This window comes from Vicia villosa, linkage group LG1 (genome assembly GCF_029867415.1).
Source record: "Vicia villosa cultivar HV-30 ecotype Madison, WI linkage group LG1, Vvil1.0, whole genome shotgun sequence".
NCBI lineage: Eukaryota > Viridiplantae > Streptophyta > Magnoliopsida > Fabales > Fabaceae > Vicia > Vicia villosa.
Genome location: NC_081180.1, coordinates 57787136 through 57931314, shown reverse-complemented (window position 1 = coordinate 57931314; position 144179 = coordinate 57787136). Strand labels below are relative to the sequence as shown.

At 35.4% G+C, this 144179-nt stretch overlaps 3 protein-coding genes and 1 non-coding gene across 4 annotated transcripts; all 4 read left to right on the top strand.

Annotated features, from left to right (window-relative positions):
- The first annotated feature begins 2588 nt into the window (after window positions 1–2588).
- On the top strand, window positions 2589–3470 carry LOC131607018 (basic leucine zipper 4-like). Its single transcript, XM_058879085.1, has one exon. The coding sequence runs from the start codon at window positions 2666–2668 to the stop codon at window positions 3191–3193; it is 528 nt and encodes a 175-aa protein (XP_058735068.1). The 5' UTR covers window positions 2589–2665; the 3' UTR covers window positions 3194–3470.
- A 90671-nt stretch (window positions 3471–94141) lies between these two features.
- On the top strand, window positions 94142–99421 carry LOC131638733 (thioredoxin-like protein AAED1, chloroplastic). The gene is made up of 7 exons (XM_058909290.1): window positions 94142–94568; window positions 94718–94764; window positions 94865–94979; window positions 98482–98526; window positions 98615–98674; window positions 98873–98968; window positions 99069–99421. The coding sequence occupies exons 1-7, from the start codon at window positions 94296–94298 to the stop codon at window positions 99186–99188; spliced, it is 756 nt and encodes a 251-aa protein (XP_058765273.1). The 5' UTR covers window positions 94142–94295; the 3' UTR covers window positions 99189–99421.
- A 5619-nt stretch (window positions 99422–105040) lies between these two features.
- Window positions 105041–105883, top strand: LOC131607007 (short-chain dehydrogenase PC-15-like). Its single transcript, XM_058879075.1, has one exon. The coding sequence runs from the start codon at window positions 105041–105043 to the stop codon at window positions 105881–105883; it is 843 nt and encodes a 280-aa protein (XP_058735058.1).
- Window positions 105884–132434: 26551 nt separating this feature from the next.
- On the top strand, window positions 132435–132541 carry LOC131645329 (small nucleolar RNA R71). Its single transcript, XR_009296958.1, has one exon. It is a non-coding gene; the product is annotated as a small nucleolar RNA R71 (small nucleolar RNA).
- The last annotated feature ends 11638 nt before the right edge of the window (window positions 132542–144179 follow it).

The window sequence follows — 144179 nt, the reverse complement described above, 5'->3', positions numbered from 1 at the left end:
CTCTTTAACTGTTGAAATCTCTTCAAACTTTCAATTTTTTATTCAACACTTCCTTTTCTGCTAATTCATTTTTTAAAGCATAAAATTTGATGCTTTGAAAAATGAACAAATATGGAAGAAAGTTGAATGAAAACTAAAAGTATTGGAGAAATTCTTTAACAATAAAAAAGCATGAGATACATGATGAGTTGTAGAATACTAGAAAAACATTAATAACTTAATAAGTGTAAGATATGTTTCAAATACAACATAATTTTTTATATGATTATTTTCAAAATCAATTTAATAAGTTATATGTTTAAAGAGGAGTTAGTGAAACAAACAATCGACATTAGATATATTTAGATCTTCTCATGTTGTTTTTTTCCGCTCAATCAAGAGTTCATTTATTTTTATATTGTTTTTTTATTTTGGTATTGTTAGTTTTATTTTAATCAATTAACCATTAAATTATATAAAGAATAGACGCTACAAGACATGTGATAGTTTAAATTTGTTAAAGAGGGAGATGCAAATACTATACATGCAAGCTTCAATACATACATGAGGCCTGGAGGATAGAAACTAGATTGTGGATGTTAATGTCCAAGGTTCTAAAATGGAGGATGTGGAGGAGATAAGTGTGTAATTAAAAATCACTTTACAAAGATATTTGAAGAACTTGCTATTAAGATACCTTTGTTTGATGGGTGGTTAATTTAAATGTTGGATTAATGCTTTATTTGTTCACTGTAACATTAAAAAAGTCTAGTTTTAGTTTTAGTCCATGTTATTAGCTTAAGTGTATTCAAGATAGTATGTATTTGTGTATTTATCTTGTGTATATTTATTTAGGTTAGTTTCTTAATTTTATGTTAGTTAGTTAGATCTAACAACTTTATCTAACAAACTATGTACATGTATATATAGCATTGGAGATGTTATATGATGAATTCAACGAAACAGTAAAATGTTCTATACTTTCTCTTCTTTTTCTTTTGCATAATTTTGGTTTCAAGCTACCATGACAAGTAGTGTTGCCATTGTTAACATGGTATCTGAGTTTTATAAATTCTGGTAGCCATTGTCACCTTTTTTCTGCAATTCACTTCTTCTTTGCAATATTATCGATTCAATTTTTTTTTGAATTTTCTTATCTATTGCATCGTTTCCTCTTTGGTAAATCGCATGCTAGCTTTTAGTAGATGAAACATTTCTTTGATGATGTTCTTTATCAATTGATTCTTTTAAGCTTATCATCAGAAACTTTTTGCTTTGTTTATTTGATTCAAACTTTCTTCTTCGTTTGACGATGTTTTTGATATTTTATTTTGATTCTTTTGTCATCATCAAAACCTATTTATTCTTGATCAGCACATTAAACCACAATTGTATTCTTTATATGCATCACATGATTAGTCCATACTATGATAAACTGTCCTTGCAAAGAAACAACCAAGTATCTCTAACGTATACTGCAAAGTTGATGTTATCAATACATGATTTATCAAAATGTAGCAAGATCTGCTCATATTGTGTCTTGTTAGGAAAATAAATAATTTTCCTCCACAAGTCAACATCCTACGAAATTAAATTTTGTTTGTATATGTTTCTAATATTTGTCAATGTGAAATAGATAAAGAAAATTAATTAGAGAGGAATTCAATTTCAACTTAATTCATCTAAACAAAGTTTTTGTCTATTACAATTTCGTTAAATTAACTTAATTGGTAGCTGTGCAAATATATTAGATATAGAGACGCGAATTTGAACTTGTGACATCTCATTTGTTCACCTTTAAAAGATGAATTCTAACAACTAGACTATTTGAAAAAAAGTTTTTATTTGTCACAAACACATATGAAATTAAATTGTCTCATTTAACTTATGTACTAATTCTCGACTAATGTTTTTTTTTATGCTCCAATTCTAAGGTAAAAAAATATCACAAAAATATGTTAATTCTATTGAGGTGATACCTACAACTTCAAACAACATGAGTCTGTTTTTGATAATTTTGTATGCATTGCCATGTATATACACAATAAAAATCATGTTCAACAAACTGAAGGAATCTCAATGTTTCACAAATAAGTGACTCATATGATTTGAGTGTTAAAATAGTCTATTCAAACAGACATATTTCTCAACTTCTATTAACTCTATTAGTGTTGCATTTCAATTCTAAGGTCTCTCAAAATTACACATTGTATCTTATAAATCTTAGCAATAATAGTTTGATTGTCCTTGCAACAACTTCTAAAGAAAAAAACAAATATTTTAAAATATGAAGGACCAGTTTGAATATTCAATACATCATATACATGGTGTCTCTTGATAGCATATTACATGATTTTAAATTTCTACAACGTTTATTTTCTTGCTAAAAAAAATTGTAACATGTTTAAAACCTATCTTTAGGAGGGTCCATTAAACAGCCCCAATTTTAAAGAGAGATGTGACGCAATGCCCCACAAGGCTTCACAACCATAGTGCAAAATGACTCAAAAGCCATGCACTGTAAACACATTTTATGACAAAAACACCCTTACTATCTCACATTAATTACACAACTTTACCCAAAATTTTCACCATAAATAACGGTACCCTCCTCTACCTTTCTTCCCTTTCCCCCTCCTCCCTTTCACCCCTCTCTAATTCCCAAACCTCTGCCACTGCCGCCACCATGCTCTCCACCCTCCCTCCCTCCGACCCTTTTCTCGACCACCCATTCTCCGCCGGTTTCCCACCTTGGGATTTCCATGACCTATTTTCCGACGACCTCGAATCCACCACTCCCATAACCATAACTTCAACCTCCGGTTCAGACGAACCGAACCAACCCCACGAGAAACGTAAACCGGACTCAGACGAACCGAACCACCGGTCCGTAGTCATAGACGAGAGAAAGCGGAGACGCATGTTATCGAACCGGGAATCTGCCCGAAGATCACGGATGCGGAAACAACGACACGTGGAGAATCTAAGGAACCAGTTGAACAAGTGTAGAATCGAAAACCGGGAACTCAAAAACCGGTTGCAATTCATTGTGTTTCACTATAACCGCATAAGAACCGAAAACGAATGGCTCCGGTCCGAGCGAACCGTGCTGAACCAAAGAATCAACAACTATACTCAAATTTTGGTTTACCAACAGTTCCAATTTCAACCTTTCTCCACTGCATGGACATGTAACACTACTACGGTGGAATAAATAATCTTGATTAATCATTAATCAAGTTAATTAATTATGATTAATCAAGTTAATTAATTATAATTAATCTCGGTTAAAATTCTAAGACAAAGTTATAATTTGTCTGTAAAATATTAAAATTAGGTAAATGAGTCTTGGGATTTTCCGTGCTATTTTTGGGGAAAAGCTAGGACTTGGTTTTGGAAAATATTGTTGATTTTTTTCAAAACCATATGGTTGATTTATTATCGATTAATATTAAATATTTATGTATAATATTTGTCCTTTTTTTGGTTAATTATATATATATGGGTTGTTTTGTTTATCAAAATTGTTTTCTTAAGCTACAATTTTATTTGTTATACTATTTTTTATTTTGAAATTTTGTGTATTTTATACGATATTATATGTTATCAAAATTTTGTGTACGAATATGAGTGCTGGTAAGTTAAACTGACTAATGATTTGATGAATGAAGAATCAATGATAACACCGGTGACAAAATAAAATATATGCAACTGTCAATAGAAAAGAATGCTTACATCTAAAGAAAGATAAAAAGGTACATGAGATGAGAGAATTTAAAATAGAAAATATGGGAATAATGTAATGAAAAGTGATACGTAAGATAGAAAAATATTAAAATAAAACCACATTATAGCCATCTAAGTGGTGTAATCCAAATGATAAGCAATATTAGAGTTTTCTTTTTGTTCTTTAGATAAGAATCAATTCAAAGTCTTAGCATGTTTTTTTAGATAAATATTACTTCCTCAATCTAATAACCCTTTTGGGTTTTGCACAATTGTTAAAATGGATAATATTAACATTCACTTATTTTATTTTAATGGAAGTCCTATTTAAGTGGGATTATTTTTAAAGTGAGATTGATTACAAAAATAAAATTTTTAAAGTGAGACACGCATGTATTTCATCTAATAAATAAATAAATAAATAAATGTTAGAGACTATTAAAATAAAGTATTTATAACACTCCTTAAGATGAGATCAGGATAAACAATGTTTACACTACGCCAAATTTAAGCTGTAGCAGCGCAGCTACTAAAGCGCTTTTAGCAAAAGCGCTCTCGCAGGGCTCGCTAAAAACAAAATTAATAAACAAGGGAAAATGATGCAAAAAAAGCGCTCTGGTAGGGGGGGTTATGAGAGCGCTTTCAAAAAGCGCTCTGGGTATGAGAGCGCTTTTAAAAAGCGCTCTGGTAGGGGGTTATGAAAGCGCTTTTAAAAGCGCTCTTATAGGGTGGGTGCTACAAAAGCGCTTTTGGGATAAAAGCGCTCTGGTAGGGGGTGTTATTAAAGCGCTTTTGAAAAGCGCTCTGGTAGCCCATTTAAAAAATTATATATTTTACAAACACACGCGTTTTGTTTCAGATCCAAAACACGCGAACCTTCTTCTTCCTTTCGTTGCTCCGCCGTCCTCACTCCCTCTCCAGCCTTCAACCGACTCCGCCGCCGCCTTCCTCACTCCATCGCCACCCTTCAACCGTCTCTTCTCTGTTCAGGTTAGGGTTTTGTGCCGGAAATTTTCCTTTTTTTCATTGTTTGCTTTCAAAAATACAAAATTTTATTTAGGGTTATAGTTAATATTATTGGGGCTTTTTTAATTTATCAGTGATTTAGGTTTTATCAGTGTGATTTAGAGTATTGAAGACAAAGTTTGTTAGGTTTTTATCAGTGATTTAGAGTATTGAAGACATGTATCAAGTAAGTAGAAGATGTTATTGATAATGAGACCTACAAGGGATATCTGTTTCACCAACTTTTACATGATTCAAGATTTTCTATATGTAGTTAGTAATAATCACGTTTTTCTATTGTAAGTTGAGCTTCAAACAGTGGATGGACTGGTAAAGGATAGAACACAATGTGCCCCTGCCGATTATGTTCCACAGAATATGAATCAAGTAATTGTACCCCGAAGTCTTCTGTGGCAGGATCCTTCGGGGTACAGTTACTTGATTCATATTCTGTGACACAATACAACTTGGATAGAAATGAGGCGATGCAGGTTAAGTCCAACAAAACCTTCAAATTTCTAGTCCAACAACCCCTTCTCATTATTGCAACATTTATTGATTGAGTAAACATACACCCCTAGCTTACACCAACACCGTAATTTTCTACATACAAGGTATACAATTCATTTTTTATTAATTTATTCTATCTTAATTTCTGTGCACAAGTATCTATCTGTGTTAAAATATACGGTGTAATATACAAGTGTAGGAAAATAAGTGTAGATATAGCATAGCTCAAAGATGAAGGAAAACGCTGAAGGGTAAGTAGTAGTAACTAGTTGTCATGTATTATTTGTCATAGAAATTAATATTCAACTTTTATTTGTGTCTAATTTTTCCTGTCAATTGGTTGTGAACTTTACATTAATTGTTGTTGCAGAGAAACTTCTTATATTGCTAAGAGATAGTAGAAAGCTCACAAGGATACTGGGCTCTTTTGATCAATTTGGTAACAACTTCTCAAATTCTGTAATTGTTTGACATGTTGTTGGTTGAGTTTCTAATAGTGTTCCTATCAATAACATGTAGCTAATGTTGTTCTTGAGGGTGTCTGTGACAGGATTATTGTTAGTGATCTATATTGCTTTATCCCTCTGGGCTATATGACGTGGCTGTGTTAAATTTAAGGTAAACTTTATGTACAAAATTTGTTGAACTAATTTACAATAAATGATATTCCATTCCATGTATTCAAGTTAGATATATAAAGTCCTAAATATTAATAAATTAATTTGTATTTATTGATATATTTAATTTGATTATTCTTTTTACACGACATATATATATATATATATATATATATATATATATATATATATATATATATATATATATATATATATATATATATATATATATATATATATATATATATATATATATACTCGTTCTACTCTTTACCTTCTTATTTTAGAGCCTTTATATAATAATAATCTTATTTTGATTATAATATTTTTATTTTGCAGATTGTGAAGATTTTCAGTCATTTGAAGATGTTCAGACTTTGCAGGATTAGGACCGATTTAGTTGATTTAGTTGTTTAGGGATGATTTTCTTATTGTTATAATGTCATGTGAATTGGTTTAGTTGTTTTCATGTTAGAAATATGTGAATCGGTGTATATATATTTTGGATTAATTACAATGGTATAATTATAATGCATGTTTAGTATATAATCGAAATCGCTTCTTTGTTGAAATAATGAGATTACTGAAATAATGGGATTACGATTGTAAATTATAGGTTTATGGGATAACAATGGTAAATTACAGGTTCATGAAAGAATGCTGCCATAAATGCAGGTTTAGAAATTATAAAAATAATAGGTTTATAAAAAAAAAAGCATAAAAAATAAAATAAAAAACGCAACCTACGAAAGCGCTTTTGGAAAAGCGCTCTTATAGGGGGGCTATCAGAGCGCTTTTTCCAGAAAAAGCGCTCTAATAGGGGGGGATACCAGAGCGCTTTTTCCAGAAAAGCGCTCTTATAGGGGGGGTCTACCAGAGTGCTTTTAGAAGCGCTTTTGTTACCTACGCCAGCGCTGGCTTTCACAGCGCTTTTAAAGCCCAAAATAAGCGCTTTCGTAGACCTTCCGTGTTGTAGTGTTATTATAATGAATAAAACTCGGTCCTGTGCGGGAGCAAGAAGTTATACAGCATAGGGTCCCAAATTTTAAAGCTCAAAATTTTGAAAATTCCAAAAAAGTTATATTTATATTAATAAATGTATAACTTGATTTAAAAAATTCAATAAATTAAAAAATATTATAATAACAATTCAATACAATAAAAAAATGAGATTGATTAAAATCCAAATAATTATAATTAAATTTTTTTATTAACATAATTATATTTTATATGTGTCATTTTTATTTATTATAATATTTTTTTTGAAAAAATTGGGCTCATTTTTTAAATTAGAACGGGGGCTTCTGTCTAATTGAGCCGGCTGTGTAAAAGATACATGTATGGCATGACAAAAAATGATGAACAATTTTTTCAAAAATCATATATAAAAGATACGTTAAAAGTCTATATGAACGATGTATTTTAAAATTATAATAAAAATACAAACATACCATAAGGCGGTCTTATTCTAGGAGGTCCAGAGGTGTTGTATGTGTTTGAACTCATATAAGTGCACATTCGAGATAAGGATGAGAAAATTTATGGGGTACTGCATCATAGAGAAAGGAATAGAAGTCAACTCTTGATGATAGAGATAAGAATAGAAGTCAACCCTCTGCAACAAGTATCAGGTTTTATCAAAATGATGCCCCAAAAAACTAAGAAGAGTATTCAACGACCTAACAACATGTTAATAACTTTATCGCAATTTATCTCCAGGTTCATTCGTATGGACACCTAAGTGTTAAATCACCTTTACAAAACTAAAAGAGGTGTTATCACGCCCACTTATTCTAGTTTGCCAGATGACAACGAGGGACTTTTCAACTATCTATCAATATCATTAGAAGTCGTAGGAGTCGTCCTGGTGCGAGAGAGAGAGGTGTCTCACAATATCATGTTTATTTCATAGAAAACATATTACAAGGGCCATAGGTACACTATTAAAAAGCAGAGAAAATCACCAAGTTCTTGTGATTGTGGCAGGAAAATTAAGACACAATTTCCTAAAACACCTCGTTATGGTAAGAACTGACTACCACATCAGACATATACTCTTCAAATCGGACCTAGCGGGGAGGATAACTAAGTAGATCGTGGAACTTTCTAAGTTTTAAATCTCTTCTGAACCAAAGAAAACACTTAAAAGACACACTCTGGCCAAAATGCTACCACTAAGGAGCTACAAATACTCTATAGATGGGAAATATTTATAGACGAGTCCTTCAACGCAAAAGGGAGTTAAGCCAAAATTCTTTTAGAAAGTGATCATGGTCTTGTGCTAGAGGTTGCAAAAAGATGTGAGTTCCTTACTTCTAACGACTAATCAGAGAATGAAGCTTGCTTAGATAGATTGCAGATAGAATTTGAGATGAGACTTGAAGAAATAGTGATCAAGTCTGACTCATCGTTGGTTATATCATAGGTACAAGGGGAATACCAAGGCAAATATGCGGTTAAGATACAATATTTGACGATGGTGGTGGCCACTAAGGCCAAATTTTGTAAGAAGGAAATCCTTCACATATCGAGGGAACAAAATTTGAAAGAATAACTCATATCCAAACTAGTCATCTTTAAGGTGTGACACTACAATTAAACGATAATCCATTATGTGATATTAAACTCTAGTGTAAAGTACATTGTGAAAGCCATCGAAGAAGAAGTCAAAGGAGAGTTACCGAGAAGTTGGATGATATTTGTTCCGTCCGGGAACCTGAAATGGATGACCTAACTCCACGAAGAAACAAGAAGTGAAGATATTTTAATGATAATGGCTTTAGACGGTGGTTCCAATCTCCTTTACGGTGACGCAGGTGGATCTGCATGGTTAGCACTCCAACTCCCAAGTTAGTTCAATATTCAAGAGGAATAAAGTGAAATTGGAGATCAGAGATTATGTACCTTTCATAGTGTGTGATCTTTTTTATATTTGGGTCAAGTAGGGTGGGCTTTTGATGGATTAGGCCTTGGTCGATGGCGCATTTGGCCGGACCGGTACATAACAGTTTCCCCCAAGGCTTGATCGAACGTTGAAGGAGTCTAGGTAAGCTTTAAGTATTATTGACCGACCTTCGTGTAGTAGTCTGGTGTATAGTAGAATTGAATCACTTGGGATCAATTTTGGAAAGTAATGGAAACATGCGCATTTAATGCGATTTTATCACTGTTACGTTTCATCACCTATTCTTGACATGTGCGATGACGTGACCAGCAAAGGTCTGGCATAGTTTGTAGAGTGCTTGAGTGCACTTAAATTTGGCGTTTTTCCATGTGTGGAATTTTATTTATTGATCTTGAGATCTATATTCATAGTTGGTCTTGATCTTTCAGCTGCCATTTTTTATAAATAGGATGAGTTAAATATTTGGAACGATCAAAGTAATGGCGCCTTATGATCCTACCCACAACCAACGATTGAGATCTTTTTGTAACTTTTGAAATGACATTATAACGCCTTATGATAATCATGTGAACGATCAAAGTAGGGGGCGTGTGTCAAAGGATAAGGCTTAATGACAACTGTTTTGGGCCTATCGCAAAGGCCCTATAGGGAGCAGACCCAATATCCAAGGGATTCCAAACATGGAAAACATAAACTAAATGGCTATTCAACTATCAGAGCCATCAGATCCATCCTACGACCATCCGCATTTCTCAAACTTCCTTCACATTTCAATACGAACAAACTCCTCTATAAAAAGAAGCAACGTGCGTCATCTTGAGGTAACTCTACTCCAATTAAAAATTTTCTATTCATTTGATACACTAACTTAAGCGTTGGAGTGCTAACTTTAAAAGTTAGTTTCGTCCACCACATCCGAACCAAAGCTCCGGCGCAAAAGAATATCTCAACCATCTAATCCAATCATCATCTTGTTCTCAAGGTAGAATATAAAATAAAAATATTAAATTAATATAATTAAAAAATTAAAAATGACATTATTTAAAACAATTTCTTACATAAATGAATAATTAATAGTAAGACTCAAATGATACTTCTAAAATCACACATTATTAATTGTAACTTATTGAGAGAATGAGAGCGTGTATCAAAATAAAATTACATGTATGTGTGTAATTTGTCTATGACTTTTCACGAGAAACGAATATGTCACTATCCAATCAAACAAAGTATGAACTTAATTCCTCTTCTTCTTTATGAGAATCTGGCTGATTGGTTTTGGATTAAGTGCAATTAGGATGGGCACTTTAACGATGGGCATTTTAACGTATATCATAATATAAAGTGAGTGATGATTTTATATATGTTAGAGATTTAGGTTAGACGAGGGGCCACAAGTTATAATCAAAAGACGTTGCCTAATCAAAGGACTATAAAGTGTGCATTCGTCACTCCAAATTTCGATTAGTTTATACTGTGGTACCTAATACAAAATAATACATATATTTTTTTTTATCAAAAAAAGAAAAGAAAATAATAATACATGTAACTAAAGTCCGATGAAAGATACTAAACTCTTATTAATTGGCAAATTAAGATATACACTTATAAGGCATGTCTCAATCCAATTCATGACACAATGGTGCACAATGCCAATAATAAAACAACAAGCACGGACCAGAAAGATAGAATACGGTCAAAACTTTGTAAAGCATTCAACACCCGAACAAAAAACACCAGCAAAATGAGGCCTAAAAACACTATAGAAACACTCTAAATTGCATTCGCAAACACTCTAAATTAGACTCCTCTCTCACCTTCGCGCTTTGCATTTCTAAATTCTCTTGTTAAACGTACATTCAAATAATATCTACAATTAAATTAAAAATGAATCGAGTTGAATCAAATTTGGTTCTATTTGCCTTTTTACCTGGTAATAATTGGTTTAATTTAAAATTCAAATCGAGTTCATTGTAATTTTTTTCCAACTCGAATTGACTTGATCGAAATTTACAAACAAATTGGTTCAATTCAATAACTCGAATTCGACTTAACCCGATAACTTTGAGACACCATCACACATACCTAACCCCATTTGTCACTCACAGTCTAGGACACCATTGGTTTACTCGGATACTCCTTTCTCAAACTTTGGGGACTAATATATTGGATCATCATGAGGAGAAAACATCCACATTGAGTCAAAGATCCACCTAAAGGTCAAATACTCACTCAAACAAGTGAGAGAGACATTGCATACTCACAAAAAATCTTAAGACAATGGTTGTATGAGTCATCTCATTTATAAAGTATTCAACCTCCATTTTTCCAAGCAATGTGAGACTTATAAAACTCATATTTCTTTATCAACAATCTCCTCTTCAAGTGTGAGTTCATCCATTATGCTTCCTCGTAGTGGAAGCTCTTTCATCCATATGCTTGTACCGCCATTGGCAAACACCCTTACCACTTCACGAGCACTTCAACGGGACACATCGCTTGACCACCACCATATTAATAAGACTTTCAATACACGGAGTTAGCCTTTTACTCAAACTAGTCTCTAATACCACTGTTAGGTCATGATGAGGGGAAAACATCCAAATTGGATCAAAGACTCACCTAAAGGTAAAAAACACACTCAAACAAGTGAGACAGACACCACATATTCACTAAAAAATTTATAAAATGGTTGTATGAGTCATCTCACTTATAAAGTGATTAACCTCCACTTTTCCTAATAATGTAGGACTTACACAACTCACACTTGTTTCTCAACATAATAGTGAATCATTAGAAGTTTTAAGAAATTTTTCCATTGGTCGAGTGCTTTCTTCTTGTCTAAGCAGTAAAAAGATAAGTTTTTCTTTATTTACCCCAACTCATTTCAAGGTACTCTGGTCTTGCTCAAATGTTTTACGATTCGATCGTTATAACGACCAAAGACAATCATATTCTTGAAAAATTATCATGGTCTTTGAACGAACTTTTGAAAAAGAAGAGAAATAAATAAAGTTAAAATTTTACCTTTACCTCTCAAAACGTGTTCCTATTCCACCGTTAATTTCTTTGTGTGGTGGATGCAATATTACAACAAAATTTCAAATACTTTTTATGATTGTGTCAAGATTCAACATGTTGATACCTTTTTTTCTTTTGATAGAAGATCCTCAAGCCAAAATTTGATATACACATCATGTTGAGATTGTTAAATTTGAGAATTTATTTAAGACCGCATACAAGTTTAATGAACTTCGCCAAACTATGATGTTTATTGCTTATGTCTTACAAACAAAATTCAATTTGAAATCTAAGTTTTAAATGAATATAAATTTATGAAACAATTCATAGTGAATTTGAATTCTTCTTCCATAAGTTTCCACCTTTATCCAATGCTCCTTTTTGGGATGGACAAGTCTTTACCTCTCTATAGATGGTTTATGATGGAATTGACTGTAAAAATTCTTAAAATGAAACAAGTTATTTCCAAACTTTATAATCTTTCAAACACTCTCCTGAATTAGTCTTTACTTCTATTCGAGTAGACTACACTCAATATCAAGATCTTATTCATTTATGACGTTGATTGATTGATCTTTGTTTTCAATTTGATATTTTGAGAAATGTTATTCCATTTCTAATTTGAAAAAAGCTAAAAAGAATTTTTCAAAAAAGAATATTCTAAGGCTTTGTTTGGGATTTTGAAGGGAAATGAACGAGAGAACTTGAAAAAAAATGTTTTTAAAATATAGAGAAATCTTAAATATTTTTTTTAGAATTTATGATAAAATAGTACTTATCATTAACATGTGGGTCATTTAAGTTATTTAATTGTAACAAGTTAGTTCTCACTATGCCAAATTTGTCTTTTAGCAGCACCCCTACGAAAGCGCTTTTAAGAAAAAGCGCTGGTATAGGTTTCGCTAAAAACAAAATTAAAAAGCACGCAAAAAAAGCGCTCTTATAGGGGGGGGTTACGAAAGCACTTTCAAAAAGCGCTGGTAAAGGCATGGGTATGAAAGCGCTTTTCAAAAGCGCTCTTATAGAGGGGTTATGAAAGCGCTTTCAAAAGCGCTGCTATAGGGGGTGGGGTACAAGAGCGCTTTTACCCTAAAAAGCGCTGGTATAGCCATGGGTACTAAGGCGCTTTTCAAAAGCGCTTTCATAGTCTTTTTAAAATTAAAATTTTTAAAAACAAAATTATACTAACGCGTTTCATAATCCCTAATTCCTCTTTCTCTGCCATCGACGCTGCCCAGAAAACTCAGAAAATCTATCGCCGCCCTCACGCATTCACGAATTTAACTTGCAAACTTCACGCATTCACACATTCAACCGTCGTCGCCCTCACTTCGAATCTGCAGAAACCAATCTCCCACAACTCACGCACAGAAGAAGTCGAGAGAAGACGAAGGAGATATTGATTCTGAAGAAACGTACAGGTTCTTCCATTTTCATGTCAATTCTTCATTTACGATTGTATGCTGATTCTGATGTAATGGGGTTATTTAGGGATTGACTGGGATTAGTTCTTGAATGGGATTAGGGATTGCGGTATTTCTGTAGTTCTTCAATTTTTTGATAGATAAGTTTGGCTTCAATTTTTAATTACTTAAAAATAAAAATAAAAGATTTTTCAGTTTAGCATTGGGCTAAGATTTTTCAGTTGTTTGGATACTCTGAGGAAGAATTTATTGTTTAGAAAATTTAGGACTTAGTCACGTCCATATTTTTTTCTGCATTACTGTATTTAATTGTCTGATAAATGTGTTCTCTGTTAGTAATATGTTAGTAATTTGTTTTTTTTCATATTCTTTTGATTTTGGTTTTCTTCCATTAGCTTAATTGATTTCATTTTGTTCTTTGAAGCTTGCTTTACTCAAGCTCGGTTAAAGATTTGTAGAATTTTTTCCAGCAGCTTAGTTTGGTGTTTCATTCCACTAACGCTTTTGAGGACTTGTAGAATTTCTTCAGGTATTCAATCTGTCTATATACTGTGTTGTTACCTTAGATATAATGTTGTTAATATCTGAGCAGTTAATCATGTTATGGCCTTGCGGTTCAATCTGTCTATATACTGTGGTTCAATGGTGCTCTTGTGTCTATCTTTGTGTTTCTTGAAAGCTTATTATTCATGTTTATTAATGTTGAAGAATGAGATAGTTAAGTTAGGTTGGTTATAAGTAGAAGTAAGTAAGTACTAGAACATATGAACTACTTACTGTGTAAGGGAATGAAGTTTTGGCAAAGAATATTGATCTGTGCAAAAGGTTTAGATTCGGGTGTTTGTAGTTACTAGCTAATTGATAATTGATTTCATATCATTTTAAATAATTGAGTTCTAGATTGGGTTTTTTTTATATTGTGTTAGTAGTGGTGTATTTAACTGCATCGTGTGTGTTTAATTTTACAGTTACTTTGAAGCCGCTAGTTTCTACTTGTACAACGCTGATTCAAACCTACTCGTCTCCCACATCAAGTCTAACTCAGGTTACTAGCCCTTTCTTCTTGCTTATAGTTTGTTGTTTTCTGCTTATAGTTTATTGTTTATGGTTCTATTTAATTTCAATTTAGTGTCTCTCAATCAGTTTTTTGGTTTGTGGACTTATATTACCTTGAAATAAGGTAATGTCTTCTTTAAGAAATCTGGTGTAGGCTGAAATAAGGTACTGTCTTCTTTTAGAGACTCAAACAATCGAGACAATCTGGTGTAACTTCCTATCTTTATATTTTAATTTTAGACTGCTCATACAAAACCCGCAATTAACGGTAAAGGGATTTTACAGGAGGAGGAATATGTTGCATCACTAAAAGAGGTACATTTAAAGTGTTAATATATAATCTGAATCTAAAACTACATGATTTTATATTTTACCTAACTTATATGATTTTTAGGCATCTTCTCGGGGGTCACAACAAGTGACGCAGCAAGTTCGTAGCGTACCACCCAAGGGTCCTCCGAAGTCAGCGGCAAAAAAAGGCGGTGCTTTTGTGCCTCGATACCGGACGACGCTCGGAACACTTGTTGATATGTCCGATTTGAAGGATGGTGCTTTACGTGAAATCAATATGGATGAAGGTATATTTGGTATTGAATTCATGTCAAATATTGCACTAGATGACTTGGAAGAGATTTTTACGCATGAACAGCTAGGCGTCGGTAATATGCACTCATACATCCGGTAATATTCACTCATCCGATATATTATTTAATTAGTCGAACAATTTATTTACACATTTCAATGAAAATAATCTAATGTTTATTATGTTTTTATTTAAGGTTGTTGTATGACAAAGTGTTGCATGGGACTGCATTGTCAAACAGATTCCATTTCGTGTCTTCTGCCCATTGCAGCGGAATGACAATTGCTATGGAACCGGAATCAGTTAGACAGCGCTTAGTCGATAGATTCATGTCCACCGACAATACAGAAAGTCTGATTCTTTGGGCGTATAATACCCGACCAGTAGGGTTAGTTTCTCATTCTTGGTTCATCTAATCTTTGTTTCTTTTGCGTAGCAAAATTTTCATATAAACTATTGTTTTAATTTATAGAGCACACTGGTTGTTGCTTGCTATCAACCCTATAAGAGAAGTGGTGTATTTTCTGAATTCGGTAGATGGTGAGTGGACCAATTATCCGGCTATGAAGTCAATGATTGATATGTAAGTGAGATCGTTCTAAATATTCGTGTATATTTATATATTTAATTATTTGTGAGATTGATCTAAACATATGCTTTTATATTTTTGTTAGATCAATACAAGTGTTCCGAAGTCAAAGAGACGCACAGGTATCCCGGACTAAATCAAACAACATTACTTGGATCAAAGTGGAAGTACATTAATTTTCACAATTTTGCTTATAATATTTATGCTACTTGATAAAACAAGACAACTATAAAATCTTATTTGTTTTTCTATGTAGTGTCCGATACAGGGAAACAGTTCAAATTGCGGATACTATGTTTTGAGGTTTATGAAAGAAATCATTCAAACGAATCAATTAGAGATTCCAATCACGGTATGGATTTATAACTTAAGATAATTTCTTATAATTTATTACATTTAACTAAATCATTCATATTATGTTTTTGTTATGTAGTACTTTGATGACTTCTATGCTGCTTCTTACACGAAACTTAAGTTGGAAGAAATCAAAGAGGAATTGTGTCAATTTTATATTCAGCAACTATTCATATAGGTATGAATACATTATTGGTGGATTGATGACACATTACAATATTGGTGGATTGATTTGAAACTGATAGTTTGTTTCATGTTTGTTTTTGTTGTTGTTAAGCCTTTAATTGACCGTGTTGTTCTGTTCATACTTTGCAGGACCAGGCCGGGAAACGATCAAACTTTTGAAGTATAATATTATAGTACTCTAGCTAGGGTGGTTACTAACTTTGTTCATACTGTTGCCAATATTTGAAGTATAATATTGTTGATGTTACTGATTTAGTTTGTTTGACATGAGTTAGTTACATGTGAAACTTTCTGTATATATATCATACTTTACATGATTTAGTTTGTTTGACAGGAACTATAATGATGTATATATATATAATTTTGGATATTATAATGGTATTATATTAGTATATATATTGTCCTACCTATGGTTGAAAATATATCGTCGAAAATATATTACAGGTCGAAAATATTACAGGTTGAAAATATATTACAGGTCGAAAATATTACAGGTCGAACTGGGAGGCTTAAATTACAGGTTGCACTTTAAAATACCTCATTTAGCAACGACAGTGCTTTAAAAAACGCTCTTAAAGGGCCACCTACTGAAGCGCTTTATTACTAAAAGCGCTGCCTAAGATTAAAAAAAAGCATAAAAAATAAAAAAAAAACGCAACCTACGAAAGTGCTTTTGGAAAAGCGCTCTTATAGGGGGCTACCAGAGCGCTTTCAAAAGCGCTGTCGTTACCTACGACAGCGCTGGCTTTGGCAGCGCTTTAAAGCGCTTTAGTAGCCCAAAAAAAGCGCTTTGGTAGCCCTTTTCCGTAGTAGTGTCTTAATGTTTTTTTCTCTACATGTAAATCTTCTATGTTAACTGATGCATGCACCGTTGACTTTTTTTTGTTTTATTTTGTTGTATTAATTTTATTTTAACTTCTAAAATTCATATTAAATCCGTTTTTGGTCTAAAAATTATGAAAAAGTTCCTAAAAATATTTATTCTCATTTTACACTTCGTGTATTTTTATGAGAATCTATTTTCTGTTTTACTATTTTTCTTTTATTTCTTCTTTTGCGTGCATTTTAATTAGTTTAAAAATACTTTTTTGTACTAAAAAGTTTTGAAAATTTTATTATATGATCCAATGGTAGTCTCTGACCTATGTTAAGTTACATATCAGTACCATTAGTGTCACTTAAGCTTTTTGGAAAGGAATTTGGGAAAAGGTCAATGGTGCAGACGTGTTAGTTAACATAAAGGACCCACATGTAGTGAAAAAAACATAAAGGACTAACTTGTTACAATTAAATAACTTAAAAGACCTTGGAAGTAATTTAGCCTATTATGTTTTACCATTATAATTAATAGTACTCAGCGAATTACACATCTCACACACATTTAGAGGAAAATAATATAAAGGGGGCATAACCTAAGGAAACTAGTCAATCATTTAATAAGAATTCGTTGCAAAAGAGATAAATAGAGAGCAAAATAACATTAAAATCGAAAGGAATGACTCCATTTATGGTTGAAGTTCAACTCTCAACTTCTAGCTCTTCAAAGTGACCTCCTTGCTCTAGAAATTCAGAACACTTATTTGAAACCAAATTTGAAGAGGAAAATCAGAACTTTTGAAGTCTTTCCTTTATTTTAATTAAATAGGTGTGGATAGTGAAAATTTAAGATTGAGATGATATTACGAAATAACTCAATTTTACAATTAAGAAAGTAACAACTTCATAATTTTACTTGTTATTTTGCCTCATCTTTCAATTTTAATTAGACTTTCGACTTCTTCATAAAAGTTATAGCCTTAGATATTAAAGCTTTCATTTTTTTCTAGTTCACTTCAATCAAACATACTAAACTCTAGCTATGGTAAAAGTATTCCATAGTGGTAAAAATATAAATCACACAAATGTGTCTCACTATATATAAGATTTGTCACATTCACTTAATTTTGCTTACGTGGACTTGCTAAAATTCCAATGTCTTCCCATGTCGATTTCTTCATATAATCACACCGCACCTTAAATCCGCAAACTGCATTTGATTTCCTTTTTGCATATTTCCTCCAATTTTGCATGTCACCTCACTCACTTCTTGTCACTTAATCTTCTACTATGAAAACATTGTAAAATTTGTTTGGTTATAGTGATTTTGATTTAAATCAATATTTTTTATAATTAATAATTTGAATTCCGTTTGTTTTTTTCTTTGTTTGATGCAATGTAAGCTAAAAAATAATTAAAATGCCAGTAAAAATGCTAGAAAAATATTGTATAACATAGTGTTATCACAATCAAAACTTGAATTTTTCCTTCTCCTCAGAATTAATTTACAAAACGAGAATTGGTAGTAAAATTACAACTTACATTACTAGAGATAACCATCAAATGGAAATGCTTCTTACCTCTATCCTCGATCAGGCTCAGAAGTCACATTTATTCTCAAACTTCAAGTTAGATAAGTTAAAGGAAATCTTCCTAAATTTAATTTTTTTTCTCACCTTTCCTCTGTTGCTCACTAATTCTCTCAAGTGAAAATCAGATGATCACTAAATCAACTTACAATTGTCATTTTACCTGCCATCATTTTACCATATGCTTACAAAAATTCAAAATACTCAATCAAATCAAAACTAAAACACACATTTTTTTAGGACTTAAGGGTTGTAACATGCCTTGGGTTAAGGTGATATTTTTTTTTCAATAGTAGACTAATAATTTTAATTTAGGCACTGGATTCTTACTATTGTTCCATCACTTTCTCAATTTATTTTATTTCGACCACATGATAATACTTCAGAAGTGGTACTAGATTTTTTTAAACTTGGCGTTTCTTTCACAATGATACCCATTCTTTTATTTATTCATCATTTGTTCATATTGATACCTTTTTCTTTTATTTATTTTAGTTTCTTTTGTCTTTTGGTTAAGTTTCACTATTTTCAATTGAAATTACTACCTAACTCAAAACATTGGTATTCTATAAACAACCCCAAATTTAGATATTTAACACAAATTAAATATTGAAATAACTATCTAACTCTAAAGAAAGGTGGATGATAACACTACATTTAGGCTTAGTGGCTAATTATATATTGGTTAAAATAAAAAAGGAGACGGTGAGGGGAGTTTCTAGTTTGAAGAACCTGGAGGAGACTTGTTCAGATTGCTTGGTGGGAAAGCAACATAGAGAAGCCATACCAAAACAAGCCACATGGAGAACCAACGAAAAGCTTGAGTTAATCCACTCACATGGGTGTGGACCCATCAGACATGTATCAAATGATGGGAGAAGTTATTTCATTACATTCACATATGACTTTAGTATAAAGATATGGATTTACTTTTTTCATGTAAAAATTGGCGCTTTTCATGTTTTCAAACAATTCAAAGCCTTGGTAAAAAAGAATTCAGGCCTTTACATCAAATGTCTTAGGACAGATAGAGGATGGGAGTTTACATCAATTTTTTTTTGTAACTTCTATAGCCTTCGTGGCATAAAAAGGAAATTGACAACTACCTATACTCCACATCAAAATGGAGTATCAGAGAGAAAGAATAGGACTTTGATGAATGTGATCATAAGTTTGATGACAAGTAGAAATGTTCCTAAGAATTTTGACCTGAAGCAGCCAAGTGGGCATCATATGTAATCAATAGAAGTCCAACATTATCTGTGAAGAACATGACTCCAGAAGAGGCGTGGAATGGTGTAAAGCCCTAAGTGCATCACTTTAAGGCGTTTGCATGCATAGCTTATGCGCACATTGCTATTGTGCATAGAAAAAAATCTAGATATCAAGAGTACAAAGTGTGTCCTTTTGGGAGTTAATGAAGAACCAAAGGCTTACAAGCTCTATGATCCTGTGAGTAACAAGATCCTGATCAACAAGGATGTGGTTTTTAAAAAATTAAAAGTTTGGGAATGGAACAAGCATTACAAAGAAGATAATACTCAATTAACCAACAATGTTGATAAAGAAGAATTAGAACTGGAGAGTGATGAAGTTGAAGTGATTCACGATGGAGTGCATGTTGAAAATGATGGCTAGCTCATCATGAGGGAAGCAATGTTGAAAATGCAAGTAAGGACAGTGAAACTGAAGAAGAAAGAAATGCTCAGAGGCAAGATAATATAGAACCACCAGTGAGACAAATAAAAAGGCCAGGGTACTTGAATGGCTATGTTACAAACACAAAATAGGAAGAAGAGGAGCAACTACACAACTTAGCGGTATTTTGCAGCAGCAATGATCTTCTCAATTATGATGAAGAGGTCAAGCATGTGAAATGGAGGAAATCTGTGGACTTGGAAATTGAAAGTATTGAGAAAAATGATATGTGGAGCCTAGTCAATCTATCATCAGGAGCCACGAATGTTGCTGTTAAATAGATCTACAAAACAAAATACAATGAAAAAGGGGAAGTCAAAAAATACAAAGTGAGGATTGTGACTAAAGGGTACTCACAATAACATGGCATATATTACAATGAATATTTTTCGCATGTGGCAAGATGGAATACTATCAGGATTGTCTAAGCACTTGTAGAATGCAAGAAATGGCAGGTATATCGGCTTGATGTCAAGAGTGCACTACTATATGGTGAGTTGATGGAGGATGTTTGTGTAGATCAACCACTTGCCTGTGAAAAAAGAAGGAAAATACAAGGTCTACAAGATGAGAAAGACACTATATTTCCTTAAGCAGGCTCCAAAGGTCTGGTATAGCAAGATTGAAGCATATTTCAATCAAGAGAATTTTGAAAAGTTTCCTCATGAACATACATTGTTTGGAGAAGCATAGTAAGGACAAGATGTTAATTGTCATTTTATATGTAGATAAGCTACACATGTAAGAAAGTGCAAGAATATTCATATGCCAACAGAGATATGCCAATGAAATACTCATGAGATTTGGAATTAATCAACGCAATAAGCTTTGTAATCCTATTGTACCTGATTGCAGGTTAACTAAAGATGAAAATGGCAAGCCAGTTGATGCCACTAGCTACAAGCAGATGGTGGGAAGCTTGATGTATTTTCTTGCTACCAGGCCTGACCTTGCCTATTCAGTATGCTTGGTAGCTAGATACATGGAGACTGACTAAAATTCACCTGGCAGCTACAAAAAGAATCTTAAGGTACTTAAAGGAAACTATGAACCTGAGAGTTCTGTACAAGATTAATTACGAGCTAGTCTTGTAAGGGTGGTCGGACTTTGATTATGCAGGAGATAATGATGACATAAAAAGTACTACGGGGTACGTTCTCAAGCTTGGACCATGTCCCATGTCATGGTTTTCAAAGAAGCATCCATTGTGTGTAAGAACAAGATTTGGTTCTGCAATATATCTCTGAGTTCTGACGACAATGATGAAGTTTTTGTGAAAGAACTATTTTATATTCTGATGTTTGTTTCTGTGCAATATTATATTATCAAAATTATCAGATCAAACAAACACTATCAAAATGAGTGCTGAAAATCATATGCGAGTTACTATGTGTAACAAAAGTTGCAAACATTTTGCATAAGCAAGTATTTTACTGTATCTGATCACAATCAGAAATATCTAAGGACACCTGATATTGCTGTTGCAATGATCCTATGAATTATATCTGAGATATGGTTCTAATTCAGAAACCAGCGGAGATTGTGAACGAATAATGAAGGATAGAAAAACACTTAGAAAGGGGGGGTTTGAATAAGTGTAGCTTTAAAAACTTGACCGATAAAAATAAATTGCACAGTTATTTTTATCCTGGTTCGTTGTTAACTAAACTACTCCAGTCCACCCCCGCAGAGATGATTTACCTCAACTGAGGATTTAATCCACTAATCGCACGGATTACAATGGTTCTCCACTTAGTCAGCAACTAAGTCTTCCAGAGTCTTCTGATCACACACTGATCACTCCAGGAACAACTGCTTAGATACCCTCTAAGACTTTCTAGAGTATTCTGATCCACACGATCACTCTAGTTACAACCTGCTTAGATAACCTCTAAGACTTCCTAGAGTATTCTGATCCACACGATCACTCTAGTTCCTTACAACTTAATGTAATCAATTCTAAGAGTATTACAATTTGCTTCTTAAAAGCTATAATCACACACTGTGATATTTCTCTTAACGTTTAAGCTTAATCTCACTAATATATTACAACAGCAATGTAGTGAGCTTTGATGAAGATGAAGATTCTGAGCTTTGAGTAGAACAGTGTTTCAGCAAGTTAATATTAGTTGTTTTGTTCAGAATCGTTAACCTTGCTTCTCATCAGAACTTCATATTTATAGGCGTTGGAGAAGATGACCGTTGAGTGCATTTAATGCTTTGCGTGTTCCGTACAGCATCGCATTTAATGTTATACGCTTTTGTCAACTACCTCGAGCCTTGTTCACGCTGTGTCTACTGACGTTGCCTTTAATAGCTTTTAACGTTCCTTTTGTCAGTCAGCGTAGCCTGCCACATGTACTTCCTTCTGATCTGATGTTTGTGAATACAACGTTTGAATATCATCAGAGTCAAACAGCTTGGTGCAAAGCATCTTCTGATCTTCTGACCTTGAAGTGCTTCTGAGCGTGATACCATCAGAACTTCAGTGCTTCTGATCTCATGTTCTTCTGATGCTTCCATAGACCCATGTTCTGATTCTGCTTCGACCATCTTCTGATGTCTTGCCAGACCATGTTCTGATGTTGCATGCTGAACCCTTTGAGACAAAGCTTCTGAGCGCTGAATTATGCATACTCTTTATATATTTCCTGAAAAGGAAATTGCATTGGATTAGAGTACCATATTATCTTAAGCAAAATTCATATTATTGTTATCATCAAAACTAAGATAATTGATCAGAACAAATCTTGTTCTAACAATCTCCCCCTTTTTGATGATGACAAAAACATATATAAATGATATGAATTTGCGATCAGAAAGAGCAGACGACAAAAGACAAATTACACAGCTATAGCATAAGCATGTGAATATGTCTCCCCCTGAGATTAACAATCTCCCCCTGAGATAAATAATCTCCCCCTGAAATAAATACTCGAAGAACTTTAATAAAAGACTTCCCTGATTATTTCGGTAGAGACGATCACATAAGCTTCTGTCTTCAGAGAATTCATAGCTTCTGACTTCTGCTTCCATTGGACAGCTTCAGAACTTGAATTTCTTTAGATCCCTAGAACACTCATAGCTTCTGATTCCTGCTTCCATTTAGGACAGCTTCAGAACTTGAATTTCTTTGATCTTCAGAACATTCACAGCTTCTGATTTCTGCTTCCATTTAGGACAGCTTCAGAACTTGAATTTCTTTGATCTTCAGAACATTCACAGCTTCTGATTTCTGCTTCCATTTAGGACAGCTTCAGAACTTGAGTTTTCTGGATCTTTAGAACATTCACAGCTTCTGATTTCTGCTTCCCTCGGATAGCTTTAGAGCTTTGAATTTCTACCAACATCACTTCATGCTAGATTTGTATCAGAACATTGTTGAATGTACCAGAGCATCATCAGAGCATCTCTACATCCTGAAATGTTACAGAACAAAAACTAAACGACAAAAGTCAGCATGAACGAGTCAGAACATAAAATGTATATTAGAACACATGATATGTATCAGAGCCATATAGGCTAAAATAATGTATCAGAGCAAATAGAATTTTGTCAGAGCAAATAGACAAATATGGATCAAATTCTATTATCAGTGCTTCTGATTCTGAAGCTTGACAGCACTCAGCTTGCTTCAGTTTCCATGAGCTTATTCTTTTTACAGAATAACACTTCTTATGGTTTTGCTTCTTGTGTTTGCTTTGAAGATTCTCTTCATTTCTTTATACCTGCAAAACACTTAAACCATATAGAACTTGCAGTTCTTGTTAGTGAATGTGTGGGAGCTTTACCCAGCAACTGATAGATTAATCAAATCATTTATCATTTATCTTCTCCCCCTTTTTGTCATAACATCAAAAAGAATATTTCAAAAGATTCAGATGTATAAAACGACAAATAAAATCACTGGAATGTAAAAACAAAGAAACTTTTCATTGATAATCAAAAGATATTACAAAAGGTTCTTATGTTTAACAAGATGAGAAACATTCCTAGCAAATACATAAAAAGTCATCCCAGGAGGAAATGACTACAAAAATTAAAAACAAAACCCTAGCAAGACACATTCTGTGTCAACCCATCAAGAGGAAGAGAGGGACAGTTCACAGACAGAGAACTGCTGTTGCAAACGGGGCTTTCTCTTAACATAGAAGTTAAGAATATCATTCTTAACCTCTTCCCATAATTCAAGAAAGTCTTCTGTCTTTGGGTGAACGTTGATAACAACATCAAAGAAGAGGTCTGACTTGAGAGGTATTAGGAGAGCCATCCCGAGATATGCATAGATCTGCCGCCTTTGAGTCATAGATCTTCAACAGGCTTAGAGCATGATTAAGAGATCCAGACAAAGGATTCAAGATGAACGCTAGGTTTGAACTAGGATTTTTTAAAGAAAGAAAAACTTTGTTTGAGCAAGAGAAAAAACAGGAGAGAGAGAGAGAAAACTTGATGAGGAATGCAAAGGAACGGAGGATTTAAATAGACAAAAAAAATGAAAAAGTACAATAAAGAAAATGGTGAAAAACAATTAATGTTACATGACAAGACGGGAGAGAGATTTTGACAAAAAATAAGATACGCACAGTTACCTATGGTCGGCGTCCCTTCAACTGCACGCTTCGCTTATCCATGAACAGTAAAGACAGGTTTACCATCCGAGATAAAACGTTACAGCTGTTTTGCTTTAAAAGAGGTTCTGAATCAACTTAGACAATGAAACGTTAGTAATAACCGAATCATAATTTCTAAAAGATTTCAATCAGAACTTCTGATTAAAAAAAAATAATCCACTTTCATTTCAGAAGATATTCATACATAAGAACTTCTCATCTTCTCATTCTGGGCATAAATCCATACTGATGTTCTTCAGAATGAACTTAAACCTATCTTCAGCCAGGGGTTTTGTAAAGATATCAGCCCATTGATGGTCTGTATCCACAAAGTTTAAAGATAGAACACCCTTCTGAACATAGTCCCTTATGAAATGATGTTTAATCTCAATATGTTTAGCTTTTGAATGAAGAATAGGATTCTTAGATAAACATATAGCAGAAGTATTATCACAGAATATAGGAATGTTACTCTCATATATCTGATAATCTTCTAGCTGACTCTTCATCCAGAGCATCTGTGTACTACAACCAGCAGCAGCGACATATTCTGCTTCTGTTGTTGATAGAGCAATAGTTGCTTGCTTCTTGCTATACCAGGAGATCAAATGACTTCCAAGAAATTGGCAACTTCCTGAAGTACTCTTTCTTTCAATTCTGTCTCCAGCATAGTCAGCATCGCAGAATCCTACTAAGTTGTATTCTTTAGATTTTCTGTAAACTAAGCCAACATTAGTAGTACCTTTCAGATACCTTAGAATTCTCTTAACAGCAGTTAAATGAGATTCTCTAGGATCTGATTGGAATCTAGCACACAAACAAACACTGAACAGAATGTCAGGTCTAGAAGCAGTCAAATATAGAAGAGATCCAATCATACCTCTGTATAACTTCTGATCTACCTTCTTACTTACCTCATCCTTACCTAGGATGCATGTTGGATGCATAGGAGTTTTGGCTTCTTTGCAGTCTAGAAGATTAAACTTCTTCAGAAGTTCCTTCACATACTTGGTTTGGTGAACATACTTTCCTTCTGAAGTTTGATTTATTTGTATTCCAAGGAAATACTTGAGTTCTCCCATCATGCTCATTTCAAACTCAGCCTGCATAGACTCAGCAAACTCCTTTCCAAGTGTAGCATTAGATGTTCCAAAAATAATATCATCTACATATATTTGACAAATTAAAATATCCCTTTTAAAGGTTTTACAGAAGAGAGTAGTGTCCACTTTTCCTCTAGTGAAACCATTATCCAGAAGGAAAGAACTTAAGCGTTCATACCAAGCTCTGGGAGCTTGTTTCAATCCGTACAACGATTTCTTTAGTTTAAAAACATGATTAGGAGACACAGAGTCTTCAAAACCAGGAGGTTGATGGACATAAACTTCTTCATCTATATAACCATTTAAGAAGGCACTCTTAACATCCATCTGATAGAGAGTGATGTTATGTTGAGTGGCAAATGAAATTAATAGACGAATAGATTCTAACCTGGCCACTGGTGCAAAGGTTTCTGTATAGTCAATCCCTTCTTGCTGACTGTAACCCTGAGCCACCAGTCTGGCTTTGTTCCTTACCACTTCACCTTTCTCACTGAGCTTGTTTCTGAAGACCCATTTTGTACCGATTATATTGAATCCATCTGGTCTAGGAACAAGATCCCAAACATCATTCCTTGTAAACTGATTCAGTTCTTCTTGCATAGCAATTATTCAGTCTGGATCTTCTAGAGCATGATCAACAGAAGTTGGCTCGATCAAAGATACAAGACCTAATTGATAGTCTGCATTGTTCTTAAGGAATGCTCTTGTTCTGATTGGATCATCCTTCTTTCCAAGAATGACATCTTCTGAATGACCAGAGATGAGTCTGGATGATCTTCTGACAGATGGTTCTTCAGAAATGCTTAGATTCTCCAGAGAAGCTGATACTTGATCTTCAGATTCTTTGCTTCTGAGAAGCTCTGCTTCTGATGCGTTGTTTCTTGGCTCAACAACTTCTGATATATCAATATCACAATCTGCAAAATTATCAAACTGCTTTGGTTTTTCAGAACCAAGCTTATCATCAAACCTGATATTGATTGATTCTTCTACAATCAATGTTTCAGTATTGTATACTCTGTAGCCTTTTGAGCGTTCAGAATATCCAAGAAGGAAACATTTTTGTGCTTTGGAATCAAACTTACCAAGATGATCTTTAGTGTTCAGAATAAAGCATACACATCCAAAAGGATGGAAATATGAAATGTTGGGCTTTATATTCTTCCACAATTCATAAGGAGTCTTATTTAGAATAGGTCTGATAGAGATTCTATTCTGAATATAGCATGCAGTGTTTATTGCTTCTGCCCAGAAATGCTTAGCCATATTGGTTTCATTGATCATGGTTCTGGCCATTTCTTGCAGAATACTATTCTTTCGTTCTACAACTCCATTTTGCTGTGGAGTTCTAGGACAAGAGAAATCATGGGCAATACCATTTTCTTTGAAGAACTCTTCAAAGAATCTGTTCTCAAATTCACCACCATGATCACTTCTGACCTTTATGATTTTACACTCTTTTTCAGATTGAATCTGAATGCAGAAATCAAAGAACACTGAATGAGACTCATCCTTGTGTTTCAAGAATTTTACCCACGTCCAGCGGCTATAATCATCTACGATGACTAATCCATATTTCTTCCCTCTGACAGATGCTGTTTTGACTGGGCCAAACAGATCAATGTGCAAGAGTTCTAATGGCCTTGAGGTAGAAACAACATTCTTGGACTTGAATGCAGGTTTGGGAAACTTGCCCTTCTGACATGCTTCACAAAGAGCATCTGATTTGAATTTCAGATTAGGGAGTCCTCTGACAAGATCCAGTTTGTTAATCTGAGAAATTTTTCTCAAACTAGCATGACCTAATCTTCTGTGCCAGACCCACTGCTCTTCAGAAACAGACATAAGACAAGTCACCTTCTGACTCATAAGATCTTGCAGATCTGTCTTATAAATGTTGTTCTTCCTCTTGCCTGTAAATAGGATTGAGCCATCCTTCTGATTTACATCCTTGCAAGACTTTTGATTAAAGATTATATCATAACCATTGTCACTCAATTGACTGATAGATAAGAGGTTATGTGTTAATCCTTCTACAAGAAGTACATTAGAAATGGAAGGAGAGTTACCAGACTTTATAGTTCCAGAGCCAATTATCTTGCCCTTCTGATCTCCTCCAAACTTGACTTCTCCTCCAGACTTAAGCACCAGGTCTTGGAACATAGACCTTCTTCCTGTCATGTGTCGTGAGCATCCAGAGTCCAGGTACCACGACATGTTGTGCTTTGTCCTTTTTGCAGCCAAGGATATCTGCAATAGGAATAATCTTATCCTTAGGTACCCACATTTTCTTGGGTCCTTTCTTGTTAGATTTTCTCAAGTTCTGATTGAACTTGGATTTAACATTGTAAGCAATAGGAGGAACAGCATGATAATTCTTAATGTGAGTTTCATGATATTTCCTAGGTTGTGTCACATGCTTCTTAGTGTGAGTTATGTGAAAACTTTGAGCATGTGAAGTGTGCCTAATATCATGGGAGTGGCCATACTTGAACTGATCATACAATGGCTTGTATGTGATTATCATTTCATCAACAGGTTCAAGTTTGTATGGGGTTTCACCCTCAAAACCAATGCCAACTCTACTGTTTCCAGACACAGCATATATCATAGAAGCTAGCTGACTTCTGCCAATACTTCTAGATAAGAACTTCCTGAAACTTAAATCATATTCTTTCAGAATATGGTTTAGACTAGGAGTGAATTTTTCTAAATCAGAAGGAGATTCAACATTATTGGATAATTTTAAAAGTTTTTCTTTTAATTCAGAATTCTCCAACTCAAGCTTCTTTGTTTCAAATTCAAATAGCTTTTTCAGCTTTTTGTATTTGAGACTAATCTGAGACTTGAATTCCAGAAGTTCTGTTAGACTGGAAACTAACTCATCTCTAGTAAGTTCAGAAAATACCTCTTCAGAATCTGATTCTGATGTAGATTCTGATCCGTCATCTTCTGTCGCCATCAGCGCACAGTTAGCCTGCTCATCTTCAGAGTCTGAATCATCTTCTGACTCATCCCAGGTTGCCATAAGACCTTTCTTCTTATGAAACTTCTTCTTGGGATTTTCCTTCTGAAGTTTTGGACATTCATTCTTGAAGTGTCCAGGCTCATTGCATTCATAGCACATGACCTTCTTCTTGTCAAATCTTCTGTCATCAGAAGATTCTCCACGTTCAAATTTCTTTGAACTTCTGACGCCTCTGAACTTCCTTTGCTTGTTCTTCCAGAGTTGATTTAGCCTTCTGGAGATCAAGGACAGTTCATCTTCTTCTTCAGATTCTGATTCTTCAGGATCTTCTTCTTTAGCCTGAAAAGCGTTAGTGCATTTCTTGATATTGGATTTTAATGCAATAGACTTACCTTTCTTTTGAGGCTCGTTTGCATCCAGTTCAATTTCATGACTCCTCAGGGCACTGATCAGCTCTTCCAAAGAGACTTCATTTAGATTCTTCGCAATCTTAAATGCAGTCACCATAGGACCCCATCTTCTGGGTAAGCTTCTGATGATCTTCTTTACGTGATCAGCCTTGGTGTATCCCTTGTTAAGAACTCTCAATCCAGCAGTAAGAGTTTGAAATCTTGAAAACATCTTTTCAATGTCTTCATCATCCTCCATCTTGAAGGCTTCATATTTCTGGATTAGAGCAAGAGCTTTAGTCTCCTTGACTTGAGCATTTCCTTCATGAGTCATTTTCAAGGACTCATATATGTCATAGGCCGTTTCCCTGTTAGATATCTTCTCATACTCAGCATGAGAGATAGCATTCAGCAAAACAGTTCTGCATTTATGATGATTCCTGAAAAGCTTCTTCTGATCATCACTCATTTCTTGCCTTGTCAGCTTTGCGCCACTGGCATTTACCGGATGTTTGTAACCATCCATCAGAAGATCCCATAGATCACCATCTAGACCAAGAAAGTAACTTTCCAGTTTATCTTTCCAGTATTCAAAGTTTTCACCATCAAATACCGGCGGTCTAGTATAACCATTGTTACCGTTGTGTTGCTCAGCAGAGCCAGATGTAGATGTAGACTTTGCAGTTTCATCAGCCATCTTTTACTGAAGCGTTTTTCTCTTCCTGAATCTTTTCTAAACACGGTTAAGTGCTTGCACCTTAGAACCGGCGCTCTGATACCAATTGAAGGATAGAAAAACACTTAGAAAGGGGGGGTTTGAATAAGTGTAGCTTTAAAAACTTGACCGATAAAAATAAATTGCACAGTTATTTTTATCCTGGTTCGTTGTTAACTAAACTACTCCAGTCCACCCCCGCAGAGATGATTTACCTCAACTGAGGATTTAATCCACTAATCGCACGGATTACAATGGTTCTCCACTTAGTCAGCAACTAAGTCTTCCAGAGTCTTCTGATCACACACTGATCACTCCAGGAACAACTGCTTAGATACCCTCTAAGACTTTCTAGAGTATTCTGATCCACACGATCACTCTAGTTACAACCTGCTTAGATAACCTCTAAGACTTCCTAGAGTATTCTGATCCACACGATCACTCTAGTTCCTTACAACTTAATGTAATCAATTCTAAGAGTATTACAATTTGCTTCTTAAAAGCTATAATCACACACTGTGATATTTCTCTTAACGTTTAAGCTTAATCTCACTAATATATTACAACAGCAATGTAGTGAGCTTTGATGAAGATGAAGATTCTGAGCTTTGAGTAGAACAGTGTTTCAGCAAGTTAATATTAGTTGTTTTGTTCAGAATCGTTAACCTTGCTTCTCATCAGAACTTCATATTTATAGGCGTTGGAGAAGATGACCGTTGAGTGCATTTAATGCTTTGCGTGTTCCGTACAGCATCGCATTTAATGTTATACGCTTTTGTCAACTACCTCGAGCCTTGTTCACGCTGTGTCTACTGACGTTGCCTTTAATAGCTTTTAACGTTCCTTTTGTCAGTCAGCGTAGCCTGCCACATGTACTTCCTTCTGATCTGATGTTTGTGAATACAACGTTTGAATATCATCAGAGTCAAACAGCTTGGTGCAAAGCATCTTCTGATCTTCTGACCTTGAAGTGCTTCTGAGCGTGATACCATCAGAACTTCAGTGCTTCTTATCTCATGTTCTTCTGATGCTTTCATAGACCCATGTTCTGATTCTGCTTCGACCATCTTCTGATGTCTTGCCAGACCATGTTCTGATGTTGCATGCTGAACCCTTTGAGACAAAGCTTCTGAGCGTTGAATTATGCATACTCTTTATATATTTCCTGAAAAGGAAATTGCATTGGATTAGAGTACCATATTATCTTAAGCAAAATTCATATTATTGTTATCATCAAAACAAAGATAATTGATCAGAACAAATCTTGTTCTAACAAATAATCCTCTGAAGAACCAAGTGCCAAAGACTTTGAAGACTGAAGGTTCTGAAGGAACAAGTGCTGAAGATTCTGAAGACTGAAGGTTCTGAAGATTGAAGCTCTGAAGATCTGGTTTCTAAAACAAAAGGATTTTGAAGATCAAGTGCTGAAGACTTTGAAGACTCGAAGTTCTAAAGATTAAAGCTGCAAAGAAAAATGCTAAAGTTTTGAAGACAAGGTTCTGAGCGAACAAGTTATGAAAAACTTAAGACCTGACTATCAGAAGCTCAAGTGTCACGACTTTACTCATGCTTCAAACATCTATCATCTGAAGCCTCTGAAGTTGAGAAGACAAATGTTACCGTTAGCAATGATAAGTACACAGTACGTATAAGCTTTATTCCACTACTTCTCCATTAGTTTAAAGTATGGAAAAGGACAGACGTGGCAGTACTATTCTAAATTATTGTGTAAACGAATCTCTTTCTATAGCCAGCTGTTTCTCAATGGCTATTCTTCAACGACTCTATTTTCTTCGGCTATATAAGAAGATCACTTACTTTGAAATGTTATTGGTGTTGTAATCATTAGAACATATCCAAACCATCAACAAGTATAAGTGCAACAAGAACAACTGCCTTCAATGGCTTTTGCATCATGTTGTTGATTATGAAGATGATCATATAGCTTCTCAATTACAAATCCACAACAAGAGTATTGTGCTATGAGATGATAATTAAAGAAATGAGAACAAGGGTTGTTGTCCATACTGTTCTCAGAAGAGTCAAGATGAAGATGCTCTTCCTTCTGATAAATCAAGATCAACAAAGTTTTCAGAAGCTTATGAAGAAGAAGACGTAAGAAAGGTAAGTGCTTGGGGCTGTTGACTGTGAAAAAGCTACTTGAAGAAATGATGAAGATCACACATCAAGCTACAATACAATGTAAAATTCGTAGTGTGTATTAGGATCTTATAATGTACTTAATTGAGTTTAATCTTGCTTGTGTAGAAGCTCTAATTGTAAGCACAAAATCAATCAATTGAATGTTGAGTGTTCCTCGAGAGACAGAGTGAAGGTCAGTAGCTCGAGAAGACAGTGGTTGCGATCATTGTGGAAATCCTTTTAGAAGACAGAGTGAAGGTTGTAACTCTAAAGGGGTCAATGAATGTTATATCTGTTAAATCCGATCATTGAACATGTCATTGTTGGTCAGTCACAAGCAGTTGCTTGTGCAGGTGTTAGTCACTGGGGTTTCCTATTCAAGGTTGTTAGCCACCGGTTGTTGCCCGTGCATTGTAGTTAGTCACTCGTGGTAGCTTCTGCAAGGTTAGTCACCGGAGGTTACCCATGCAATTGTAATCGGTTTGATTATAGTGGATTAAGACCTTGAATTTAAGGAGAAATCACCTCGTAAGGATGGACTGGGTTAGCTTGAGAATCTCTCAAGTGAACCAGGATATATCGTGTGTTATTTACTCTTATGCTTTTCTCTTTTGTTTATGCTTCCGCAATAAGTTTAGAGAGTAGCACTTAACATAATCATGTTAAGAAGCGAGAATTTATCAAAGAGTGAAAAACCCAATTCAAACCCCCATTTCTTGTGTTTTCTTTATACCTTCATTGTGACCCTTTCAAGCACTCAAGTTGAGTTTGTTGCAGCAGCTTCATGTGCTTGTCAATCAGTGTGGCTTCGAAGCATTTTTCACAAGCTTGGTCAGACTCAAAGCCAAGGTACAGTCATTATGTGTGACAATATTCCACAATCAAGTTGTCAAAGAACCCGGTAATGCATGGAAGATGCAAGCATATAGATTTAAGGTTTCATTTTCTTAGAGACTTGTCCAAAGATGGTACAATTCCAATTAAGCATTGTATCAAGGGAGAATAACTTGCAGATGTGCTAACTAAACCAATAAATTAAGCTTGAGACTTTCAACTACATCATAACAAGAATTCGAGTTTGTGTCATTTGAGTCATATTGACAACATGCATAATTCTAATATTTGTATCATGTTGTAATCGTTATCTTTTGCTAGTTTCAGATTATGGGAGCGTGTTAGAATATAATTGGCCAATAAAATAAGTAACTAGAAGTTGTTTATTAGATTGTTAGTAATGGGTGTGATTGCTTGCTACATAAGTAATTGTTCATTCTTGTAATATAAAGCTGCTGATTAGCTACATCATTCAATAACAACTTTCTCTCACATTCTAATAATCTTATTTTGATTTTTTTTAATTAGGGCTAAATATCCTTTATACTCATTCTAATTTATGTTGTTTATCTTTAAAAAGATAACACTACAAATTAATTAAATATGTTGAAAGAAAAATGTGGGGACTGGAATTAAGTAAACCCCAACTACTATATAAATTGTCCTGACAAGTGTTGTAACACCTAGCACAAAATAAAATCATTAAGACCACGTATATACTTTTCTTTGAAGTAGGAATATACATTTTAGCATGTCCCCGTCAAGGGGTTGAGTATTGGTCGTACCCATTTGAAATCATCAATCCATCACTCTCAGAAGCAACATTTATTTTAGAGTGCAACAATCAAAAGCAATATTTTGAGAGTGGTATTGGCTTTGGTTACGTATTCATTTTCTTCACTTCCAACAAAATAATAGGAAAATAATGTAAAAATTTGGGAAAAATAAATCTACCCATACTATAATTGTTGTTATAAAAGACACGTTTAGTTTCTACAAATATGCGCATCCTCAGGTAAATATAACTCAAATTACTTTGAGCCCGGAGATTTAAAGCACGAATTCAACATAGATATTAAATTTTACGTATAATTAATATATATCCACAAGATATGTCCACAATCATCTTTAGAAGATAATAATACAAATACACTATTTTTTTCTTTCTAACCTGCCATAATAATTATAATCCTTTCAACTATCCATAAATATTTTTCTTCAAATTTAACTGTTTTATTTTTAATTCTCCCTTCTCTATTATTATCTAATCAAAGAGAAAAGAAGAGAGGTGAGGAAACAAAATAAGACAACAACCAAATTGGACATATGCACGCGCGCTAGAATATATAAAGGAGGTTGACATAATCGATCAAATTATTGAAGTCACGTGATTAATAAATTTTAATGAATATTGAGTTGATCGAGAGTATCCGATTGTAAGAATGACTCATGCAAAAAAGTGGTTGTCATTGGCTATCATTTTTGTTTATTTAAACTCACATACACTGGTATATCAAGTATCATTGTAACATTTTCTTTTTGAGTTGTGTTTTAAAAATTGGACCGGTCATTAAATCGGTGAGGGTACTGGATCACCGATAGGGGTGGCAAAATAGGTCGTCTGTCCTGCCCGCGTTCCAACCCGCCTTAAGTCTGTCAAAAAGCGAGCGAAACGGATAAACCCGCCAAGTAAAATAGGCATAAAAATTATACCCGTCCCGTCAAGGTGACGGCTTGGCGGACTTGCCTGCCTATTTTTTATTTATTTTTCTTTCATTTTTTAATAGATTAATAGTCATTTTTTACCTTTCAATTAAAATTTTCACTTATTTTTTAGAACAATTTTTTATAAAGTATATTTTAAACAAATTTTACCTAAAAAAATATTGTATATATTTACAAATAAATGTATAAAATAAAACCATCAATAATTTGAATTACTATAATTAACTAAAAAAGGGTGGGCTTAAGGCGAGACGAGCTTAACAATAGGTGAGGCGGATTTAACAAGCGGCAGGTTTTGGCGGGGCGAGTTTAGACGGACGACAGGTTTTGGCGGGGCAGACTTTGTTGGCCAACGAGCCCAAAATCCCAACCAACCCGCCATTTTTAGGCGGGTGTGCGGGTCGTTCCGGCGGGCCACCGCCCGTTTTGCCACCCCTAGTCACTGGTTTATTGGATGAACCACGGGATTACTGGTCGAACCGCATGACTAAATTGGATTAAACCGGATAGCTTGGTTGAATAAACCAGTCTATATTGTAATTATATATATATATATATATATCACTACAACGAGGAAGGGCTTTTAAAGCGCTTTTTTTGGCCTTTAACAGCGCTTTAAAGCGCTGCCAAAGCCAGCGCTGGCATAGGCTACGAAAGCGCTTTTAAAAGCGCTCTGGTAGGCCCCCCTATAAGAGCGCTTTTCTGGAAAAAGCGCTCTTGTAGGCCCCCCTTTAAGAGCGCTTTTCAGTAAAAAGCGCTCTGGTAGGCCCCCCTTTAAGTGCGCTTTTTCCAGAAAAGCGCTGTGATAGGCCCCCCTGTGAGAGTAAAAAATAAAAAAAAAAACGCAACATACTAAAGCGCTTTTGTAAAAGCGCTCTTATAGGGTGGGCTTTAAGAGCGCTTTTTCCAGAAAAAGCGCTCTGATAGCCCCCCCTATAAGAGCGCTTTTACAAAAGCGCTTTAGTATGTTGATTTTTTTTTTGTTGCTTTTTTATTAATCTTTGGCAGCGCTTTTAAAAAGAAGCGCTTTTAAAAAGAAGCGCTTTAGTATGTGGGCCTTTAAGAGCGCTTTTTAGAAAGCGCTTTAGTAGCTAAATGACGTATTTTAATGTGCAGCCTGTAATTTAATCCTCCCAGTCGACCTGTAATATTTTCGACCTGTAATATGTTTTCAGCCTGTAATATTTTCGACCTGTAATTTATTTTCGACAATATTATTTCAGCCATCAGTAAGACAATATATATATACTAATATAATACCATTATAATATCCAAAATTATATATATACATCATTACAACATCAATAATATTATAGTACTTCAATTCGACACAAATCCTACATGAAAAAGCGCTTAATATAAAAATGACACAAATCCTCTTTTATTTCTTCCAACTTAAGTTTCGGGTATCCAGCGGCACGGAATTCGTCAAGGTACTACAAAACAAAAACAAAATATGAATGATACATTTAGTTAAATGTAATAAATTATATGAAATTATCTTAAGTTATAAATTCATACAGTGAGCGGAATCTCTAATTGATTTGCATGAAGGATTTCTTTCATAAACCTCAATACAAAGTATCCGCAATCGTAACTGTTTTTCTGTTGCGGACACTACATAGAAAAACAAATAAGATTCTATAGTTGTGCATTGTTTTATCAAGTAGCATAAATATATTATAAGCAACATTGTGAAAAATAATGTACCTGCACTTGGATCCAAGTAATGTTGCTAGATTTAGTTCGGAATACCTGTGCGTCCCGTTGACTTCGGAACACTTGTATTGATCTAATTAACAAATATATAAAAGCATATGTTTAGATCAATCCCACAAATAAGTAAATATATATATAAATATACACGAATATATATTTAGAACGATCCCACTTACAAATCAACGATGTCCTTCATGGCCGGATAATTGGTCCATTCACCATTTACCGAATTCAGATAATACACGACTTCCCTTATAGGGTTGATAGCAAGCAGCAACCAGTGTGCTCTATAAATAAAAACAATAGGTTATATGAAAATTTTGCTATACACAAAAGAAACAGAGATTAGATGAACAAAGAATGAGAAACTAACCCTACTGGTCGGGTATTATACGCCCAAAGATGCAGACATTCTGTATTGCCGGTGGACATGAATCTATCGACTAATCGCTGTCTAACTGATTCCCGTTCCGAAGCAATTGCCATTCCGCTGCAGTGGGCGGAAGACACGAAACGGAATCTGTTAGACAACGGAGTCCCGCGCAACACTCTGTCATACAACATCCTTAAATAAAAACATAATAAACATTAGATTATTTTCATTGAAATGTGTAAATAAATTATATTGTGGGACTAATTAAATAATATATCGGATGAGGGAATATTACCGGATGTATGAGTGCATGTTATTGACGCCTAGTTGATCATGCTTAAAAATCTCCTCCAAGTCATCAAGTGTAATAAGTGACTTGAATTCAATACCGAAGACACTCTCATCCATAACGATTTCACGTAAAGCACCATCCTTCAAATCGGACATATCAACCATTGTTGCGAGCGTCGACCGGTACCGAGGCACAAAAGTACCGCCTTTTTTTCCCGCTGGCTTCGGAGGACCAGTGGGTGGTACGGTACGAACTTGCTGCGTCACTTGTTGTGACTCTCGAGCGGATGCCTAAAAATCATATAAGTTAGGTAAAATATAAAATCATGCAAATTTAGATTCAGATTAATTATGAACACTTTAAATGTACCTCTTTTAGTGATGCAACGGACTCCTCCTCCTGTAAAATCCCTTTACCCTTAACTGTGGGTTTTATAGGAGCAGTCTAAAATTAAAATGTAAAAAATAATTAATAAACGGTTTAGAATTGACATTCGAAAACTAAATGATTCATAATCGTTTTCAATATACCTCATCACTAATGGTAATGAGCTCCGAGGGCCATGCAACAAATGATCCTATTGCATCTCGCAGCAATGTCGTCTCTGAGACCATGTCAGGTACCGGTAGCATCGCATCATGATCTACTACAACATCCACCGATACTTTCAGGTGTCCATCCGGGAGCGGTCTATGGTGAAGTAAATCTCCCAAAGTGTTGTGCACTTTTCCCTTGCCAACTAGTCGATAACTCGGTTCCGATAAGTATAGTTGGCAAGATGAAATGCCCTAAACCAATAGTAAATATAAAGTCATTATCATTAATAAAATAGAACAATTTAAAAGGAAAAAAAATTATAACTACCTCGGGAAATTTCCTTTGATAGTTGATACTAGCCTTATCACTAGTTTCTTTCACCGATGAAGTGTTGCACTTTTCTCTCATATACGCCTCTTTATCTCTTTGCAATTCAGAGACTTGTGCTTGCAATTCCGCCAACTTTTGCAACACTTCTTCATTTGAAGGATTTCTTCTCCTAGGACTCTTGTAAAAAGAGGTTGGAGTCACACCATGACCCTTACCCCTCACCCGACCGGGATACTCAGGAGCATCTAGTGCTCTACTAAGTACGCTCCCCTCACCGGTGGATGCCGATTGCGACAAGGTCTCCTGTAATTCATTTACATTAAAAAATCATTTATATATTAAAAAACATTTGATTTAATTAAAGACACAGTATTATACTTACACATTCAGTAAAAACTCTCTGAACTTCGGGATCGACAGCATGATCCTTGCCCACACGAGCTTCCCTCCACAACACATGTTCAGGAAGTGAGGTTTCCTCACTTTTAGTCTCCTCTAACTATGCATTGACACAAATGATAGAATCGTCAAATAAAACACATTTAGACAATTAATTAAAACGCATTTCTATTTACTTACAATTTTATCCTCCAAGCGTGCATATCCCAAACGCCCTTTTTTGTATGGATATGCGGGTTTGGATGCTCTCGCACTATTCTTGGCACTCCTTTTCCGAAAATCTTCATCTCTTTGCTCTACAAACTTAGCCCAATCTTCTTCACCAATGAAGATCTCATACTTTTTTGGCCGTCCCGGTGCCTCTTCAAGAAAGTTTCCATCTTTATCCTTAAGATAAGTGTTTGTCAAAAAAGCTTTCCACCCTCTATATCTTTTGCCGGCCAAATCAAGTATGTAGCGTCTACGATCATCTGGTATCTCAAAAGTCCTCTGCAAAAAAACATACTCATAGTGTGTTAGTATAAGTAATTTAAACAATTTATCGTCAAGATAATAACAACAATTAACCATATATGATATATACCTGAAGCTCGTCCCAAATCGCTTTTTTTTTCGCATCCAAGTCTTCGCTTTTCAGATTCCATTTAGCTACGGAGACCGGAATATGCATACGAACAAGTGTACCAATATAACTTGTCAACTTTGCAGAATTAGGACCAATTGCTTGTTTATCAGAATTCCATTCCAATCGGTATACTAATCCTTGGTCTCTATGTCGAACGATTCCCTTCATGATAGTGATGCCTCGTGCAACTTCTTTTGCTTCAGTATCAGGTGGAGCATTTGTATCCGTGGCATCTCTTTCTTGAGCATCTCTTTCTTGTGAGTTTTCAGGTGGAGCATCTCTATCCGGAGCCATTTAACCTGTATCAAACAAACTAAAGCACATTAGTACACTATTAATAAGCTAACAATCTATACAAGTAAAATGGAAGTCAAACCATGCATGTACAAGTAAATCGGAAACGAAATCGGTACAAATCAAAATAAGCGTCAAAAAATAAAGTTGTCGGAATTGAACGAAATTTACATGGCTATGGTAAAACGTCCCCACGGACTCAAAAATAAAGTCGGTTTTCCGAAATTCAGACCCTAAGCCCGACTTTTGATTACGGGCAGAAGCAAAACCGATAAAAAAACAGTCCCGAAATGAACATATAAGTGCATGAGCAGCTCCGGAATCGTCAAAATAGTATAGTTACATGTAAAGAAGTCGACAAACGGATACATGGTTCAAAAGTTATGTACAAAACGAGAATATGCACCAAAATTGAGTAAGTACTATACTATTGATTAAAACAATCGGTACAAATTGAATAAAACAAATTAGTCGGAATATGTATACTATTACCTTTATCACTAACGTCTCTTTCTTTTCTTGGTAGGATTGTGTTCTACGCGTCTCTTAACAACGCGGACGGTTGGATTGATCCAAATACCCTCATTATGATCATTTCTAGTACAAGATTCATTCTCATTTTGATCGTTTCTTGTACAAGATTCAATGCCAACACCAATATCACCTTGATCTTCAATGTTTTCATCTACTATTTTGTTAGATAAAAGCACTATAGACCATTTCGTACTTGTCGGATCATTGACATAGGACACTTGTTTAGCTTGAGAGGCTAAAATGAAAGGCTCATCTTTGTACCCTACCCTATTGAGATCCACTTGCAAAAATCCTGACTTATCCATTCGTATGCCACTATTATTTTCAACCCACTTGCAACCAAATACAGGAATCTGAAACTTCGCGTAATCAAACACCAAAATGCGCTCGATAACCCCAAAATATGACAAATTTGCAAATTTCGGATTTAAGTCATTCGCACTTGATATGTGCATTGCTTCAGCTGCCAAGGTAACACCACTATTTTGCATAGTACTTTTATCATCCTGTTCTTTGGTATAAAATGTGTATCCATTAATAGCGTATGCGCTATAAGAAAGCACAATTACAGTTGGACCATAGGCTAAACATCTCAACCTTTCTGTTACTGAAGCAGGATCTGAACGATACTTTGAATAAATATGATCCCTAAACCACGGTATGAAACTTCGATTGTGCTCTCGTACTATCCAGTTCTCATTTCTATTTGGATTTAAATCTCGGAGAACAACCTTGTGCATTTCAATATACGGCTCAACCTCAATCTCATTGTGCAGAACATACAAGTGCGCTTGATCCCGTTCGACCATTGATACTGTCACAACTTTATTTCCAATTAGCCTTTTTCCTTCTTTTTTTTCGACAATATGAGATTTGGGGAGTCCAATTGATTGAACATTTGACAGATATTCAGTACAAAACTCAACCGCTTCTTCAACAACGTATCGTTCGGCAATACAACCCTCCGGTCGACTTCTGTTTTTCACGTACCCTTTTAATATTTTCATATAACGTTCAGCAGGGTACATCCATCTCATATAAGCTGGTCCGCACAATTGTGTCTCTTTCACAAGATGAACGACTAGATGAACCATTATGTCAAAAAACGAGGGAGGAAAATACATTTCAAGATCACATAAAGTAACAACTATCTCTTTTTGCAATGTTGGTAAGATCGCGGGATCGACCACCTTACTGCAAATTGACCTGAAGAAGAAACACAGCTTAGTTATTGCGCTTCTTACTTTTTCTGGCAGAATAGAACGTATACCTATTGGTAAAAAATGTTCCATTATAACATGACAATCATGCGTCTTCAAACTCTTTAACTTGAGGTCTTTCATGGACACAAGTCTTCTAATATCTGAAGAGTAGCCTTCTGGAACTTTAACTTCACTGAGGAACTTACACAATGTTTTCTTCTCCTTTCTAGATAGAGTGTAAACAGCAGGTGGCAGATATGTTCGTCTTCCTTTCGTCACGGGTCTCAATTCAGTTCTCATCCCCATGTTTACCATGTCATTCCTTATGTTAACGCCATCCTTAGACTTTCCTGGTATATTGAGTAACGTACCTATAACGCTGTCAAATACATTTTTTTCAATATGCATAACATCCAGGAAATGTCTTACGTACAACGACTTCCAATATGGAAGTTCAAAAAAAATGGACTTCTTCTTCCACCCACCTTTGACAAGTGAATGTGCAAAAGGCTTGCCAAACTGAGTGCTCACATCTTTCACCTTTTCAAAAATTTGATCACCTGACAAAAAAGGCGGGGCTGTACCATGTTCGGCCTTTCCGTTGAATGCTTTTCTCCACCCACGGTAGTGATGATTAGAATTTAAGAATCTACGATGACCGAGAAAGACATTCTTCTGACAAAGATCCAATCGTGTCGTATCGGTTTCATCTTCATAAACGGGACACGCCTTTTGACCTTTATTGCTGTACCCGGATAGATTTCCGTATGCTGGAAAATCATTAATTGTTCCAAACAACATCGCCCTCAAGTTGAAACTTTCCTTCCTATAACCATCGTAAACCTCCACACCGTTGTCCCACAAAAACTTTAAATCTTCGATTAACGGTGCCAAGTATACGTCTATGTCATTCCCTGGTTGTTTAGGCCCAGAAATTAGCATTGATAACATCATGTACTTACGCTTCATACATAGCCACGGAGGTAGGTTATAGATCATAAGAATCACAGGCCATGTGCTATGCGAGATACTTTGAATACCATGCGGGTTCATTCCATCAGTAGACAATGACAACCGAAGGTTTCTTGCTTCTTTTGCAAATTCAGGATAATCAGTATCAACTTTCATCCATTGTGGTGAGTCTGCCGGATGTCGCAACTTTCCATCAATAATTCTTTCATCTGCATGCCAAGTCAAGTGTCTTGAATCGGTCTCACTACGATACATGCGTCTAAATCTCGGAATTATAGGAAAATACCATAAGACTTTAGCAGGAGACAACTTTTTCTTATATCGAGGGGCACCACATTTAGGACACTCATTCAACGCTGCATACTCGTTTCGAAACAAAACGCAATCGTTTGGACATGCATGTATCTTATCATAGCTCATGCCAATAGAGGACAACATCTTTTTGGCTTCATACGTTCGATAGGGAAGAACATTATCCTCTGGTAGCATATCTTTCATAAGGGCTAATAACTCTGTGAAACTTTTATCCGACCATCCATTGTCCGCCTTTAAGTTGTACAACTTTAACACCGCAGACAATCTTGTGAATTTTGAACAACCATCATACAACGGTTTCTCTGCATCGCTTACCAACCTCTCAAACATTTTGGGATAATCCGCAAGATCTTCTTCAAGCGCTTCTGCAATCTCCTCGACTCGATCGCAATCGTATGTGTCTGTGCAATCGTCGTTTGAAGCATACTTCCTATTACAACTCGACCCAGCATTCCCGTTACTTTTCTCACCATGCATTGTCCAACATGTATAACTTCTATCAATTCCAAACCGTAGTAAATGGGATCCCAACTGTTTCCCGTCAACCTTATCCCCATAACAGCAACCCAAGCAAGGACACGGCATTCGAAGCGGGTCTTCGGAGTGCTTAACCGCAAACTCAACGAATTCCCATACCCCTTTCTCGTACTCTTTCGACAATCGGTTTGATCTCATCCATGTCTTATCCATGACTTAATTAAGCTAAACAAATGCTTCTTGGTTTCTCTATCAGGTACTAAGGAATTCTGTCAAGATAATAAATAGCTATCATCATAATAGAATACCTAATCAGAATACCCGATTTCTTAAAGAAGACATTACCTTATTTCAAGGTAATATAAGTCCACAAACCAAAAAATTGGTTGAGAGACACTAAATTGATATTAAATAGAACCATAAACAATAAACTATAAGCTAGAAAATAACAAACTATAAGCAAGAAGAAAGGGATAGTAACCTGAATTAGACTTGATGTGGGAGATGATAGGTTTGAATCGGCATTGTACAAGTAGAAACCAGAGACTTCAAAGTAACTGTAAAGTTAAACACACACACACACGATGCAGTTAAATACAAATATTATAAAAGTGAAGGAAGTATATGCAAACTGTAGCATATTATTCAACTATTTGTTCAATACCATTATTAAGACCAAAAACTACCCTCTACAGAGGAATAAGAATATATTAGGATTCTAGTTCTACAAAACATTAGTTAGTGGTTGCATTTGTGAAAGCATTTATGAACTGCCTTCAAAATATATGGTTGTTGTGTCTCAATGTCTTCAAGTATTAATAAAAAGAGATAATACTAGTACTGCTAAGCCTCAAACTGAGACTTATCTATAATGAAACAGTGTGCAATTCTCATTAAAAAAACCCTATAAATAGTACCATAAAATATAATAGAAGTAGACAAATCTCACTTTCAATTTCAAAAAGTAAGAGTGGCTAAGCATAGATAGGATAAGGATGGCCACGGTTCAGTCAATAATATTTTATAAGAAGTTTAATTATCAAATACCACTAGGTGGAATAACTTAAACACGTACAGGAAGATGACTGACCAAAATTTATTAACTCAAATAAGTGCTTTTTATTTTATCAAATAAGTGATTTTTTAATAGTCACTAAATCACGAAAGTAACGAGAATTAACATATCTTTTCCATGCATGCATGCTTTGAATTAATAAGAATGTTATTCTATCGTTAATTTCAAAGGATACTATTAAATCTTAATAATCAACAAGATAGCACTCAAAATATCTTCACTAATTTGTCGATGTCGTGTTGTATTTACACACAACATAACCTACAATCACTCAAATTATCTTCACTCTTTTATGAATATATTTCAACAAGAATCCAATTTCCAAACCAAATATAATCCGGGAATTTTCAAAAAAGAGTCATTAAAATGCAATCCTATCAATTACTATTTCTCTTCCCTAAATGCACCTGGACATGTTATAATATCATCAAGTGTAACAAGAAAATTAGTAAGTAAGCGTCCGGTTCATTCACCATAGATGCATGTTTCGGCATAACCGATCCGATTGTCATATTTCGGCATGATATCTCAACTTCACCACTCAATCGACACTAGTAAAAATAACTATAATGTTTCAGCTTAATTGAAAATGATTAAAACCTAAGCAGTATGAATAAGAAGTATGAAGAGAACACTAGAATACAGAATCCTCTCTCAGCATATTCAAAAACCTAAGCAGTATGAATAAGAAGCAGAAGAGAACACTAGAATACAGAATGATATGAACCAGATGATTCAATATGAATAAGAAGCAGAAGAGACAACATAGAAATTACCTAAAGGGATGCAGCAAACCAGAGGCGGAGGGAGAACGGAGAACGACACTGAAGCGGCGGAGACGGCACTGCACTGAAGCGGCGGAGACGGCTGAAGGTCGTGGCAGGTCGTGGCGGAGGTCGTGGCGGAGGATTGAAATTGATTTAGGGAAGAAATTGATTTAGGGATTCTGTGTTATGTCGCGAAGGAGAAAGATACTGAGAAGCGCTTCTGAAATTAATTGGGGCAAGTTTAATTTGTTTTATTTTAAAACACCTACGAGGGCGCTTCTGAAAAGCGCTTTAGAAGGGCCACCTATGCCAGCGCTTTCTCTTAAAAAGCGCTTTTGTAACCCCCCCCTTTAAGAGCGCTTTCAAAAGCGCTTTCATATCCCCCACTATAAGACCCCTATAAGAGCGCTTTTGAAAAGCGCTGTCATACCCCCCCCCCTTTAAGAGCGCTTTTAGAAAGCGCTTTCATAGCCCCCCCTATAAGAGCGCTTTTGAAAAGCGCTTTCATTACCCCCCCCTTTAAGAGCGCTTTTTTAGCGTGTTTTTTTATTTTGTTTTTAGTGCAACCTATAACAGCGCTTTTTACTAGAAGCGCTTTAGTAGGTGTGCTGCTAAAACTTAAATTTGGCGTAGTGTATATATATATATAAATCGGTCGAACCAGATGACTCAGTCTCTAAAAAAAATCACAACACTTACAAAATTTCAAAATTTCAAAATATCATAATTTTACATGTTTATTCTTTACATTCAAATTCTAAATATAATCATTACTCACAACAAAATATAAATTTAAATAAATTTTAAACTAGATTTAATTACAAAGAAAGAAAAGTTATTCCAAATAAAGTTTGAATAAATTCTAGTCCAGTAATTAGACCAGACCGGTGACTCATCTGATTCTCGGTTTGATCGGTTCGACCGGTCAGTTTGATCCGGTTTTTAGAACAATGCTCGTGAGACTAATACTACCAAGTTATTATAAATAATAATCATTAACTTAATTCAAATACTAGGGCTAGTTCAATTAAAAAATAGATAAATGAAAATCATATAAAACTTGCTTAATGAAGACAATATATGGATGTGCGTCACGGGGTGGAAGCCAATAATGAAAGCCAATAGTGGTTATATCCCTATCTACCAGTCAAGTAGGTTTTGTATGGCTCACAAATATGGAATTTTACTTTAAATTAATACGAAAGTTGGTAGGTTAATTTGTCCTTACAACACAATCTCAATGAGTGTTGATTAATAAACCGATAAACGTCGCTTTCTATACTCATTGTGGCATGGAGTGTGCTACATTAGAGGCGTAAATTACTTTGAAATTGAAATAAAATAATAACACAAGCACGGAGTTGACACCATATATGAAAGCACGCTTTATAAAATAAAAAAACATATACTCCTTTCATACTATAATTGTTGCATTTTTCTATTTTACATATATTAAGAGAAAACGGATGAATGAATGGGTTCTTTCGATCAAATCCAAGGATAGACCGATAAATAATTATCGTATCTAATTTCGGTTCTAGATGATGAACGCTTGGTAAAATAAATGATCCCAATAAATATTTTAGGGTGAAAATTTCTAGAAGAATTCCTATAAAGACATGATACATACATCAAAACATCTACACACAAAATTTCTTTTACAATTTCATATTTCTCATCTTTAATGATCACTCTCTAATAATAACTGACTTTTGCATCAGAGTGTGTGCTTGTACTCTCACCTCCTCACTCATTATAACCACCTTAAAGATGAAGAAGAGTATTTTCTTTTAAACCTTTTGTACCAAGTCATTCCAAGAAGATGCTTCCTTATCGGAAATAACATTGTGTGGAGCTATGTGCTTCTAGATATAATCATATGCATATGATATTAGTAGATGGTCCTTGGTGGGATTGATGCTAACAACACTCAAAGTCAAGCGGCGTTCCATGAAGTCATTAAAGATCTTTGATTAAGCAATCTCTAGTAAGGATGTCTATCAAAGAAGTCATATCAAGTCTCATAAGATAGAAAAAGTCAAGTCTCAAAAGAAGTGACAAATTCATGGTGGATCTAGCAAGGGATCTTGAAGGTTCAACTTTTTGAAAGAGGAGAAGTATGAAAGTTCGTCTGATTGTGTTTAAAAGTGATCACTGTATTATAAAAGTTTAAGAGTATCTCCTAAAATACTAAGACAACTCTCACACACACTAAAATATTTTTGAAGCCTCTATGGTTTTATAAATCACTAGAAAATTGTTTTACGTAAGTACCTAGTTGGTTACAAGCTTGAATAATCTATTAGGAGTGTAGCTTGCACTAGATAATTTATTAACACATTAGGTTTATTAGATTATCTCTTTCTTAATGTTTCCTAATCGATTATTAGGGATTTTAATCGATTATTGATGGAGAATTTGAAAACTTTTCATATTTGAACTACATAATCGATTAGGTGATATGCATAATTGATTATGAGTATTAAAAAGCCCATGGATCATTTTCCTTTTTGAGCTATACTTTTTCCTATATAAAGGAGGCTCCTCCTCATTAAAAATCACGCGAGAATTCAAGTTTCTACTATCATTTTCTTATTTTCTCTCTTATCACCTTTTATATTATTTTACTAAAGTTGCCTTAGTGTCTTGTGAGTGAAAAACACTTCAAAGATGTTTTATTTATATTGGTATTCGTGTTGACCTGTTTTTCATCAAGAGTGCGATTCTCTTATTTGATATCTTTGGTTCTTGAGATTATCCATGTAAAATATTTGTTTTTTATTGAGATTGTCTTGGTAAAATCCCTATTGGGTTTTTGAGATTAGCCAGTAAAATATATGTTTGGTCTTTATGCTCAGCCGTCAAAAGCTTTGTTATGCTTAGGGAATCAGCCTATGTAAAATTTATCATCTTTGTAATAATGTTCGTGGGCACATCCATAAAAACTCAAGACATTAGTTCTTGTAGAGAGGAGTAGGCAAAATGGAAGGTCGAACCTATTTTAATTTATTATTTTTCCTTTTTAGTTATTTCTTTCTACTTTTCACTACTTTATCTCTAAACTAACATAAGTCATTTTAAAATAATAATAATTTTTTTATTAATCACGATTTCTGCCCTTCACAATTCATCCTTCCTCTTGTGTTTGCAGTCACTTGTTCAACAAGTGACATCAGAGCCTAACTCCTATTCAAGATTAAACGTTTCAAGAGGAAGGAAATGACTTCAAACAATTACCTAACAAACTCCTATCCATTAATAGAGAAGGGTGTGCTATGTGGAAAGAGGATCACTAGTACAAATGGGGAATTTAACACCTATCTTTTGGGAATTTACACCTATTCTTTTTTGTGTGACATCTACCGCTATTGTAACTATTGTATTTGACACTTGTTTTAAAACAAGTATAGAAAATCCAGTTCACACCGACTAAAAACCGATATTAAATATCAATTGATAGGTATGAAATAAGTTGATTTTGCACTACATATCAACAATTAACACCAAATATTATTACAATATGGTGTTAATTATTGGAATTCAACACCCATTTTAAATAAAAATTAGTGTTAAATATCTGTATTTTTCAAATAAAATTATTTATTTATTCAATTTACTCTCAAAATCTAAATTTTGATAGAAGTTAAGACTACATATATTCAATCATTCAAATTTTTTAGAAAACTAATTATCAAAACACAATGCCAAATATTTTATAAATGTGAACAATATAAATAATAAAATTAAATTAGCCTCACCCAAAAACAAGATATGCAAGAATTAAACATTAAAAACATAAGTTAAATTATTCTACGGAATCAAACTGAAATGACAAATCCAATGCATTTTTCATTACATACTATAAATCTAATCTATTTTTGGACGCAACTACAATTGAATATAAAAATATATCTAATAAATGAATATGCTTGTAACATTTTTGTCAAACAAAATATAGTTGAATAAAATAGCTTTAACTTATAGCGGAAATTAGATTTACATATATCCAATAAAATAAGCCAATGGTTATGAACATAACTTTGAGGCTAAGAGAAACTACACTAGAAAGAAGCTACAAATCTAAAATTAATTTTTCCATTCATTTGATTCATGATCATTACATTCACCAACCATCTATTTATAACATAAACATAACTTAATCTAGATCTTTCTAAAGGACGGTGACTCACTACTATTAATTATAATGGACTTATTAAATTTGGGCCTAATTCATTACATTCCACAAATCTTGAAAACCACCTTGTCCTCAAGGTGTAAAAAAAAAAACAATAATATATTCTAACTTATAATTAAACTAAACCCCAAAACTATTAAGTATTTTTTTAAAGCAGATTATTAACCCAAAACTACTCATTACTAATTCCAATTAAAACCCAATTTATGTCACCCCAAAGCCCACAATTTCAATTGCAAACCTAGGGTTTTTTAATAAAAAAAAAGAAGCAATTGTATGCACCATAAATTTTGGGAAAGCAACTTCAATTACGGTGAGGATAAAATCTACACACGGGAGAGAGAATGTGGTAGGATGAAGGTGGACGCGTGGCAAGCCGAGATTGGGTGGGAAATATTGAGTCTTGCGTGGTGGTTGACTGAATTTTTTTTTTAATCTAAAATTAATTTTTCCATTCATTTGATTCATGATCATTACATTCCCCAACCATCTATTTATAACATAAACATAACCTAATCTAGATCCTTCTAAAGGACGGTGACTCACTACTATTAATTATAATGGGCTTACTAAATTTGGGCCTAATTCATTACATTCCACCAATCTTGAAAACCACCTTGTCCTCAAGGTGTAAAAAAAAAAAACAATAATATATTCTAACTTATAATTAAACTAAACCCCAAAACTATTAAGTATTTTTTTTAATGCAGATTATTAACCCAATACTACACACTACTAATTCCAATTAAAACCCAATTTATGTCACCCCAAAGCCCACAATTTCAATTGCAAACCTAGGGTTTTTTAATAAAAAAAAAAGAAGCAATTGTATGCACCATAAATTTTGGGAAAGCAACTTCAATTACGGTGAGGATAAAATCTACCCATGGGAGAGAGAATGTGGTAGGATGAAGGTGGACGCGTGGCAGGCCGAGATTGGGTGGGGAAAATTGAGTCTTGAGTGGTGGTTGACTGAATTTTTTTTTTAATCTAAAATTAACTTTTCCATTCATTTGATTCATGATCATTACATTCACCAACCATCTATTTATAATATAAACATAACCTAATCTAGATCCTTCTAAAGGATGATGACTCACTACTATTAATTATAATGGGCTTACTAAATTTGGGCCTAATTCTTTACATTCCACCAATCTTGAAAACCACATTGTCCTCAAGGTGTAAAAAAAAAACAATAATATATTCTAACTTATAATTAAACTAAACCCCAAAACTATTAAGTATTTTTTTAATGCAGATTATTAACCCAAAACTACTCACTACTAATTCCAATTAAAACCCAATTTATGTCACCCCAAAGCCCACAATTTCAATTACAAACCTAGGGTTTTTTAATAAAAAAAAAGAAGCAATTGTATGCACCATAAATTTTGGGAAAGCAACTTCAATTACGGTGAGGATAAAATCAACACATGGGAGAGAGAATGTGGTAGGATGAAGGTGGACGCGTGGCAGGCCGAGATTGGGTGGTAAAAGTTGAGTCTTGAGTGGTGGTTGACTGAAATTTTTTTTTAATCTAAAATTAACTTTTCCATTCATTTGATTAATGATCATTACATTCACCAACCATCTATTTATAACATAAACATAACCTAATCTAGATCCTTCTAAAGGACGGTGACTCACTACTATTAATTATAATGGGCTTACTAAATTTGGGCCTAATTCATTACATTCCACCAATCTTGAAAACCACCTTGTCCTCAAGGTGTAAAAAAAAAACAATAATATATTCTAACTTATAATTAAACTAAACCCCAAAATTATTAAGTATTTTTTTAATGCAGATTATTAACCCAAAACTACTCACTACTAATTTCAATTAAAACCCAATTTATGTCACCCCAAAGCCCACAATTTCAATTGCAAACCTAGGGTTTTTTAATAAAAAAAAAAAGAAGCAATTATGCACCATAAATTTTGGGAAAGCAACTTCAATTACGGTGAGGATAAAATCTACCCATGGGAGAGAGAATGTGGTAGGATGAAGGTGGACGCGTGGCAGGCCGAGATTGGGTGGGAAAAATTGAGTCTTGAGTGGTGGTTGACTGAATTTTTTTTTTAATCTAAAATTAACTTTTCCATTCATTTGATTCATGATCATTACATTCACCAACCATCTATTTATAACATAAACATAACCTAATCTAGATCCTTCTAAAGGACGATGACTCACTACTATTAATTATAATGTGCTCACTAAATTTGGGCCTAATTCATTACATTCCAACAATCTTGAAAACCACATTGTCCTCAAGGTGTAAAAAAAACAATAATATATTCTAACTTATAATTAAACTAAACCCCAAAACTATTAAGTATTTTTTTAATGCAGATTATTAACCCAAAACTACTCACTACTAATTCCAATTAAAACCCAATTTATGTCACCCCAAAGCCCACAATTTCAATTGCAAACCTAGGGTTTTTTAATAAAAAAAAAAGAAGCAATTGTATGCACCATAAATTTTGGGAAAGCAACTTCAATTACGGTGAGGATAAAATCAACACATGGGAGAGAGAATGTGGTTGGATGAAGGTGGACGCGTGGCAAGCCGGGATTGGGTGGGAAAAATTGAGTCTTGAGTGGTGGTTGACTGAAAATTTTTTTTAATCTAAAATTAACTTTTCCATTCATTTGATTCATGATCATTACATTCACCAACCATCTATTTATAACATTAACATAACCTAATCTAGATCCTTCTAAAGGACGGTGACTCACTACTATTAATTATAATGGGCTTACTAAATTTGGGCCTAATTCATTACATTCCACCAATCTTGAAAACCACCTTGTCCTCAAGGTGTAAAAAAAAACAATAATATATTCTAACTTATAATTAAACTAAACCCCAAAACTATTAAGTATTTTTTAATGCAGATTATTAACCCAAAACTACTCACTACTAATTCCAATTAAAACCCAATTTATGTCACCCCAAAGCCCACAATTTCAATTAAATAGATGGTTGGTGAATGTAATTATATGGAACCTGGTTATAATTTTGTGGTTTTAACAGTGACTGAGTGTTGATGTTGGTAGGATCGTGATGGTAGTGATTGTAGGGAGGAGAATCCATGACAATGAAAGCACCATTTGTTATGAACATAACTTTGAGGCTAAGAGAAACTACACTAAAAAGAAGCTACAAATCTAAAATTAACTTTTTCATTCATTTGATTCATGATTATTACATTCACCAACCATCTATTTATAACATAAACATAACATAATCTAGATCCTTCTAAAGGACGGTGACTCACTACTATTAATTATAATGGGCTTACTAAATTTAGGCCTAATTCATTACACCAATCTTCATGAAGCTTAAAATATTCCAAGCACTATTTTCTTTTCGAATATCTGAGAGTTATATGTCATGCATATAATTAGGCTAACTTTGGTTAGTTAGTTAATGAGCTATTTAAGGGCTAATTTGTCTTTAAATTATTAGTAGTTTCACATCATAAGTTTATAAAAATCCTTGAAATCAATTATGACACTTGCATGATGCAGAAAACTATGTTTTATTGCATCAACTTTCAATCCTAAGTCTCCTTGTACTCATAGTCACATTTGAGTGTACTTTCTTATTAGATGTCTTTCATGATGTCAAAACTAGGATATTTTAGCGTGTATGTATATTAGATATTATCATCTGAGTCCTAATGTGCATCATAGTATTAGAGAAACTAAAGTGCATTTAGAAAAGGATGTATGCATCAAAAATCACATTTTTATGTGAAAAACAAGTTTATGTGTTGACACATACATGCTATGAATTGAAACATGCAGATCATTATTAAATTCTGTAGCTTCTGCTTGCATGTGTCAACACATGAGGGCTTTCAAGTTGACATATAGAAGGAAATTTTCTTCAATGAGTCGACACATACGATGAATGTGTCTTAACATGTTGATCAATTTTAAAACCTATAGATATTGTTTCTCATGAGTCGACACGTGGCCTGATATAGATTGACATATGCATCAATATGTGTCGACACATGTTGTAACAACTTTGAAATTATGCATAATTTTTCTAAACCTCTAGTTTTTTTTGCCTCCAACTTGCACACATATGCATCACTTGAAACTTGATGAAACCATAAACTTACAAAGAGTTCTCTTCATCTTCAAACTCACATCTATGCATACACAAAAAAAAATTACACATAATCATTCTTTGTTTGGGTGTCATTTAGATTAGGTTGATAACGTCCAATTTAGGTAGTTGAATTTTAAATTGGGTTGAGAATCTTTAGGGGTTTCATTGGGAAAAACTGTGAGGGTTTGTACTCCAACATCAAGGTGTTGATTTAGGGGTTTTGCACAAGACTTTGCAATTTGGATATAGCCGAGTGAAATCTCCGAAGAAGGTGGTTCTGTCAAAGAAGTAGCGGTAACCGAAGGATCGTTTGGCACTCTTGGATCACGATAATTCGCAATTGGACTCAACTGAGTAAAAGTTTCAAAGAAAATGGTCCTGTCAAAGAAGTAGCGGTAGCTGGAGGATCAATTGGTATTATCGGGTTACTTAATATAGATCAAGATCAAGGGAAGAGAAAGAGTTAGAATCAACATCAAACATAGGGTTTGTAGGGTTGGGTTGATACATTTCGCTTGTAAACAGATTTTGCAAAGTAAGATTGATAATCACAATTCTGTTTGGAATGGGAGGAAAACGTAGTCATAGAGAGGATGATTGGTGAACTGCCTAAACAAGTCATTGTTTCCTCTCTCTCTCTCTCTCTCTCTCTCTCTCTCTCTCTCTCTCTCTCTCTCTCTCTCTCTCTCTCTCTCTCTCTCTTCTCTCTCTCTCTCTCTCTCTCTCTCTCTCTCTCTCTCTCTCTCTCTCTCTCTCTCTCTCTCTCTCTCTCGCTCTCTCTCACACATTTAGTTTCAATAGCAAATTCTTGAATTCGGTAATTGTGCAATTGATATAATTAGATAAATTTTTTATCATTTCAAAAGTTGATTTGTTGAATTGATTACAATCCTTGTGATTGTAATTTGATTTTAAATCAACAAAATCATAAGAAAATTCTGATCAAAATTGACTGCACAACAAGTGTTCGATAAATTGCTTCACTCAATTTTTGTTTAATCATTTAATTGGAAATAGATTACTTGCGTGTTTAAATTAAATGTATTGTGCTGATTGTTGAAATATATTGATTCAATTTCTTTTAATTATTATTACAAGTCTTAGTGGTTTTAACGCATATCCTAGTTTTCTGATAACGGTTCGAATTAGATGAATTAATCCGGGCGCTTTCCGCTATCCATAACAAACAAACTTTAAAACAGTAATTTTACCAAGTTTTTTTAATTGGGGATCTATTCAGCCCCTCTATATAAGTTTTCTTCGTCTAACATCACACACCTTTCTAAATAACTTCATAACCTTGTACTTGTACAATTATGGATGTGTCATCATGGAATCATAGTTTAGCTTTAAATTTGCACTCTCTTGATAAATATAGGTATAATAATTTTCTTTCAATAACTTATTTTGGGGTGAACTATGTAAACTCTAAACCTAATTGAAAAAAATTTCAAACTTTCCCAAATTTTTTTTACACACTTTGAATTAAATAATAAATTATACTAAATTCTTCTCAAACTCTATGATAATTATCAAGGCATAGTAATTTATTGTCACTTAGAATGATGGAGCAAGTCTCAATTAACATAGACAGTATAAATACAAACTTAACATTAAATATTTTCAATGGGAGTAGGCTTACTTAGTACTGACCATTACTTGTTAGTGGAAACAAACCCCCATACACAAACATTACCATTTGACCAAGTAGATGCAAACATTGCCTCAACTTGAGAAGCCATAATTCCAATAATGAATGTAACCCCTTGGTTGTGTAACTGTGGTACTTGCAATACTTGTTTTCGTTATGAACAAAATAAAATAGAAATATCAAATAAAAATTAAATAATATATTTGGTCAAAATTGGACTAAGTTATCTCTAATTTTTCTAGCTACTCTTTGTTACTGATTTCCCTGTCATAACATCAAATAGCATTAGTAAGACATCAAATCTGAAACCTCTGACTATTAGTTCATGATTTATTTTCTTAAAAAGAAAAAGTACCCTCCAAACCTTCAAACCTTTCTTAAAAGTTGATATGAAAAATTATATAATCACAGTTGCAGTGATTGAACTAAAAAAAATTATATAATCATAATCACCAACTTATTAATTTGAACCAAAGTGATACACAATTTCATCTCCAAATAAACTACAAAATTAACAAAATAAACTTCAAATATACTAAAATCCCTCTAAAGTTAGGCATTTTCATTTTTCGTCCCTCTAAAGTGCGACTCCATGAACTATATAGGTTTAGTCTGAAGGATAGAAAAACACTTAGAAAGGGGGGGTTTGAATAAGTGTAGCTTTAAAAAACTTGACCGATAAAAATAAATTGCACAGTTATTTTTATCCTGGTTCGTTGTTAACTAAACTACTCCAGTCCACCCCCGCAGAGATGATTTACCTCAACTGAGGATTTAATCCACTAATCGCACGGATTACAATGGTTTTCCACTTAGTCAGCAACTAAGTCTTCCAGAGTCTTCTGATCACACACTGATCACTCCAGGAACAACTGCTTAGATACCCTCTAAGACTTTCTAGAGTATTCTGATCCACACGATCACTCTAGTTACAACCTGCTTAGATAACCTCTAAGACTTCCTAGAGTATTCTGATCCACACGATCACTCTAGTTCCTTACAACTTAATGTAATCAAATCTAAGAGTATTACAATTGCTTCTTAAAAGCTATAATCACAAACTGTGATATTTCTCTTATCGTTTAAGCTTATTCTCACTAATATATTACAACAGCAATGTAGTGAGCTTTGATGAAGATGAAGATTCTGAGCTTTGAATAGAACAGAGTTTCAGCAAGTTAATATGAGTTGTTTTGTTCAGAATCGTTAACCTTGCTTCTCATCAGAACTTCATATTTATAGGCGTTGGAGAAGATGACCGTTGAGTGCATTTAATGCTTTGCGTGTTCCGTACAGCATCGCATTTAATGTTATACGCTTTTGTCAACTACCTCGAGCCTTGTTCACGCTGTGTCTACTGACGTTGCCTTTAATAGCTTCTAACGTTCCTTTTGTCAGTCAGCGTAGCCTGCCACATGTACTTCCTTCTGATCTGATGTTTGTGAATACAACGTTTGAATATCATCAGAGTCAAACAGCTTGGTGCAAAGCATCTTCTGATCTTCTGACCTTGAAGTGCTTCTGAGCGTGATACCGTCAGAACTTCAGTGCTTCTGATCTCATGTTCTTCTGATGCTTCCATAGACCCATGTTCTGATTCTGCTTCGACCATCTTCTGATGTCTTGCCAGACCATGTTCTGATGTTGCATGCTGAACCCTTTGAGACAAAGCTTCTGAGCGCTGAATTATGCATACTCTTTATATATTTCCTGAAAAGGAAATTGCATTGGATTAGAGTACCATATTATCTTAAGCAAAATTCATATTATTGTTATCATCAAAACTAAGATAATTGATCAGAACAAATCTTGTTCTAACAATCTCCCCCTTTTTGATGATGACAAAAACATATATAAATGATATGAATTTGCGATCAGAAAGAGCAGACGGCAAAAGACAAATTACACAGCTATAGCATAAGCATGTGAATATGTCTCCCCCTGAGATTAACAATCTCCCCCTGAGATAAATAATCTCCCCCTGAAATAAATACTCGAAGAACTTTAATAAAAGACTTCCCTGATTATTTCGGTAGAGACGATCACATAAGCTTCTGTCTTCAGAGAATTCATAGCTTCTGACTTCTGCTTCCATTGGACAGCTTCAGAACTTGAATTTCTTTAGATCCCTAGAACACTCATAGCTTCTGATTCCTGCTTCCATTTAGGACAGCTTCAGAACTTGAATTTCTTTAATCTTCAGAACATTCACAGCTTCTGATTTCTGCTTCCAGTTAGGACAGCTTCAGAACTTGAATTTCTTTGATCTTCAGAACATTCACAGCTTCTGATTTCTGCTTCCATTTAGGACAGCTTCAGAACTTGAGTTTTCTGGATCTTTAGAACATTCACAGCTTCTGATTTCTGCTTCCCTCGGATAGCTTCAGAGCTTTGAATTTCTACCAACATCACTTCATGCTAGATTTGTATCAGAACATTGTTGAATGTACCAGAGCATCATCAGAGCATCTCTACATCCTGAAATGTTACAGAACAAAAACTAAACGACAAAAGTCAGCATGAACGAGTCAGAACATAAAATATATATTAGAACACATGATATGTATCAGAGCCATATAGGCTAAAATAATGTATCAGAGCAAATAGAATTTTGTCAGAGCAAATAGACAAATATGGATCAAATTCTATTATCAGTGCTTCTGATTCTGAAGCTTGACAGCACTCAGCTTGCTTCAGTTTCCATGAGCTTATTCTTTTTACAGAATAACGCTTCTTATGGTTTTGCTTCTTGTGTGCTTTGAAGATTCTCTTCACTTCTTTATACCTGCAAAACACTTAAACCATATAGAACTTGCAGTTCTTGTTAGTGAATGCAACTGATTAAATCAAATCATTTATCACATATTTCTCCCCCTTTTTGTCATATCATCAAAAAACAGAAGAGATTCAGAGACAAACAAAAAGAAACACACGGAGGAAGAAGATGATTTCATTGAAGTTCAAACATCAGGTACAGAAGTACATGAAGATAAGTAAGATCAGATGCACAAAAACAGATGCAACGAAAAGAAAGAAACAACACAGACTCAATCTAAGATGGCCCTAGCCTTGACAGGATCTTGGCCAGCATCTCTTGAACCTCATTGTTGTGTCCATCTTGCCTCACCATGAAAGCTCTAAACTCAGCATTGAGTGAGCTTTGCTCATCCTGTCTCTTCTGAATTTCTTCCAGAGTCCTTGCAAGACGAGAAGATTTATCAGAAGAAGCTTCACCGCTTTCAACCACAGGAATAGCAACTTGATCTGTAGCTTCCATGGATAGATCATTTGCAGGGATTTCCTCAACAGGATTTGATTCAGCAACATGATCTTCAACATCTGCTTCTTGCATAGAAGCATCTCCATATTCTGCAGCAAGAATTTCCGAGTCTCCATTCTCAAGTGCCTGAAGAATGGCAGCTAGATTCCTGGGAGCAGAAGGACCTTCAACTTCTGGTGGGTCAACAACTTCTGGAATGACCAAGCTTGGGTCTTTCTCAGAAGGGTTTTCCCTCAGATAGTTAAAGAGAGTCTTGAAGTCTCCGAGCAGAACAGGATAATCAGGAATAAAGATAACAATATCCCTGCATGGATTTGCTTCCATTTCAGCAGCCAGTCTTAATTGTTCCATATCATCCAAGAATGGCTTCTCTTCCAACAGATGTCTTCCTTTGAGACTAGCAAACCAGAAGTCTTCATAATTCCTCAGAATTCCACGAGGCCGTGGGGCAGCAGCCACTAGTCTTTTCTGTACTCCCATTGCTTCTTCTTGAAACACCTTGCGAAATCTTTTCCAGATATTTCTTGTAGAAACATCATTCAGACCATTTAGGAAGGCTTCCTTCAGAAGGTCTAAGCCATTGATTACCTCATATCTGAAAAGTTCCAGGTAGGTAGAGAGTTCAGGTTCAGGCGGATTGAGGGTGAATTTGTAGTCCGGGTAGAGAGGACAAAAGGGTTTTGATTTTCTAGTAGGTAAGGGATGGGATACAGAAGGTGGAGGTGCGGTGGATGAGGAGGAGGGAATAACTGAGAGAATGATTGATGAGGATGGATTATTTGTAAAGGGAATTGGTGAGAAAGTCCTATCAGAAGGAGTTGGGGGAAGAATATTTAGAGGAGTGGGATTTAGAATGGGAGAGGAGGAGGTTGATGGAGAAGGATTTGGTAAGGTGAAGTTTATTTTTGGTTCAGATGGAGGTGATTGGAAGGATGGTTTAGGGACAGAGGGAGGTGGAGTAAAAACCTGCCTGGAGATTTGCACAGAAGAAGAAGATCTGGTTCTGCGAAAGGAATCTCTAATCCTTTTCTCCCTTCGTTCTTCAGAGTCCACCTTGTCAGGATCAAAGGTGACTCTCAACTTCTTGGCTTCCTTAGCCTCATCTTCTCGGGCTTTTCTTTTAAACCTAGCCTTTTGTTCCTTCTGATCCTTCTTCAAAAGGTCAGCCTTGGACGGAAGTACTCTGCAACGGATCCAAGCAGGATCAATATCTGATTGCTTCCTAACACAATCTTCCAGGTAAGACTTGACAACCTGATGCAGTTCTTCTTGAAACAAGGAGGCAAAACCTTCAACAGCAACTCTTCTTGAGAGAATGTCAGGAAAGCTTGAGCACACAGAAGGTACATTTTGAATGAGTTCTAATCTGAACAAATCCACACCATTGAAAATGGGACCTTGAACTACTCCAAGCAAATGGGATGCATTGAGTTTTCTAATGGAGTCCAGCACTTTGCTTTCAATAAGAATGTCTGAAATCATTCTTCCAAACGGAATAGTCGTTCTTGAAAGATGAGGGTACTTCGCCCTTTCCTCTTCTCTTGACTCAAAGATTGAAGTCTTCAGATTCTCAAACAGAATATGAGAAATGTTGATCTCAGTCTTTTTGCCAATGCAGAAAAGAGTGTGCTTGTGATCTGGACTGATGTAAGAAGAGGAGAGCATCCTTTTTCTGTGGTGAAGAGAACCCAGAATAATCTCAGCCCATACTCTATAAAATGGCCTCAAGGTGCCTGTGTTATTCGAGTCAATCCCAGAAGACTGAGAGATTTGTTTTTCAACTATCGACCAATCAACAGATGCATGTCGAAAACCAGACTAACCTTCTTCATCATTCAGATTGTATAGCTTCCTGATCAGTTTTTCAGAGATAACCACTTCATGCCCTAGCACGAATGAAATGATGGCCGTTGGGGTAACCGTTGCATGTACCCAGAAATCCTTCACAAGATCAGGATAAATTGGACCAACCAATCTATTAAGGTACTTGGACCATCCTTGCTCAAGGATTCTTGCATCACACTTAACGCCATTCGCTTTAAGATTGTTTAAGTCCACAGCAGTTTCACATAAAACCTCCAAGTCCTTCGTGGGTATCAAGCAAGTTTTCAAAGGAGCATATTCATAATTTTGTAGAAGGATTTGTGAAGAAGTAAGTTTTTCTTTTGAGGAAGATGAACAAGAGGAAGAGTTCATGATGATTATGCTGTAAGATCAGAACAAGGACTAGGGTTTGTAAAAAAAACAGATGCAGCGAAAAAAAAGATGTAGCACAAAATAGAGAGAAGGAGAAAAGAATGAAGTTGAAGCGGGCTATTTAAAAGATTTGAAAATAATTAAATCATTTTGCATTAAATGAGACATGACATTAGGAGAGATAGCATGGTAAATGAAATGATTTAATACAGTTACCTAGGTCGGCGTCTTTTCAACTGCACGCTTCGTACTGACCGTAGAGACACGTGTTCATCATCAGATAATGGATGACAGGTGTGAAATATTCAATAGGCTTTACGCCTTCTGATTCCGATCACTGCTTCTGAATTGATCAAGTTTCTCTTCTGGAAACACTCCTTCTGAAGTGTGCTGATGTAAATCTGAATGATCTTCTGATCCATTATTTCTGATATACACAGTTTCTGGAGATTCACTTCTTTGTTCTGCAGCTTCTGATAAGACAAAACTGTATCTGCAGAAATTCTTAAGCTGCTTTGTTTCATCGGAACCAAGTTTATCATCAAACCAGATATTGATTGATTCTTCTACAATCAATGTTTCAATATTGTATATTCTGTAGCATTTAGAGCATTCAGAATAATCAAGAACGAAACACCATTGCTTTAGAAACAAACAAAACAGATGGTTCTAAGACTAATAAACTTTCTTTTCTGATCTCCTACGAACATAGTTTCTTCAACAGATTTAAGTACCAGAACTTGGAAGACAGTCCTTCTTCCCTTCAAGTGTTGAGACCAACTTGAGTCCAGGAAACATGACATGTTGACTTTTATCTTCTTTGTCGCCAAGAGAATCTGCAAAAGAAATAGTCTTTTTCTTTGGTACCCACATTTTCTTGGGTCCATTCTTGTTAGTTCTCCTCAAGTTCTGATTGAACTTAGGTTTAACATTGTAAGCAGAAGGAGGAACAGCATGATAATTCTTAATATGAGTTTCATGATATTTCCTAGGTTGTGTCACATGCTTTTTGGTGTGTGTTATGTGAAAACTTTGAGCATGTGAAGTGTGCCTAATATCATGGGAGTGGCCATACTTGAACTGATCATACAATGGCTTGTATGTGATTTTCATTTCATCAACAGGTTCAAGTTTGTATGGGGTTTCACCCTCAAAACCAATGCCGACTCTTTTGTTTCCAGACACAGCATATATCATAGAAGCTAGCTGACTTCTGCCAATACTTCTAGATAAGAACTTCCTGAAACTTAAATCATATTCTTTCAGAATATGGTTTAGACTAGGAGTGGATTTTTCTGAATCAGAAGGAGATCCAACATTATTGGATAATTTTAAAAGTTTTTCTTTTAATTCAGAATTCTCCAACTCAAGCTTCTTTGTTTCAAATTCAAATAGCTTTTTCAGCTTTTTGTATTTGAGACTAATCTGAGACTTGAATTCCAGAAGTTCTGTTAGACTGGAAACTAACTCATCTCTAGTAAGTTCAGAAAATACCTCTTCAGAATCTGATTCTGATGTAGATTCTGATCCGTCATCTTCTGTCGCCATCAGCGCACAGTTAGCCTGCTCATCTTCAGAGTCTGAATCATCTTCTGACTCATCCCAGGTTGCCATAACACCTTTCTTCTTATGAAACTTCTTCTTGGGATTTTCCTTCTGAAGTTTTGGACATTCATTCTTGAAGTGTCCAGGCTCATTGCATTCATAGCACATGACCTTCTTCTTGTCAAATCTTCTGTCATCAGAAGATTCTCCACGTTCAAATTTCTTTGAACTTCTGACGCCTCTGAACTTCCTTTGCTTGTTCTTCCAGAGTTGATTTAGCCTTCTGGAGATCAAGGACAGTTCATCTTCTTCTTCAGATTCTGATTCTTCAGGATCTTCTTCTCTAGCCTGAAAAGCGTTAGTGCATTTCTTGATATTGGATTTTAATGCAATAGACTTACCTTTCTTTTGAGGCTCGTTTGCATCCAGTTCAATTTCATGACTCCTCAGGGCACTGATTAGCTCTTCCAAAGAGACTTCATTTAGATTCTTCGCAATCTTAAATGCAGTCACCATAGGACCCCATCTTCTGGGTAAGCTTCTGATGATCTTCTTTACGTGATCAGCCTTGGTGTATCCCTTGTCAAGAACTCTCAATCCAGCAGTAAGAGTTTGAAATCTTGAAAACATCTTTTCAATGTCTTCATCATCCTCCATCTTGAAGGCTTCATATTTCTGAATTAGAGCAAGAGCTTTAGTCTCCTTGACTTGAGCATTTCCTTCATGAGTCATTTTCAAGGACTCATATATGTCATAGGCCGTTTCCCTGTTAGATATCTTCTCATACTCAGCATGAGAGATAGCATTCAGCAAAACAGTTCTGCATTTATGATGATTCCTGAAAAGCTTCTTCTGATCATCGCTCATTTCTTGCCTTGTCAGCTTTACGCCACTGGCATTTACCGGATGTTTGTAACCATCCATCAGAAGATCCCATAGATCACCATCTAGACCAAGAAAGTAACTTTCCAGTTTATCTTTCCAGTATTCAAAGTTTTCACCATCAAATACCGGCGGTCTAGTATAACCATTGTTACCGTTGTGTTGCTCAGCAGAGCCAGATGTAGATGTAGACTTTGCAGTTTCATCAGCCATCTTTTACTGAAGCGTTTTTCTCTTCCTGAATCTTTTCTAAACACGGTTAAGTGCTTGCACCTTAGAACCGGCGCTCTGATGCCAATTGAAGGATAGAAAAACACTTAGAAAGGGGGGGTTTGAATAAGTGTAGCTTTAAAAAACTTGACCGATAAAAATAAATTGCACAGTTATTTTTATCCTGGTTCGTTGTTAACTAAACTACTCCAGTCCACCCCCGCAGAGATGATTTACCTCAACTGAGGATTTAATCCACTAATCGCACGGATTACAATGGTTTTCCACTTAGTCAGCAACTAAGTCTTCCAGAGTCTTCTGATCACACACTGATCACTCCAGGAACAACTGCTTAGATACCCTCTAAGACTTTCTAGAGTATTCTGATCCACACGATCACTCTAGTTACAACCTGCTTAGATAACCTCTAAGACTTCCTAGAGTATTCTGATCCACACGATCACTCTAGTTCCTTACAACTTAATGTAATCAAATCTAAGAGTATTACAATTGCTTCTTAAAAGATATAATCACAAACTGTGATATTTCTCTTATCGTTTAAGCTTATTCTCACTAATATATTACAACAGCAATGTAGTGAGCTTTGATGAAGATGAAGATTCTGAGCTTTGAATAGAACAGAGTTTCAGCAAGTTAATATGAGTTATTTTGTTCAGAATCGTTAACCTTGCTTCTCATCAGAACTTCATATTTATAGGCGTTGGAGAAGATGACCGTTGAGTGCATTTAAAGCTTTGCGTGTTCCGTACAGCATCGCATTTAATGTTATACGCTTTTGTCAACTACCTCGAGCCTTGTTCACGCTGTGTCTACTGACGTTGCCTTTAATAGCTTCTAACGTTCCTTTTGTCAGTCAGCGTAGCCTGTCACATGTACTTCCTTCTGATCTGATGTTTGTGAATACAACGTTTGAATATCATCAGAGTCAAACAGCTTGGTGCAAAGCATCTTCTGATCTTCTGACCTTGAAGTGCTTCTGAGCGTGATACCGTCAGAACTTCAGTGCTTCTGATCTCATGTTCTTCTGAACCTTCCATAGACCCATGTTCTGATTCTGCTTCGCCATCTTCTGATGTCTTGCCAGACCATGTTCTGATGTTGCATGCTGAACCCTTTGAGACAAAGCTTCTGAGCGCTGAATTATGCATACTCTTTATATATTTCCTGAAAAGGAAATTGCATTGGATTAGAGTACCATATTATCTTAAGCAAAATTCATATTATTGTTATCATCAAAACTAAGATAATTGATCAGAACAAATCTTGTTCTAACATAGTCGAAGTGAACTACTCATCTCTCCAAGAACTAATCTTGAGAGTATCCAATAATGCTTGAGAGATTTTAGGAGGTTAAGCCCACAAAATCCCTTATAAAAGGAAATGAAATTTCAAGCTAACTTTTAAACAAACAAAGAACAAAGGAGTGAAGCAGTTAGTCTTCATACAAAACAACAAACAGAGCTTCAAGCGATTAGTCGCTAAGCTAAGCTGCGATTTTACATAGGTTGATCTCAAACCTATGATTGAAATTTGAGTTGGCTATATCCGAACCAAACTGTGGTTTTACATAGGATTACCACGAACTGAATCGAGATTTTTATCTGACTAATCTTAAACCTTGTGAGCTTTTACACAGGCTATACTCATAAACCAAATGAGATTTTATACCAGGATAATCTCGATCCAAATGAGATTTTAACCGAGTTGAGCTCAAGAACTGCTGTGAAGATGTTTTAGTGGTTATTCTTCACGAACCCAAAAAGAGATATTTTCTTGGCAGAGCTCACGAATGAAACAAAGATTTATACTAATACCACAAGGAGCTTTTACACAGGTTTATCTCCAAACCAAATAATCACTTCCTAAGTAAGAATAATTTACTCAACATGAAAAAGAACTTTTGGTAAATTTACAATAAAGCCCACACCTAGAACAATTTCCTCACTAAACTCAAGAACGCTCTCAAAGCACTATGTTTTTGAAGCCTTTCTTTTAATTAAAATCACCATAAATGTCTTTGGAGCTTTGGCAGTTGACTAGGAAATTGTCAAACTGGTTAGAATACTTTTTATAATTGTTTAATCAATTAGATACTTGTCCTAATTTCTTAGATAAGGGAGATTGAGTCTGTAATTGATTCTAGTAGTGTCTTAATGAATGATAATGACTCTGTATTAAAACCTTCCCATTTTTGCATCAATAATCGATTAGGTAATTTAATTGCGCATGGATAGTTTTCTAAAATACACTACTTCTTGGCCTATAAATAGAGGTTTCCCATCCATTTCAAATCATCCAAAAAAACCTGAAATATCCCACTTTTTCTATTTCTCTCAATCTCTCTAAATAATTTCTTTTTATTCATGCTATTCAAAAGAATGGTTATATAAGGATCCAACAGATTCGTTTATGTGATAATCTTGCATGCCTCTTCACAAAATCACTCATATGTAAAACTTTTAACCATCTATCATAAAAGACTTATCTTCATCATCGAAGAAATTATCGTTCAATCGAGGGGGTGGAGAATAAATGTATCATAAAAAAATATTGTACTCTTTTTTCATCACTATATTTTTTCTCATTGATTTTTCTATTAAGTTCTTAACGAAACGTTTCCTCAACAAACATCCCAGAAGAGTGTTATGAATAATGGATGTTCAATATATTTGTCTCTTTACCCCCAATAAACTCCATACATTAAATATGGAGACTATATCCACTAAATATATATTAATTATCATAATGTGTAATTAATTTTATTGTTTGATTATTTGTGTCATTTAAATAGAGCTCATATTACTTAAGAGCACTAGGATGAGATGACGATGTCTCTTCCGATTTAACTAAAATCTATGGGATCGAATCCAGTCATAGACACACAACAATGTTAAATCTCTTAGAAAGAGTTTTCCGCCTATTATGGTTAGGGATAGCAAAACGGGCAGTCCGTCCTGCCTTGCCTTAAACCCGCCAAAAAAAGAGCGGGGCGGGAATGTCCGTCAAGTGGAAATGAGTATAAATGTATAAAATAAAACCATCAAGAATTGTAATTACTTGAGTTAACTAAAAATGACGGACTTAAGGCGGGACAGACTGAACGAATAGGCGGGGTGGGTTTTAGTGGGTGGCGGATTTTGGCGGGGCGAGTTTTGGAGGGCAGTAGAGTTTAGCAGGACAGACTTTGGTGGGTGGCGGACCTAAAATTCTAACTCAGCCCACATTTTTTTAACAGGTGTGTGGGATGGCCCGACAAACCTCGGCCCGTTTTATCACCCCCTAATTACGGTCCTACAAAACTGAAGTGATTAGTTAAAAAATAAAATAGAACTCATATTATTATATTATTATGTAAGGTTAGACCTACAAAGAATATATTACATAACTTCTAATCTTTTCTCTTTAATCTTTTGCTCATTCTTTTTAGTTCATAAACAATAATTTCTTAATAGCATTTTTTCCATAGAATCACTTTTAAGAGGAGCGTGGTTAAAGACTAAACATAACATGGTGTGATCGTCTCTTTGATTTGAGGAAGTTGCTATTAGTGATTTTAACTAGTTCTACATTCTTGTCAAACTATACGTTTACTATTATTATTTTTGTCTCTAGCTATGGAAGACTATATGAATTAGAGGACAGAGTTATTATATACTAAAAGAATTACTTAAAAAATTAAAATCAGTGCAACCAGCAAAGAGGACGTGGTCAATACAATACCCTACCTATTTCTTGTATACTTTTAGAGAATTTCTTTAGCCATCTCCTAACCTTCTTGCCCACTCCTAGTGAATTTACCACTCTACCCCTTGTTTCGGAAGTTCATTTCCGAAACGGTACTTTTTTTTGCAAAAAAGGTGTTTTCGGAAATGAACTTCCGAAAAAGTGTTTTTTTTAATATAAAAAATTGATTTCGGAGATGCATCTCCGAAATAAAGTTAAATTTTCAGAAAATGTGGTGTTTCGGAAGTTCATCTCCGAGCGCACCCCCCATGATGGAATTCGGAAATGCACTTCCGAAGTTATGTCTGGATAGAAGCAAAATGAAAAATAACAACGATTCGCTTTATTTAATCGGGTGAAGATTACAACGATAATATTACTGAAAATCAAAGTTACATATTGTTGAACACGGGTAGGTGGGGATGAGTCAACATTTTGATAACGTCGTCCGCCGATCTTTGAAGTTTGGCGTCCAACTCGATCGGGGCTTTCGAATAAAATCGGTCGAACGTTGTCCACATAACCGCTAAGTCTTCGTCGTTCTTGATCTCAAAAGGTGTGAACTTAATGTCTCCCTCGTCGTTAAGCGATGGAGAGCGGTACTCGAGCTTGACAACCTTTCGATTCTCGGGATAGCGCAAAAGCGTGTTGAGCGACGGTATCAATTCCGCAAACGGCGTGTCGCGCGAGAAGCGAAATTGGAACGGCATCGGGTAGCCGGTTTCAAAGTAGACGAATGCTAGGTGAGGGTAGGTTTGTGTCATTTGTGTTTTGTGGTGTGAAGAGGATGAAGAAGAGTGTGTGGTATTTATAGACTTATTGGAGCATTGATGGCCCAACAAACCTTATCCTGCCTCAGGGGACATTTCGGAAATGAACTTCCGAAAATAGGCTCCAGACATGTATATTTCGGAAGTTCATTTCCGAATTATGCAGAAAACAGACTTAAATTTTGCATTTTGTTGATTGCTTAGTGTTTTGTGTAAACAATACCAAAGGAATTCAAAATAGACATAAATTAGACATTGATGACATAAAACATACTTATATTATATATGTATTGAATCGGTCCGATTTTACATGATAAACAACAATACATACAAAAAATGATCGTTACAAACAAAAAACGATCCGGAACGAACTAAAATTCACCGAACCAATCGGTGGATCCTAAGTCCAAAATAGGCACGTTCTTCGAACGCTCTCTATTTTGCTCGCGCTCCTTGCTCATCATTTCTTCAAACTCCGCCATCCTCGCAACGAACGGATCCGGCCAAGTCTCCGCCTCATTTGAACGATGTGCCGTCCATTGACAAGAAGTAGCCGGTATAGGACAACCCGGTTTCAAAAACACTTGAACAAAGTGCCGCGATCGTAGATACCCGATGCATATGACGCGGCCCGACGCGTCCAACGGCGGTCGACTATGAAGTGGAAAGAAAGTCTCACATAATCCGAACCTCGTCAAATCGACGCACACCATATCATATGCACTTGCTATTAGATGACCCATCTCGGGGAATGACATCCACTTCGAAACCGGAGCGATACCGGTAAGTGATGGAACAAGTGCATCATGAATTTTTGCAAACTTTTCTTGATTTTCATATAGTCGGCCGTAGATATCCCGATACGAAGTCAACTCCGCAATGAGCTCCCGTCGGACTAAAGTGTGATTATTTTCCCCTTTACCGAGCAAACCCGCAACGGCCCGATATCCACAATTACCGTCGCCTCCAACATCAACGATGTTATCGATATATTTGTGCATGAAAAGTGGCATCTCATCAATGTAGACAATCGGTGATTTTTTGATCGGCGGTGTGCGAGGTGGCTTCGAAATACGGGCTCCTTTGTTACCACTACACGTGGACTTCGGTGTCTCTTGAATTTCCGGCAACGATGAATCAACATGTTCAAAGTAGGAAGGAGATCGTTTTGTTGAATTGTCATCTTGTGTAATTTTTGACTTTTTCGGTGCACCTTTCGTCTTAACCGGTTGAGATGGCGGTTTCAAATCGGTGGTCTCCGGAAACGCGATCTTTCGCAATTGTTCTTTTATGTGCAATTTTGTTGTGTCGTCCGCCTTAGCAAACTTCTCCATTATCACTTCCAACTCGTCGGAGATGGTGATTTTGGAGTCATTTTCCTTCGGCGGGTCAAAATCATCAAAACGAAGTTTCTTCCAATGGTCGGCTACCTCATCCATGCGTATTGGTGAATTCAACTCCTTCTTTTTTGAAATTATACAAGCACACGGAAGGCCGTATGTAGTTCTAATGGTGCACCCACATAAAGAACTATCCGCCCCCGTGGTCTCCGACCGCTTAGCTTCATGAAACAAAAAATTCAAACCCGTTCGAGATATGTTGTAAATCAATTGGGAGAATAGAATTTGGCCCTTATACCGGTGTTCCATGACCGTCTTGCTCCGACCGAACGATGTTTGAATTTCATTGTGTTGATTTTCAAGCATTTGATTCACGGTGTCCCACCCGCGACACAAATCTCCCTTACTATCACCCAACCACCTCTTGAAGACCGCATGTGCGGATTCAACTCGGTTAGTCGTGGTGCAACCAAGATGTCTAACCCGATTTGTCCAAGAGCACACGACTTTTTCTCTAACTTTGTCAAGAATGGTGGATTCGACGTAATGACAAAATGTCCTAATGGAACCACACAAAGACCTAAACTGTACCAATTTCTCGGTATAATCCTCTTCGGAGTATGCATCCAAAATTCCCCTCCATGCCGCCATTATCCTATCAACCACAACACCGGCTTTGACAAATTTACCATTTTCATCCAACCTATCTTTTGTCCCAACCGCGGGTTTCAACTTGCTTCTCACGTTGCAAGTTATGTGATACCGGCAAAGTAAAGCGGTAGATGTCGGGAAGATGGTATCGACCGCATTCATCAAAGCATTGTCCCGATCGGTGACAACGACGTTTGGCATAACCTCTTGATCAACTAACAAAGACTTGCAAATTCCCAAGGCCCACGTAAAGTTTTCTTCTTTTTCACACTCCAAAAAAGCAAACCCCACCGAATAAGTCTTGTCTGTCGAGGTCACACCGACGATCTCTAGAAGAGGAAGCCTATACTTGTTTGTCTTGTACGTCGAATCCATGACTAGAACGGTTGGAAATGTGTTGAACAATTTGATACTTTCGGGATGAGTCCAAAAAATATCACGCACGGTAACTTTGTCCTCGGAGGTTCGAAAGCTTGAAACGTAATTGTTATCGCCTAGAAGTTTCAAAAGTTGTTGCATTTCCGACTGAGGGCCCATATTCAAAACCTTGAGATTGTGCCGTTCATTGTAAACTTGCTTGATATTTGAAACGCTATCCGGTTTCTTACGCTTCAAATCGGCAAGTATGTTGCGAGGCGCCACTTTGACTATCGTTAGGTCCGATATCACATTCCTCTCTTCGCGGGACAAACGACACGCCATTGGATGCCCGTGTAACTTGACATCCAAGGCATGATTATGCATTCCACAAATTACGGTTAACCGCCACAAATCATCAACCCTCCGAGTGGCACGCAACTTAAACGGACACCCGCACTTTCTCGATCCCGTGTCCTCGTGTTTTAACACACGGTTTGATTGCACATAACTACCACCACGTTCGCAATTCAAAACAACGAAAGCTTTCCGCCTACTATTTCCGTTGTCCGACCTTAAAATGACAATTCCAAATCCAAGTTTACTAGCTTCGTTTCGAACCCAATCAATCAATTGTTCTCGACTAACGAAGCTCCGATCATTTGTAAAATGTTGCCTAACATTGACCGCATTGATCATAGGAGTAGCGTCAATAACCGGATCGTTATTAACGTTGACAATTTCCGGATTTAATACTCCATCGTCTTGCACAATGTTGTCCGGATGCACCATACCTAGCAAATGCAAAAATTAGCAAAATTGGCCAAAACTGTTTTTTTTAAACTGCCAGGGCATGTTTCGGAAGTTCATTTCCGAAATTTGTTAGGTAATATATTTCGGAAATGAACTTCCGAACCATATCAGTTTTCAGCATAAATTTGTTGAATCAATGTAGTGAAATAGGGGATGAAATGAGAGATGTTTACCTGAAATTGTAGCTTTCTATGCCCCCTTTAACGTGATCAACGGTTTGAAACTTGCTTTTAGGGCGAAAAATTGATGGAGATTGATAGGGTTTAGAGAGGATTTTGATAAGTTTTTGGAGAAAAATGATGAAAAAGTGAAGGAGGGAAATTTGTATATGCAGCAACAGTTTCGGAAATGAACTTCCGAAAATATGCACGGATTTTGAATTTTTTTTAGTTCGGAAATGAATCTCCGAAAACATCAAATTTTTGATGTTTTCGGAGATTCATTTCCGAACTAAAAAAAAAACAAAAAAAAAAATAACTTCGGAGATGCATCTCCGAAGCAGGGGCAGTTTTGGGATTTCGCTAGGGGTTTCCCCCATAGGGAGGTGGGTAAAGAAAAATTCTACTTTTATGTAAAGCTCTTGCACTGTATTGTCCTAATTGCCAACCGTGTTTTTGTTCGATTGGTTACAACTTAGCACCATTGTTAATAATGCACTGATTGAAGGATATTATTGGTTCCAAATTCGGGACAAGCCAAATTTAAAGATTGCATATCTCAAAAATTATATATGCTAAAGTAATGCTAAGCCTCTAAGAATTAGCATCTACAAACGTTATTCAAATCAAACAATACAATTACGACAGCATGAAAGGCATGTTGTATATTTTATTTTAAATTGGATATTGTGAAAATTGACATTATTGCATCCATGGATCGTGGTAGTATTAGTATATATAGGAACCAACTAGAAGCTACATAATCATGAATTTCAGATTTTGTAGGTACAGTTGTTAAATCTGCTGGGGTGGTAAAGATATTATATTAGGATACTGTGTTAGAAATTGGTAGGATAATCCTGGATATCTTCAAGAATCGTGTTCGTTCACTTTTCGAACAAAGTATTTCGACTCTATTTTTGTTGGGGTTCACGAAATCTTTGCGGGGATAATTCTCGAAGAACAATCTGTTTCTGACAATAGAGAACATATCAGAATGTAGAGGAAGTATGTTTTTCGTATGCGAAACCGAGGCCAAATGACTCCTTATATAGGAGATCAACAATAGAAACCGAAATGACACACCTGTTCGGTAAAAACAGTTATGTCTATTGGGAAACGACACACCTGTTCGGTAAAACGGTTATGTCGGTTGGGAAAGGGTGCAACTATTCAAACGAATTTTTTGAACGGGGCGCAGCCCCGCACCCCGCCCGCCAGGGGCGCTGTTCCTTGGACCCCGGCAGGGCGTTGCCCCGCACCCCGCCGGGGGCTCCGCCCCTTGGACCCCGACGGGGCGCTGCCCCGCACCCCGCCAGGGGCTCCGCCCCTTGGAACCCCGTTTCTATTATTCATATTCAATTGCACGTTTGGCTCTACGAGCGTGCACTCCGCACTACCCTAACTCGTTTCAAGCTTAACGCATAATTGCATCGGCCTACAGTAAATCACATTACTACCAAAATACATTGATGATACTAAAATCACCAACATGGTGTTTGGAAACTGTCATTTTTTTACATAAAAATATGAAATCTAACCATATTTCGAAACCCTTCGACAAAATAAGGCTTAGAAATCAAATGATTAGTAGATGTGACTGTAAGTATAATAGACTTAAGAGACACATTCAAGAGATTCAATTTGGGCCTATCAAATTATATTTCAAAATGGTAAAAAATGAGAAGAATCTTTCATACAACCCTTCAATTGAACCTCCCACTTTGTTTGTTAAAATCAAGTGTTATTTCATAAAATCGTCCGATTATATTTTTTTTTATAGATTTTGAATTAAATTGTTTGTAAAATTGAGTTTAAGTAAAAATAGAGTTGAGTAGGTTTGAAGTTGTAATTCATTGTTTTGTAAAAATTTTATATTCAACATAGGTGTGATGTCCACGTCATAAACATCATCGCATCTCGGACAAAGGCCGATTTGAGAATTGTTGTTCTGGCATCTTTCCAAAAACATTAGTAATCCTTCGCCAGGCTTAGGGTACGCAGAACTTAGTACCATGCTGTCACCAGCAACATCGTTCTCTCTATCGAAACCTTTAGTAGCTTCGACCTCATGACATCTAGAGGCTCAGCATAGTTCGCCTCTCCTACCAGCAACGGATCAACATCGACTTGCATGGTAGATTTTAGCTCTTCTCCAAATTGCAATATGCCTTCCTTTAGCACCTTTTACACCAAATCCCTGAAAAGCACACATTGAGATGTTTTATAACCTGAGAAATAATGAAATTTACAAAACCCTCATTTTTTTTCTGTTCTACAGGAGGATTCTTTAGTCCTAGAGGCACGATAATCTGTCCGTCGATGACCAATAGGTCAAATATCTCATCGCATTTAGTTGTGTCGAACGTATATGTTTTGTTAACAAATTTTTCATGCTTATTGCTCTCTATGGGATTCTTTCCATTCGATGGATTGAGCAATTTACAAACAGAAGGAGCCCTGGTTTTAATTCTGCTTCATTGACCTCATTTTCCTCACAAATACTTTCGACATCAGACTCAAACTCGTCAGTTGCAATGTAAGCAACTTTTTCCTTTCTATGATGCTTATTCATTCTGGCCTTTTCGGCCTTCAAACGCTCGACTTGGCGAACTCTGTCTTCCAATTGGGCCATGTCTCTAAGGTACTGGGTATCTAATTTCTTCCTAATGGAAGAATCTAAACCCCTAGCAGCCACTTCAACTAATTCATGTTCAGGACTTGTGTAAAGCATCTTGCTTTCAATAACCTAAATCGATTTAAGTAATCATCGATCGACTCAGCAACCTTTCGCCTTACACTCGCTAACTCTTTGAGGCTAATTTTCGAATGACCCATATAGAATTGTTCATGGAATAATCTTTCTAATTGATTCCATGAATGTAGGGACTGTGGACGCAACATGGTGAACCACGTAAAGGCATTTCTAAGAACTTGGTATGCGTCTTGATAACGTTGCACCACCCTTGGGATATTTTGCTCAATACGCTCTTCCTCATCCTTAGTTGGAATTTGTTGTTGATTATCCAGCACAGTCCTATTTTCTGGTGTTTCACCCAGCCTTATATTTGACGCTTGTGGCGTAGGCCTGGTTTGAATTTGTGGGGTGCCAAAGAAATCGACTATTCTAGCCATTTGACCAGCCAACATCTTATAACTTTGGTTCGTGTTGTTGATCATGGGAGTAAAAATAGTCCCAATTTGTTGTGTTAAAGAGTTCACCATTTCGTGGTTACTTTCGTTCATTTATTGCCTAATTGACAACATGGACGTTGTATTTAACGAGGGTGATGATTGGGGAAAATAGCCCACTCCCGTCGGAGGATTTCCTGGATTTGAGGAAGTACCAGTGACCATCATATTGTCAGAATAAGTCGAAGGGTTGGTTTGTAATCCTGCCATCATGGACTGAGGCATACCATAAGGATAAAAGCCAGGGGTGGTATTGTCCCTCCTGGGAATAACGGCCTCACAAGATTCATAGGCGACCGTGGTGGATTTACTGGTGACGATGCAATGGCTGCCGTCGAACCAGATGTAGTTGTGTCCTGACCAGAGATAGAACCGTCGAATTTTGTGGGAGGATACCCGTGGGTATGACATCCACATTGTTTCGAGGGGGATCAGAAGTGTTCGTATTTGTATTAGACATTTCATTTAATTGTCTACCACTTCTTAATTTCATTCATAATCACAACACTATGTTTGTTAAATGACCACTCAAAACACGAATTTCCTAAGAAACAAAAGAAAATTAGCACAAAAGGTCCCACCAGGTGTGCCAATTTGTTTACCCAGAATTTTGGTAAACAATCGCCAGTCTCTTATTAAAGGTTACTCTGCAGGATTAACTAGTGAATCCTAGAACTTTATTGTGCTAACATGTGTTTCATAAAGGTTTGTTTATATTCAGTAAATGAAAGCAAAGAATAGTGAAGAAGTAATTTGGAATTCAAGAAAATAAAGTTGAAGAAAAATTGCAGAAAACTTAAAAGTACAATAAACTTTTAAAGTAAAGTAAATGTGTTGCATGAATAAGAAATGGTACACATACGTACATTCTCAAATAACGCTCGTTTCTCACTTTTGACACATAGAATCAAAGTTTTCTTAAATAATGTAAAAATGCGGACCTCTAAAACTATAAACATTGCTGCTTATATAGATAACGTAACTAATAACTACCCTAACGGTTGACTAAGCATGAACCACTACGTGTCCACAACATGTAGCCTTTGCCCATTGGACCTTCACGTGTACTCATAAAAACTGATTAATCTTATCCACTAATTTCGACTTCGACTGACTTGCAATTAAACAACTAAATCTCTAAGTTTTTCTTCTAAGCATGAAGCATCTTTGAGTTCTACCGTTTCTGATCTCGTCGAAGGTCTTTCAACCATATTTCTTTTTCTAGGCCACTTCGACCTATAACTTGGTCAATAATAAAAACTAATTTTTTCAAAACTGACCCTGGTAAATACATCTTCACATGTCCTTGAATCTTTCTAGAAAATTAGATAGTCAAAATTCAAGGATAACAGAGAGACAATGAAAGAGAGACACAACAATATATACTAGTTCCTCCCACAAATCAGGAGTAGTCCAATCCCATTGTACTTCCAAGGGATTTCACTATAACCAAATTTGATTAAAATGCTCAAGCACACAAGCAAGAGATTTTCAATGCTCAAGCACGCGAGCAAGAGACTTTTAATGCTCAAACTCTCAAGTAAGAGAATTCTAATGCTCAAGCACACAAGAAAGAGACTTCTAGTTGCTCAAGCATACATGCAAGAGACTTCAGACGCCCAATCACACAAGCAAGAGATTTCTTACAATCTAACTTACAAAGGAGATTGTTTAAGAGTTACACTTGGTATACAATCATAGGTGTAAACAAGATACAATATAAAAGGCTCTTAAAACTTAGGAATTTCTAAGAATGTACAAGTGTTAAGAAATTCTAATTTAAACTTGTGTTTTTAATTTGACATAGTAACAAATCTTTGTTTATCAATAGTTCATTTGATATATTTTCTTCAAGTCTTCAGTTCCTTATATAGAGAAACATAAGAGAGACGTTGGAGAAAATTTCTTGCACAGATGATTCTGAAAGAAGCTTTAGTAAGGGACGTTAAGATGTTTCTTCAAATGGTTAATGCCTGACAAAAACACTTTTGAAAAACCTTAGGTTCAAAAGGAATTATGTTTTCTATCACGGATGTATTTGATCTTGAATCTTTACATGATCAGAAGAAGACAAATTTCTCTTTGAGTCTAATAGTGAGCTATCAGACTTTCTTTGTCCTAGCACTTTGGCTGACTTTTGAATTTGAGTCTTAAGAGTCTGGCTCTTTTGATGTTGACTTTCTTCAGAGTCTGAGTCTTCAGAAGTTAATCTCCTTTAGAGTCTAAGTCTTCATAAGTTGATGTTTAGGTTATGATCATTCAGATTCAGATCTTCAAGCTTCTCTTCAAATGTTTAACTTCAGTGTCAGAACTTAACTTGTATCACAAGTTTTTAGCATATGGTCCTGCACACTTGAACAAACATTAGTACACCCAATTATTTTTTAAATACTTTGTAATCATTAAAACCTTAGGGATGTGGTGAAAACCAATTTCTTTCCAACAGTCTCCCCCTTTTTGATGATGACAAACACAAGTATTTAAGAACTATGATTGTTGATTTAATTAACAAGTTGACTCAATGGTATGACGTTTGTAAGCTTCCCTTGAGTCTGATAGTCGTAAGGGTGAGGTTTGTAATATTTTTCTAAGTTCTATCCAGGTTAGTTAAATTGACCATTAAAGCACAATATATATATATATATATAACTCTTCGAAATTTAAGCAGAAATTTAACTGTCAGATTCAAAGCTTAAATACTCATTATCTTACTTCCCCTTTTGTCATAAAAAAAAAAATAAAAGAAGGAAATGTAAGTAAGGAATGCAGTTAAGAGGGGGTGAACTAGGTACTTTAAAATTTTATGGTTTTTAGAGATAAGAGTTGTTATTTTTCTAGTTTATGGTTGAGATATGAAAGTGGTAAAGGCAGAAAAATAAAGAACACAAAGGGATTATACTAGTTTCTCTCATAGTCTGAGAGCACGTCTCGTCCCCTTAAAATATGTAAGAGATTTCAATAGTTGTTAGAACTTTGTACAAGTCTAATCCTAGACTTCTAGACATAAGCTTCTAACCAGACTAAGGAAAAACACCTTATGATTTAATCAAGTAGAAAAGAGGATAATCCTCTCATTTTCCACTCTCTTGCTTCCAACAATCTTAGACAACGAGGTATCTACACCAATCAAATAGGGAAAAAAAGCGAAATACCCTTTTTGGTCCTGTATGTTAGCCTCGGGTTCATTTTGGTCCCTTAACTTTAAAAAGTTTCATATTGGTCCTTTAACTCTTCAGAACGTATCATGTTGGTCCTTTTCGTCTAATTAGCGACGAAAAAACTCAAAAATTGGTTGCTAAATTAGTCGCTAATAAGATAAAAAAGACCAAAATGGTACCTTTTGAAGATTTAAGACCAATATGAAACTTTTTGAAGTTAAGGGACCAAAATGAACTCTGAGGTTAACATACGAGACCAAAAAGGGTATTTTGTCAAAAAAAAAAACTTTCTTTTCCACTCTCTTGTTTTCAACAATCCTGGACAACAAAGTACACAAACAATTCTGGATTTTTAAAATAAGTTTGAAGATGTAAGATGTTTATCAATTACAAGAACTGATCTTCCCTTTCAAGTAGCTAATTTACAATATGATACACAAGTGCTCAGAAATAATGTTGAAACTTTAAATGATGCAATGAAAATTGAATTCACAAAGTTTCATACAAAGGTTTTATGACATAGAACACTTGTTTAAAATTTGAGAGAAAGTGAGTTTGAATTGAATGAGGTGTTTTTTTCAAAATTTGAAATATATGGTGTTTATATGTGCATCTTACCCTTATTAAAGAGTATAATATGATGGATTGACACAATGATTCATGGATGAAGTTTAAAATACGTTTGAATCAAAATTTTTCACCAAAAAGTGTCACTGCTTTAGTGGTAACCGGTTAACACATCATCGTAATCGATTATAGCTGAAGCAAAGCTTGAAAATTCAAATTTTCGTGAGTGTAAACGATTACCGCTGATACTTTTTCAAAAACAAGGTACTTTTACAAACTGGTACGAATTGTGGCGGCTAAAATGTGTTGTTACAGCGGGTTCAAATGCCACAATTTACCAAAAATAAAATGTTTGAAACAATCTTCTGAAAAACCATTTTTACGTTTATGTAACCGGTTAGACCTGCTATAAAATACTCCCTGTGAAATGTTACATATTACAATAAAGACATTTAATAGGCCTGCTCCCAATTGAAATGTTACATATTACAATAAAGACATTTAATAGGCCTGCTCCTAATGATATTGACGTCCCGTCAAGGCTTTTTGCCCACTCCAGCTAAACCGTCGGGCTAGGGGTGTACACGACAAACCTCTTCTTGTAAGGCAGATAAAATGGCTTGAGGGGCAACTATTATTTACCATTCGCAAAGCGTGAAAAGGTCAAAAAGCACCATCAAGTTGTAAAGTGCATGGTGATCCCTCATTCATCCAATAATAGCCAATTCCGCTTTCCAAACACGTCTACCCCCGTTTAATTAGATCCAACGATTACTCACACAACACAGCTCACATAAATGGTTTTAACCGCTCTCACTATATAAATAGAAAAACATAAGATTTCAGGTATTCAAATTCATTATCACTCTCACATTACTTTTCATCTCTCAGTAACTTGAGTGTTAGAGTGTTAACCTTACAAGTCAGTCTTGTCTCTATTACATTAGAGAATTTAAAATTATTTCAACTATTTAAAACCATCATAAATTTAGATATAAAAAACTTAAATTACTTTTTTCAAAGCAGAAACAAACGACACGTTATCTAAAAATAATTGTTCCAAATACTTTAAAAGAAGTTAAAATGACGAATTAGTACACTATCACAATAGGTGAATTCTTATCTACCAAACACAAAAAGTTGGGTAGAGGTACCCTTAGAGTAAAATATTTTAAAAACAACAAAAAAATATATTATTTAGTAAATAATTAAACAAAATAAAATTAAATATTACAATGTAATTGATAAAAAGATATATTATCTAACTTTTTGTGATTGGTAGAAAAATTCTCTCATAACATTAACATAACAAAACATATCAAATAAAAAGTTGCCTTGAAGAGGTATCTTGATTTTTATTTAATTAAATAAAACTTAAGTGAATTATTTTCATAAAAAAATAAGCACCGCAAACAAAAATCTACATTATCCAACACAAGATAAGCACTGCAAATGCATCAACCAATAATTCACGAAGATGGGGAATATATTATTTTTGATACACAACATATCCTTGATAATTGATATCTCACTCATATGGTCAATCCAAACAGAGCACAACAATTAAGTTAAACACAATTTCTAAATTAGAAAACAAATATTGAAATCAAAGAAATGATCACAACCATGAATCATACTTGAAACCTCGTTGATGCACATCCTCAAACATTTGAGATTGATCTCTATGTTTAGGAAGACGAGGAAGCGTAGATAGTTTAACATAACTATCATCCTTTACATCCATTGCATTCCTACATGAAAAAATACAATAGCTTCTCCTTAAACTCACACAATTATTAAACCCAACACCTTTCTTGTTCTTGCTTTGAAACTTGCAACTTTTCTCACTTTTAGTACATTCCTTGTATGCCACAAGAAAAGGGTCTTCTTGTAACTTGAATCCCTTCCCGGAAGTGCTTCTTTGAGGAGGTTGTGTTGTTGGACATGGAGGCAAAGGAATAGGAACCTTCTTGTCTTGTTGAAATCCTAGGATGTTGTTGTTTTTGTTCTTACTAGGTGAATATTTGGAAAATGGTTTTGGATTTATGATGTTTAGAGGATAGTCATTGTTTGGTGTCTTGCAAATTCCTGGCTTGTCCTCCCATGAGAAGGGTATGCTTCCATATGAATGAGATTTTCTATGACTCATTTTTAGCTTCACCAAAATAATCAAGAAAAATGGCTTAAAATGTTATAGAAGGTAGAGTTTGGGGTTATAACAACTTATAATAAAGCTATTTTTTTATATATAATTTTGTTGGTATTCTATAACGGTTAATTAGTGATATATCTAAATATCTAAAGGGTAAGTAAAATAGAACGTGAAATGGAAGTTTATGGTTATTGCTTATAAATGAATCAAATAAAGCATATATGTAACCGAAGGAGAAAAATATTAAGTGTAAAAAGTTTTAATTTTCCATAATTGTGGCGAATTAGAAATTAAGATGAGAGATGGAACTAAACTTTTCATGTTATTATTGCAAGTTGCTATGTCGACATTGGAAAGGTTGATTTGTGGTAGGTGGGGTGGGTGGTGTATTTAGTAACTGATGTGTTAATGGTGATGTTTCTACCGTTTGCTCCTTGTATTTTAGGTGTAGTTTAAAGGTCAAATGTACCATTTCATTAAATTTGAACCAGATGTGTACATTCATAATTCTTCCATTCTTGGATCCTTTTTAGAATTAATTGTATTTATCCCACAAATGAGTTAGTCTTTAATTTTCAACATTCAATACCTAAAAAAATTTGTTAAATGTAACCGGATTTCATCATTAAAAACAAGTTTAAACGATAAGTTTGTCATCATACATATAAGGAAATCTAAATAATATGGGACATCAAATAAATTTCCCCAATATAAATTATGGGTAATAAGATGAATCTGATCCATCACACATGTCTATCTATCCTGTATTTTTTAGTGGGATAAAATAAGAGGTTAAACTCTCATTTTTTAATATGTGAACTATGTTCTTTTTTCCAAACATGTCTATTAAGTAACTTTTGCAACTTTTAGTATGCAGAAGTATCAAACCCGCATTTTCAAACTGTCCCATTTGTTCGCAGAACATATCAAGATTTTAACTTGACATCTTCAACTATGTCTGTCCCGTCTTATTTTATATTTTTATGTGCTTTTGTAGAGCAGACCTTAACATAGCAGACATGTTGGTTTGTCAATATTAACACAAATACATGTTCAACAAAATAAAGAATTTTTGGTAGTTTTATTTACACATGTAATAATGTTATTTTTAGCCCAAATAGTTTTTTTGTGGATATTCGAAGTCATTGTCATTATTGGTGGCAGTTGCATAATCATATGCAACATTGAAATCAAATTTGACATCATTAAGAATATAATGTGCAACGATTTTAAGTTCCAAAGTTGATTTCTGGTAGTTTTTGTCAAAAGAACACATTGCGTAAACAGTAGAAATGATTGATCTAAACATTCCAAGCATTGTCCAAATTAAAAGTATGAGTTAGTGATTATTTTGAGCAGCGGAACGAGAACAACTTATTACCTAATTAATGAAAATAATGTATTGAAACGGTGACTAGAGTCAAGTGCAAGGAAAGGCTATGCAAAAGCTAGAAGTAGAGAATACATTATTTTCTCTCAATTATTTCTTCATTACTTTCCATGAGTTTTATTAATATTGAATGAACTAGCCATAGCCATAAAGTATCAACACCAGACTTTTTTTTTTTGATCGAATGAGTTCATTACTTCACATGAGATTTACTAGTAATTATTTATACACGTTAGGGAGTAAATTATTCTCTAACTAACTTTTCTAGTGAGCTTAACCAAACTTAACAAACTTTTCAAAAAAATAGTTATTTTTTTATTTTAGTTATTTCTAATACTCTTCACAAACTCATGGTTGGCTGGGAGAAATAACTTTGAGTTAGGTCCTCAAATCTTGAAACAGAATAGTTGGCAAAAACTTTGCGAGTGTATATGTTAGTTGTGCTGAACCAGGAAAATGTTAAATGTTGAGTTTGCTAGCTACTACTCTTTCACAAATAAAGTGAATATTAAGCTCAATATGACTGGTTCTAGTATGGAATATTTGGTTATGAGACAATATAACTGCAATTAGATTGCCCCGCAACACAGTTGGAGCAAGATAACTGATATTCAACTAAGATAGAAGAGACTTAAGTCATAACAACTCATAGGTGGTGTGTGCTAGAGCTCCATACTCTGCTTCAGTGTTTCATCATGCCACAAGTGGCCGCTTCTTTGAGATCCAAGCAACTACATTAGAATCAAAGTAAACACATGATCCTGATGTTGATCTTCTATCATCAAGATCACTAGCCCAAAGTTAATTCACTATAGACTCTTATAGAGAATTTTGAAGAGGATTGGTTGATGAAAGTTTCAAACCATGAGTAGAAGTACCAATCAGATGTCTTATTCTTATGACCACACTCTAATGAGTTTCAAGTGGATTGACCATGAACTAGAAAGCCTTATCGACACAATAGGAAATTTCATGTCTAGTTAGTGTAACATATTGTAGATCTCTAACTGTGGACTTTTATAATGTTGGATCAGTCATTGTATCAGTGCCATGCTTGTTCAATTTGCTATGACTAAATAAAGGTGTATTAGCACCATTAGCATCAACCATACTAACTTTGGTTAGAAGATCTTTGATGTACTTTATTTGTGTTAGGATCATAGAATGTGAGTGATAATACACCTCAATTCAAATAAAGTATTTTGGTGTTCCCAACTTTTTCAATGCAAACGTATCATGTAACTTAGTGATAAAACCATGCACAAGTTTGGAGGAAGTACCAGTTAGCAAAATGCCATTAACATAAACTAGTGCATATAGTGTGATGTCTTAATGTTTGTACACTAGGAATGGATGATCACACAAAGAGTGAATGATTACACTTGATGGAGATTTCTTCAGGCTATAGATGGTCTTCATTAACTTGCACACAACATTTGAATTATAATTGACCAAATTAGGTGGTTCTTACATATTGACTTCTTGAAGTTCACTGTTGAGAAAGACATTATTTATATTTATCTATTAGATTTTCCATTAGTATGTGAGTGCAAGAGACCGAATTGAATCTTTTTCATGAAAGGACAGATGTTGGACATGATGTTAAAAAAATCACACAAACATTTTTAAACAATCTGAAATAAATTTGATTGAATCCTTATCAATAATTTCGCACCTAACAACATCAATCATGGTTTGCTGACAAGTGCCTGATGTTGCAATGTACACTTGATGGAATACCATGTTCCACATGTTGCACCAGAACATCCAAATTAACTTTCTTCCTAGATCGCCTTTGTAAAGTAAATCTGTGATAGAATAAGTTTAAACCAATACTACAATAACATATGTTTGTTGTTAGAGACCATATTTTGCAGCTCACGTGTTGGAACATCGTGTTCCACATGTGTCCCTTCTGCACCAAACACAACTTGAACGTACTCCATGTTTTTTTTTTTTGCATAATGCAATCAATAAAAAAGGAACAACAATCCCCCTTTAGCAAATTTTTGGCAAAACAACTCTTTAAGCAGAAACACAGATGAGTATCAAAAGATAAAACAACATTACAATGATAAGAATATCCATAAGAGCATATATCAGCAGCAGAAGTCAGAACAACAACATCACAAAACAGTAGCATGGCAGTTTCTACACATCAATCAATTGACACACAATGATGCTCCCACAAATAGTTAACATGCAATCATTCATGATAGGTTAGTCATGCATGCACACACAGTTAGTAATTAGTAGTCAAAGGTCAAAAGCTACTACCGACATGCAAAGATATCAACACACTCAATCACATAAGGTTGAGGGCCAAATTCAAGGCCAGATGCTTCACCATGTGTGCACATATAACATCACTTAGTACTACTCAAAACATCATTTAGTACTAATAGAGAGCTTTTTCTTTGATGATTCTTCATGATCTTCAAGTCTACACTTATGGTATTGAATTACTTTAACATATGATCGAATGATGTTAATGTAATTTCTTTGACTCTTTATCATTATTTAGTTATTGATTGTACTCGTTGTCTTTTATTTGTTATAACATTGGAATTGATTTTGATAAGTAGCAACTACTGACCCTAAGGCTATTTATCTGACATACTTTAATAGTTGAATTATCTAATTGACTAAGGAAGTATAATTAGGAATTGTGACTTAGGGACTAACACATTTTGTTTCCTACTTTGACAGTATAATTGGCCCGAGGGATCAAAGAAGAGACGCTTAGACTAGTGATTTACACACCAAGGAACTGGGTGTAGTGATAGAGTTAGTCTGTCATGTAACTCTATAGTCAATGCTTGTTTCATCAATCAAGTTAAAATGAGGGATTCTGATAGTAAGACCTAACCGTCTTTCTCACCATTGTTATAAAAACTTATCTCTTGCATTTTTTTTACTAAAACAATATGGAAAACCCTTTGTTTATTGTTTTTACTTACATCGCACAACATACCTTGTTCTAAGTTTCCAATTCCTATGGAGACATATTTAGTTTTATTACTTTAATAACAACACTAGTACACTTGCTAGTAAATTTCTCATCAAGTTTTTGGCATCGTTGTCGGGGATTGTTGTTATTTTTGACAAGGCAATAGTGTGCAACGTTCGTAAAATTTGTATTTAGTTATTTTTAGTTTTTGAATTTTTCTAAATAGTTTTCTTTCTTTTCATTTTAGTTTAATTTCCAAAATTTTGTTCTTATTTAGTTTTATCAGCTAAAGTAGTGCTACTATGGTATTTGTTTTTTGATTGTATGTGCTAGGTAAATAAGGAATGTACATCGAAGAATATTTTTTGACATGTGTTGTTGGTACAAATTGAAACCTTAAAAAAGAAAATTACGGCCTGGAATCTAATTTCAAAAATTGTTAATCTCGTTGGAGTGTTACGATATGACTTCTTTTATGTAGGTCACCAAAATGGTCATTGTACACTAAAGATTAACGTTGTAGAGACGCAATATGCAAGAAACTATCATGAACCAAACTCTTCCTTCAATACCTATCTAACGTGGGATAAGCATTTGATTTTTAACTAGGAATATAATCACATTCAACGTTTCAACCCAGAAGTGTCTCAAGATCCACCACTAAGGATATCATCCCAATTAGAAGAAACTTTGGTAAGTTTTATGCAAGCCACTCAAGCAAGTTTTGATACAGTAAAGTATAATCATGAAGAGATGATAAAGAACCACTTAACAATGAACAAAATATCTAAGCAAGATATGAATGAAATTTCTCGTGTGAACGCACAAATCTTCTACTATTTAGGTTTGTGCTCAACCTCCTGATGATTGATGAAGAAAAGGGACACCATTGCTTGTACTTAACCTCCAGATATCTAAACAAGTGAGATTTGTGCCTAATATTTCCATTATTTACTTAATTCTTTTTCTAAACATATGCATTTGTAATATCTAGAATTTGCATTTTTATCTATTTTAATTAGTTGATTTGATGAACACACATATAGGCAGTTGTTTGTGAAAACTCTACAACCTTGTAAACCACCCTTGCATGATAATTGATATCCCTGTCAACCAATTGGAGCTTTAAACTTTCCTTCAATTATTTAGACAATTATGAGCTTTTGACATAAAAGATAAAACCTTTCTATCCTCCTTGGAGTTAGGTAGATAGATTTCATTTTCAGTTAATGCAAATCACTAAATTTGGGACTGCTCTTGAAAGTTTGCAACATTTAAGTTTGCCCTTCCTTCAAGTTCACCTAAATGATAAAGAGTACTCTATGAAAAAAAGCTTAAATTATTTGATTAAATTGCATATTATCTTATAAATTGACATGATTGTAAGAATCAAAATAACATGTATAAAGGTAAAAATTGTTCATGGCCGCAAATAGACTGAAAAATAATGTATAAAGGTTACTTACTCACTTGTGATGGTAATTAAGGGATACATTTTTAATTTGTCTACATCATTAAAACAATTAGTTCTTTTTTGCCTACCAAAAATATAGTTGAAAATATGCATTAATGAGCACGTGAATAAAAAAGGTATAATGATCACCAAATATTACTCATTTAACTTTCACATGCATATTTGATAACCAATACCATTTATAATAATGATCCTTTGGACAATGGTCTATCTTTGAAGGTTTATGACAATTCCCATAAAACTCTTTTTTAATGGTGGAACCACTATCACTAAGATAGACATCCTGAAAATACCATGACACAAGTTCAATTCCAAACCTATTATAGAATTATTAGATGAAATTTTCCAAATTTACCGCTTATACTATAATTTCTATGAATTTTTGTTTTTCATTCCAAAATGTTCATTTGAGCCATCATTTAACCAATTTCTACCTTATGCAAATGTCATTGGTATTCTCCGTGAAGTTGTCAAGACCCAAGTTGCAGAGGTGATAAAAAGGTGTGCATCAACATTATCTTATTAGATGAACAATCTTTATACTATTACTAGTAATATACCCCTGCGTCCGCACGGGTAAAAACTATTTAGTACTGTAAAATTGTATTCATGCAAATTGAGAGTTGTTTTTATGTATGTTTTAGCTGCTTATAATCTAATTGGTTGTGACCCATGACATTTCAAAAAGTTTGGAATGAAAAGATTAGAAAATATATTAATATTTAAAACATTTTATCATTGAATTGAAAGCAATATTTATGTACATGACCATTTAGTTTGATCTTTATAATTCATGATGAAAGTAAAGAAATATGATTGCATAAGTAATTTGCAGTTCTAAGCATAATTGTACTCAATTGCAAATTGAGAATACTATTTATACATGTTCTCTTACTTGGATCTAATTGTTTATGTCTCGTGTCAGTTTATGAAATATTTCAATCACATTTTCAATATTACCGAAAAAGTACCACATAAATTAGAAATCATTGACATCATTGACATTGTTTGAATTTGAATGGATTACTTGAGTGCAGTATCTACATGAGTGTAGTAACTACATCTTGACATTGTTTAAATTTGAATGGATTAAGTAGATAAGCTGAAACATGAAAATATTAGCAATATGATAAGTATGATAAATATGAAAAGTATGGTGAAATATGAAAAGTATGGTAAAATATGTGGAAAAAAATACATTAACGTGGCATTTTAACACATGTTTTGAATACCATCCAAGTAAAGCTTCATTATGATATTGTGAGAGGTTTCTTCCCGAAATTCTCGTTTGCATCCTTTATACGCACTGGTGAGGAGGTATGTTTTGAATCTAATTCTTACAGAGGGAGATTGCATTGTTGAACATAAGTTTGAGAATGTTATCGCATGCCTTGAAACTTCCACAAAGAAAATCAAATATAGGCATGATAATGTACATCAAAATAAGGGTTATAGGCTTAAAATATGAGATTCACAATGCATAGGCTTAAAATATAGGCATGAAGTCTTTTTACAAATCTGATAAAATATGCATAAAAACAATGAATGGTTCAAAATCGAAAATGAGTCCTCCACAACGAAAACACACTATTATGAGCTTGAAAATGCAGCTTGAAAACACACTAAACGCAGCTTGAAAATGAGTCCTTCATAGCTTAAAAAATGAGCTTCTGTAATACGGTGGGAGAACTGACTTTTAAAAATGTTGCGGATAGCAAGAGTCACCACCGACTTTTATTTTATCCAATTTAGAAAGGCTAAAAGAACAGAAAAAGACCTTTTGAAAGACTTTGAGTTCGGGGGGTAAGTTTTACAAAGGGAAGGTGTAAGCACCCTTTGTATCCATGGTTATCCATGGGCTCTTAATTGCTTAGCTCACTTGTTTTATTTGTTTGAAAAGTGTAGTGTGTGTATAGTAAAAGAATTTGAATAAGGACTTTAGCTTGTAAAATAAGCGTAGCCTTTTTGAAAGTTTTTGTAAAGGAGTGGAAAAAGTATTTTTGATTTGAGTTTGAATAGAGCAAGCATTAAGAGCACCTACCCTAAGATTGTCTTTCTTGTTCTTTAAGTTTTCGTTTGAAAGGGCTATCCATACCATAAGGAGGGTAGGTAGTCCTTTCATTGGATGTATCGGGTCATCAAGGGTTATCGTTTACCATAAGACTGTCCCTACCATGAAGAGGGCAGGTAGTCTCAAGGAAGGATATAATTGTCATTTTAGGCAACCAATGAGGATACCTTAGCATTCGAAGGGACAATCATCATTTTATCGCAGGCAACCTCGAGGGACAAGATCATATAAACCGAAGGTAACATCGAAGGGACTTATGATCTTTGATGATGATAATGAACTGAGGGCAACATTGCTAAGGTATCCTCGTATTCGAGGGACTTGACTATTTTTAATCGAAAGGCAGCAATAAGAGGGATTACCTTAAAGGTGTGTGTGTGCCACAATCAAGTGATTCAGTTCGGGTATTTTATCTTGTAAAATTAGTGATTTTGTGTTCAGTTCATGGTTTATCACTCCCTAGGGTTACTAACCACAAAATTAAATAACAGTAGAAAATATAAATCACAGTTAAGGTAAACAGTAAAGGCATAAAAATAAAGGCGGGAAATTAAAACCTAAACTATTACAAAAAAAACCTTTGCAACCTATACATTGATTTCTAAAATTTAAATGGCCGAAAATAAATATATTAAAATAGAGGCAGGAATTTAAATAAATAAATAATTAAAGACATGCAACATACATAGAGCGTGGGATGAGGAGAGAATTCGCGAATAAAATATAGGTTTAGAAAAAATCAGGGTAAAAGCCTTATGGCTAAGAAAACCTAATGATAAACCTAAAGGTTAAAACCTAAGGGTTAAAAACCTATAGTTAATAGACAACTCTTACATTATTGATAATTTCTGAGGTTTGCCTAGGATTTATGATTAAAGGCTAAACCTAATTATAATTAAAATTAACCCTAAAATTAATATTATTATTATTAAAAAACCTAAAATTAATTAAAATTATTCTAAAAAAAGAAATTAATATTATAATAAACCTAAATTGTTTAACCTAAATTAACTAAATTAAATTAATTGACTAAAACCTAAATTTAAATAAAAAAACCTAAATTTTAAATATTAAAGAAAACTAAATTTAAATAATTAAATAAAATCTAATTGATTGTTTTGAAATAAAAGAGTTAAGTTTAAAAAGGAATAATAAAAAAGGTTTGTTTTCTTTTTATTTGTTTTTTTTAAGAAAGAAATAAAAACAAAATCATAATTGGAATAAGGAAAATAAAAAACAAAAAAAACCTGGCGCAAGTAATCCTGTGCACGCGAGCTTGGAGGGTCCATGGTGCACTTCCGGTATGGGGTCCTTGGATATGAGCGCTAGGGATAGATCGACGGCGGATGCGTGAGGACGCACCATGATCTTTAGGCCAGGTGTAGCGTAAGATCTATGAAATAACGGTGGTAAACAAGTTAACAAAAAATAAAGAAAATAGCGTGCGGCATCTGGGGATCGAGCATCTGGGGATCGAACCCCTGTCTCTTTGATAACCATCAATACGCCTCAACCAACTATGCCACTTTTCGCTAGCTGTTAACGTAATCCCCATTAAAACTAATATATGAAAGACAATATTTTAAAATTTTAAACGAAAAACTCGCGCCCAGGTCCCTTCAACTTCAACCTTGGAATTCTGGAAAATAAGAGACTTTTGGCCACGGTTTTTTATCGTTGCTATAGCACTGCCATGATCAAACCTGCATATTATTGTCAATAAATACAAGATGGTAACCCAGACCAGCTATAAATGACCTCACGAATCCGTTGGCCCCAATAATTTGACCTAAAATTCCCTTTATAGAAAATCCCTCATTCGAAGAACAAGAACCCTAACAATGGTGGATTCTTTACCTGGCACTTAAACTTAAATCAAACGAACCAGAAAGCATCATAACATTATTGTAAACATAAATATGCAATCAAATTATGTTAATTATGCGTGAATCATTGCAAACGAGTTTGGAAAAAATGGGCAAACCGTGACTTGTATGTGCGATGATTCCGAGTGCGTGAGGCCTTGGAGATGATCCCAATAGCTTTAGAGTACGTCTGGGAATACCACTGAAACTCCAAAACACCTTGAATTGGCTGTAATCCTTGAGTCCAAATCTCAATTTTCCTTCACTTTTTTGGAGCTTTTGTGTTGGTCTTGGAGGCAGACTTTTTTTGTCTCTTGCATTTATAAGGTTTATGCACTTATAGTAGACTAGTTTAGGGTAACAAAATTGGACTGAATCTTTGATGATTCAAAGATTGGTATTTGATTGAAATTGATTTTCAATCTTTCTAATTTTGGTGCAATTTCAATCTCCTCTCTCCAATCACACTTAGCACGAATTTGAATCAAATCCTTGGCATATTGGTTGATTGGAACTAATTGGAAATCAAGGTGAAACCAAATCTTTCATATTTTCTTTGATTATTGGATTAAATTGATTTTTTAATGAATGAAAAATTCTCATAAAATCAAATAATCACAAATAATTCGTGGCTTTCAGATTGGATACCTTAGATTACTTGAGGATCAAGATTAGATCTTAGAAAGTTGGGCCCATTTGCAAGAAAACTTATTTTGAACCTCATTTGCTTCACATTTTCCTCCAAAAATTGGTCAACTTTGACAAAGCATATCTCCCCTTAATTTTTAAGATATGGAAGAGTTATAGCACTTTTTGGAAAGCTCAGGATGTGCTCTACAAGCCACTTTGGAACCTTTTTCCCATTTGGAGATTTTATCTTGATAATATGGGTTTTGACAAAAAACTGCTTTTGGTTGACCTTCAAAAAGGACCTGTAATATTTTGGCTCATATCTCTTAAATTAAGCATTTTTGGCCTTGGCTTTAGAGATACAAAATTGTAGAGAATTAAATTTACTTCCAAATAGGCTCTGGTTGGGAAATTTCTGATGTTCCATGTGAAAGTTATGGCTGGTCAAAGTTAAGTTGACTTTTAGGTCAAAAACCCTAATTTAGAAACTTTGGGTTTTGTTGATTTCTGATCTTTCCTTGATGAATCATGATCAACCCTTGATCAAATGATGAATGTGACTTCAAAATATTGATGTTGACCAAAAAATCAGGAGTTTTGACTGTGTTTTGACCATAGTTGACTTTTATGTTAAACTGGTCGACCGTTGAACATTTGAACCGTTGACTGAATAAACTTGTGAATCAGAGCTTGAAACTTGGCATGAGGATCCTTTTAGGCATATGAGAAGCCATGAAGTCCACTTGAGGTGTCAGAACCTGATTTTACTTTGAGAGAAGCAAAACCCTAATTTGAGGTTTGTTGCTTAGGAGATAGGTAAGAGTGTCCAATTCTTGTATAGTCTTGAGCAGTTAAAAGTCATGTGAGCCAAAATATTTTGAAATATGATGGGCAAATTTTGGGGTATGACATCTTCAAAATGCAGCTGTGAATAAAAAATGAGAATGAAATCTGAAAACAATGTAAGCTTCGTGTAAGAAAATGAACTTAATAACCGTAAACATGAAACACGAAGAAACCATAAACATGAAAAGAAACCGTAAACATGAAACCGTAACAGATCTAACTCAATAGGTTGATAGAAGGTTAAAAAATACACTCGTATCATAGAAAGTGTAAGATAATTTAGAGGACTTACCCACAAACTACTTATAAGAAAACTTTATTTCATCCTCTGACTGTGATTCCCCATTGATCCATGGCAGATTTCATTGTCATACGAACATTATTAATAAATCTAACATGAAAGATATGCTACTGCATATTAACACAAACAGAAAATGAATAGTTCTTGTTCAAACTTGAAGGAATGGTGTTGATTTCTCCTATAAAAAAAAGAAAACTAATAGTTAACATCATGGTATTAACTTTTTGTTGGAAATTAAGTTAGAAGCCATGGCCCAACAACATGAGAACACAACAACAAAAAATAAAAAAAAAATCATATCAGATCTACACATAATCAGATCTACAACAACAATAAAATATAAACAAAAATGAAAAAAAAATCAAAGAATACAACAACAAATTTGTTATGAATAAAATTTGCTAGGAACACAAGAATAAGACATGAACATATAAGAACAATAGAAGAAGGAAAATATACCTTTTGAGATAAGCAGAGGAAGAAGAAACGGCGACAACGACGAGTGGGAAAGAGGGCGACGACGAATTTAGGGTTTCAGGAGATTTGGAGATAGAAAGCGAGAGAGGAAAAGGAGAAAAAAATTGAATCGTGAAGTTTGTTGAGAGAGAGAATGAAACATACCCTTGTTTTGAGAGGGAGACAACTTTTGGAGAGAGAGACAAACTTGTTTGCAAGTACGATGGGTTTGGTGAAAATAGAAGATATGTTGTGAGAAATATTGGTTTGTACATTGATTTAAGACATGTGGCAACATGAGATTTGGTGTGAAGGTTGGAAAAATAGGTTGATTATGAATAAACAATTTTAACCTTTGTGCTTTGTAAATTTAAAAACATGAAAGGGCATTATAGGTAGTATGGTGGCATCTTCTATTAATGGCTAGATAGTTGATTTCCTCTTCATTCCTCTCTACTTTAATTGTTACTTATATCTTTCAAACTTGACTAATCATGTCCTTTTTTTAATTAGTGGGAATGAACTAGGTGTTAACCTTTGGGAATCCTACACCAACAAATTTATGTCCCGATGACAAGAAATCAAATGGACTAACAATTGTCATACTTAATCATGCTTCACATCGACAAAGTTCAGGTAACATCATCTATTTCACATTATTTTTTTAATAGAATTACCATGTTATTCTAATATTTCACATATCTTATTTTTCTTATTTCATCCACGGGAAATCTTAACATGTCAAATGCTTGGAATGACTCAAAATTATTTCTCAATTTTGACCATCCTCTGATCATTGAATTCATATCAATGCATGTTACTTTATCAACCACTGTAAGACCATCTCCAATGGTAGTTCCTTTTAATAAGTTCTCCACCTAGACATGCCACATCATAGTACCATTGCATTGCAATGCAACTAAGACCATCTCCAATGGTAGTTCCTTCTAATAAGTTCTCCACCTAGACATGCCACATCATAGTACCATTGCATTGCAATGCAACTATGAAAAAATTGTGGTACCCAATCAAATTAGTTTATGAGGTAAAGTTGTGGGCCCAATAATAACTTTTTAAAATTATACAATTAAAATAAAAATTATAAAAATTATTTTAAGATGATGTGGCTAGTGGGACCCATAAAGAACTCAAAAATGGGTTGCACCATTGGAGATGCTCTAAGAAAAAATTGTGGTACCCAATCAAATTAGTTTATGAGGTAAAGTTGTGGGCCCAATAATAACTTTTTAGAATTATACAATTAAAATAAAAATTATAAAAGTTATTTTAAGATGATGTGGCTAGTGGGACCCATAAAGAACCCAAAAATGGGTTGCACCATTGGAGATGCTCTAATGATCTTTTGTAGTCTTTTTCTTTTTAGTTCGGGAAAGAGATTGGGTTTTGGCAACATATGTCGGCTTCGCAGTTACAAAAGGGATGGTCGAGACTACTCAAGCTTCCTCCACAAGTTTTCTTTTCCTTCAAATTAATAAACCAAAAGGGTCTGGTCTCTCTTTGGATTTGTGGACCTCCACATTGCCTCGTTCATCTCTTTTTTTTTTTTTTTTTCTCTTACAAAACCTTTTCTCTAAAACTGTAAAAATAAGGGAGACATGTAACTGATTTGTAAGTGTAAGAACCAGTTTCCCAATTGACTTCTATATCAGAGTTCTCATCTACAAATACTCAACTAAGTAGTTGAGTAAAGACATTTACTTTTTACATATTTAAATCAAATAAGCCCTCTTGTGCTCTTTAACACACGTTGGATCAGAGTACCCACCACAAATACAATACCTAACACAATTATCTCCTTTACTTTTATGTTACTATCACAATAACAAAATAATAACAAATAAAAGTAAGACAGTTGATGTCTCATTATAAATACAAAGTTCACAGTTGTCTTTCCTTTCTTAGTCTTCACTTTCCTTTCTTAGTCTTCAGCTCGAGTAAGAATTGAAGATTTTTTTTTTTATAAATATTTTAACCATGAAGGTTTTACTTATTTGAAAATTTCAACAAGACTATACATCTGTTCTCATTCCCCCTTCATATATTATCCTTTCTCTTTTAGTGAAGTTTTTTTTTTCGCTTTCTCTTATTGCTTTACTTTTTACCTAAATTGAACATTGAAGGAGAGATAATGAGACAAAAGTATTTCTAAATGCCTTGTCATTTGTTATTGTGATACTAACAAGGAAGTCAAGTAAAGAAGGATGTTGAGGATTAATTTTGGTTTATTCTATTATAAAATTAGACATTTAATTTTGGTATTAATTAATCAATTATAAAAATGGACATTTGGAGGTTTAGCATCTATTTGATTTGGTTTTCTAAAACTATTTTTTTTAGTTTTTAAAATTTAAAATAATAAAATTTGTTTGATAGCCTAATTTTACTAAATTATTTTCGAAAATTATTATATAGTTAAAAGTTTTAATGTTATCAAACTAATTTTTCTGAAAATTACTCTCTTTAAAAGTTTTTAAAACAAAAAAATTAAAATAAATTTTAAAAATTTTAGTTTTTAATTTAAAAAATTGGGAAGATGAAAAACCGTTTTTAATATTGTACAATTTTAAAATATCGTTTAGAAATAAAATAATCAAACATATTTATTTAAAATAAAAATAAAATCCATAAAATAAAAAAATTAAAATTCATCCAAACAATTCTTTAATATTTAAAGGACTTGTTAAAATCATAAATTCTGTTATTGGCGTGGAGAAAGGAAAACCTCTCCCGCCACGGAAAATCTATTGTGTCTCCTTCTCTCTTCGTAGTCACAATCTCACTCTCCCTAGATTCATCTTCTCTAGGTTTCATCATCTTCATTCCGATTTGGAACAAACCAATGGCTGCAACTCTTCAATCTCCACGACTTCCTTTTCATCCATCTATCAAACCCCTAAATTCATACACTTTCCCAATCTCTACCGTTCATTACTCCCCCAAATCGAGTACCTTCAAGGGTTCATTTGTCCTCACCCGCAACAAACCAGTGCTTTCTTCCAAAGCTTCCAGTTCGCAGTACAGTTCCACTGTTACAGAAAATCTCGGTGACATTAGCATTTTCACGGCCGCCGGTGAGCCTGTCATGTTCAAAGATCTTTGGGACCAGGAACAGGTCACCATGCTTATATTCATATACAATCTTTTTGACCTGAAATTGTGGTTTTTTTTACTTTCATTTGAAGTAGTATTTATTTGGTTAATTAGTTGAGTTAATAGGTTAATGTTAATTTGTGGTTGGTGATTAGAGTTAATTTTTCGCAGGGAATAGCTGTGGTGGCACTTTTGAGGCACTTTGGATGCCCATGCTGGTAATTTAATGATCTTCTCTTTTGGGTTTTTGTTATCATTGATCAGAACTTGTTTGAGTGATTATTCTACTTACTGTGTATTGTATTCTTTTGTTCTTAGCTGGGAATTGGCTTCAACCTTGAAAGAATCCAAATCAAGGTTTGAGTCAGCTGGTGTCAAGTTAATTGCAGTGGGTGTTGGTGCTCCCGATAAAGCCCGTATTCTTGCCGAACGAGTAATGTTTTTCGTCCTCCTTTGTCATTTCAGGATTTTCTAGCTAATTATGATGCTTTAAAATACTGAAATCCAAAGCAAAATGTGCTACCCATGTATGGCTTCAGCCTCAATTATTAGGGTTTTAAGATTGAGTATATAAATGAAAATCAAGCGTATTTTGGTCTCTTATCATTCAAACATAAATGGTTTTCTATAATGCACATATGGCTAGTATCAGCATCATATAATGTTTAATGTTTATTTGTATAATTTATACGTTTACAAACATAAAAAATCCTATTGTGGCATCTAGAAGTTGTACCATTGCAAATCCAATCCAGGTTAACTTTCTATAATTTGGGGACTGAAGTTGTTGGGGGAAGAGATAGGCTTTAGAGGAAGAGAAGAAACCATCAAATTGAGTTCAACTTAGTATTTGACACATATCTAACAAACATCAATGAATAATGAATCTTCACAAATCTGGCATAAAACATATTCTATAGGCACGGTTTCACCAAGTTTCCGAAAGCTTGCTTCTCTCCCTTCCCAGCAACCACTCAATAACTTCCCTCGATAACCATCTATACTATGCCCTGCCCTCTTTCTATTTATTGTTACTATCTGCCCTCTTTCTATTTATTGTTCACCTTGCTATTTCCAGCAGCCAGTAGCCATCAAAATCTTCAGTGTTAAAAGAAACCCAGAAATTGATTATAAAAATAATAGATCCATCACATGATAAAATTTGAGTGTGACCCCAAATTAAAGGAAGCTGAGAGTTTTAAGACTTTATTGTTTCCAGTGTAGTTCACGATATGTCTGCAAAGTGTGCAACCCAGCGGGGTCAGGAAGCGGGGATGAAGGCCGGAAAGAGAAAGATCATGCATGTGCAATCTTGTGTTTTCAAGACTGCTTGAATGATGCATTGCGGGTGAAATTACTGTGCCATTGCTGAACAGATTCTCATCATAGAAGAAAGAAGTCTGTGGTTGGTGTTTATGGATTAGGATTTCAGCATGGTTCTTTTGAGAGAGAGATGGAGGACACGTTAATGGATTCAAAAACATTTCAAATTTGAAATGCGGGCCAAATGAAAAATATGCATAGATCCATATGGTGTGGTGAATTGTTTTGAGGAAGGGACTCCCTTTGTCGTGGAAGTGGTCACTGTTAGACCTCTCATTAAGAAATTAAGGAAAACTTGCTCTTCAGTTTTGTAACAGTTATTATATTATTAGGAGTAGTTGTGTTTTATTGATTATGTAAGCTATGTTTAGGATAAATAAGGGAAGATAGGGAAGAGTTTACTATCATGGAATTTGACAGGAAAAGAGCCATTTTGGCCTTAGGGAAGCGCAGCATGCCCTGGAAATTCTGCTATATTTTTTTGTATCAGTTGGTTTCTATCAACTGGTATCAGAGCAATTCTGATCTAGGAAGATTTTATGAGTGTGTTGGAAATTTTAGAATGAAGATGGCTGCTGATTTGATTCAAGGATTTGATGGAAGGGATGCCTATTAGTGGCTGATCCAAGCATAGCAATATTTTGGGTCAAGAAAGATGAGGGAATAAATGAAACTTTGTTGGGTTATTGCATTTGCATTGAGATGAGATGCTCTTGATTGGTGGCTTTCTTGGAAGAAGAGCAATCCAAATACCTGGTAAAGGTCATTGTCAAGAAAATTCAACCAAAAGTTTGAGATTGTGTTCAGGAGTCAGATAAAACCCCATTGTGTATCGAATTCAAAACGAGATGTAAGAATCACTAGCATCTCAAACTATAGAAAACAACTTGTGATGAAGTTGAAGGCACCCACTAAACCAAAAAAGAAAAAAAAAATTGAAGGCACGCAGATCCAAAAAATAGCAAAAAAGTAAACTGTACAATGGAAGCCAAATTTGATCATGAGAGTGACGAAGTGAGGAATACAGATTCATGTGCCACTAAAGTAAAGGTCCAGAGAAGTGATGCAGAGTCAGCCATTTCATCACAGACTGAAGACTCATTACCGCCAACAAAACCTTCAGAGGCTGGCTTCACATTTAACTCAAAGGAAAGGCCGGTGATGATGACAAAAGTCGAGTAGAAGGATGCCGTGAGATGGGTGAGGGAGCTGGAGCATGATAAAAATGTTGTACAATGGTCCTTTGCATGTTCGGCGATCTGCTGACGTCAACAGTGCCATCACGCTTAAGAAATCATGCAACCGTGAAAATTAGAGAATTGAGACTTAGAGATGGACCAAATAAGCAGCCACCGCCATAATGGTTAGACCAACAACCACCATTTCCAAAACTAGCAAATGTCGGGTCTCCCACGACATTTGTTACTATTCCTAAGATAAAGTCTAGGAACGAGAAAGTTCCACTATCGGTGTCGCTGACGCCCCAACAATTGGTCACGAGAGGACTGTCATTAGCGAGCAAATTTGATATGGGGGAATTTTCCTATTTCATGTACAACTAAATCTTTGTGCTTCAAGTTATGAGATCTAGGATGATACATTTTTTTAGGGTGTATTTCTTTCATCTTGAGGACAATGTGAATCTTTAGGAGCGGAGTATTGTTAAAGAAATTTTTTTGTAATGGTTATTATATTATAAGTAGCAGTTTAGTGGCAATTATATTATTAGGAGTAGTTATGTGTTATTAATTATGTGGGTTATGTTTAGAATAATTATGTGGGTTATGTAATTCAACGGGATTTTCCCTTTCTATATCAGTAGGTTTCTATCAGTCGTATTGTAGCTTCTGTGATTTGAAGAGATGCAGGGCAAGTTTCACCAATTTGAAAACAATAGATAGTAGAGATTGAACAGAGATAAATTCAAAGAGGTTTGTTTCTTTTTTAGGTTTATTTTGTTTGCTGTTCTCGTGAGCTTATTTTCTTTGTAGACTCACACAACCTCTCTTTTTTTTACTCCTCATCTCACACAACCTTTCTTTTGCTTAGCTCCTCTTCATGTCACTCACCATTTGCTGTATTATCCCTTATTTAGTTAATTTGTAAAAGTTATAAATGATGTTGGAGTTTCGGTGAATCGACAGTTTTTTTTTTTCAGTTGTGAGGTTTAATTGTAGATTATAATGGTAGTGATAATAGTGATAGAGATGAGATAAACATATGTATACCATGTACAACTGACCCAGTTTGGTGAAAGGTAGGAAACCATGGCCACTAATTTTTTACAAATGTTTTTTGATCAATTGTTATGGTTGTGAAAATTATTGAGTTACCAGTCCCAAGTATATTTTGGATCAATGGTCTAGGATTTAATTTTAAATGCACTTTGTTGAAGAGTCACCGTCTGTGTTGTAAACTAGCCAAGGGTAGCAATACGGGGTCATTTTAATTTATCTAAGTCAGGTGAAGATATGGATCTCAATACTTTTAACATATCTGAAATTTGAAGACTTTTCTTGTAATTTACTTATTTATATAATATTGTTATGAACATGTACTTGATGTCAAGACTCAACTAATATCTTCTTTTTCAATTGATATGATATGTTCAGTTACCATTTCCAATGGATTCCCTGTATGCAGATCCTGACCGCAAGGTAACGCATGGATAGCATGTTGAATATTCACCCACTAGATCTTCTCATCTTGTAAATGTATATTTTAACCAATTTCTCCATCTTTCAGGCATATGATTTTCTAGACCTCTACTATGGGTTTGGCCGTACTTTCTTCAATCCAGCCAGTGTAATCTTTACTTTGGACTTCTCTGAAATACATGTGTATATATATATATATATATATATATATATATATATATATATATATATATATATATATATATATATATATATATATATATATATATATATTTTTGTTAGACATTTTCCATTTCTCATACTGATAAGTGATAACATGTTTTGGCTACAAAATTGTTATTAACAGGCAAAGGTGCTATCGAGATTTGATGCTTTGCAAAAAGCGACCAAAAACTATACAATAGAAGCCACTCCAGATGATAGAAGTGGTGTTTTGCAACAGGTTTGATACGTTAATCTGGTGGCAAAAGAATGAAAACAAACTTAATATTTTACTTTACGACTAAGGTTTCTTAAATTGATCAACTTGTACATTTTGTCAGGGAGGGATGTTTGTGTTTAGAGGAAAAGAGCTATTATATGCTAGGAAAGACGAAGGAACAGGTGATCATGCCCCTTTAGATGATGTTTTTGATGTTTGCTGCAAAGTTCCTGTTGCTTAACTGTACTGTATAAAGTTATAAATTTGCACGACATTAGGAATGTTCAGTTTATTAAGTTTTTATTAGAATAGGATTCACTGGAATCATACAAGAGACAACATATAAAAATCATATTTATATCATTCAATCTGCAAGCCTTTTTGTAATTTAGTATTACATAAAGTAGTTCATTGTGAACTTAAGTATATTGTACCAAAGCTTGAGTTAGAAATGGCAAATTGGCAATTGTCACATATGTAAGCTGTTCTTGTTTTGATCATTTGAATAACTATGATGAAGTTGTAAATTGTTGTACTTACCCAAAACTGAAAATTTGAAAATAACAGTAATGGTAATATAATTGTAAGTCGTAACTACAATAAGAAAACTCTTTGGGATTACTTTTCTCACCTCATATAGTGATGGTGAACAAACTGAAAACTAGAATTTGTCCTTCCATATTTCGGAGATGCATCTCCGGATGCACCTGATACATATAAAAAGGCGTTGCAAGTGAGACACCCTCAATATACAAAAAAATATCCGGCAATGCATCTTCGGAATATTTCGGAGATACACTTCTGTACCCTTCTCAAAGGCAACAGTGTTGAGCCAAACTAAGTGTGGTTGCTGAAACTGGGTGTGTAATTCTATACAACTTCTTGATTTTCATGTTTTTGATGTTGCATGAATCCTCCCACATATGGTCTGCCATTGCCGAGAATTCAATTGACTGAGACCTAACATGTGTTATATTGTTTGTTTGGAAATTATGTATCAAATATGGAGTTAAGTTCAATATTCTATCAATCTGTTTTGTAGTAATTAGCTTCTTATATCTATCTGTTATCGATTCTGTCATAACGCTACTTATATGTGAGTTTAATATTTCCAAATAAACGTAATTGTAATTGAAGTAGCTGTTTGTCAGAATAATTTGCAATTATGTTAGCATTGGGTAGTCAAGTTTTTTCTGGTTTTAGCTGTTCAGGTTTTCATCTGGTTATGTTGGATATTTACAGCAGGGCTTGTGTATCACCCTTGGAGGTGTAGCTTTGTAATTTTCTGTGGATATTTTGTTCTCTTATTCTTCTTTGCACATCTTGTGCTTAGTATAGACATTTTAATATATTTTAGCTTAAAAAAAAAGTATGCTGTTACCGAATGAAAAGGATCCGGAGATTGTATCTAGAGATAAAAGAGATAGGAGAGACTATGAACAAATTGCTAACTTTGCCAAAAGAGATAAGTGATAAGTGACACAGGTGCATCTCTTGAATCCGTAGTTGCGGGTGACTTACTTACGAAGTGTTAACATGTGTGCATAAAAGATGCGTAAACATCTGTGTATAAAAAATGTGTTCAGACATGCATATGAAATTTATGAACATTTTGAAATTTTTGCTGTGGTGAGAGAGCACTTAATAGGATGGAAAAGTAACCCCAAACTCTTTTTTTTCTCTTGAAGGGCCTTGTCATGGTGGTACTTGTGTTGGCCTTATATTCTTTGGGCCCAATTTTATCCACAACACTTTTTTTTAAAAATTACACATAATTTTAGGGAATTGCTTAAGACACTCTAAGGATTGTTTTTACACCCTAATGAACAATCAAAACTATCCCTAAAATTCGGAAATACATCTCCGGACGCATCCCAAACACACACTTCTATTGTGTTTTAGCTACGTCCCAATTATATGTGAATTTAATCTGGAAATGCATCTTCGTATATCTTACGAAAATGTATTTCTGGAACATATTGAACCATAAATAAATGCAGAAACGAAACAGATACAAAAACAGAGATACATTAACATTGATAACATAAAAAACGAAACATTACATAGATAATCGTTAACATAAATCGAACATTACATTTCAACATGAAGATGGATGTTTCAACATCTTCATAATATCTTCGATCGATCTCAGAATCGTTGTATCCAGCTCGATCGAACCTTTTATTTTGTAGCAATTAACTGTATTCCACATAACCCTTAAATTTGCACCTGTCTTCACCTCAAAGTTGTTGAACTGAATATTCCCTTCGTTGTCAATCGAGGGTGAACGGTACTCGAGCTTCATAATTTTTCGATTGTCTGAGTATTGTAGGAGCATCTCCAATATGGATTTTGATTTTCAAAAGGGGTGTACTTCATGAACTTAAATTCAAGTGGGATTCTGTGCCTTTGAAGTAGACAAATGTGACATGCCAATTGATGTTCATTATGATGTAATGTGATTTAGGGTGCGTCCGAAAATACATTTTCAAAATCAAAAGAGTATTTTGAAATTTTTATAAGGTGATTTTCCATAGTTTCAAGTATACTTTCATGTTGAAAAAAATTGTGCTTTTAGTTATGAAAATATACTTCGGGGTATAAAACTGTTTTTGATAGTGCATACTAATACTACCTTAGGGATTTTTGAGGGTGTGAAAAGTTCATTCCAAATTATTCTATTTTGGGCCATCAAATAGGGGCAGAAAAGTATGTAGAAGATGTACTGCTAATTTGAGCTTTTCAATAGTTTGTTTAAAATTTCTTAGTAACCGGTTTGTAATAACCCTAGCAGCTTGAGTGGAGTATATTATATACAAGGAACTGAGTAAGGATTGTTCTTTCATTTTATAAGACATTTTTACATACTATTTTACATAAGAGAAGTTCATTTTATTAAAAAAATAATATTAACAATAGATTTGATTTGCTATTGAAAATATAGATTTCACCTAAATGTACGTTTGTAACTCCAAATTAACAATACCCTTAACCTATCACATCATTATTTTTATTACCACACAGAATCATGTAATTTCAGACAAGTCTTAGAGACTAACAAACTTTTTTAAAGATCAATTTGATGATTACCTAAAAAAGATCCATGCTAGTTACTTATTGTAGACTTGTAGCAGATATATGATAGCAACCTGTGAGTGAGTCCAATGTGTGACAAAAGCTTTGGCTTTTTGCTGTTTTTAATTGAAACAAGTCCTTAGCATATTCTCAACCATACCACTAAATGTGCATTGCAATTTCCACCCTGTTATGCATTTGTTTGGTCTCTTTCATTGTCCTAGGAATGTGAACAGTTTTAGTTTGGATAGGCCTTAATAAATTAGGATGCAAATTTCACTATCTAATGGTTTATATTTTCTTACGAAAGAAAATCTATTAGGTCTTTGCTGCAGGCCTAAAATTAATCTAGACTAGGTAGTCGTCTTGCCTGTATCATAACTAAAGTAGAAATGTCTTGGATCTCTGAATGGATTCATCCCACAGTTGTCCTATGCAATTTATAATTGATCGATATTTAAAAATATTTTAATTTTATGAAGACAAGATCGACATGGTGTATGTTTGGAATAGCTTTTCTTTCACTCCACCGCATGTTTACATCCACTTTCACCGTGAAAATAAGAAACTACAAAGAGTACATTTTGGACCAAACGCGCGTCTGACACTTTTCCATTGAGTATTCAGACATAGCAATCGTTGCTTTAAAGTAAATATTCAAGGTCATTTGACGATAACTCAATCATATAAAATTGACCTTTAAAGTGAGGATTGTCCCTTCTTAAAAATACGTCACAAACTGAATATATGAAACGTTAAAATTAACCGTGAGTGATCCGATAGCGGGAACTTAATGAGGTGACTCAGCAGATATTGAATTGGACTTTGATTCTATCTTAAGAATCGTGATTGAGTCTAAATCAATCTACAAAAATCGAATTGTAAAGTGAAAATTGTCCTCGTTTATAAACACATGTTCACTCATATATTGTTCGATGTGAAAATAACTAATGACCGAAGATATAATGAATATGATTTTTCTTTACAAATTTCATTTGTTTCCGCGGTGGAAAACAAGTAGATGCGCATTTGACCCAGAAGCTAAGAATTCTAGCTTATTAAAATCACGTTGAAATCTCATTTGGACGCGATAAAAATACAACTAATGCGAAACCAAACATGCTATAAGTATACTTTATATCTGCAATGTAGTTCTAAATCCATTAAATAGTGTTTCAATTAGTTGAATATTTGGAAGTAAGATTAGTGTGAAAAGTAAAAGGGAATTCTGAATGCTGTGGTCAGCAAAGTAGATTCTCATCCAATAGTACGACATGCAGCATTAATGGTAGAGAGAGGGGGGGAGGAAATGGACTGGGCGTGGGGTAAAGTGAAGTAATGGGGCTAAGAGGTGCAGAGGAAAATGGCATTCATTGGGTTCAATGAAAGGTTTACTTAAATACTTTGAAAGAGAAAGTGCAAACACACCTTTTTCTTCTCAATTCTCATGCATACACAAACACATACACTCTAGTATTGTTAACAGGTTTGGATACTAATCAGATTAGTTGCTATCCAATTTCACTTTTTTTTTCTGTCTTCTGTTCACATTATTTATCAACTTTTTACAGTTGTGACTAAATAATACTCCACTCATGTTTATGTAGTCATGTACTAATCAATTTCACACTTGAAATGGTGTTTTTGACAAATTAAGTAATGGTTACATATTTGCTTTGTGTTTTGTCACAATCATGTCATTGATGGTCTAAATTTAGATGTTATGTCCGAATCAAACGACCATCGATATAGTTGACTGCGTACCATCATAGAATTACGACCGCACAAAACCTAAAACCAATCAAGGTGCAGTTTGTTGTCTGTTTGCCATCAATTTCTGTATAAACTTTATTATATTGAAATTGGAAAAAAATCAGATGTTACTTATCGACTAAGGGTGTGTTTGGATTGGCGGTGGATAGAATTGATTCTGGAAGAATTGAGTTTAGTATAATTGATTTCAACAGAATTGAGTTTAGAATAATTGATTTATGTTTGGATACAATGATATAGAAGTGATTGTCGTCAATTAATGTTGTTTGGATAGTTTTAACAAAAGTGATTTTGAATTGGATAATTACCAAAATGGTAATAAATTCTAATACAAATAAAAAAGAAAAGAAGTAATTGATAAAAATTAAAGAGGGTAAAGAAGGAAAATTTAAAAAAGTTGTAATAAATAATATATAATATATGTAGAATTGATTCTACTAAACTCAAAAGCTAGGAATTGTAGCTTCTACTAGAATTGCTTTTGGAGTAGGAGAATTGATTTTGAAAAAGTATCCAAACAAGAAAAAAAACCAATTTTCAAGTTGAGGTGCACTAGAAGTGCTTTTGGGGCTTGTAGAAGCCAATCCAAACATGCACTAAGTAAGTATACAATAAAATTTTTGTTTTGGTTTATTTTGTAAAACCTTAAAAATAAAATTTGTACAATTAGAGCTTCTCAGAACGAGATCCTTCTTAAGTTTTTAGAAACCATGTGTAAGTTAGTCACGGTTCAACCATGACAAAACATTTAGAGATTTTATTTAATCACGATTTATTAGTGACAAATATTTTACAGAATCTTTTTTAACTACGAAATAACCGTGACAAATTTTAGTCCCTATCCGGTAGTCCTTCTTGTACATTCTCAAAGACGACCCCAGCTCGTAACATTATAAAAATTCTTCAGAGTGGCTGTCATTAAAAGCTGAAAATGTCTTGTACCTATGGAGCCTTGTTTTGTTGCAAAATTGTCCAACAGAAAGTGACAGGAATATAACATCTCCATCACACTGCAAGCATAAAGAAATCAATTCCAACACATAGCCGGCCAGACGGCCAATCCAACAACAAATAACCATATGTTCAAAAGAATATTCCTTTACATAATAATAATGTGACAAAAAACACAAATTAATAATGTTCAACATTCACATAAGATGGATAATTTGATGTTCATTCTAAAATTATTACACATTCATATATAATTAGAAGAGTTCAATTGAAGAAATCAAACATAAGAAAACTATGAGTGACCAAAAAATTGTTCTAGTGACTGGTTGTGCTAAAGGCGGCATAGGCTACGAATACTGCAAAGCATTTTCCGAGAATAAATGTCGTGTTATTGCTTCTGACATCTCAACGCAAATGCAAAACATGTCAGATTTGGAGTCAGACGACAACATAGAGACAATTGAACTCGACGTGTCATCTGATCAAAGCGCCACTTCAGCGGTGGCCTTTGTTATATCAAAACACGGTCGTATTGATATTCTAATCAATAACGCCGGAATAGGTAGCACGGGTCCGCTAGCCGAGTTACCGCTCGATACGATTAGAAAAGCATGGGAAATTAACACATTGGGACAACTAAGAATGGTGCAACAAGTTGTGCCTCACATGGCTAAGAAAAAAAGTGGAATCATAGTTAATGTTGGAAGTGTAGTTGGGAATATTTCAACCCCATGGGCAGGGTCATATTGTGCTAGTAAAAGTGGTGTTCATGCAATGACAAATAGTTTGAGGTTAGAATTGAAGCCATTTGGGATCAATGTTGTTTTGGTTTTGCCTGGTTCGGTTAGATCGAATTTGGGGAAAGCGAATTCGGAGAAATTAAGTGATTATGATTGGAAACTTTATAAGGATTTTAAGGATGTTATAAGTGAAAGAGCTAGGGCTTCTCAAGGTGAAAAAGCAACAGATGGTAGAGTTTTTGCTAGACATGTTGTTAACAAAGTTTTGGGGACTAAACCACCTAAGCAAATTGTTTTTGGTCACTTGACTGGTTTGTTTGCATTACTTTCTTGGTCTCCTATTTGGGTTAGAGACATGTTTTTTTCTTCACGTTTTGGACTTAATAGAAAGGTTTGATTTGAGGATTTTTATGATCATTTTCTTTATGATCAAAATTCTTGTTTCACTGTTTACTGTTTGAGTCAAAGGAATAATTTATGTACTGTTTTGTAATGCGATATGAAAATATCATCTTGTTACTTTATACTAGCTACTTATGTTTTAGTAAGAAATGAGGTAAAATAGTATGATGCTAATCGTTATAGTACCAATGTAGATTACACATGCCATTTTTTAGCCAAGCAATTGATATGCATCTACATGATTGTCCTATAATTTTTTATAAAAATCGATATCTAACCTAGAAACCGACTAATTTGAAAGATCAATCTCACCGTTCATTAGCAAGAGGTTCAACTCAAGTCAGAATAAATTTTTGTATGAATTGACTTAACATAAGAATGGTTAGCATCTAAGACTTTGTTTGGATTTATGGAATCAGATGGAGCGGAGCGGTATGAGATGGAATGAAGTGGTATTTCATTATTTAAATTATTTAAAATCGCATAAAGCGACGCATAATAGATCGTTATGAATTTCTTTTCATTTCATCACTTATCATCATATTTATTTTTCTCTGATTTGTGCGAAATGAAGAATTTGTCTTGTTCAGTTCTAAAATTTTCAAACGATGGAATGAAATTTTCATTCTGCTCCGCTCAATTTCAACTGTATTCTACTCTGCTCCGTCCCATTCTATCTCATTCATTTTATGATATCTTTAGTATAAAAGATTGGAATCTAAAATAAAAAACGCAATCCTAATTCTTAAGCTTTCATTGTCAAACTAACTTCTAAACTATAAACTTAAGTCACAAATCCATATTCCCTTATTAATTTAGGGAAAGTGATGATTGTTCAATTGCCTTACCTTTTAGATTTATGCAAACACAATCTTTAAACTTTAATTAGTAAGGTAAAAACTCTTTTGGACCTCAAAAAAAGTAAGAAATATTCACTTATATACTATATTAATGCCATGTTTCTAGTTAAAGTGAGACATAAAATAGATTCTTCCCTATAAAAACCTAATATATTGCTAACAAATAATTGTATTAATTAGCTAGTCCAAGTCCAACACTGGTTAAAAGCCACAAAGAAGAAAAAAAAGGAAGAGCATGGTGAATGAAAAGAAAGCAAATTTGACCAAGGCAGTGTATAGGAGATTCTTTATTTATCTTTCACAAAAATAGTTTAATTTTGGTGAAAAATAATTGGTCTCTAGTGGTTGTTGGGTGGACATAGTGATGATTACCACAATCAAAAAGAGGGTCTTTTTTTCTATTTCCTAACATTCCTCCTGGTCTGGTCCTGCACTGTGTGTTTTCTTTCATAACTAAAAACTCCGTTTTAGATCTCTTTTCTCAAACAAAATCATGCACTCTAGAATTTCTGTCTCCATGAAATTGGTCATGCAAATATGCATGCAAACTAATGATTACGGTATATATTGATTAAATGGAATCTACATATTTGAAGTCTAGAACAACGTTGTAGAGTTAAATTTTGCAACATTTTAATTAATATGATTATCATTTCGTTTAACTTTAATAAACTCCATGTCACAAGAAAAACTTGAAATAGTATTAAACTTGAAGAGATTTTGTGAAAATACTTTATATTTAAATATTATTTAATTATAGTTTAATTATTACATGGGTTTATATATTTATATTTATTTTATTATCTATTATTGAATTAAAATATTTAATCGATTAAGTGAGTTGGATATAAGTTTATATATGAGTGAACTTCATAATGACTAATTTCAAAATAATGTGAATCTTAACTAGTCATTAAATGTGTAAGCTATGATCTTTAATATATAATACATAAGCACATAATCTCTTTTCTGTAACTAAAAAAATTAATAAAGTATTAGGAGTACTAGTTGGTGACAAACCATAAAGTCATAACATTATTACAAAAAGTATTTATCGTCATAGTTGGGAGGATGATTTTATAATGGTTGATTATTCGTGGTAAGTGGTAACGAAGGATGTGAAAGAAAGTGTGTTACTTTCTTTCACAGACTAGTGAGCGTGGTAAGAAACTGGATAACACGCCATTTTTCATCACTGTTGAAATGTTCAACTGTAGTGAAAAGTAGCATAGTTATGAGTTTGATATCCAACAACAGCATTTTGACATTTTAAAAAAGATGTGTATCACTATCTTTCTACACGGTTGGGTTATTAACCGAGGTGATATATTGATGAGGATTACTTTTCTCCACAATTGTAAGATCCAAACATGGGGAATCATATCTTGTACTTTTGTGAATCATAATATATATACATAAACTGCAACAAGATGTGAACCAAAACCATAATGGCAAACATTATGAACCAAAAATATATATTACATCAAAATTAAAATGACACACATTTTATATATTATTACATCAAACAAGGAAACAAACAACATAAAAAATTAGTGAGTACTTATTCATTATTCTAAAGAAAGCAAGATGCACAACGTGAACAAATGTCTTTTGCTGTCTTGTCTTTAAACACCTATAATTTGAAATGATTATACTTATTAGTATAACACACATGTAAATACACTTAGAAATTATAACAAACAATAAATTATGAATAAATAATAAAAAAAATTTATTGATTAATTTTTCCATATGTCTTTTTTTATGATCATATCAAGTAGCACCCACATCTTCTGTATCATTTTCTTCATATGAAAGAAAAATTATTAATGTCATATGTAGTCGAGTTATTACATTAAATTTAGGCATGTATGACATCTATTTAATTGTCTCAGACGCACTTCCGTTATTAGAAATTATTTCATTAAATCAATTTATTAAACTCTTGTAATGATATTTCAACAACCACTTGTCACTCATCTAGAGGAAATTTTCCTTGATAGGTCAATTGTGAATGGATGAGCAAGGTTAGATTTTATCAACATTATTCAATATATACAATTGTGCTTAAAGAACTGCATCCCGAGCCATTGGCTTAAACTTTAGGCATTTATGACGTCTATTTAATTGTCTCGGATGCACTCCTGTTGTTGGAAATCCTTTCATTAAACAAATATATGAAACTCTTGTAATGATCTTTCAACAATCACTTGTCACTCATCCAGAGGAATTTTTCCTTGATAAGTCTTCTTTGAGAGGATAAGTAAGGTTAGACTTCATCAATATTATTCAAATATATAAATGTTCTTGAAGAACTACATCCTGAGCTATTCACTTAAACCTTGAATATATAAAATTTCTACCTCCATATCTTCCATCATGACGAGACTTTGAAACTCATATAGATTCTTCTTCTGATTAATAGTTTGAACATGAAGGTAGAGAAAAACACAATAAAGAGGGTTTGAATTGGGTTTTCAAAACCTTTCACTTAAGAAATACTATTAATACATGATAAACAAAATTAAATGCTATAAAGATAAAAATGACACATTCATGTTATCCAGGTTCCCCTTAGAAAAGGTTAGTCCTAACCACCCGCCAAGGTGATTTTGCCTTAAAAAATGACTTAATCCACTATCATCAAAATGATTACAGTTGAACGGGCCAACTGCTGGTGACTAACAACCAAAACATTGATCAACTGTTAGTGACTTCTTAAGAATTCTGAGCCAACTGGTCCCCTTAGAGATATAATGATCAATGACTCCTTTAAGAATTCTGACCCAACTAGTGCCCTAAAGGAGATTTCTCCACAATGATAAACTTTCAAAGTCGTCTTGAGTATACAGACTAAGACTAGTCACTCAAGGAACAAACAACATACAGTTGCTTAGGGTCTATGTTTACATGATTGCTTCTTAAAAGCTTATTACACAAATGTTTAAGCACAAATAACACAAAAGTGTTATGCAAGATATGAGCAACATCTACTTGCTTTTACACGATTCTACAAGGATGTATTTGATGACTATTGGGTAGCATCTTGTAGTGATCTTTTTTCTCTTTTTTCTTTTCTTTCTTTTTATATTTTATCCTCTTTTCAGTTTGGATTTAGCTTTGCTTGAATATTGTTGGATTCTTCAGTACCTTTTCAGAATTAGCAACATCATCAACTATTTTTGGCATTCACTAGCTTCATCAACTTGATTTCAATTCTTTGATCTTCTTTTATAGTCTTCAGACAAAGATAAGTTGTGAGGATAGAATAGTCCTTTCTAGAGCTAACAGTTACTCTCCAACGGATAGTATCAAGTGTAGATGTTGTATAGTACAACATGTTACTTCCTTTTTCTGTAGCTTATAGGTTTAACATGAAAATGTGGAAGACAGCTTTTGAATAGTACAAACGTCTTTGTAATAGAGGATTTGTTGAGCATACCGTTGTACTGAAATCTTCTTGAGAAAGTTTCTTGATCTTATCTTCAAATGATGTACTTTTGATCTGAAGTAATAAGCTTGGAAGAGATCAATTTTTTATCTTCGTTTTACTGATGATTTATCTGATGAGTAGTTCAAAAACTACTTTATTATGATAACATGAAAACATCAGAGCCATTAGGAACAAAACCTTGTCTTTCAAAAATGATAGCAACAACTTTTGTGAAATACGACGCAGGACTTCCTATCTGAGATCAAATTTGTATCTGAAATATTAGATAACTGATTTGAGAATTGAGAAAGAATTCACATGATATTTCATACAATTGTGTCAGAGTCTTTCAGAAATAGAACATTATTTTCAGATAAATAAAGCAACAGTTTTTTTGAAGAAAAGTCTTAATATCTAAACTTGGAGTCATGACAACTAATTAAAATTTCTGATTTTGACCTTTATCTGCAGATTTTGACTATGTCATCAAAGTTTAGAGCAACAACTCTTATGACGAACATATCTTGACATTGATTATTGAAGCAACAACTTATATCTGATGTAGACTTGTTTTCTGATCTTGAAGCAACAAAAATTCTTCTGGAGACACTTGAGACTTTTGAAGCAGCAGCTTATTGGGAAGTACTCAGGAGATCCTCTATCTGGTTAACATTCAGCATTCTTCAGAACTACTGATGTTTCTTCAAGAGTGGAAGAGAATAGTCGGTTTGACGTTGTAGCAACCTGCCCTAAAAATTAAAGATTAGAGTCGCCACCTATTCTACCAAGGCGAATAGGAAACCCACGCAGTTAAGAGATTCGGGATAAGATACTATATTCAGGTCGAGGGAAGGTGTTAGGCACCCTCAACCCTTTCCTATGGCTTTGAATCTAAGGTCAACAGTTTTATGGCTAAGAGTATTAAGGTAAGGTTTATGCTTTCGAGGGTTAAATAATTAAGGGAAATGAAACGGGAAAAATGAGATTTAGAGGGAAGGGGACTCGCCTTGGTTATCCAAGTGCCTACGTATCTCCTTATGGAGAATCAGAGTCAACGTAGTTCAGGGAACGAGTTGTACGCCCTTTGAGTTTGAAATTGATGTTTGAAGGTATTTTGAGTTACCTATCGTAGTTTTGAATGAGGATGAAAATCCGTAGTTTGATATTGAGGTTTTGAAAGGTTTGAAAAGTGTTTTGAGGTTTGGGCGTACAACCCTGATTTAAATTTGTACTATTAACCGCAACGATCAATAGATTCGATCGCCATAGTTAACAGATTTGAGATTGTATCGTTACCAATTTTAATCAATTGATCTGATTATTACTAATAACGAATTAGGATATTTTTTATAATTTTTAATAATTAGTTTGTATCATACCCCTCATAATCGATGGATTCGGTTAAAAAGAATAACGAATTAAAGTTAGAAAAAGAAAAGTTAATCATCACAACTAATAAAAATAGTTGCAACCATTTAACCGAATATGATTTAATTGCATTTTAATTAAATAGCATTTTAATTAAAATTATTGCTGACCATAGCGATTAATCGATTTAATCGGCACGAACAACAAATTAGAGTTTTTAATATAAATATCATATACTAATTTATTTTAAAAAAATAATTATTAGTATATAAATAATATATTAAAAAGTATTTTAATTTAAACAAATAAATAATTAAAATTATTAGTTTATTAGGGTTCATGATTCAGTATGGTTGGGTTAGAGGTTTATATTATGGACATTAGATCAGGGACGTTAGATCTAAGCTGGGAGGAGATTCTAAGGCTTTGATCTGAAGACACATGGTGTTCTACTTGAATGTTAGCGTATAGGATCAAGATTAGAAATTTAGAAAAAATAATAGAAAGGGCCAGGGATCGAACCCTGGACCCTGGGGACCAACACACACGCTCCTCACCAACTGAGCCAATGGCTCTACTTGAAATACGTACGCGCTCAGAACTATACATAAAAAACAAGTACCACAGCCGGATCAAACGCGCGCGAAGTTTGAATTGGCAAACCAGGGAATGACAACTCATCATCTTCCCCACCAGTCTTCACAAAAATTTGCAAATCTTGCTACGATTTTGCTACGGTTTTCCCTGTAGCAATCAAAACTGCCAAAATAACGAATAGCCCATGTGTATATATAAATTCTTCGCGACCCCTAGAATCTCTTCGTTTAAACCTCACGAACCTAATGCTAACCTTGTCTTAGTCTTATTTAAACCCTAATAAAAACCCCCAAATCAAAATCAAGAACCCTAATTCGGCCTCCAATGGCCGAATACGATTCACACACTAAAACTCAAAGCAAGCAATCCAGAAACGTTCAGAACATCATTATCAATTAAAATATGCAATCAATTGTTAACAATAGTGTATGAATCGTGCTAATCGACCACGTTTTTAAAATTACATACCACGGCTAATTGGAGGATTATCTGGGGTTATTGATGTAGAGCAAGAATCCTCACAGCTTCAGAGTGATCCTGTGAACCTTTTGCAATCCTCAAATCTCCTTGAAAGCTCCAAATCCTCCAAAACCGAGATCAAGCTTTTGATGAAAATTTGAGTTCTTGTGCTTATGTTCTGATCCCCAAAAACTCAACCCCTATTCGTGTGGCTTGTGTCTGCTACTTATAGAGGATGAGATTAGGTTAAAAATAATGCCAAAAAGCCCTTGAATCCAATCTTGCCAATCTTGAGAAAATTGATTTTATTCTTGAATGGGAACTTGCTATTTTGGCCAAATTTGTACCAATTCTTTCCTAAATCAATAGTCCACGAAAATATATTATATTTGGCCATAAATGTTGGTTGGAAGTGGTTTATGTGAATATTTTTGACACAATATTTGATTTTCTTTCAATTATATTATTTTAAATCACTTTTAAATGAAATAAAATTATATATAAAATCAAATGGCTTGATAAAATTCGTGGCCTTTGGTTTAGATAACTTAAGTGACTTGTGGATCAAGGTTGACTCATAAAGATATAGGCCCATTTGCAAAATATTCCAATTTGAACCCTCTTTATTTCACATTTTGCCTCCAGAAATTGCTCAACTTTGATCAAGCATATCTCACTCAATTTTTTAGCTATGAGGGAGTTCTAAGACTTTTTGGAAACCTCAAGAGGTCCTCTATAAGCCACTTTGGAACATATTTTTCATTTGGGGCTTTTATCTTGATCATATCCTCTTTGACAAAAAACTATTTTTGGAGGATGCTTGAAAAGGACCTGTAATCTTTTGCATTATACCTCTCAAATGAAGCATTTCTAGCCTTGGCTTGGAGAGACAAAGTTGTAGAGAATCCAGTTTCCTTCCAAATAGGCTTTGAGTGAGGAATTTCTGATGTTCCATGTGAAAGTTATGCCCAGTCAAAGTTGGGTTGACTTTCTCCTAAGAAACCCTAATTTGAACCTTTTTTGTATTTGTTCATCTCTGAGTTTCTATTAATGGAATCATGATCAATCTTTGATCAAATGATGGTTATACTCTTATTCACTTTATGTTGACCCAAAATTGAGAGTTTTTGACTGTGCTTTGATTATGGTTGACTTTTAGGTCAAACCAGTTGACTGTGGGTTACCTGGACCATTGAGGGAGCAAAGCTTTGGATTTGAATCTTGAACTTTGAATCATTGTGAATGGAATATGGAAGGCAAATTTTGGGGTACGACAGCTGCCCCTGTTCAATCTTCTTGAACCTGAAGAGGTAGAAGATGATTGGACACTGAAATGCCCTGAAATTTGCTTGCGTAGGGAAGGAGTTCTGTGGGAGATGGGCTTATAGATGCCACCCATTTGCCTGGCAGGATATTTGTCTAAAGCATATGCTTTTCAGACCTGGATCATTTGATTGTATCTGAGGAGATACGGAGTAACGTCTTACATAAGACTACCTGAAGAAGTTCCTGAATAGGGTATATCAAAGGTTGATGCGAAGAATCTTAGGCTTTGAACAAAGCTTAGGAAGAATGTCTTGGAGAAGACTAACCACGGAGTTCTTTACAAGAATTAGGTATGTCTTAGAAAAGATTGGATAAACATTTTAAGAAGGCTAATTAGAAAGGCATGATATGGCTTAAATAAGACTCACCTAGAAAGGCTCCTAAAAAGATATGAAACGTCTTAAACAGGACTACCTAGATAGGTTATGGTACGTCTTAAACAAGACTAACCTAGAAAGGTTCTCGGGAATGATACGATACGCCTTAAATAAGACTATAAGGTTAACTTGGATATGTATCAAACAAGACTGACCTATAGAGGCTCCTGGAGAGGATAAGGAGGGATTGGATACATGTCTTTAAGAAGATTACCTAGAAAGGAATGATATGTCCTAAACAAGACTAACCTAGAACAGTTTTTGGAAATGGTGTGATACGTATTACACAAGACTCACCTGGAAAGGCTCTTAGATAGGATACGGGATATCTTAAACAAGACTTACCTAGGGAGGTTCCTATAAAGGGAACAATACGTTTTAAACAAAACTACCTAGAAAGATTCCTATAAAGGGAACGATATGTTTTAAACAAAACTACCTAGAGAGGTTCCTATAAAGGGAACGATATGTTTTAAACAAAACTACCTAGAAAGGTTCCTATAAAGGACATAAGACGTTTTAAACAAAACTACCTAGAAAGGTTCCTATAAAGGACATGAAACGTTTTAAACAAAACTACCTAGAAAGGTTAGGATACGTCTTACACAAGACTGCTTGGAAAGGTTAGGATAATTGTCTTGGACAAGACTACCTGGAGAGGTGAGAAATTCTTAGATTGCTTCTGGATTGCCTTTGAAGAAAGACTTGGAATGAGGTATTAGAATTGTATCTGTGCGCGTTAAGATTGAATCGTTGATACGATCGTATTTGCACTGTAATTGGATGATAACATCCTTTTGATTATGAAGTGACCTGAAAAGGCAGCGTTAGTTTTATGCAATGTCATGATGCATGTGTCATGTAATGAGATTCTCAAAATAGATGAGAATTATGCATGTATGCCGATCCCACACTGCGGGACGTAAATAGTACAGGTGTGGGAAGATCAATTACGCAACAATGCTCCTTGTGTGATACTAGTGTGACTTCCCGAATATCAGAAATTTTGAGAGACATGCCCCTTAATCTGAAGGAAGGACCTTTAGAGAGAACTCGAATTTCACCATGTCTTGCCTGATATGCCTTGCCCCAATGTTTGAATTCTTGAAAGATATGCCCCTAGTCAATAGGATTCTTGATTGTATGCCCCTGTTTTAGGAAAACCCTCTGGATGTGGTTTCCCCATTCAAGAGTCTTTATCAGAAATGATCGCCTTTGGTTAAACCGGTTTTGAGGTCTCCTTGATTCTAAGTGTTGATTTGAATGTGAAGCAGATGCTTTTCAGAATGAGTCTTGCGTTTCGGTTACGCCCGACGGACAGTGATTTGCTGAGTACTCAGAATGAGATGATGTCTTCTATAAGATTACCTGAAGAGGTCCTTGGAAAGAATGGGAAATTGTCTTAAACAAGACTGCGCTTTAAACAAAGCTCGAAGGGATATGTTTGTGCAGAGGGTCAAAAATATTCCTACAGAGGATAAAGACTGTTTTAAGGAATGCGGGATTTTAAACAAAACTTAGGGAAAAAAATCTTGAAGAGGATCACCCTAGAAAGGATGGTGAACTGTCTTAGAGAAGACTCTATACTTTAAACAAAGTTTGACAAGGTTCTTGGAAGCATAAGAGAAGTTTGAATATGTCCTAAAAGACTAACTGAAAAAGTTAAGAGATGTCTTACAGAAGACTACCTAGAAAAGGTTCTTAGAAAGGAATATGTCTTAGAGAAGACTGTCTGAAAGGGTTTGAAAATGACGAGAGATAAGAAGGTGGGTCTTTAAAAGACTGTCTAAAAAAGGCTCCTAGAAAGGGTAAGAAGTATTTGAACATATCTTAAAGAAGACTACATGGACAGATTGAGAAATATCCTATAAAGGTTCCTGGGAAGGATGTGAGAGTGGCATTGACGTCAACTGATACTGAGTGACCTTTGCAACATGCCCCCAGGTAATGGACTTTCCCCATGGACTATTCAGCGTCTTTGAGAGATTCCATGAATCTTGATTAGATTGCCCCACGTAAATGGGATAATGACGGGTTATGCCCTGTGTACACCTTAGCTATCTCAGTCATGTGTAAGAGATGTTTCTTCTTTTGGCAAGCTTTTAAAGCTACTTCGTCAGTTAGTAGGATTTTTAGCCATTAGCCATGCTCCATGCAACTTCTCCCTGATGTTTAAACATTTGAGTCCACATAGTCAAGTGTACTCTATAATGAAATTCATAAGATGCGAATGCATATGTCTGCCTTGAAAGTTTAAAAACATTTTTGAGTAAAACAAAGTTTTTTTTAGAAAGTGATATCAACTCAAGAGTTATAGTAGACCTTAAGGAGTCGGGATACCTTTGGTAACAATATGCTTTCAAACTAACCATGCTTCAGTTAGGTCTTTTAAGGGTTGTAACATGGCCTGGTTCACGGTTTTAAGAAACAAAAGATAGTGGCTCAAAGTTTATTTGTACCCATCCTCATCTTCGTGATGTTCTCCAGTCCTATGCTCAATTAACTATGCGTTTAAGTTCCAAAAGACTTTGAGAATTGTAATATGATGGTTCAAAAACCAAAAGTTTATTTGCAAAGGCAGTCATTTTCCTTGTAGTATTTTCTTTTTGTCGAGGTATATAATGACCTCTTTTCGACTTTGTTATCCCTAACTTTTGCCTGAACTGTTCATTTTAAAACTACAGTCAGCGGGATGCCCCAATTTTGCCTAAGTCTCCTTAATAGGTTTTGACTTAACAGGCCTTTGCATTGCTTTCTTTTCTTTGCGGACATTGACTGCCGGACTTAATGATGACGGAGAACCATCGGTGATTATGTTCAAAGGAACAGTTTGGAATAATTAAGTTAACTGAGCAGCTACCCTACCCCAGGTTATGTATTAAGGGTTTTATTTTATATAAAAGAAAAATCCTACTTCTTTAGGCTCAAAGGGGCTGACGAGGGATTAACATCCTTATATCTCCATTATTTGGGAATTGAAACAATGCATGTACATCGTCAACACGGTCTGTTCGAAAGCATAATGTATGAAATTGTGGTATCGTTTTCGTCATTCTCCCTCTAAAGGTGTACGGTTTTAACGAGAGTTGAATATCACGAAGAAGAAAACCAAGTAAAAACACAGTTTTAAATATGGTGAGAACACTAGGAATAAATCAAGACAAACGTAAGCAATGTATTAATGATTATTGTAAAGTACATAGCATATGTCGTAAGACTAATGTTTAAACAAACGGAAAGAAATTGCAAATGAAAACAAAACTAATGATCTAAGAAATCCTCCTTCTAGCCACCTATGGCATTAGACTTGTGAGGATCTTCGAACTCAACGAGCCCTTCTTCAATCAAATCTTGGATCTTGTGCTTTAACGGCCCACAATCCTCTGTATCATGACCAGGACTATCTGAATGATAAGCGCACCTAGCATCATGCTTGTACCCAGGAGCGGGGTTAACTGGAGCTGAGTATGGAGGTAGCAGAGTTACCAAGTTCTGACTGAGCAAACGTTGCAAAGCTTGAGACAGTGGCATGTACAACGGGGTGAATGATCGTTTTGGCTTGGACCTCCAGGTGCGTTGGCCACCCTGTTGCTTTTGCTGACCCTTTTGCTGTACTACTGTCTGATTACCCAGGATTGCCCCCACAGTGTTGGATTCCTTTTTTCCGTCATATGACTTCTTTGTGTGATAGGAACCTAAGGGTGCCCCTTGTATCTTCCCATTTTTGATTCCATCTTCAATTCTCTCACCAATGACTACCAAGTCCGAGAACCCTGAAGATATGCTTCCGACCATCTTGTCGTAGTATGGTCCTTGCAAAGTGCTCATAAATATGTCCCCCAGTTCTTTTTCCATCAGGGGAGGTTGGACTCGAGAAGCCATTTCCCTCCACCTTTGGGCATACTCCTTGAATGACTCATCCTTTTTATGCGACATATTCTGTAATTGCATCCGATTGGGTGCCATGTCCAGATTGTACTTGTATTGCTTCAAAAATGTATTAGCGGGATCATTCCAGCTTCGGATATAGGATTTCTCCAATTGCATGTACCAGTCAATAGACGCTCCGCTTAAACTCTCTTAGAAGAAGTGTATCATTAGCTTTTGATCGTGAGCATAAGCAGCCATTTTTCGCACATACATGCGCAAGAGATTCTTCGGACACGTGAGCCCTTTGTATTTCTCGAAGTCTGGAATCTTGAATTTGTGTGGGATAGTCAAGTCTGAGACTAAGCTCATTTCGAAGGTATCCACATCGAAGACATCGTATCCTTCTACCACTTTTAGTCTCTCTTCTAGCGCCTTGATTTGTTCACTATCCTTGGAGTCTTCCCTAGAGTTGGGATTAGACTGTTGCGTCTGAGGTGCTTGGTCTGTGTTGTCCACCTCTTGCACTCCGTATTGTAGATCCAGGTAATCATCATCCCTAGGGACATTGCTAGCAGGAATGCGAACTGTGCGGGTTGTCCCTTTCGTTTGTGGAGTGGGGACAAATCCTTCTTGGGAGGTTTCTCCTTTATTTTGGAATTGGATAGCTCTCCTGACAGATCGGACCTGAGGTTTGTCCTTAGCCGGGCCAAATCCTGAAACAAATCCTAGCAGCGGGTTTTCGTCGTTAGGGATCTCATCCTGAACCAGGGTATCCCCAGACTGAACCTCTTTTGCCTTGTCTTATTTATCTAGGAGGGCCTTCATGAACCCTAGCATCTGAGCCATACCTCCTTTAACCTCTTCCATACTAACCTTCAGTTGATCCACTTCCTCACGAAGGGCGGCTTGATTCTGTTCCAGCTGATCCATTGATTTCTTTTGCTGAAATCTTGTATGATAAGACGGTCGGGATGTTAGGTTATCCTTCCCAATGGTCCCTTGTTCTGGAGATAGAAGAGAAATCTTCTCTTAATGCCATGAAAATGATGTGTATGCCATGAATGATATGCATGATATCCTTTTTTTCTTTCTTTTTTTGAATAAGATATGATGCAAGAATGCACATGATGTATGATGAATGGAAAAAAAGAAATAAAAAAATAATGATCAACACATATATATACATATAGCACATAATCACATAGACCCTATGTAACACCCCTCTAATAACCCGCGGCAATAGAATAAATATTAATCAGAGTCAACATGCAAGAGGTGTCACAATTCATAAATAAAGAAAAATACACGTTCGATACATGTCATGCATTCACTGAAAACGTCTGTAATTATAACTCAATAAACAAACCATGTCTACACAGCGGAATTAAAATCATCAAGTCAACATCCATCATTAATGTATCAGACTTTATCAACAAAAACAAATAGAGTTATAATCGAACTCTAAAAACAACGCGTCCCCAGTGTTACATCTACCAGAGCATGACACCGACACAATACTAAAAACCGACTTATGAGTTAGTCCTCACCAAGTCGCGCCGCTATCCTCAATCTGAAAATGACAACAAGTAAGGGTGAGTCTCATCACAGTTAACCAATGTTATTGCATCATAAATAATAACATGTCATAGTGATATCATTCACCAACTGTTTCATATTCAGACAAATCATCATTCACACATCCACAGATAGACAGACAAGTCATCTTAAAACATACAGATACGGCCCTGCCAGCACAGATTCCACACAATGGGAATCTTGCCCTTCACTGCATCCTCTCATCTTTAGGATACAGCCCTCATACTATGACTATGAATGCATGCAACATATATATAACATACCATCATCATCATCACACAATGAGTAGCCTCGTCTATACTCATATATCATCATTCATCATCATCATCATCATCAACAAGTATGTTCATATATACATAAATTAGATTGCATCATTCAAATAATCATATCGTGATAAATCATACAGATATACCAGCTCGAAAGTTACACGCCATTAACCTTCCAAAAATCACAAAACAGCAAAATCTGTCAATCACGCTGGCCATACGCGTACCATACGCGTACCAACAGGGCCAGAACTTCACAAAAACACGCCCCATACGCGTATCATACGCGTACAGGCAGAAGCACAACTTCAGACAAACTTACACACCATACGCGTATCATACGCGTATGGACAGAACCATATTTCCACACAAAACAACATCATACGCGTATCATACGCGTACCAGCAGAAGGGCACATTCTGATGCACCATGGGGAGCGTACCATACGCGTACCATACCCCCCATACGCGTATCATACGCGTACCATACGTGAATGGACAGCAGTTCACAGAAACCTGCAACTTACCATTCATCCTCCTCGCGATTTCACCTGCACAGTCTGCGATTTGGGTCTAAAAACCAGAAAATTCATCTCATAACAGCATACGAATTCACCCAGAAACTACAGTATATGATCCAATAATTAATTCCGTTCATCATACTATAGATCTACTCAGTTATTAGGGATTTATCAGTCCAAAATTTCAATCCAAAAGATGAACACAACATAGAACATGGAAACCATTGATCAAAACAATACTACCAATCTATACTATTACCTATAACACGATAATAGAGATTAAATGGAGAGTCTCCCCTTACCTTAGACAATTGTTCTTGATCCTTGATCTCTCCCTCTACAGTTCTCCTTCACGTTTGATCGCGACTCTACGTGTCTATAAATCTGATAACTGCAAGTGCACAGTCGTGTCGTGTAGTTTTAAAAGATATCGAATCCACAGGGACTATGAATCGATCAACCGTTATCTAAGGTTACTATGTAAAGCTAGGAGTACTAAAATTTCGATTGTTCCTAAGGGAAAGTGATTGTGAGAAAATAAAGAATAATAATAAAAGGCAGGTATCAGCATGTATTTCGTTTAACTAAAGGTAATCCGAAGGTCCATTGGCTTTTGCATAATTAAATTAAAAATCTTTACTAATTCCATTGATTAAAAATCCTCGTCTCAAACTTTCGCTCTGTTGATTCAGACTACTATCCTAATCCTAATGTACGCTTTCGCCATCCCATTAGATTTTAGAAGAGCTTTTTGGAAACAATGTAATTAATAAAATGCCTATTTTACGAGGTTGTTATCTATTTAAATCTCCTAATCTCAAACTTTCGCTCTGTTGACTCGGAGCAAGCTAATAACCCTAACGTACGCTTTCGCCATCCCGCTCGAGTGTAAAAACAATTTTTGAAAATAAATAAGTTCCAATTAGTTTTAATACGCTTTCGCCATCCTTAAAACTAATGTCCTATGTCTACTATCTGGTTAAATATCTCAAACTTTCGTTCTATTGATTTTAACCTTTGACCGTCCTAACCCCTCAAACTTTCGCTCTATTGGTTTTAAGACTTACTAATTAAATTAGACATATAAACCAAAAATAAGTGATAATTAACAAAACATAATTAAGCCAATTTATTTCGGATCCCTACGGTTAACTTACTTTACATACCGACACCTTTAGTAATTTAGCCAGACATATTAATATGATTAAACATGCATAAATCGGTTCGGTTCATAATATTAAACATATTAAATGGCATATAATATATCATGCAATAATAATATAAATAAAGGCGGTAAATAAAAAACCTGAATTAAAATAAATCTGAATTGAATTGAATCTTGAAGTACTCGAACTTCCACCACAGGTTGGCTGGATCGTTCTTCGGAATTTAAATGGCAGAAAATAAAAACAAGGAAATAAAAGAATAAATCTAACGTAAGGCTAGATCTACGAAAAGTTCACAACAATTTCCAGTGTAGAAATCGTTGTGAGAAAATAAACGGTTAAATGAAAGCAGAATAAAGAAAAGCAGTTCGCGGTACAATTTCGGCAGCACTTCGTTGGCAGGAAATCGGACAGATTGAAGTGAAGTGACTGGTCCTATTTATAGGAGGGGCTTGCAGTTGCTTTGCGTGAAAAGAGGAACTTCTGCAGACCGGGACGTGGAGACGTGCGTCTCCTATTCTTCAGGGAGACTTGAGACGTGCGTCTCAAGTGGAGAGAATTTAGGGAGGTGGAGACGTGCGTCTCCCTTTTGCTGAGGTGGCAGAGACGTGCGTCTCTGCTTACTTGTGTGGCTTGGGCTGTTCTCCTTCGTGGGCTGGATTGCTTCATTGAGTCTTTGGGCCTCTTTCAGCACACTTGGCCTTTAATTGCACTCCCTTTTCACTTCAGCACCCAATTTACGTCTTTTAGGCATAGAAAAGGGTCGTTTTGGCTCCATTTCTTCTCTTTTTCACAATTCGGCATAGTAAGAGTGTAAAACCTGAAATAAAGCAAAAACACGCGTAATATCGTAATAAATTAAAATAATAAACGGAAAATGCTATAAATATCTATGGATTGTAAGCTAAATATACGATATAAAATCGTGTTATCAAATTCCCCCAGACTTGAACCTTTGCTTGTCCTCAAGCAAAATAAGAAGATAAAGATAAATGAAACACACTTCCACCACGTCGTTCAGTCATACTTAGCTACATAGTGTTCTTATTCGGAAATAATGATAATGAATCTAGCAATAAACCTATAGTAACAACACTAAACAACTCCCAGTATGCATACCAATCCGAATCATGCCATTATAGCTCGACCTTTTTGACTTGTCATCATGTTTAACCCTTTTCATTCGCGCGCAATCACATTAAGCCCATTATCTTGACACGCACATAGCAGAGTAGTCGGTTAGTGACTATGATCCTTCTCATGGAGTTCTGGCACAATATGTGGTATACTCCTTAGCATTCACTTGTAGATTGTGGGGAATCAGACAATAGTCCTTCCTACCAAGTTCATTACCAGATGACTTCTGAACCAATCGACAGTGAGTTTTTTAAATTCTTTGTATTTGAGATTTGCGACCGTTAGGTTAAATGATCTTGTGAGGATCACCTTACTTAGTAGGCACATTTCTATCTTATGGTTGAACACATAATTATTATGAGGATCATACACTTATATTCATCGACTCTCTGCGTAGTTTGTATCTAAGACGGTGCCGACTGCTAGAATAAACTACTAAGGGTTATTTCAAAACTTAAAGTCGGTGGTTTTGGTATAACGGGTATTCAAATTGGTTACGCATACTCGGGGGTTTTAGAGTGTTGGGATAATAAGGATATTGACTATATTCAGTTTCAGTGCGTTGGGTGTTTGAGTAGCTTTTGTATTTCTCGAACGTGTGGGGTTTGCGTTTATCGTAAAATTTTTGTTATGGCTCAAGAAAATGGAAGAAATTGAAATAACTACGGAATTATACATATAAGACTTAAATTCCATAAATATTCTTTATTGAATTTGAAAAACATTACAAGGAAGGGAAATAACTGAAGGGAAAAAAATAAAATAAAACTAAAGGAAATAGAAATAATACGACTCCCCCAGACTTAGATGATGCAATGTCCTCAGTGCATAAGAACTACTCCTCATTGTTGCGGTTTCGAGAACTGCTCGCGCCTCTTGTACGAACACGGCGACGTCTATCAGGAGAGTCATTCACACGAATGTCAAGATCATGCAAATATGTAGCAATTTCAGCGTATTGACTTTCGTTCCTAATAGCATAGTCACGGTGCTCCTGTTGCATCTCTCGGATGAGCCTAATTGTTTCAGTTTGGTTTGTCTGCATAGCTTGAACGAGTTGATCTTGGCGTTGAATAGCAGCATACATGGCTTCAAGAGTGATAGGCGGAGGGTTGTTTGGAGGAGGTTGGTTGACATCAGCTTGCCCTTGGTTGAGTTCTTCTTCATTGGCATCCATAGGTTCATTAGGATGTTCTTGTTGGTCATCTTGAGGGTTGTCTTCAATAAGCCTCCAACGTTGAACATAACGGATGTTGATTCTTTCAGGACATGGAAGGATGACATAAGGAATAGGAACTTTGTTGACGACCAAAGTGTATCGGCCATCATGGCGGGGTGAAACCAAGTGGGAGTCACGGCAGTAGGTGAGATCGAGTGACTGAGCGGGCTTCATGAGATGTGAGAGTGAGAGGAGCTCGTCACCAAGACCTAAAGCACAGGCCAAGGTAGTAATAATGCCTCCAAGCAAGAATGGATTTGTAGCGGGGGCGTTAACTAAACCTTGGATGTGTTGGAACATAAACGGTGCGGCGTTGAAACGGATATTATTAAGCGCACAGTAAAGGAAAAATAATTCATTTTGGTTTACCTTGTGGTTGTTAGATCTCGCAAAAATAGTATGCCCCAAGACACGTTGAAAATAACGTATAGCGGGGTTTTGAATGTGAGAAGCGTGGAGAGCTCTCCAACCGGTGGGATTTTCTCCAGTGAGATGGAACCAAAATTTAAAAGCGAGATCCTCCCAGGATCGACCATTGAGTTCTTGAAAGATTGAGCGGTGAGCAATTGGTGCATGATTAAAATGCAAATATGAAGCTACGACATCTTGATCTAGAGCATATTCACGGTTGAACATACGGAATTGGATGCTACCGGTTGAGAGTGGTTGATTAGAGGGAGTGTCATAGTTGAAAGAACTCAAAAATTCTAAGACGAGCGGCTCATAAGTAGGTACGGGTTCGGTACAAAGATGGTGGAGGCTAGATTTGGTGAGCAGACGGGTAACACCATCAATGAGACCCAAAGTTTCTAGACACTCGGTGTTCACAAATTTTGTGGGAACAACCGAACGTTCGTAGAAGGCGACATATTTTGTTCGTTGATCATCATTGTCATCATCTCGGAAGATAATGTTTGAAAGGTCGGGAGGTGGTCTCTCGGGACGCTCACTACGGATTAATGAACGTGGAGGCATGGTGAGTATGGAAATGAAAAATAGAAATGTAGTGTAGAAAAGTAGAGAATGGTATGATAGTTGTGAAGAAGAAGAGTGGTGGTGGTGTGGTTTTATAGTGAGGTTTGAAAATGGTGTGGTTAATGGAAAATTAAAATGGATTAATGGTGGTGTTTGAAGTTTGAATAGAATAGAGAAATGGGAAATGAATGGAGTTTAAGAGGTGAATGATGGAGGATGAATGAGGTTAATGGAGTTTAAATGGAATAAATAGGGGAAGAATGAAGATTGAAAGATGAATTTTGAAATTCAAATTCAAAATTCAAGAGGGAAAGAGATTGGTCTGCGTGGTCAAACAGACTGCTGGCCTTGGGAGACGTGCGTCTCAGGCAGCCAGTCTGCTGGGGCAGAGCATGGAGACGTGCGTCTCCTGTTCCTTTGGTTCGTGTCAGCTGGCCCCACACAGATGGAGACGTGCGTCTCCTGTTGTAGGCAGGTGGGTCACGCATGCAAGTGACCAGACAGTGCTGACAGATACCATTAATATTGTCCATCAGTTCATAACAGTGTCGGATTTAAATACTATTAACAGCAAAAAATTATAGGGAAGTATATATATAGCAGTCAATAGCAGTGTAACATAACACAGTAGCAGTAATCAAAAGAATTTTGCATTTAATAATAAACCAGTACTGAGTGTTAACAGAAGTAGAAAGCAAAAGTGCAGAAAAATGTAAATCTAAACTAGGAATAGAAATTACTAAAACTAGAATAAAATCTAAAAGTCTAATATGGTAACATCTAGCCACGTCTATTGTTGTTCTGATTAGACTGAATGTGTTTGAAAACTTCGTCGAACTGAGCATTTACAGTGTCGATAAAATCGAAGAAATGCATTTGCAAAGTGTGTAGCTCGTTGCGCACATGTTGTACATCTTGTTGTAGCGCAGTGATGGCTTGTTCGTGCGTATTCAGATTAGGCATTCTTTGATTCACCGATGCAGTAGATGTAGCGGGTTGTTGTTGCTCGACCTCGACATCAGTCATATCAACAGTGTGATCATCAACGGAATCTTCATAACGAGTTTCAGGCTCATACTCAGATACAGGTTCATCAATGGGAAGAGGTTCGTAATCAGGAATGGGTTCATCAACAGGAAGAGGTTCATAGTAACCAGGAGGTGTTTCAGGTTCAGATTCAGATGCTGGCATTTCCTCATCAAAATGTTCATAAGCTTGAGGAGTTTCAGGTGATGGCTCTCTCTCAGGAATCTGACCATACTAAAGCCAGTTGGCAGGGTTGTGCACACTCGTCCTAGGATTCGGTAAGGTGAACTGATACCAAACTTTGTTATCAATGAGCAATTCAAAACGATCAGGTCCAAGATTACCGATGATACCTCGATTAAAGCAGAAATTGATGTCCATAGAGGTATGGGTACCAAAAGGTGTCAATCTAAGCAAAGGTACTCTCATTCCTATGGCATTAGCAATCATAGTGACGAATCCGCCGATCCTAATGGGTGAAACTTCGTCTTGCGTGATGCGCTCGAAGTTTGTTAGCATGAATGCGATGGCATTGACCGGGCGATTCTGAGATGTACAAAACATGATGAACAACTCTTCTCTAGTAACTTCAGTGACATTATCGGGCTTTCCAAAAATATAGTGAGCAAGGATCTTGTGAAAGTAGCGGAAAGCAGGATTGTGGATATTCTCAGATTGAAACTCATTCTCTTCAGGGTTGTCGTTTCCAGTGATCTTGCCCCAGTATTTTTCCAACTCCCAGTATGGAAGATTTTCTTCAGCTACTTGGGCGTATGCATCAGGTCCATGAGGTAGTTCTAACATTTCAGCAAAATCTCGGATGCAGAAATTAAACTCCATACCAAAGAGTCTAAAGAGAATAACTCCTTTTTTCAGTCCTTGTCCACAGTTTGGAAGATAGGTCAGGGAGCTCAAGAATTCCAGAGTGAGCTTCCGGTAAGTGCTAAACTTGCGGAACAAGTGAGAACCAGTCCAACCAATTTGGTTAAGCAGGTGTAGGATGCTTTCTTCGATACCAAGTTTCACCATAGTTGGTTGGTGAGGATAGCAAGTCAAATCCATGTGTCTTCCAGCCAGCTTGTTAAATCTTGCTTCTTGTCCTCTACCACGGAACACAACTTCCATGTTATCAACTTCTTGCATCGTAGTTAGTAGTTAAATGAAAAACCTAGAAGTTGAAAATATTAAGATTAAGTTAGAACTAGGCTAGTGTTCATTTTTAAAAAAAAAATAAAATTAAATAAAACAAGTTATAATAATAATTATAATTATAAAAAGGAAGTATTTTCTCGAATTAAGAAGCAGCTATAATTATAATAATTATTATAAGATGTATGAAAAAATAATAAGAAAATTAAAATCTAGAATAATTAAAAATAGAATAATTAAATGAAAATTAAAGGTTAAAATTTTAAAAATAAAATGAAAATAAAAAGAATAAATAAATGTGGGTTGTCTCCCACCAAGCGCTTTGTTTAATGTCGTAAGCTCGACGATTTTAAAATAGAAAACTATTTTTTCGAAAGAGCGGGCAGTTCGTCAAGTTTAAAAACTTCGATGTTTTCATCGTATTCGAGATGATGGTAATACTTAAGACGTTGCCCATTTACGACAAAAGGTTTGACGGTTTCTCCTTTGATTTCTATCGCTCCACTCGGAAATATGTTAGTTATTTCGAAAGGGCCAGACCATCTAGATCGTAACTTACCAGGAAATAATTTTAGTCTAGAATTAAATAAAAGTACTTTATCGCCTATGCTAAAATTTTTCCTAGATATACGCTTGTCGTGCCATTTTTTCGTTCGCTCTTTATAGATTTTGGCGTTTTCGTAAGCGTCTTGTCTAAGTTCTTCTAATTCGTTTATGTCTAGAAGTCGTTTCTCACCAGCGGCAGTGTAGTTTAGGTTTAAGTTCTTAATGGCCCAATAGGCTTTATGTTCTAACTCTACCGGTAGGTGGCATGATTTTCCATAAACGAGTTTGAATGGGGTAGTTCCTATTGGAGTTTTGAAAGCTGTTCTATAAGCCCATAAAGCTTCATTTAGCTTGGTTGACCAATCTTTCCTAGATATAGCAACAGTTTTCTCCAATATTTGTTTTATTTCGCGGTTAGATACTTCTACTTGTCCGCTTGTTTGTGGATGGTATGGTGTGGCTATTCGATGATTCACTCCATATTTTCGAAGGAGTTTCTCAAGTATTCTTGAAATGAAATGGGAACCACCATCGCTAATTACCAATCTTGGCACACCGAACCTAGGAAAGATGACGTTTTTGAAAAGTTTGATAACTACTCGTGTATCGTTTGTAGGAGAAGCAATAGCTTCTATCCATTTTGAAACGTAATCGACGGCTACGAGTATATATTGATTTCCAAACGATGACGGAAACGGTCCCATGAAGTCTATTCCCCAGACGTCAAATATTTCTACTTCTAGAATGCCTTTTTGGGGCATTTCATCGCGTCTTGAAATGTTTCCAGTTCGTTGGCATCTATCACAGCTTAGTACGACGAAATAAACGTCTTTCCACAGGTTGGGCCAGAAGAGTCCAGACTGAAGGATTTTGGCGCAGGTTCTAGATGTGCTATGGTGTCCTCCACACGGTGCAGAATGGCAGTGTGTTATTATGCTTCTTATCTCTTCCTCGGGTACACAACGTCTAAAGATTCCATCGGGGCCTCTTTTGAACAGGAGTGGGTCGTCCCAATAGTAATGTTTTAGGTCATGGAAGAATTTCTTCTTCTGTTGGTAACTTAGATCAGGAGGAAGCACACCAGCAGCTAGGTAGTTTACGAAATCTGCATACCAAGGTGCGTCAGATCGGGCTAAAGCTATTTCTGCTAATTTGTTGGTTTCAGAGTTTGGACGGTACGGTTCGAATTCATTTGCTTCTAATTGGGCGATGAGTCTTTCATAAGGGAAATCATCGTCAATTGGTACTTGTTCGGGTTTCAGATTTTCCAATCGAGAGAGGTGATCTGCTACGACATTTTCAGTGCCCTTCTTATCTTTAATTTCCAGGTCGAACTCTTGTAGTAATAAGATCCATCTCAAAAGTCTTGGTTTAGCGTCCTTTTTGGTTAGGAGGTACCTAATGGCGGCGTGGTCAGTGTATATGATTATTTTGGCTCCTACCAGGTAAGAACGGAATTTGTCTAATGCGAATACGACAGCTAATAATTCTTTTTCTGTCGTGGCATAATTCATCTGAGCTTCGTCTAGGGTTCTACTCGCATAATATATGACATGTAGTTTCTTATCCTTTCTTTGTCCTAGAACGGCTCCTACAGCATAATCACTTGCGTCACACATTATTTCTAAAGGTTCATTCCAGTCGGGAGGTTGCATAATTGGCGCAGAGATTAATGCTCGTTTAAGCGTTTGAAATGCTTCAGTGCATTTATCGGTGAAAATAAAGTCGGCGTCTTTCATAAGCAGTTCAGTTAAGGGTTTGGTTATTTTAGAGAAATCCTTAATGAAGCGTCGGTAAAAACCAGCGTGTCCCAGAAAACTTCTTATTTCTCTAACGGTTTTGGGAGGTTGAAGGTTTTCGATAATTTCGATTTTTGCTTTATCAACTTCGATTCCTCTATCGGATACGATGTGTCCAAGTACAATTCCTTGTCGTACCATGAAATGGCATTTTTCCCAATTAAGGACTAGGTTTACGCTTACGCATCGTTTAAGCACCATTTCAAGGTTTTCTAAACATGTTTCAAAACTTCCTCCACAGACAGAGAAGTCGTCCATAAAGACCTCCATTATTCCATCTAGGAAGTCGGAAAATATTGCCATCATGCATCTTTGGAAGGTCGCGGGTGCATTGCAGAGTCCAAAAGGCATTCGTCTATAAGCGAATGTACCATAAGGACAGGTGAATGTGGTCTTCTCTTGGTCGTCAGGGTGGATAGGAATTTGGAAAAATCCGGAGTATCCATCCAGATAACAGAAATGCGAGTGTTTAGCTAAGCGTTCGAGCATTTGATCTATGAAAGGTAAAGGGAAATGGTCTTTTCGGGTGGCTTTGTTTAGCTTCCTATAGTCAATGCACATTCTCCATCCAGTTTGGGTACGTTGTGCTACAGATTCTCCTTTTGCATTAGTGATTACAGTGACTCCTCCTTTCTTTGGTACGACGTGAACAGGACTAACCCATTTACTATCGGATATAGGATATATTATTCCAGCTTCTAGCAGTTTTTGGATTTCCTTTTTAACCACATCGCTCATAATAGGATTTATTCGCCTTTGATGTTCCCTAGAGGTTTTACTATCGTCTTCGAGCATAATGCGGTGCATACACAGAGAAGGGCTTATACCTTTCAGATCTGATATGTTGTATCCTAAAGCGGTAGGGTATTTTCTTAGGACATTAAGTAATTTTTCAGTCTCGGTTCGTCCTAAGTTGGCGTTCACTATAACTGGTCGGTTTAGTTCTTCGTCTAGAAATTCGTATCTAAGATCGGTAGGAAGTGTCTTCAGCTCTAAAGCAGGTTTCTTAGGTCCAGGTATAGGATCAGGAGTTAAAGCTAAGCATTCACTCAGGTGGTTATCTTGATATTCCTCACGCCAGTTGTCATCTTCAAGAATTGGCGGCATAGGAATTCTTAGGATCTCGGTTTCCTTATTTGGTTCGGATTTTATTTCCTTGACACACTCGTCGATTATGTCAGCAGAACAGCATGTGTCAATTATAGAAGGTGCTTTTAGGAATTGGGAAAGGATAAATTCTATTTTCTCTTCTCCTACTTCGAAAGTAAGCTTTCCTCGCTTTACATCTATAATTGCACCAGCGGTTGCTAAAAATGGTCTTCCTAATATGATCGGGATGTTAGAATCTTCTTGGATATCCATAATGATGAAGTCAGTTGGGATGTAGAATTGACCTACACGAACAGGGATATTCTCTAACATTCCTACAGGGTATTTAACTGAACGGTCTGCTAGTTGAAGAGACATTCTCGTTGCTTTGAGCTCACCTAGATTGAGTTTCTTACAGGTTGAAAGAGGCATCAAACTAACACTAGCTCCTAAATCGCATAAGGCTTTTTCTATGATGGTTTTTCCAATTACGCAGGGTATAGAGAAACTACCAGGGTCTTTCAGTTTTGGAGGCATGTTATTTTGGATGATAGCGCTACATTCAGCGGTAAGCGTTATAGTTTCGTTATCCTCGAGTTTCTTTTTGTTTGATAAGATTTCTTTTAAGAACTTAGCGTACGAAGGCATCTCAGTTATGGCTTCTGTGAATGGTATGGTTATGTTTAATTGCTTCAGAAGTTCTACAAATCTTTTAAATTGCGCTTCGGTTTTTGATTTAGCTAATCTCTGAGGGTAAGGAATTGGTGGCTTATAAGGCGGTGGTGGAACATAAGGTTTCTCTTTTTCGGGTTCCACTTCGTTATTGTTCTCATCAGTCTTAGCAGTTTGTTCGTCAGTTGTTTTCTTTTGGGTTTCCTTTGGCTCTTGTTGTGACATGGGTACGTTTTGGGTTCTAGGATCTATGGGTCCATCGTAATTCGTTCCACTTCGTAGTGTTATCGCGTTCGCATGTCCTTTAGGATTGGGTTGAGGTTGAGCAGGAAACGTGCCAGCAGGGGCAGCAGTAGGTGCTTGTTGTTGAGCTACTTGTGAGATTTGAGTTTCTAACATTTTGTTATGTGTAGCTAAAGCATCTACTTTGTTCGATAGTTGTTTTAGTTGCTCGCTATTGTGGATGTTTTGATTCAAGAAGTCCTTATTGGTTTGTTGTTGGGAAGCTATGAAGTTTTCCATCATGATTTCTAGATTTGACTTCCTAGGGGTGTTTTGAGCAGCTACAGGCGCTTTTTGGTAGCCAGGTGGTACAGCAGGTGCTTGTCCAGGCGCGTACAACGCATTGTTGTTCTTATAAGAAAAGTTCGGGTGGTTTTTCCATCCAGGGTTGTACGTGTTAGAATAAGGGTTTCCTTGAGCGTAATTTACTTGATCAGAGGGGACTCCAGTCAAGAGTTGGCATTCAGCAACTACATGCCCAGTCAATCCACAAATCTCGCAGTTAGGTGTTACAGCGGCAGCGGTGGCGGAAGGAGTGATGGTTAAGTTCTCGATCTTTTGAGTTAAAGCGTCTACTTTAGCGTTAACGCGGTCTATACCACTTATTTCGTACATTCCTCCTTTGGTTTGGGCTTTCTCTAGAGCGGCTCGTTCTCCTCCCCATTGGTAATGGTTTTGTGCCATGTTCTCTATGAGTTTGTATGCTTCATCATGGGGTTTGTCCATTAATGCTCCGCCAGCAGCGGCATCTATAGTCATTTTAGTGTTATATAAGAGACCACCATAGAAAGTATGGATGATCAGCCATGGTTCGAGTCCATGATGAGGGCATATTCTAAGCATGTCCTTGTAACGTTCCCAAGCTTCGAAGAGTGATTCGTTATCTTTCTGGGTAAATCCGTTGATTTGACCTCTAAGCATAGTAGTTTTGCTAGGCGGAAAGTATCTCGCTAAGAATACTCTCTTCAATTCGTCCCACGTAGTTATGGAATTGGAAGGCAGGGATTGAAGCCACGCTCTCGCTCTATCTCTCAAGGAGAAAGGGAAAAGGCGTAATCGAATAGCTTCGGAACTAACGTTGTTGGCTTTGATCGTGTCGGCGTATTGCACGAACACGGATAAATGGAGATTGGGGTCATCTACAGGGCTTCCAGAGAATTGATTCTGTTGAACAGCTTGGACCAGTGAAGGTTTCAGTTCGAAATTGTTCGCCTCAATCGCAGGTGGTGCGATACTTGAATGCGGTTCAGCGCGCGAAGGAGCGGCATAGTCTCTAAGAGGACGAATAGCAGCCATCTCTAACTTCGGGGTGATTTGATTGATTTGATCAGTAAAAATCAATTCCTGATTAATCGGAATTTCTGCTACTTCGGGAAGATTGCGAGCTCGACGTTTAACGTTAATGAAACGTTCGATCTCGTTAATTCGTTGTATTAAATCTCCTCCTTGTGAACGAGTATTTGGCATACAATCGTTCAGGAAGAAAGGGAAGAATTGTCCTAGTCTCTACGGTGTAACAGTGAGTTACGATATCGACTTAAATAGTCCCCGGCAACGGCGCCAAAAACTTGATCACGACTCTACGTGTCTATAAATCTGATAACTGCAAGTGCACAGTCGTGTCGTGTAGTTTTAAAAGATATCGAATCCACAGGGACTATGAATCGATCTACCGTTATCTAAGGTTACTATGTAAAGCTAGGAGTACTAAAATTTCGATTGTTCCTAAGGGAAAGTGATTGTGAGAAAATAAAGAATAATAATAAAAGGCAGGTATCAGCATGTATTTCGTTTAACTAAAGGTAATCCGAAGGTCCATTGGCTTTTGCATAATTAAATTAAAAATCTTTACTAATTCCATTGATTAAAAATCCTCGTCTCAAACTTTCGCTCTGTTGATTCAGACTACTATCCTAATCCTAATGTACGCTTTCGCCATCCCATTAGATTTTAGAAGAGCTTTTTGGAAACAATGTAATTAATAAAATGCCTATTTTACGAGGTTGTTATCTATTTAAATCTCCTAATCTCAAACTTTCGCTCTGTTGACTCGGAGCAAGCTAATAACCCTAACGTACGCTTTCGCCATCCCGCTCGAGTGTAAAAACAATTTTTGAAAATAAATAAGTTCCAATTAGTTTTAATACGCTTTCGCCATCCTTAAAACTAATGTCCTATGTCTACTATCTGGTTAAATATCTCAAACTTTCGCTCTATTGATTTTAACCTTTGACCGTCCTAACCCCTCAAACTTTCGCTCTATTGGTTTTAAGACTTACTAATTAAATTAGACATATAAACCAAAAATAAGTGATAATTAACAAAACATAATTAAGCCAATTTATTTCGGATCCCTACGGTTAACTTACTTTACATACCGACACCTTTAGTAATTTAGCCAGACATATTAATATGATTAAACATGCATAAATCGGTTCGGTTCATAATATTAAACATATTAAATGGCATATAATATATCATGCAATAATAATATAAATAAAGGCGGTAAATAAAAAACCTGAATTAAAATAAATCTGAATTGAATTGAATCTTGAAGTACTCGAACTTCCACCACAGGTTGGCTGGATCGTTCTTCGGAATTTAAATGGCAGAAAATAAAAACAAGGAAATAAAAGAATAAATCTAACGTAAGGCTAGATCTACGAAAAGTTCACAACAATTTCCAGTGTAGAAATCGTTGTGAGAAAATAAACGGTTAAATGAAAGCAGAATAAAGAAAAGCAGTTCGCGGTACAATTTCGGCAGCACTTCGTTGGCAGGAAATCGGACAGATTGAAGTGAAGTGACTGGTCCTATTTATAGGAGGGGCTTGCAGTTGCTTTGCGTGAAAAGAGGAACTTCTGCAGACCGGGACGTGGAGACGTGCGTCTCCTATTCTTCAGGGAGACTTGAGACGTGCGTCTCAAGTGGAGAGAATTTAGGGAGGTGGAGACGTGCGTCTCCCTTTTGCTGAGGTGGCAGAGACGTGCGTCTCTGCTTACTTGTGTGGCTTGGGCTGTTCTCCTTCGTGGGCTGGATTGCTTCATTGAGTCTTTGGGCCTCTTTCAGCACACTTGGCCTTTAATTGCACTCCCTTTTCACTTCAGCACCCAATTTACGTCTTTTAGGCATAGAAAAGGGTCGTTTTGGCTCCATTTCTTCTCTTTTTCACAATTCGGCATAGTAAGAGTGTAAAACCTGAAATAAAGCAAAAACACGCGTAATATCGTAATAAATTAAAATAATAAACGGAAAATGCTATAAATATCTATGGATTGTAAGCTAAATATACGATATAAAATCGTGTTATCAACGATCGTGTTATCAACGTTCTTCGTTCCAAACCTCTGTTCTTTCACGTTCTTTCTTCCTTCCCAATCCCAATTGTTTTATGAAAAATAATAGTAATTTAGTAAAAGGATTACAAAATCACTCCCCCTTCTTTTACTATTCCTTCATATGGCCCAAATGCCATAAACCATTATTTCCATTATTTTCCAGAAAATTCTTAATAATTCTAATTATTAATTCAATGTTCCAATTGAATTAATATTAAAATTATACGGGTGTTACAACTCTCCCCCACTAAAAGAGTTTTCGTCCTCGAAAACATACCTCAGGTAAAAAGTTCTGGATAAGAGTCCTTCATCTGACTCTCTAGCTCCCAGGTAACATTGCCTTCAGCTGGTCCTCCCCAAGCTACTCTGACCAAAGCTATTTCCTTGCCTCGCAATTGCTTCAGTCTTCTATCTTCAATCCTCACAGGTAAAGTCTCAACCGTCAAGTTATCTTTCACCTGTACATCATCTACTTGGATCACATGGGACGGATCCGAAATGTATTTCCTCAACTGAGACACATGAAATACATCATGTAAATTTGCAAGCATCGGCGGTAGAGCGATACGATAAGCCACTTCCCCCACTCTTTCGGAAATTTGGAATGGTCCAATAAAACGCGGAGTCAACTTCTTTGACTTCAATGCTCGACCAATCCCCGTCATAGGAGTAACTCTCATAAACACATGATCTCCCTTTTGAAACTCAAGTGTTTTCCTCCTTTTGTCGTGATAACTCTTCTGACGACTCTGAGAAGCCTTCATCTTCTCCTGAATCATTTTAATCTTCTCTGTAGTCTGTTGTACAATTTCTGGACCAATCACAGCACTCTCACCAGATTCGTACCAACACAACGGCGTCCTACACCTCCTACCATACAAAGCCTCAAACGGAGCCATACCGATACTCGAATGATAACTGTTGTTGTAGGTAAACTCAATTAAAGGCAGATAACTATCCCAAGTACCTCCTTTTTCCAACACACAAGCCCGCAACAAATCCTCTAATGACTGAATTGTCCTCTCAGTCTGTCCATCAGTCTGCGGATGATAAGCAGAACTCAATCTTAGCTTAGTACCCAAAGCTTTCTGCAAACCTTCCCAGAACTTAGACGTAAACCGCGGATCTCTGTCTGACACGATACTTGAAGGAATACCATGCAGACTCACTATCTTCTCAATATACAATTGAGCCAGCTTTTCCATCGGATAATCCATTCTCACCGGTATAAAATGTGCAGACTTCGTCAACCTGTCTACCACGACCCAGATAGCTTCACAATTTCTGACAGTTCTCGGCAAACCCGACACAAAATCCATTGAGATGCTATCCCACTTCCACTCAGGAATAAACATCGGTTGCATCAACCCAGACGGTTTCTGATGCTCAATCTTTGACTTCTGGCAAGTCAAACAAGAATACACAAACTCAGCAATTTCCTTCTTCATTCCCGGCCACCAAAACAACTTTTTCAAGTCATGGTACATCTTGGTAGCACCAGGATGAATACTCAATCCACTACGGTGTCCTTCTTCTAAAATACGCTTTCGGAGTTCATCAATATAAGGAATACAAACTCGGTCAAAAAACCTCAGTATACCATTCTCGTCGACTCTGAATTCACTACTCTTGCCTTGATTAATCAAAGTCAAGTTATCAATCAATTCAACATCAGCTTTCTGACCTTCTCTAATTTCTTCAAGAATACCACTAGTCAGCTTCAGCATACCCAATTTGACACTAACAGGAGTACCTTCACACACTAAACTCAAGTCTCTGAATTGTTCAATCAAATCCAATTCCTTCACCATTAGCATAGACATATGCAAGGTCTTCCTACTCAAAGCATCAGCAACCACGTTTGCCTTACCCGGATGGTAATTCAAACCAAAATCATAATCCTTCAGAAATTCTAACCACCTTCTCTGCCTCATTTTCAACTCTTTCTGATCAAAGAGATACTTCAGGCTCTTATGATCACTGAACACCTCGAATCTCGAACCATACAAATAGTGTCGCCAGAACTTCAAAACAAAAACCACAGCTGCCAACTCTAAATCATGAGTCGGATAATTCCTCTCATGCACTTTGAGTTGTCTCGACGCATAAGCGACCACTTGTTGATTCTGCATTAATACACCACCTAAACCCATTAGTGACGCATCACAATAAACCACAAATGATTCTGTTGGATTCGGCAAAATCAAGATAGGAGCACTAGTCAACCTCCTCTTCAGCTCTTGGAATCCTTCCTCACACTTTGCATCCCAAATAAAAGCTTGTCCCTTCCTGGTTAGTTTAGTTAATGGCAATGCTAACTTTGAAAACCCTTCAATGAATTTTCTGTAGTAACCTGCGAATCCAAGAAAACTACGAATCTCTGACACTGACTTCGGAGCTTCCCACTGAGACACAACTTCTATCTTTGTAGGATCAACAGCAATACCATTCTTAGAAATCACATGTCCAAGAAAACTGACTTCTTCCAACCAGAATTCACACTTCGACAGTTTGGCAAAAAGTTGCTTCTCTTTCAACAGCTCCAACACAGTTCTGAGATGTTCCGCATGTTCTTTCTCACTTTTAGAATATATCAGGATATCATCTATAAATACCACCACAAACTTGTCGAGATACGGATGAAAAATCCTGTTCATATATTCCATAAAAACACTAGGTGCATTAGTAACTCCAAACGGCATTACAGAATACTCATAATGTCCATACCTCGTTCTAAAGGCAGTCTTCTGAATATCGTCGTCTTTCACACGAATCTGATGATACCCAGACCTCAGATCAATTTTACTAAATACACATGCCCCAACCAACTGATCCATCAAATCATCAATCCTCGGCAATGGATACCGATTCTTGATAGTAACCTTGTTCAATTGTCTGTAATCTACACACAGCCTCATTGAACCCGCTTTCTTCTTTACCAACAACACAGGCGCACCCCACAGCGAAACACTAGGACGAATAAATTTCTTCTCAAGCAATTCCTCTAACTGCTTCTTCAGTTCAGCCAATTCAGACGGCGACATACGATACGGCGCCATCGACACTGGACTAGTTCCCGGAACCAAATCAATAGAAAACTCCACTTCTCTTTCCGGTGGCAATTCATTCACCTCTTCTGGAAAAACTTCTAGGAACTCGCACACAACAGGCAATTCGCTACTCGCCACTTTCTCCTTCACATTCGTCAATGCAAACAACATAAACACTGTTGCACCATCTCCGATAGCCTCATTCACCTGTCTAGCTGTCATTTCCAGACTATCAGAACTAACCTCTTCAGGAAAAATCACCATCTTCGCAAAACAGTTGATATGAACACGGTTGAATTCCAACCAGTTCATTCCCAGGATTACATCGAGTTGTTTCAACGGAAGGCACACTAAGTCCATCCCAAATTCTCTACCAAAAATATCAACCGGACAGTTCAAGCATGCAGACGAAGTAGTTACTGAACCCGATGCAGGAGTGTCAATAACTGTAATACGGTGAACTGACTTTTATTTTTATAAGCAACAATGTTGCGGTGAGCAAGAGTCGCCACCGACTTTTATTTTGTCCAATTTTAGGAAAGGTAAAAAGTACAGAAAAAGACCTTTTAAAAAGAAAACGGGCTCGGGGGGTAGATTATGAAAAGGGAAGGTGTAAGCACCCTTTTCATCCGTAGTTATCTACGGGCTCTTAGCTTGCTTAGCTCATGTTTGTTTTCGTTTGTTTGAAAAGAGTTTTTGAATAAAAGGACTTTAGCTTAAAAGCGTAGCCTTTGTTTTTGAAAGGAGTGTGAAAATAGTTTTGGATTTGAGCAAGCAATCTAAGAGCACTACCCTAATAGATGGTCCTTTTCTATGCTTTTTAAAGTTCCTAGGACTATCCATACTATTTAGAAGTAGGTAGACCTTGTTTATATTGGACGTGCGGGTCATCGAAGGGTCATCGTATGGTCGTTGAAGGCAACAGGGTAGAGGTACCTTTAGCAATTTCGAAGGGACAATCATCTTTCGTAGGCAACCAATCGAGGGACTAGATCATGTATTCGTAGGCAACAATTCGGGGGTCATCGAGGGACCATGATCTTTGATGATTTAAATCGCAGGGACTTTTGCTAATGGTACCCCTATATTCGAGGGACACGACCATTTTTATTTGTAAGGCAACGAAGAGGCGTACCCTAGAGGTGAGTGAGTGCGATGTGTGTTAATTTCAGATATGTCATCTTGATTTTAAGGTTAGCTAACGTTCAGTTAATTAATCTTGCCATATACCCCTAATTACTAACAGTTAAATATGTACAGAAAATAAAGTGCGGAATGTAAAGTTCCTACGCTATTACAGGGCTTCGGGATGGGGGATTACAATAAAAAATTGGGGAGTGCAGAAAGTAAAATCCTAATTAAAACTATTACAACCTCTAGCAGATACAAGACGTAATTAAAATGCGGAAAATAATAAAGTATATTAAAATTGTCCACGAGAAAGTCCGAATGCCTCAAGATAGTAGTACCTCACAAAAACAAGAAAGTGTTAGTAAAAAGTTAATTAAAATTGACGGAAAAAAAAATATGAAATTCAAATTAAATTCTAACAAACTTAAGTAAAACAATTTTTTTTGTTGTATTTTTTAATATCGAGCAAAAGCAAATTGAAAATAGTAAAACAAATATCAAAATAATTAAAATGAATAAATCGGACTAAGAGATAGTAAATATGGGGTGCAGATTAAAAGAGTAAGAGGCTAGGCCCAAAATCAGAATGACCAAAGTTTGTTGATCCAATCAAAAGGATATAATATAGAGTAATTATTTGGGCTCGTGAGTTACAGCAACACTCGGCCCAACAAATCTGTATCAAGCCAAAGGGTGTATATAGCATAACTACAAAATGTGGAGGGCATGAAAACGATTTGGACCCAGAGCAAGCCCAAAATGAAATTTGAATGGAAAAACCCTAAAACTAGGCAATGAGTCCGCCCCCACACTTCAGCCTTCGGTCCCAACTCTCAAGCATCTTTCTTTGTTCAACTAAACCGTAATCAAAACGATCATCTTCATCATTCTGCTAACCCAAGATCCTCCTCTCTTCTTACTCTGAATTCTATAACAGCAATAGATTTTTTTTGTTCTCCCCAATCGGTTTTAACAATCAATCACATACAACACATTCGAAAAAAAGAAGTAAAACGCAAAGCAATTACCAAACAGAGAAGATGAGTTTTCTGGTGATACTCCGATGATGTCTCGGTGGTGGTGGTTGCATGATTCGACTCGTAGGCGACAGATTGTTGATGTCGCGGTTTGGCGGTGATGATGTTGGCGTGTGGGTTGTTGAAGTCGAAGTTGTGGCATGAAGAGCTTCGCGGTCATCGACGTTGTGGTAGTTACAGATCAGCCTTTTTCCTGCAAACAAGAACAAAAATTCTTAGCAACCATTTTGTTAATTTCTTGTATCTGTTTGAATTCTTGTTGAGAGGTAGTTATTTATGGTGATGATTGAAATGTTGTGCTGAATCGAAGCTACGGCTGTTGACGGAGAGAGGATCGATTGAAATTGTGCGCCGTAAGACCGGATCCTTGTGTTGCTGCTGTGATTTGGTGTTACGGGGCGGCTCTGTAGTGCGATTTCGCCGACACCGACAGCTTGATTGCGTTAATTGTGGCTTAGGACTTCTCTTCCTTCGGATCTGGCTGTAGGAATATTGGAAATTTCCACTTAATGTCGTTTGAGTACCTGAAATAAGTATCAGTAACAATGGAAGAAATTTCATCGACAGAAACTGCAAATAATTGGGAATTAAAGTTCATGAATCTGTTTTGTTTTGAACAATTTCCGGACTTTACATGTTGTTAAACTGATTGGTGAAGATCTTGAACAATCATAATTGTTAGTGAATTTTTTTACTTTAAAAAAATAAATACGTGAATAGTGTGGAACGTGAATGGTTTGTTTGTTAATTTGTGAAGTAGAAGGACATATGATATGGTGAGAAACTGGGCGCAGCAAGTGTATGTATTTTGTTATTTTAATGGAAGATGTATTGCTTTGAATTTACCTATCAATATAATAAAATACATTACATTTTAATAACAGAAGAATTATTATGTACTATAATACGATAAAATACACAAGGATAACTTCAAAGTGTTAAATTATGTGAAATTATAAAATTGTTCGTTCAATCATTCAGTCGACCAACAAACAACTTACAATTAGGGAGGCCTCATATAAGAATCATCGGCCAAAAGATGGAAATTTAAAAAAGGAGTTTTGAAAGAAAGTGTGAAAAAAAGTTGAAAAATTATTGACAAAAGTGTGAGTGAAAATTGTGAGAAATTGTTAGTAAGTTGTGAGAATTGTTAGTGAAAACTGTGAATGTGGAAGGCTCTATTTATAGATTAGAATTAGGTCAAAACCAATCCTAAAAAGGAAAAGATCCGACCCAGAGGCCCATGGACCTTTCTTGATTACCAAGTTCTTGATTACCAAGATTAAGAACCTGGACGTGCTTGTGTCCAGGTGCGATGGGCCTTTCTTGATTACCAAGTTCTTGATTACCAAGATTAAGAACCTGGACGTGCTTGTGTCCAGGTGCGTCCTGGTGCAAAAAAAGATAAAAAATAGTTAAAAAACATGGAAATGCACCAAGCGGGAATTGAACCCATGACCTTCTGCTTGCAAGCCTTAATTCCTTACCAATTGTGCTATGTTGTTTGTTTGAAATAAAAAGCCAATTGAAAGTGTGTGAAGCATCGGCTAGCATTTTTTATTAATTAAAATATAAGCAATTTAAGAGTAAACTACTATATTTTAACATAGACTTTAAATTGAATATTTTTAAAATTCAGGATGTTGATGTAAATAAATCCAAGATTTTATAAAAATCCAATTTTTAAAAATAAATTTCAAAAATTTTTGTCACTAAAAAGTGTGGGCAAATTTTGGGGTATGACAGCTGCCCCTGTTCAATCTTCTTAAACCTGAAGAGGTAGATTGGCGTATCCGCCACTCGTGATCTGAAGGTGGAAGAGGATTGAACACTAGAATACCCAGAAATTTGCGCTCGCTGGTGCAGGAAGTAATATTGGAGATGGGCTTAAAGATGCCATCCAGATGTTTGACAAGATGTTTGCCTAAAGCATATGCTTTTCAGACTGGACCATATGCATTGATTGTGTCTGAAGGAGAGATTCATCAAAATGAAGTAATGTCTTATAGAAAACTACCTGGAGAGGTTCCTGAATAGGGTAGATCATTGACTGATGTAAAAGAGATTAGGCTTTAAACAAAGCTCGGGAAGAAGTGTCTTGTAGAGGATTAACTGAGAAGCACCTTGAAAGGGCAAGAGATGTCTTAGAAAAGATTGGATAAATATGTTAAAGAAGATTACCTAGAAAGGTATGACATGTCTTAAACAAGACTGGCCTAGAAAGGCTCCTATGATACGTCTTAAACAAGACTGGCCTAGAAAGGCTCTTAAAAAGGATATGATACGTCTTAAACAAGACTACCTAGAAAGGTTATGATACGTCTTAAATAAGACTAACCTAGAAAGGCTCTTAGAAAGGATATGATACGTCTTAAACAAGACTACCTAAAAAGGTTATGATACGTCTTAAACAAGACTGACCTAGAAAGGCTCCTAGAAAGGATATGATATGTCTTAAAAAAGACTACCTAAAAAAGTTATGATATGTCTTAAACAAGAATACCTAGAAAGGCTCCTAGAAAGGATATGATACGTCTTAAAAAAGACTACCTGGAAAGGCTCCTAGAAAGGATAAGAAACGTCTTAGAAAAGACTACCTAGAAAGGTTCCTAGAAAGGATATGAAACGTCTTAAAAAAGACTACCTGGAAAGGCTCCTAGAAAGGATAAGAAGCGTCTTAGAAAAGACTACCTAGAAAGGTTCCTAGAAAGGATATGAAACGTCTTAGAAAAGACTACCTAGAAAGGTTGATAAACGTCTTAGAAAAGACTACCTAGAAAGGTTGATAAATGTCTTAGAAAAGACTACCTAGAAAGGTTGATAAACGTCTTAGAAAAGACTACCTAGAAAGGTTGATAAACGTCTTAGAAAAGACTACCTAGAAAGGTTCCTAGAAAGGATATGAAACCTCTTAGAAAAGACTACCTAGAAAGGTTCCTAGAAAGGATATGAAACGTCTTGAAAAAGACTGCCTAGAAAGGTTCCTAGAAAGGATGAGAAGTTGTTTGATTGTTTTTGAATTATCTTTGAAGAAAGACCCGGAATGAAGCATTAGAATTGTATTTGTGTCTTGAAAGAACGTTAAGATTGAATCGTTGATACGATCGTCTTTGCACCGTCTGGATGATAATGTTCTTTTGATTGTGAAATGACCTGAAAAAGGCGAAATTAGTTTTATGCAATGTTATGATGCATGTATTGTGTAATGGGGTTCTTGAAATGAACAAGAATGTTGTATGTTATGCATGTAATGTGAATGAGGTTCTCGAAATAAACGAGAATGTTGTATGTTATGTATGTATTGTGAATGATACATGGATGGACTATATAGTCGAAGCATACTGGTAACTTTGTATAGCAATTGTTGGTGGAGAAAATAAATCTCTGTATGCAGCTGGAGATGATGACAAGGTGATTGTATTGATAATTCCTGTCTTCCGTTCGAGGATATCCAGCTGGGGGTTTTTATTACCGCTTGGGGGTGAAAGTAGCTTGAGTGATTTGATCCTGATGTATCCTGACCGGGGATAAGAAAGATGGATACCTGGCTAAGTTTTCACTGTGAGTGCCAACTTTACTGGGAACAGTGAGTTTGAATAAACCCTGTTGGAGAAGAATATTGTATCGGAGAGCCTGTAGTGTTGGGGAGCCAAGTCTCTGTTGGGAAGATATTACTTGAATATAACTCCTCGAGGATTACTCTGTGGGGATATTGTTGTGAAAACAACTTTGTGGGTAAGATCCCTTGAGATTTCAATGTTCATTGCCCCCATGTCACTTGCTGCTGGAAAATATTTTCTTAACTATATGTGGCCCTTTGCATGGGGAAGTCTAACTTCCCCTGGAGCCGGTAACCTGGTATACTTGATTCTTAAGATTACTGGAATTAGAACTTCGAAGGAGATATTGATCTTGCTGCTAGTAGCTAAATAGCTTTTGCTGAGATTTGTGACTAATGCAACATGCCCCAAGTGATAGGCTTGCCTCTCTGACTGTTTAGTGC

What these genes read in the sequence shown, in the direction of transcription:
- LOC131607018 (XM_058879085.1), top strand. Translation starts at nt 2,666, where the DNA reads ATGCTCTCCACCCTCCCTCCCTCCGACCCTTTTCTCGACCACCCATTC.
- LOC131638733 (XM_058909290.1), top strand. Translation starts at nt 94,296, where the DNA reads ATGGCTGCAACTCTTCAATCTCCACGACTTCCTTTTCATCCATCTATC. An exon ending in CACTTTGGATGCCCATGCTG is followed by an intron (nt 94,765 to 94,864) that starts GTAATTTAATGA and finishes TTTTGTTCTTAG; the next exon opens with CTGGGAATTGGCTTCAACCT. An exon ending in ATGCAGATCCTGACCGCAAG is followed by an intron (nt 98,527 to 98,614) that starts GTAACGCATGGA and finishes TCCATCTTTCAG; the next exon opens with GCATATGATTTTCTAGACCT.
- LOC131607007 (XM_058879075.1), top strand. Translation starts at nt 105,041, where the DNA reads ATGAGTGACCAAAAAATTGTTCTAGTGACTGGTTGTGCTAAAGGCGGC.